At 40.0% G+C, this 144,179-nt stretch overlaps 1 pseudogene; it reads left to right on the forward strand.

Annotated features, from left to right (window-relative positions):
- Positions 1-57,668: 57,668 nt before the first annotated feature.
- On the forward strand, positions 57,669-57,880 carry LOC139158249 (U2 spliceosomal RNA; annotated as a pseudogene).
- The last annotated feature ends 86,299 nt before the right edge of the window (positions 57,881-144,179 follow it).

Here is a 144,179-nt window from a genome sequence, read left to right on the forward strand (position 1 = left end):
CCATTTATAGTATTCATGAAAACATATACAATACTACTGCACATTCTTTAGGCCAAATATGCAAGCCAGTTTTGAAATGAAGCCAACAGGAACACATGACTATGAAAATGAGAAATCTAACAACAGGGGGGGGGGGAAATCAGCCTTCCCAGAATTGCTATCAATCAGCAATTCTATCTATTAATGCCTGCATAGATAGAATCCTATCCTATGCTTTCCTATTCAATGTGATTGTATATTTTTAGAAATAGCAATAGTACATAGACTTAGATACCTCTTCACATTGCTTTTACAGCCCTCTCTAAGCTGTTTTTACAGCAGAGTCAGCAATACTGCCCCCAACAGTCTGGGTCCTCCTTTTACCAACCTCTGAAGGATGGAAGACTGAGTCAACCTTGAGTCGGTGAGACCCAACTGTCAAATTGATAGTAACCAGTGATCAGCAGAAGTAGCCTGCAGTACTGCATTCTAACTGTGTTACACCATGGCTCTTAATATTTTCTTCTAGAAATAGGAATACTGTTTGTTTGTTTGTTTGTTTGTTTGTTTGTTTGTTTGTTTGCTTGTTTGCTTGTTTGCTTCTTTGCTTCTTTGCTTCTTTGCTTCTTTGCTTCTTTGCTTCTTTGCTTCTTTGCTTCTTTGCTTCTTTGCTTCTTTGCTTCTTTGCTTCTTTGCTTCTTTGCTTCTTTGCTTCTTTGCTTCTTTGCTTCTTTGCTTCTTTGCTTCTTTGCTTCTTTGCTTCTTTGCTTCTTTGCTTCTTTGCTTCTTTGCTTCTTTGCTTCTTTGCTTCTTTGCTTCTTTGCTTCTTTGCTTCTTTGCTTCTTTGCTTCTTTGCTTCTTTGCTTCTTTGCTTCTTTGCTTCTTTGCTTCTTTGCTTCTTTGCTTCTTTGCTTCTTTGCTTCTTTGCTTCTTTGCTTCTTTGCTTCTTTGCTTCTTTGCTTCTTTGCTTCTTTGCTTCTTTGCTTCTTTGCTTCTTTGCTTCTTTGTATGTATGCCACCCCTCTCCAAGGACTCGGGGTGGCATATAAATTCAATTAATAAATTAGTAATTACTGAACATGAAATTAATTCAGGTGAAGCTTAGATGTTTAACTTACAGGATGTACATTTAGGGTTAATTTTTTAAAAGGTAAAGAAAGAGATGAGGACAGTTTTGTCTAGTGGTTAAAGTGCTGGATGAGGAGTAGGGAACTGGGAGTTTTAATCCTACCTTAGGCATGAAAACAAACTAAATAATGAATGGGTGGTCAGTCCCTTGCAAATCATCAGGAACCTGATTACTTGGATTGATCAACCAGCCCAATAAGACAGGAACTGTCAGGCCCAAGCCCAAAGTTGACACAGTGAAATATAATCAAGTTCAATTCTTTATTTGCTTACCCCTAATAGACAGAATCTTGATGAACTAAAGCTACATCCATCTATCCTAATAGATATAACTTGAGAGATTCTGGGGTGTTTCTATTCTGAACCTCTTCCTTTTTCCCCCACCCAGTTCAGGACATTGCAATTTGAGCTTCTCTGTCTACTCTTTGGTGAGCCTGATGGGATTCACTCCACTCCTTCTCCCGCACATTCCATCACAGGAAGTATGATAATGCTGCAGCATTAAAGACAAATGCTAGCAGTTTCTAACACTATAGAAACTAATAATACTGTAGTCTAATAATAGACTACAGTGCTCGAGCTAAAAGAAATATTTGCTGAACTTTTCAGTGAGTCAGTACTTTTTAGAATAATGGTACCTAAACATATGAATTTGCTTGAAATTAAGGTAGGTGTTTGGTCCATCTAGTCTAGAATTGTTGATTAAAACCGGTCATAGCTTTCAAAGCTTTCAGGCATAAATCTTTCCCAGTTCTATAAATTGAAATTCTTTATAACTATAACCGAAACCATTACTTATAACTGAGCCCATTATTTTAATATGTCTGCACACATATGTACAGTATGCTTTGGATTAGAATTATATAGACTGGAATTACATTGCTGCACTGCTATGGAAATTCTGAAACTCCCATTTGTGTTGTCAGTAAAGTTCTAAAAAGTGAGAACATTGCTGGTGACATAAATGGGAGTTTCAGAATTTCCAAAGTAGTACAGTTAGATCATCTTATTGTGGAGAGGAGAATCAAGGAGCTAAATGAGATTGAGGATGGAATTGAAGATCTTCCAGGAAAAAAACCCCCACCTTCATTTCTATGATGGAAGTTATTAAGTGTCCTCATGACCTCTCAGGCGAATCTGTTACTCTCTTCTCAGAAGAAATGTTCTGAAGAATAGGAAAAAAATGAATCCTGATGGATTGCAAGGAATTGAACTTTTTACTCATACAGAAAACCGGTGATGGTTCCGATCTTCCTTTGGACTGTTACAAATCAATCTGCAAACAGGTGGTAGGATGAAAAATCTATGATGACTTATATATTACAATAACTACAAATTCTAAGTCAATTATAAAAAGCCAGAAAGTCATGAATTCTATCAGTAATATCCCAAAACTAACACACTCCGCTAATTACTAAATGATTAGATAATTACTTTAATTTACTGTTGAAACTTGACTTTATTTGCTGATATGAATTATTAAGTGTCATTTGCAGTTTTTTAATGATGTTTATAATCTGTAACCTCTCCAAAACAACGAATTAAGAGCTGTGATAGTGCTCTTTTTGCTTCATACGGAATCAGACCAATGACATTCTAGCCAAGTCATATTCTCACTGACCAATAGCTTTTCCAATAACCTAAGCTTTTGCTTCCCCTCCCAACCTGAATCTGTCTGCAACATCTGCTATTTCATAAGCCCTTTTATTTATTCCTTGATCTTTTTCAACCTTCCCAAAGTTGCATGCATAATTGCACAGAATGGTCTCAAATAAGAATATAACATTCTTTGCTCAGGAAAATAAGATAATTGCACTCTATTATCAGAACGTTCAAATAAGCTACTATCTGAAAAATTCCTTTAACTAAAGATATAAAGAAGAAAACGAGGCCTTTACCTTATTCATTCATTCATTCTGAATAGTTCCCCATCACATATTTGTGACTCTGGGCAGCTCACATAATTAAGCAATCAACACAACCAATAAAGAAAATATAAAGGATAAAAACTCAGTTAAAGCCAGAATTTAAAATCAAAATCTGAAACCAGAAAACATAATAGGCACAGGTTCAACTTATGTGTCAATCAATCATTCAACCATTTAGCAGATTCCAAAAAATAGCTGGATTGATAGGAGGAGAATTTGTGCTCTTCTAACTCAGTTATTTTCTTGCAGGTTTCATTGCCCAAATTAGGTAACATCACAAGTTGCAGGATTCAATTGGGATAAGTCACTGGGACCAGAGGTTTTGTTTTCCAAGCTTTCAGACATGCTGGAATCCATATTCAGGGGACCTCTCTCTGAAGATGGGCTCCAGCATGAGTCCAAAACGTCAGAAGACAAAATCTCTGGTTCTCGTAACCAAACTAGACTGGATCCTGCAATATTATTTGGGATGTGTATATTCACCTTCATTCATGAACATTATTAGTGTTCCAAGTGCACCAGCTCCAAGGATGTTAGGTTCCTGGATCTGAAGGTCACAAAACTCCATTTAGTCTTGCTATTGTCAAACTTAATTATTTTTCCCCCATCCACAGTCTGAGGTAAAGAATCAATAGCATCCTTTAATTTACCAGAGGTGAAGATGTACTCTTATGTATCATAAGCATATTGATGATATCTCACCTATGGTGACCAATGTTTATTTTTATTTATTGGATTTGTATGCCGCCTCTCTCCGTGGACTATGGGCGGCTAACAACAGTGATAAAAACAATATGTAGCAATCCAATAATGAAACAACTAAAAACCCTTATTATAAAAACCAGACATACATACTGACATACCATGCATAAACCGTAGAGGCCCAGGGGGAAAGAATATCTCAGTTTCCCCATGCCTGATGGCAGAGGTGGATTTTAAGGAGCTTAGGAAAGGTGAGGAGGGTGGGGGAAGTTCCGATCTCTGGAGGGAGTTGGTTCCAGAGGGCCGGGGCTGCCACAGAGAAGGCTCTTCCCCTGGGTCCCCTGGGTTTGTTTAGTTGATGGGACCCGGAGAAGGCCAACTCTGTGGGACCTAATTGGTCGCTAGGATTCATGTGGCAGAAGGCAGTCCCGGAGATAATCTGGTCCAGTGCCATGAAGGGCTTTATAGGTCATAACCAACACTTTGAATTGTGACCAGAAACTGATCGGCAACCAATGCAGACTGTGGAGTGTTGGTGTGACATGGGCATTTTTGGGAAAGCCCATGATTGCTCTCGCAGCTGCATTCTGCACGATCTGGAGTTTCCGAACACTTTTCAAAGGTAGCCCCATGTAGAGAGCGTTACAGTATTTGAGCCTCGGGGTGATGAGGTCGTGAGTGACTGTGAGCAGTGACTCCCGGTCCAGATAGGGCCACAACTGGTGCACCAGGCGAACCTGGGCAAACGCCCCCCTCGCCACAGCTGAAAGATGTTTCTCTAATGTAAGCTGTGGATCGAGGAGGACGCCCAAGTTGCGGACCCTCTCTGAGGGGGTTAGTAATTCCCCCCCCAGGGTTATGGACGGACAGATGGAATTGTCCTTGGGAGGCAAAACCCAGAGCCACTCCGTCTTATCTGGGTTGAGTTTGACCTTGCTCACTGGCTTCATACAGATGTTAAACAGGAGTGGAGAAAATACTGAACCCTGAAAGAACTTGCAGAAGAGGAGCAGGGATCAGGACATTTCATTCCTGATCAATGTTGATTGGAACTGGCCCAGGAGGGAGGAAAATCAACACAATACAATGCTAACCCATCCCCAACCCCCTTACATAGTTCAGAAAGATACCGTGGTTAGTGGCACCAGGTGTTTTTGAGAGGTCAAGAACAAAGATGGACACACTACCCATTCCCAGATCTGAAATCTGACTGCAAGAATAATTCCTCTAGGATTTTTTTCACCCACTTCATTCAGGTTAAATTAGTTCCAGGATCAAAATACATTTCTTTGACCACTGAAAGGTCCATTCATGTCGCTGTGGTAAGAAACTGTGTTTAAAATAATGTTCATCTAGATGTTGTTTCTTGCATTGTTCCTCATTTAGTGTTGATCTGAAGTAGTGGAACCCAGTTTGATTTAATTAGGGACTTCCCCCTTTCTCAGATTCAAGGTACTTAAATTCCATCGCAGCCTCCTTTCCAAGATTGTCAATTGGAACCATCTTGTCAGGACAGGAGGTATGTGAGATTGCATCCAGAGGGATGTTGTGTATACAGCTTCTCACAATTTATTTTGGCTGCAAGCCTATTTGCATTTTTTGGTAAGTTCTTTCCTCTTTTGGTAATGGAAAAAGAATTAAGGCAATGAATGGAACAGACAAGTAAACCTCAAAAAGCAACAAATGCACAAATAAATATGGTTCCTGACATTTCTTAATGGTCTTAATTACTGGTAATCATCAACATTTGTATTTTTCCTGACATTTACAAAATCACGCTTATTTAGAGGTATAACAAGTCATGAAATAGTTCATAGCTAGTTTGCACAGACAGAGCATTGCACAAAAATGGAATGTTTGCCAACCTAATTTCCAGTGTATCAAAAGTTATTTTTATGACAATCATATTAAAGTCATTGAATCATTAGTCATATGATTAAAGAATCATATGTATTCTTCTAAAAATATTCCAAAGATATAAACTGTAGCTAGATTAGGATACGCTCTTACAGTATAAAAATCAAATGCAATCGAAGTTCATATTGAAAAAAATAATGTGACATCATTTATATGAGGCGAAGAGCTGTTGTTATTTCTCTGTCTCCAATCCCTGGCACAGGAGTGTGTGAAATTATTCACTTGAAATCCTTACACTCGAGGTGATACAATGAGACACTGGATGCTGCAGTTGTCAAGTAATGAATATTTACATAGAGTCCTCCTCCTAAAGATGTAGGGGAGTAAACTTATGTTAGAGATTTCCAAACTACAGTGGTACCTCATCTTACGAACGCCTCTTCTAACGAACTTTTCGAGATACGAATCCGGTGTTTAAGATTTTTTTGCCTCTTCTTCCAAACTATTTTCACCTTACAAACCGAAGCTGCCACTGCTGGGATGAAGGGGTTTCTTTTTTTTCCCCGTTTTTGAAGAAAGAAAAGGGAGGGGCGGCTTGGAGGGGGGAAAAGTTTGCATTTAAAAAAGTAGGAGAACAGCGTGCTTGCACAGGCACTGAAAGGGTGTCTTTTGAAGAAAGAAAAGGGAGGGGCGCCCCCTTGCCTTTCTTCCTTCCCACTCACCCTTTAGCTGCTCCTCCTTGCCCTCTGTTCACCTCCCTTCTAAAGTTTGGGATTTTCCTGAAGGATTTGCACACATTATTTGCTTTTACATTGATTCCTATGGGAAACATTGTTTCATCTTACGAACTTTTCACCTTACGAACCTCCTCCTGGAACCAATTAAGTTCGTATCATGAGGTACCACTGTATATTTGAGCAGGATTCTGATGTCAGGTGCGGTCTATAGGTTCTGCCCCAGGTGCTTTTCACTCAAACAAATAATTTGTGACAGGTTACTTATGTTACTGGTTTGACACTGACAGTAATATTAACTGCCTAGAACAGACATCTTTGAAATCATTCTATTAAGCCAGCGCGCATTGTACACATATGATGCATAAAGAAAAAAATAATTGTTTACTAATCTGATATGTCCGTTAAGTTGATGCTATTTTCATTACCCTGGGGAAAACAATACCAGTATCAGAAACTAGAAAGACACAATTACACTCATTGCTCAAATGTTACAATAATGCACTCTTACGTGTTGTGAAATGTTTTCCCGTCACATGTGTAAGACTGTTGCACATATAAAAAGATCAATGTGGAATGAGAATTGAGTCCATCATCAGAAGATGATGCTGCCTGAATATTTTCCAGCTATAACCTTACAGATAAAGGACTTCCCAACTTTGAGATTTAGCAAATGGCACCATGCTGTTGTCCTCATATAAAATGTCAAAGGCACCAATCCCTCTCCCCCAAAATATAGAGAATGAGAAAAATGTTGCTTTCAGTTTTATGAGTGATAACAATTATAGTAATCACAGCAAATGGTGTTAAATGGCCCATTCTTTTTTTGTATTGATTTGTCACAGAATGCCATTTTGTTCAACATCCACTGCTGCATGAAAACAGCTGGCATATTGGCCACTGTATCTACAATGCACAAATAGCATTTCTCTCTGTTACTCTAATTGCAAAAAGATTTGGCAGTGAACCCTTTACTGAGATGTAGGCCCAGTACATGCCTAAGAGTTCAAGGGTCTTCAGGGTACTATTTTGAAGGTGTGCCTGTCTAAACTTTGCTTAGTCAATTAATTACCTTAGTTGTTGCTATTATTTATTTATTTATTTATTTATTTATTTATTATTTATTTATTTATTTATTTATTTATTTATTATTTATTTATTTATTTATTTATTTATTTATTTATTTATTTATTTATTTATTTATTTATTTATTTATTTATTTATTTATTTATTTATTTATTTATTTATTTATTTATTTATTTATTTATTTATTTATTTATTTATTTATTTATCAGATTTGTATGCCGCCCCTCTCCGCAGACTCGGGGCAGCAATAATAATACAATGTAAACAAATCTAATATTTAAGTTAATTTTAAAAACCCCAATTTAGAAACCAATGATACATACTGGCATATCATGCATAAATTTTATAAGCCTAGGGGGAGGGAAAGTGTCAATTCCCCCATGCCTGACAACAGAGTTGGGTTTTAAGGAGCTTACGAAAGGCTAGGAGGGTGGGGGCAACTCTGATATCTGGGGGGAGTTGGTTCCAAAGGGTCGGGGCCGCCACAGAGAATATATTTTATAAGTAAATAAGTGAGACTTATGTATTGATGGTAATTGGATCATACACAGGGACTTATAACTGCCAACTCTGTCTGAAGACATAAAATGACCCAGTATATTGTATGAATAAAGGTGATGATGAATAAGCAAAGGTTGAGTTCTAGCCCACTCTCAATCATGGAAGCTTACTCATGACCTTTGGATCAATTTCTCTTTCTCAAGTACAACCTATCCCAGGGAGCTGTTGTTGGGTGGGGACAGGAATTAACAAGCAGGGATGCCATATACAGTAAATGAAAGGTTGAATCTAATTTAATAAATAAATCTACTCAAGATGGTGATTTTTAACTTTGGTATCCTTCAATTGTTTCAAACCAGACTTCTTAAAAATCTGCTTCCTCTCGACTTACTTTCCCAAAACTGTTAAATTGGTTCTTCTCTAACCTTCTTTGCTTCCAGACATTTCATTACCCACTAGGTAACATCATCAGTGCTATTGAGTATGGGGTTTTCTCCCTGTTTACATATAGTGGCGCCCTGGTAGTGTGGATGAGGTTATGGTTTTCTCTTCAGGTAGTTCTTTGCTAGTTCCTTGATTCCTTGCTAGTTCCTTGATTCCTTGCTAGTTCCTTGATTTCTTGCTGAACGTAAAATCTTTGTATAATTTAGTCTGGTCAGTTTGTTTCTCTTCTAACATTTTAAAAATATATTGTTTTTCCCTGTATTATTATACTACATTGATTATTTTGAAAAAATAATGGAAAATAAAGCAGAAGTTTCTTAAATCAAAATGTACCATGAAATTAAGATTAAACATAGCAAACTCGTGGAAGATTGCTAATTCCTTCATTTCACTGACCCTAAGTTTTCAATTCTATCTTTATTAAAATAAGTAAACATATACTTCCAAGGAAATTTTAACATTGAGATACAATCTGCTTTAATGTATTAGTAATATACATTAATATGCAATTATAATATATCAAAATGTTATGTGTACATTATATAGAGACATCATATTCATAACTTTTAAAAGATAAGCTAGTTTATCAAATTTTTAAAAGAAAAAAATGTAGATCTGGCTATGAAAATCCAAATTTTAACTCTAATATTGAATGCTATCAAAACAATAATTTACTGCATAGAACACATGAGGGGTTGCCACGGTGATGAAGGGGTCTCTTTATTCCCCAGGGCACCAGAGGGCCAGACGAGGAACAATGGTTGGAAGCTGACCAAGGAGAGATTCAACCTGGAAATAAGGAAGAACTTCCTGACGGTCAGAGCGATCAACCAATGGAACTGCCTGCCAGGGGAGGTGGTGAACTCCCCAACTCTGGACACCTTCAAGAGGAGATTGGACTTCCATTTGGCTGGGGTGCTGTAGGGTTTCCTGCTCAGGCAGGAGGTTGGACTCGATGACCTAACGGTCCCTTTCAACTCTATTAATAAATAAAAAATAAACATGTATCTGCCAGTAATTATCACTCTCATTGAAGAGTAAGGTATGAATAAAAGATCATTCCACGATAAGAAATATACCATCTTTTCAAAGAAAGTCATATCATCCCTTTATTCCACTATTTCTCAAACTTAGAAAACTTAAGATTTAGGGACTTCAATACCTAGAATTCTCTAGGCATTCTGGGAGCTGAAATCTACAGACCTTAAAGCTGGCAAGTTTGAAAAAAATACTGGCTTAAACCAGTGATGGGTTGCTACTGGTTCAACCCAATTAAGGTGAACTGGAAGCAGTGGTAACGGAAGGCTCCACCCACCCACCTGGGTGGAAGGCTCCGCCCACCCACCTGGATGGAAGGCTCCGCCCACCCACCTGGACATCCTCACAGACATTCTGCACATGTGCAGCAGCTGCGCACCTGTGCACAGCTCCCATTCCCGAACCAGTAGCAAAGGTACTGGTTTAAACTGTACTGATTTAGCTTAAGCATATGAATTGTCCCATTTCAGCTCAAGTTCACAACTTGCTACCTCACAATTTGTTTAAATCGTCACTCCCTAATAGGAATGCCAAGATATTAGGAGGGAACCAAACCGGGAAAAGCTAAATTATTGCATATATTCACCACTTTTACAACCATGTATTTAAAAGCAGATGATAAATTCCACACACACAAAACATTAGGAAACAAGACCAAGTTCTCAGAAGGCAATTGTTATCCTTGGAAGGCAAGCTTAAAGCAATTCTTTTTTGCTTTGTATGGCAGGGTTCCCAGGGACAGCCACACATTCTCCTAGAGCACATGAAAAAGATATTTATTATCCTTGTCTTACGAAGAGCTTTAAGCTTATAATAAGAGTTAATTGCATAAAATAGGGACAAGTCAATACAATGAGAGTGAATTTCTAAACAACTCTTTCTCTCCCATATTTCATACTCTACTTTGTGGATCAATTTCTTAACAGAGACTGTTCATGATCTGACCCAAGATGTTTAACTTAATTTTTCTTCTTAGACTGCCTTGGCTAGCTTTTCCAAACCTCTAATGATTTTTTTTTTTTTTGCATTTAAATGAAGAAAAAAAATCAAAGCAATAGACAAAGCTTCTCCCCAGAGATGTATGGTTCCTTTACCCCTAATATACAGATAATACACTTTTTTCCTTTCCCGGATCTCTGGAACCAGTTACCTCTGGAGGTCAGGGCTTCCCCCACACTATTGGCCTTCTGAAAAGCAGTTAAGACCTGGCTTTTCCAGCAAGCCGGAGGTCCTTGAGCTTATGGTCATAATTGGCGAGATCCGGCCATGGAATGATATGTATGGGTTTTAATTATTTTAATGCTTAAAATGTTTTTAATATTTTATTCTGTTGTTAAACCACCCGCAGTACTTTGGAATTTAATAAACAATCAAACAAAAGTACATAAGTGCACTGATGTGCCTTTCGTCCCCTGTCCAATTGTCTTTCCTCTCTTCCACCTATCTTATATATTCTCTTCCTTTCATATATCCTCTCCTCTAAGTTCACTCTCACCCTCTTTTATATTATCACATGTCTATCTTTCTTCCTATGTATTTGTGTATTGGACAAATGAATAAATAAAATAAATAAATAAAATAAAATACTCAAAACAGTTCTGGGACCGCAAAAAATATCTTCTGCTGAATTTATACTATGGTATTTTTGTCTTATTTTATTAGTGGAACTGTAAACATCTCTCATCCCCACTCCCTCTCAAAAATAAAAATAGACTTATTAAGGAGGAAAGACAAAATGAGTTTTAACTATTACCTCTATCATCCCCAGTTCAAGTGTAGTTACCTAACCATATCTGTTTCATGCAGTAAATTATTGTTTTAATAACATTTAATATTGGAGTTAGAGCTAGGATTTTCATAGCCAGATGTTTCTTTTTTTTCTTTTTTAAAAATGTGATAAACTAGCATAGGTTCTAAAAGTTATGAACATGATGCCTCTATTGAAAGGGTTTGATGAAAAATCTTTTTCATCCACTCATTCAAAATAACTGCCACTTAGAAAGCAGTTCACTGTGAATTCTCCAGAATCACCTCCATGGTACTAAACCGGCACTTTGGAAAATGAAGGTTTAATCAGGTATGAAGAGTGTGGCAATAGGACTCAACTACCCCTAAATCATACACTGAACACTAAGTCTCAGGTTCTTCAAAACTACTGAAAAATAAATATAAGGCATGTAATTTGCAGGCTTGCTAGTATGAAATAGCTGTATAAAGACAAATGTAAATGTTTGTTTGTTCAAAATCTTAAATCTCCTAAAGTTCTTCACCAATTGCTTTGAAATTTTGACATAGAATTGCATTCGAATACATGTGTTTTATGTACCTATATTATATAGATGTCACAACACCTGTGACAGGTAAAAACAGGGAGTTGATTGGCATTGAGGCTGGTGAAAAAGATAGGAGGAGCATTTTGATTGGCTGGTGAAAAAGATAGGAGCCGCATTTGGATTGACTGTTGATAATTTGAACCAATAGTATGGTCTGTTTATACAGAGTTACCTAACTGTGGTAAAAGATTGGGTTTTCTAATGGGTCCCTAGCTGAGTGGGAGGTGTAGAGGTGTCAAGTCTCCACGGCTGGGGGTTTGACTCCTACACCCAATGCAGCTTTTAATTCTCAATTTCCTATGGTTATTTTTATTTTCACTAAATTCATTTATTTATTTTGACACAGCGAACAGGGACTTGCTTGGCATTGAGGATGATGAAATAGATAGGAGGCGTGTTTGGATTGGCTGGTGAAAAAGATAGGAGCTGCATTTGGATTGGCTGGTGATAATTTGAACCAATGAGAATGGCCCGTCTATATGGAGTTAGCTAAGTGTGATAAAAGATTGAGTCTTCCAATGGGTCTCTAGCCAAGTGGGAGGCATAGAGGTATGAAGTCCCCAGGGCTGGGGTTCCCAGATAGGAAGCATGACCAAATGGACTAATTCTACTTCCTCAATGGAATTCTACTTTCTCAATGGAACTGCATCTACAAAGAGGGAAGTATGTAGTGCAGTGCCCCAAGGCTCTGTTTTATTCCCACTTCTCTTCAACATTTTCATCAATGACTTGGACGAGGGCATAGATGGAGAACTCATAAAATTTGTAGACAAAGTTAGCAGGAATAGCCAACACTCCAGAAGATAGGCTGAAGATACAGAAGGACTTTGACAGAGTTGAACATTGGGCGCTATCTAACAAAATAAAATTCAATGGTGAAAAAAATAAGGTTCTATATTTAGGCAACAAAAGCAAAAGTACAGTACATGTGGTACCTTACTCAATAGTAGTGTGCTGCAGCTGACAAAAAAAACCCCAACAGCACTGTTCTAGTCTGCATTAATAGAGGTATAGAATCAAGATCATCTAAAGTGTTAATACCATTTTATAATGCCTTGGGAAGGCCACACTTGGTATATTGCATCCAGTTTGGTCACCACGATGGAAAAAAGATGTTGAGACTCTAGAAAGAGTGCAGAGAAGAGCAACAAAAATGATTAGGGAACTGGAGGCTAAAACATATAAAGAACAGTTGCTGGAACTGGGTATATCTAGTAAGATGAAATGGAGGCATGATAGCAATGTTCCAGGGGCTGCCACAAAGAAGAGGGAGTCAAGGGATTCTATAAAGTGCCTGAAGGCAGAACAAGAAGCAATGCATGGAAACTCATCAAGGGGAGGAGCTTTGAATTAAGGAGAAATTTTATAACAGGTAGAACAATTAATCAGTGGAACAACTTGCCTCCAGAAGTTGTAAATGTTCCAACACTGGAAAAGTTTAAGAAGAGATTGGATAACCAATCTGAATGGTGTAGTGTATCATGAACTAAGCAAGGGTTGGACTAGAAGACCTCCAAGGTCCTTTCCAACTATTCTATTCTATTCTGTTCTATTCCTATACTTTGTTGCAAGGCTACATTAGCAGACTGTTGCAAGTCTCTGCTGCCCTCACTTTTTAAAAGCTGATCGATTAGGTCAGGTCCCTTATAAATTTCTTCCTTTGACCATTAAGCCAGGGAGGGGGGCTCTTCCTCTCTTGACTGATTTTGACTGATCACTCCTAGGCCACATTTTCTCTTGTCCTTCCTGAAGGTCATTTGTACATACCATTACAAGCTTTGCCTTAGCCTAGAAAAAGGTGTCTTGAGGTCATAGATGAAGGTCACTTTGATGTTATAGGATATTCCATTATGAGTCTGTGAATTCCCCATAGTGCCCATTTATTTGATGTCAAAGCATTGAGAGCACAGAAAGGAGGTGCATCAGGTCTATATAATACCCACTGAAGAAAATCTAGTATTATTAGAAGGCCCTTCTGCTCACTCATGAAACTTTCTTACTCCACCTTCAGAACTGAGCTCCCATCAACAGCAATGAGAATTTATTTATTTATTTATTCATTCATTCATTCATTTATTGTTAGAGTTGGAAGGGACCATGAGGGTCATCAAGTCCAACCCCCTGCCTAAGCAGAAACTCTATAGCATCCTAGCCAAATGGCAGTCCAATTTCCTCTTTAAAATGTCCAGAGTATTGGAGTTCACAACGTCCGCTGGTAGGTTGTTCCACTGGTTGATCGTTCTGACCGTCAGGAAGTTCTTCCTTATTTCCAGGTTGAATCTCTCCTTGGTCAGCTTCCAGCCTTTGTTCCTCGTCCAGCCCTCCGGTGCCCTGGAGAATAAAGTGATTCCCTCCTCTCTGTGGCAACCCCTCGTATACCTGTAGACTGCTATCATGTCCGCTCTGGCCCTCCTTTTCTCTAGGCTATCTATGCCCAGTTCCCGCAGTCTCTCTTCGTAAGTCTTGGTTTCTAGACCCCTGATCATTTTGGTTGTTCTTTTCTGCACCTTCTCCAGAGTTTCAATGTCTTTTTTGAAGTGTGGTGACCAGAACTGAACACAGTACTCCAGGTGTGGTCTGACTAGGGCGTAGTAGAGTGGTATTAAGACTTCCCTGGTCTTTGAGTGTATTTTGCTGTTGATGTAGCTTAGGATTGTATTGGATTTTTTGGCTGCTGCTGCACATTGTTGGCTCATGTTTAGTTGATTATCCACCAAGACTCCGAGATCTCTTTCGCCGTCACTACTGCTGAGAGCGGATTCTCCCAGGCTGTATGTGTGTCCAGGTTTTTTTTTACCTAGGTGAAGGACTTTGCTCTTGTCGATGTTGAACATCATTTTTTTGGTGTGGGCCCACTGTGTTAGTCTGTTCAGGTCTTTCTGTAATTTGAGCCTGTCTTCAATGGTGTTGGCTACCCCCGCCAGCTTGGTGTCATCTGCAAATTATGGCGATGGAAAAGCCAGATAAGGAAAGCAAGAAAGAAAAAGAAAGAAGGAAAGGGATTAAAAACTACTCTGCTATCATTTTTAGTAGGCCCTAGGGGAGAAATATTTCTCCTACATTACATTTTTCTCCACAGATTTGTGAAATAGCCCTGTTATTTTTCTATTGCAAGCCATTGTGAAACTCTTTCTAACTGCTGGAGAGAAATATCTGTAAATAGGCTTTTCAGTGGCTCTTGGTGTTTTTTTCCCCCCTTCCATAACTCAATTATCTCTTTTACTACAGTCTTGTTGTAGGGAACAATATGTTATATTACTCCCAAAACAGACATACTTCCATTAAAAAAATGTAGACACCACAACAAGCAATTTAAAAAAATTCAAAGTAGTTCTGAATTAGCTACTTCAGAAACACTGCAGAAGGGATGAAAAAAGGTGTTCATTTAATTTATGCAAATATTTCTAAAGCTATCACCTACTCGAGAAAGATCAAAAGTGTTAGTCACTCACCACTAAAAGAAAAAAATTACCCTACAAGTAAAGTGCTGACGCCAGCAACATCTCCAAAGAACACGTCAACAGTGTAAAGATGGAGGTCACAACAGGGTTCCATCTCTTGTAATATATGTGTTGATATCATACACTGCCAATCTCAAAAAAAGAAAAGAAATACACATTGAAATTCTTTTAAGTAAAGATAATCCTTCACTTATAACCCACAATTGAGCTCAACATTTCTATTGCTAAGCAAGGCATTTGTGAAGTGAATTTTGACCTATTTTAATGACCCTTCTTGCGGCACTTGTTAAGTGAATCACTGTGGGTGTTAAGTTAGTAACATAATGGTTAAGTGAATCTGGCTTCCCTATTGACTTTGCTTGACAGAAGGTCATACAAGGTGATCACACGATAAGATTCCTGCAACTGTCATAACTGTCAGTGGCCAAGCATCTGACTTTTGGTGACATGAGCATGAGGATGCTGCAATGGTTATAAGTATGAAAAATAGCCATGAATCATTTTTTCTGTGCCGTTGTAACTTCTAATGGTCACAAAACAAGGGCTACCTGTAGTTTATTTTATTGTTCTTCACCTAGAGAGAGAAATCTTTCCGAACTATAGCAGACTGTCTAAATTTCACTGCCCCTTGTTCCTCTGGAAAGCACTCCCTCCATCTTGTGAATTCAAACAATATTTAATGGAATAATAGAATTATTTATTGGCCAAGTGTGATTGGACACACAAGGAATTTGTTTTGGTGCATATGCTCTCAGTGTACATAAAAGAAAAGATACATTTGTCAAGAATCATGAAGTACAACACTTATGATAATAGGGGTCAAATAAGCAATGAGGAAACAAACAATATTAATAAAAATCTTAAGGATACAAGCAACAAGTTATAGTCATACAGTTCTAAATAGGAAGAAATGGGTGATAGGAATGATGAGAAAAAAATAGTAGTTATAGTAGTGCAGACTTAGTAAATAGTTTGACAGTGTTGAGGGAATTAGTCGCACAGTCACTCAGGCCCTCATCACCTCCCATCTTGATTATTGCAATGCGCTCTCCATGAAAATTGTTGAGAGACTTCAAATTATCTAGAATGCAGCCATGCGAGTTGTCATGGGTGTACCTCAGTACACCCATATAACACCTATACTCCACGAGATGCAATGGCTGCCTATTAGTGGCCAGGCACAATTCAAGATGTTGGTTATTATCTATAAGTCTATGGAGAGGGGCGGCATACAAATCTAATAAATAATAATAATAATAAAATAATAATAATAATTTATTTATTTATTATTTACAGGACCATCTCCTGCCACATACCTCTCAGAGACCAATTAGAGCACACGGAGTTGGCCTCCATCAGGTCCCGTCAGCCAAGCAATGTAGACTGGCGGGACCTTGGGGGGGGAGTCTTCTCTGTTGCCACCCCGGCTCTTTGGAATCAATTCCCACCCGATGTCCACACTGCTCCCACCCTGCTGGCTTACCCTAAGGCCACGAAGACCTGGCTGTGCCAGTAGGCATGGGGACCCTAAATTAACAACAACCTGACCATCTGTATGAACATGACTACATGAATGGTATGTATGTGTGTTGCGGGTTGCCTTGTTTGAGTTTTAATCATGGTTTTACTATTATATTTTTCCTTGACTTCTTTTTATTGTAATATTGTAATTTTTATATGGAAATTTTATACCATTGAAAGCTGCCCTTTAGCACAGTAATGCTGTTTGGGGGAAAACTGTTCTTGTGTCTAGTTGTCTTGGTGTGCAGTTCTGTGTAGCAACATTTTGAGGGTGGAAATTGAAACAGTTTATGTCCAGAATGTGAGGGGTCAGTAAATATTTTAATCACATGCACATCCAACAGACTATTCTGACTGCAATTGTTTTATCCTTACTTCACTTCATGGCTCCATGGCTGACCTTAAAAAGATCTCCATGTTCAATATTCATCATTATGAGGTATTGCCAAGTCCCATGGAGTAATGTTGGTCCCAGACTTTGAAACTACTGAAGTTTTCCAGGCTATTTTAGAGATAAGTTTAATATATAAGATACAAGAATATCTTAGGTAGAAAATTATCAGAGGTGTAATCTTGGAATATATCTCTGGTGTCTTGGCTTAGTTGTTGTTGTTGTTCCTTGGTATACCATAAATTTGGTGTTTCCAGATAACAAAGTTCTTTCAGCAGATATAAAGGACATGACAGACAGTCCATTAGATATCTAGATTTTCTGCCACGTTCATTCTGACCCTTGTGACTTCAGATATAGACTCAGAGCTTCTCTGCAGCAGACATTACACAGGGATTGATCTAAGATTTGCTAATATTTGAAATAGAAAAGCAAATGGCACTTTCTCTTGACCAAGTTATTGTCACCGTATCTAGAACTGCCCCAGGTTATTAAGGAATTTCAGGTGGGAAATTTAATGAATGCTTCTTTCTGACAGTACATAGGCAACATGAACAACAATAATCATTATATTCATTATATCACTTCATTATTTTTTACTATGTTTTCATGACATCTATACTCTTTGATCTGCCCAAGCACAGAATTGGTCGTCGAATTGAGGAGTCTGTTGATATTTGCTGCATATTTACCACCAATATTTTAAGGAACATATGTGGAAGGGTTCAGCTCCATGTATCCACAATGCCATGACCATCTGTTCACTAATGTCAGGTTTTAGAATTGCTGCAAATCTCTCTCCACTGCACTTACTGTATGGATTAGTCCTAAATTGTTTTCCATAATCTGTAAAAGAAGGCTAAGCAATCTGGTCAAAAACTGTCACATTAACTCATGTTATTTCAAGCGCTTTGTGATTAGACTTTCTCTGTGTGCAATTGCCAAAACAGGGAGAACAAAAGTAGGTACTGAGTTTAGATGGGAGCGGGTTCCCTCATTATTCCTGATGAGATTTTATGCTTTAGCAGTGTTGTTGCAATAATCTTGTAGTGTCTAATGCACAGAGACAGACTGTCATTCACACTAACTGTCACAGCCATAACTCAAACAGATGTCGCCCATGAGAGGCTGTTTCAAGACTGAAATTACCACATGTAGGACAACAGAATCTCACTGGCAAATCTAGCTGCAGATATATAAGTCAAACAGTGTCAACATGCTGACTCTGATAAAAACATCTTCATCAAGCCAAAAGTGACCTAGAGATACACTTCAGATATTAACTGTGTTATGAAGAAACTACTGAACCTTCAGTTCCAAAATCTGAATTTCCCCCCTCCCTTGGAGGCATAGACAAAGCACAGTTATGAGGGCAGACAGAAAAGCAATGGCTTTCCTTAATGATCATTTCTAAAAGCAAAATATTTCATTCAAGATAGGAAAATATATTCCAGTGGACTTAGTTTATACAGCAAATAATGAAATGGTCCATAATATCCCCAGGAAATGAATTCAACAGATTTCTTCTACTAAAACAAAGTGTTATCAATCTGGTAAATTTGATTAGTTTTCATTAAAACTTGTATTAATTTTAACACACACATAACACGCACAAAAAAACAAAGATAACAAAAATAAATAGTGGTTTCTGAGTTTTGACCAATGTCCCCTCTAATTTTTTTTCGGGGTGGGCGGGAAAGTATAGTGTCTGAGCAGAAATAAATAAATGAATGAATGAATGAATGAATGAATAAATAAATAAATAAATCCCTTCTTTTTTATTAAAAGAAATTAATAATAAAACAAAACTCTATTACTATTAAAACTAAAACAACCAGCAAATCCAAAAACATAACTATTAATAAAAACAGGTGAGGGCTGGGTTTTTTTTCCTGTTATTATTTAAGCGCTTTTACCATATGCTTTAAAAGTTATATCCCCAGCCCTTTCATTTTTTTAAACTAGAGCTACCAATTATATTGGTTAGGGCATCAGATTAGAACTGGGGAATTCTGAATTTTAATTCTACTTTGCACATGAAGCAAGCAGGTGAAATTGGGGTTGCTAGTCTTTCTCCAAGCTGGGTGGATCTAGCCTTCAAGTATGGGTTACGACTGCCCTATGACCAATAACGACTGAATCTGTAGTTTTTAAAAGTTGTTCCATTTCCTGTAATCCCCCTCTTTAGATTCAGTCCATGACCTAATAGTACGCGTGCCTTTCCTTCCTTAGTGAGGACACAGAGGTTATGGAAAAATATTTTTATTTGGCTTGAAATAATTTTCTCCATGTTTTTTTTAACAGCACTGGCTCCTGCCGCCAGATTTAAAGGAACCACGTGGGTGTGGCTCCTGGGCGGCTTATTTTTCCTGGTGGCCATTCAGAGGTGCCTGCATAGGTGCAGAGCCAGGGGTGACCCATAAGTCCAGCTATACCCCCCAACCCTCCCTCACCCCTCCGAAACTTATCAAAGGCAGCCACATGGCAGTATTTTCACTAGCTTCTCCTTTGTTCTCTCCACAGGCTTGCCAAGCCGACCACATGGGTTCAAACTTCCGGGAGAGAGACAAAAGGCGACAGCCAGCATAGCCCTCCCATGAGGGCATGAACGCCATCCAGCTAACTGCAAAAGAGAAAGAGAGAGAGAGAAGGAAAAACAAAGGGATCCTGGCAACAGCAAACCATTTCCAAATTCTTCTGCAAAAACTGCTGGCAAGCACCAGTAATCAAAACTGATTCACACACACACACACACACCAGTTCTGGGGAGCAAAATTTTTGATGACCACAAAATGGCAGCAAAGAGATATAGAAAACTCAACTAAAAAGGCATCTAGTGGTTGTTCGGATTTTTGCAACACAGGTTTATTTGCCTTAATTTAGCATATAATCAGATCTGTTTTTAATACCTGTAGTATATTCTTAATTAAATAAAGAGACCATTTTCTAAGGCAAAAGATATTAGAAATAGCAAGGCTGTTTCTTCTAAATCCTTAGCAATTGTCTTCCAGTAAAGATATGTATCAGTTTCCTTAAATATTCTGCTTCAGATATATAGAAAGTATTATTATATTTCCAGTGCCAAAATAAGCCTAGCTGATTTTTGTAGATGAGATATGGATGAACTACCATCTCTTTTGCTTTGGGCAATACATTTCTTGAGACAGTTTAGGCTGCTAGCTATTCTTAAAAATATATTTCTTGAAAAGGTTCTCATAAGAATATAAATATGTTCCTTACTGTAACAGTGGTACCTCTCTTTACTCTGTTTCCATTATTAATTCCTTTTCACTTTTGTTACAGGGGCCATGGTTTTGAAGTTTTGATTGATCACACTACAATATTACTAGCTATTAATTCAACTTTCAGCCCACAACTGGTGCTTACTTACTTCCAAAACAAAACCCAATGTGAGATGGTCACTGAAAAATGGAATTTTAAAAAAAGAAGCTTGATTTCCTTCAAGGTCAGTGTCCTATGTATTCCTCTGCTCATACTGTTTAGATTCACAACCACAGAAGCAGTTGGAAAAGACACCTGCAAGGTACCCATTTCACAGTGAATCCAGAAACATACGACACCTGACATCCATCATAAATAATACTAGCCACATTTTGCAATATGGATATCAATAGCAAAGCACTGAATCTTGAGCTTTTTGGAATCAACACTTCTGCTCTCTAGAGGGACCTAGATATAACCCTGAGCTACATATCCATCGCCTCTGTTTATCTACATCAGGCAATGATACACATCAGTAGTATATTAGTCATGAACCGGGGACCATGTGGCCCCTCCGGGTGCTAGGATGCTTCAATTGTTGGGGGGGGCAGAGTGAAAGATATATAATGGGTGACAAACACACACTGTCCTATATCTGTTGGCGGGGAGGGAGAGTGGACCATGGTCAAAATAAATTGAGAAATATTGATTTACATTATGACTAACTTATCAATTCCTTTTCACTTTTGAGTGAATGAATGAATGAATGATTATGACTGGATTTTAGTTAAATTGTTTTTTAATTGTTTGGGGGGTTTAGATTAGGTTTTATATTGGGTTTCTCATATTTTGTACTTTGTATTGATTTTATAGTGTAAGCTGCCCTGAGTCCACTGGAGTAGGGTGGCCTAGAAATCCAAATAAATAGCTAAATAACTAAAATATTATTTACAGCCATTCTAACAGTTTAAAAGATCCATATAGTCTATGGGTCACACTTGTTTGCTTTGGTACTTACTTTTGTTACAGCATACAAAGCCCTTTTCAAACATTTGATCTTTAAAATTACCCAAAATTTTTAACCATTCATCATGAAAATCTTAAAGTGGAAAGTGTTGTATCCTGAAATGGCTGCCTTGTATTTCCTGTAAATAGTTTGTTCCGCTTTCCAGCGCTGTCTGAGCCGAAGCAGGAAGTCGCTCCTGATTGGCTCAGACGCGGCTGGCTCTTGCTTTGGCGGGAGCCGCAAATGTATAAAAGAAGCGGCTTTTCCAAGCAGAGCCAGTCGGTACTCGCTGAATTGTCACTTTGCCTTGCTGAGCTGTCACTTGTTCTCTGAGCTGAATAAAAGTACCGATTTGCTTGAACCCTGTCTCTGGGTCTACTTCACTGGCGACGAACGGACGGAAGAAACATCGCGTGCAACATGAACAAAGTCCAGATCGGCCAGGCTCCGGAACTCTTCGATCCCGAAAAAACGTCCTGGGACGAATACATGGCCACCTTCGAGATCTTCCTCGAGGCGGCAGGGATACAGGACGCCGAAGCCGATCGCAGACGGGCTATCTTTCTGAATTACTGCGGCCCAGAAATCCGTGGCCTTGCCCAGACTCTCACCGACCCGCAGCCAGCAAGAACCGTAGCTTGGGACGTCCTACAGGAAAAGCTAGCAAGCCATTTCAAACCGACCAAACCAGCCATGGTTTTTCGGCATCAGTTTTCCATGATGGCTCAGAAGGAAACTGAATCTATCAACCAGTTTACAACGCGACTTCGGACGGTACTTGCTCAATGCAAGTTTAAAGACCCGGAAGCTCGCCTCACCGATGCCCTGGTTTTCGGCATGAGAAGCGCCACGGTGAGAAACAAACTCCTCACCGAAGAAGAGCCGACTCTACAAACCGTGATTAAACTAGTGCAAACCGCAGAAGCCGCCGACGCAGCAGCTAGAGAATTAAAAGAACACGGAAGGCGAGAACTCATTGCCAAGATTGACTCCGCGTCTCCCCGCGCCGTGGAATCAGACGACCCCAGCCAACCAGCTCACAACGGGGACAACTGCTTCCTGGTACAAGACCAGCCGAGACACCACAGAGCTACTCACCCAGCCCCCTGCGCGGGCTGCCGGGGAAACCACCAGCGCCATCGATGCCCTTTCCGAGACGCCACATGCCGCCGCTGCAACCGTCGAGGCCACATCGCCATCGCACGCAGAGCAACGGCACCAGAGGAGACATTCGCCACACCGCAATACCAACGACCACAAAACCAGACGCCCCAACCGCGGGAAAATTGACCGTTCCGCTATTCGGGTCAAAGAAACTACTCAACCGCTAACCGCGACTACTATAGAGGTAACACTCAATTTTCCGTGAATAACACAGCAACAAAAAAAGGGGCCAAAATTGTTATCTCACTGTTACTAAATAACCAACCATGCTCGATGGAGCTTGATACTGGGTCTAGGTATACCATTATGCCTTGGGAGAAGTTTAAACTGTATATGCCTAATATGTCTAAATCTGATCTAAAACAAACCTCTTTAGTGATCAGAGATTTTCAAGGGGGGGTAATCTCGGTCCTGGGAACAGCAAATGTACCTATTGTATTCAAGAATGTCAAATGTACCCTACCCATGCTTATTGTAACGGGGGCTAAGCACTCTCTCTTGGGGTTGGCTTGGATGGAACCTTTGGGGATTGAAATTTCGGGTGTGTGTAATGTGAACTGTGATAATATGCCTAACTTTGTGCAAGAGTTCCCTGAAGTGTTCAGCCCCACCTTAGGATCGTATAAGGGGCCCCCTATATCATTTTCTATTGACCCCAAGGTCCCACCAGTCAGGCTAAAACCTCGCAGGGTCCCCCTTCCGCTTCTCCCCAAACTAGACCTGCAGCTTGATAAACTTATAAGCCAAGGTATTTTGGTCCCTGTGGAACAAGGGCCATGGGAAACTCCCATAGTTACGCCTCTGAAGCCAGATGGTTCTTTAAGGGTTTGCGCTGACTATAAATCCACCCTGAATAAGGCCCTCCAACACCACCCCTACCCCATTCCGGTGGTACAACAACTCCTACACACCCTGGGGGAAGGGAAAAGGTTTGCAAAAATCGACCTCGCGCAAGCTTACCAGCAACTCCCAGTCGATGAACAAACAGCAAACGCACAAACAATTGTAACGCACAGGGGGGCTTTCAAATGCACGAGGTTACAGTTTGGGGTAAGCATAGCCCCAGGAATATTCCAGAGCATTATGGAACGCCTATTGTCAGGGGTAAATGGGGCCATTCCATATTTTGATGACATCTTAATTGCAGGGGAAAACCAGGAACAAGTAAACAAAAGAATAAGGGAAGTACTTAAGAGGTTACAGGACAAAGGCTTAAGAATCAAGCCTGACAAATGTGTCTGGGGAACCAACAGTATAGAATTCCTAGGATATAAAGTAGACAAAGAAGGTATCCACCCTACAACAGAGAAGCTGAGAGCCATTAGGGAAGCCCCAGAGCCACGAGATAAGAATGAACTGCAGGCATTTTTAGGCCTCCTTAATTTTTATTCCGTTTTTTTAAAGCAGAAGGCAACAGTAGCAGAGCCTCTACATCGTTTACTCCAGAAGGAAGCCCGCTGGACCTGGGGGGAAACTGAACGTGAAGCTTTTTTCCAAATAAAGCAATTATTAACTTCTAAAAGTGTAGTAGTCCAATATAGTGCTTCATTACCCATTAGGCTCACGTGCGACGCTTCACCGTACGGCATAGGAGGAGTCCTAGCTCACGTTCTGCCTAATAAGACAGAGGCCCCAATAGCATTTTTCTCAAGAACCATGACCAGCACAGAGAGGAATTATAGCCAGTTAGACAAGGAGGCTCTAGCTTTAGTGGCAGGGGTAAAGAAATTTCACAATTACATTTTTGGAAGAAGTTTTGAATTAGTCACTGACCACAAGCCTTTACTAGGTCTGCTAGCCCCCAACAAGCCCACTCCGCCTTTTATGTCTCCAAGACTGATCAGATGGGCTCTTTTCCTCTCAGGATACCAGTATGATCTCACCCACAAGGGGGGGAAGGAAATCAATCATGCAGACGGCCTCAGCAGGTGCCCCATAACAGACTTAGTGGAGGACCCTGCTCCTTCCACAGATGTACTAATGATAGAACTCGAGGATAACCCACTAACCACGGCCAAAGAGGTAGCTGCACACACGCAGCAAGATCAAATCCTTAAACAAGTGGTAAACTGTGTACTTAAGGGATGGCAAAATGATGCTGTGAAACCTGAATTGTGTGACTTCAAAACCAAAAGACTTGAGTTATCTTATGTAAAGGGTTGTCTGCTGTGGGGAGATAGAGTGATCATCCCCAAAAGCCTAAGGGAAAAGGTACTCAAAATGTTACATGTGGGTCATCCTGGGATTGTCAGGATGAAGAGCCTAGCAAGAGGGCATTTATGGTGGCCAGGTCTGGATGCTAACATTGAGAGCTGGGTTTCGAAGTGTGAACCATGCCAAGAGTCACGGCCTAATCCCCCCAAAACAACTCCGGCTGAGTGGGAGCAGCCTGCTGGTCCTTGGTCAAGAATCCACATTGACTTTGCTGGTCCAGTGGGGTCCCAGTATTTCTTAATAGTGGTTGATGCATTCTCCAAATGGGTGGAAATAATAGCAATGAACAACATAACCACAAGTGCCACCATCAAGGTATTGAGTAGACTGTTTGCCTCCCATGGTTGCCCAGATATCTTAGTGTCTGACAATGGGCCACAGCTAACAGCCAGGCAATTCGAATTGTTCCTAGATGGCCTAGGGGTCAGGCATGCCCTCATCTCGCCTTACTCGCCTTGGGCTAATGGATTGGCAGAACGTTACGTTCGTGTGGCAAAGGAGGCATTGCGCAGGTCAGGCCCTGGGGATGTACAACAAAACTTGGACCAATTCTTACTCACCCAACACATTACCCCTAACTCGCACACACATGTAAGCCCTGCAGAGTTATTAATGGGAAGGAAATTAAGGTCACCACTAGATAGGTTGAACCCAAGGTTCTGTATTAATAATAACCAAATGTGTGTAAAACCTGAAAGAGAAATGTATTTGGGACAAAATGTATATGTAAAAAGTTTTGATGGAAATGTAAACTGGATGAAAGGAATTGTTGTTAAGCAAAATGCACCAAAGACTTATATTGTAAAACTAGAGGATGGTCGTTTGTGGAAACGACACATAGACCACATTCGGAAGCGAACAGAAAATCAATTGCCACAAACCGCTGACATGGACTCTCCCCCTTCAACAGACTTTAACACATTGCCCGAGTTAAGAAACACGCAAAGAGACTTATCGGGCCAAGGGGAGCCATCCAGCGACGCCGAGCCATCCTCCTCCTCCGAAGCCTTCGTTGGGCCCGCCAGGCCAAGTCCGCCGCGCAGGGAGAACAGCGGCGAGCCATCCTCCACAGTCGGTGTCGAAGGAGAAATTGAACTGCGCAGGTCAGAACGAGCTTCACGGAGGCCCCACCGATTGGACGACTTTGTCACGTGGCTTTCGTGATGGATGTGTCCAACTATGAGGGGAGGGGTGTTGTATCCTGAAATGGCTACCTTGTATTTCCTGTAAATAGTTTGTTCCGCTTTCCAGCGCTGTCTGAGCCGAAGCAGGAAGTCGCTCCTGATTGGCTCAGACGCGGCTGGCTCTTGCTTTGGCGGGAGCCGCAAATGTATAAAAGAAGCGGCTTTTCCAAGCAGAGCCAGTCGGTACTCGCTGAATTGTCACTTTGCCTTGCTGAGCTGTCACTTGTTCTCTGAGCTGAATAAAAGTACCGATTTGCTTGAACCCTGTCTCTGGGTCTACTTCAGAAAGCACAGTGAGCTACCTGTAGTTAATGAACTATATGCAGGCTCCTCACCATTTCGCACTGCCAGCTAATGTCCTTCACAATTAGACTGATGAAGTTACAGCAAAGCACTGATTTTCCAATATACTTTCTTTTTACTTTTCTTGTAAATGAAGGCTAAACCTTCAGCAAATTGTGATGGATGACCTCTGAATGATAAAAATAGAGGCAGGACATACCTGCATTGGTTGCTTACTGAACCGGTATTGACTGTAAGAGGTCTGGATAGTCCCTGGAAATAATGAGTAATTACTAGGGGGGAAAAGATCAAAAATGTCCTACAGTATTGCGAAGAATTAATGAGCTCATCAACTGTTTTTAATTAATAATAACGTAATAAATCAACAACTTTAATCAGTTGTCAGTCCTTACTGGTTTTGTGTAGCAACTTCACACTGAGCTGCTATTGTATGGTTTTGAAGTTGCCTCATAAATTATTTTTTACTCTGAAGGAAAGCCCTTTTTTCTTTCAGTAAGGAAATGTCAAGTGAGCATGAATTTCAGCACTTCTGCTTCCAGTTTTAATTCATTTTGTGACTCTTCACGTGCAACTGTTATTGCTTGTTTGATAAGAAATACAATATAATCCCACTGGGTTTAATTCTTCCTTCTCTTATCATAATGCTGACAGAAAACTGTTCTCTAAATTGCACATACTGTTGGAGAAATATACAGTACTTCCATTTTTGTCCTATGTGCAGCATTTTTAATGTAAAATATAAAGCAGATCAGCAGATAAAATCCTTTTATTAAATAAAGTAAAACTTTGCCTGATTCTATAGGCAACATTTAGGATCACATGTTAGATCTCCAAACTTCTAAGCTTGTTTTGGAGACTGTTGTTTCTCCTCAGAAATTTAAAATGCTGGAAGGAAAATGATATATGAAACCCAAGGGGTTTTTTTTTAAAAAAAGAAACAGACATAAATCTGACACAAAGCATATGAACATCTGACTGAAAATATTTGAACAGCTCTGAGATAGCCTTATGGAGTCACCTGGATGTCTTGAGAAGAACAATCAACTCAAATGTCTAAATATGAGGCCAATTACTGTCATCACTGACAATTTATTTGGCTCTTTTATAGTTCCTTTTTAATTGCTCCCTTTATTCCCAGTTACTCATATGATAATTACAATAGATATGCAATTGTTATGACCTACAATTCACTGTGGTAGATTAGAACTGGGGGAAATTACTTTTTCAAGCCTCTCCTCTGGCTATTTTTCACTTAGAAACATAGAAGATTGACAGCAGAAAAAGACCTCATGGTCCATCTAATCTACCTTTATACTATTTCCTGTATTTTATCTTAGGATGGATATTTGTTTATCCCAGGCATGTTTAAATTCAGTTACTGTGGATTTACTAATCATATCTGCTGGAAGTTTGTTCCAAGCATCTACTATTCTTTCAGTAAAATATTTTCTCACGTTGCTTCTGATCTTTCCCCTAACTAACCTCATTGTGCCCCCTTGTCCTTGTGTTCACTTTCTTATTAAAAACACTTCCCTCCTGAACCTTATTTAACCCTTTAACATATTTAAATGTTTCAATCACGTCCCCCCCCTTTCCCTTCTGTCCTCCAGACCAGTGATTTTCAACCTTTCTTGAGCCGCGGCACATTTTTTACATTTACAAAACCCTGGGGCACATTGAGCGAGGGGGGTGGGCGGCTAAAAAAAGTTTGGACAAAAAAATTCTATCTCTCTCTTCCTCCCTTTCACTCTATTTCTCTCTCCCACCCTCTTTCTCTCCCTTCATCTTTCTTTCTCTCTCTCCATCCCTTTCTTTCTCTTCCTTCCTTCCTCTTTTTTGCTCTTTCTCTCTCCCTCCATACCTCCCTCTATGTCTTTCTCTCTCTCTCCTTTCCTCCCTCTCTTTCTCTCTCTCCCCCTTGCTTGCTTGCTTTCTCTCTTTCTTTCTCTCTTTCTCTCTTGCTTTCTTTTTCTTGTTCTCTTTCTCTCTCTCTTGCTTTCTCTCTCTCACTTGTTCTCTTTCTCTCTCTCTCGCTCTTTCTCTCTCTTGCTTTCTTTCTTTCTCTCTCTCTTGCTTTCTTTCACTCTCTCTCTTTCTCTCTCTTGCTCAGCTTCGTGGCACACCTGACCATGTCTCGCGGCACACTAGTGTGCCATGGCACACTGGTTGAAAAACACTGCTCCAGACTACCTTGTACTTCATTTTCCATTATTCTCACTTGCTCACAAAAACACCATAGAACCAAAACTATTGGAATACACAGCTTTGCAGTACCATTTTATTCACTATTAATCATCAATTGGAGCGATACCGGAAGCAGCAACTAAAAGAGAAAATATAATAAGTAATCCTAAAGTTTTGGAAGTAAACATAATCAGAGAAAAAATTAATGTAAATTGATGTAAATTAAGAAGTCTCTGAAAAATGAATGTGTTATATATGGGTATCAAATTCAATCATGTCACATGCAGCATTTAAAAAACATGATGTATCGCGATGTATCACAACATTTTTTTCCTTTGCAGAGCTGGGATAGGCGTAGCCTGCGCATGACACATCTGGCCTGCAGGCACCAGTTTGACAGGCATGTGTATACTGATCCATACTCCTCAAAATCATGTTTTGTGAATGTTCAATGCCCTCCTTCACAACCTTCTTAGCTGCCCAAAGTCCAGCTGGAGTTGGGCGGCATATAAATTGCACAAATAAAATAAATAAATAATATGTAATTTAAGTCACACATCTTTCCTATTTCAATTTTTGACACATTTTATACAATTTTCCTTCCTTCCTTCTTTTTTTTTCTTCCTTCTCTATTTACAAACATTCCCCAATCAAAGTCATTCTATATTTTGCATCTTATTTGGGTTTTTAGAACCAGGAATCTGAAGCTATTTCTTATAAGGGAAGCAGGAAACAGAGGTGGGATCTGATTTGTCCTGCTGCCAGTTCATCCAGGGGCACGCTGCATGGGTGTGAGTGTGTATTTATTTTATTTTATTTTATTTTATTTTATTTTATTTTATTTTATTTTATTTTATTTTATTTTATTTTATTTTATTTTATTTTATTTTATTTTATTTTATTTTATTTTATTTTATTTTATTTTATTTTATTTTATTTTATTTTATTTTATTTTATTTTATTTTATTTTATTTTATTTTATTTTATTTTATTTTATTTTATTTTATTTTATTTTATTTTATTTTATTTTATTTTATTTTATTTTATTTTATTTTATTTATTTATTTATTATTTTATTATTTATTTAATATTTATTTATTCATTCGTTCATTCGTTCATTTATTTATTTATTTGTTTGTTTGTTTATTTGATTTGTATGCCACCCCACTCTGCAGACTTGGAGCGGCTCACAACCAAGAACAATACAAATCCAATACTTAAAAACACTTTAAAACACTTAATATAAAAAACAATCATGCATCTCATACAAACCATACACAAAGCGGAAACGGCCCAGGGGAATCAATTTCCCCATGCCTGGCAACAGAGGTGGGTTTTAAGGAGTTTGCGAATGGCAAGGAGGGTGGGGGCAGTCCTAATCTCTGGGGGGAGTTGATTCCAGAGGGTCGGGGCTGCCACAGAGAAGGCTCTTCCCCTGGGTCCCGCCAGATGACATTGTTTCATCAATGGGACCCGGAGAAGGCAAACTCTGTGGGACCTAACCGGTTGCTGGGATTTGTGCGCATGCAGGTGTAGTACTTTTTAAAAGCTTCTGCGCATGTGCAGAAGCTAAAAGCCAGATGGCTCAGGGGCATCTGATGATGGCCAGTTTTAGTGACCCAACCATAAAGTTACTACTGGTTCTTTAGAACCAGTCTGAACCGAAAGGAACCCACATCTGGCAGGAAGTATATGTTACAGAATGTTAACAAAGTTGCAGACATTCTGATGTGAAAACTTTGCAGTCAAATTACGCCATAATTTGAAGTCAATATCTTAGCTCTCCTGAGTTCCTCTCCCAACACAGTACATATATTTAACTCTCACCTAATCAGTCTGTTTAATCAGACTGTTTATAGGTGAACTCTGTACACACAGAAATCAAGACAAACATGCCATTACTACAGTGAACATTTGTTAAGCTAAGTTGCAATTAATTAAAAGATGGAGTTTCAGATATCTTTAAAAAGCAAAAAGCAACCCCTATGCACGATTTAAAATGCAACAAGGATGCTAATTCCACAGTGATTCCCAAAGATTTCTGCTTTTCTTCAGCATAGCCGAATTTCAACATATCGGTGGCAAAGATGTCATCTGATTAGCCTCAAGTCAGCAATGGTCATGTTCACAAAATGTAATCTTATTTTAAAGTAGAAAAATGGCAACACCATCCAGGAATAAATACCTGAACAACAATCTGCAACAAAATTGCATCTGGGTGCCAGGCCTATTTATGCCAGCTGTCAAAGGCAATCATTCACTACTTACATACTTAACATTCTAGATGGAGACTGCATGTTTATTTCTTTACTGTATATGATTCAAAAGACTGGCTTTCATCACCAGAAGCCATTTCAAGCAAATCATCACACTTCTTACATAAACATTTATTAACCCCCCTGGACCCTCAAGGGGAAATTAGATTCTGGCATAATGGGGGAAAGGGACTCCAAAGAAAAGATTGCAATCAGTGGTTTCTATAATTCATAAAGCATGCTAAGTTTGAAGGGAAGGATCCCTTGTTCTGTGATCCACAGTTCAGATGCTCATCCCTTGATTGAAGCAGGCCACCAAAGATTCATAATGATCCCCTTTGCATATTTATTAGGCTGTGCAAGCTGATTGGATTTCTCTCAAGGAGACACTTCACAAAGGCAATGCCAGGCCTTCTCACAAAGGAGAATAGGCCAGGCACTTCACTTTTCCAGTTCTAAATGTAAGTCTAAGGACCAAAGGACACAGCTAGAGCAGCAGCTTTAGTAGCAAGGGGCCATGTTGCTTTGTAAAGCAGCTTAAAGGGAACAAGGCATTTAATGTTAAATATGAGACTCATTCAAAGATACACAATCAATCAGAATAGAACTGGTAGGGACCTTGAAGGTCTTCTAGTCCAATCCCCTGCTCAAGCAGGCATCCCATATCATTTCAGACAAATGACTTTTGTCTTTTCTTAAAAACTTCCAGTGATGAAGCACCTACAACTTCTGAAGGAAAGCTGTTCCACTGGTTAATTGTTCTCACTGCTGGGATGCTTGTCCTTAATTCCAGGTTGCTTCTCTTCTTGATTAGTTTCCATCCATTGTTTTTTTGTCTTGCCTTTTGGTGCTTTGGAAAATAATTTACCCTGTCTTCTTTGTGGCAGCCCCTCAAGTACTGGAACGCTGCTACCGTGTCATCCCTAGTCCTTCTTTTCTCTAGACTGACCATACCTAGTTTCTGCAACCGTTGTTTATCAGGTTTAGTCTCCAGGCCCTTAATCTAGTTCCCATCCTCTAAGAGTCTACAGAGAGGGGCGGCATACAAATCTAATAAATAATAATAAAATAATAATAATCGTCTTAGTTGCTCTTCTCTGCATTTTTTACAAAGTCTCAACATCTTTTTTGTAATGTGGTGACACTGCCCTACTATTCACCCAATAGGCTATGTTGATTCAAGATGTCACTTGTTGCCAATAAGATCCTGAAAATAGCAATTTCATGTATATCATATATCAGAGCAAAAATAGACTACTTGAGACCAAGGATTTTATGAACATATAGTGTTTCCCTGAAAATACAACCTACCTTGAAAGTAAACCCTGCTTGATTTTTACACGTGCACCCAAAATAAGCCCTAATTAAGACCCTGCCCACTCCAGGGAGGGGTAAAAATTAAGCTAGGGTGGGGAAGTGGAGCTGCCCTTCTTCTTACATGTGGACAATTACAGTCAGGCCTCACACCTTCAGACACCTGTCTTTCTGGCCCATTTCTTCTGCAGCCAGCAAGGCCTGCAAAGCAGATAGTAGAATTCTGCTCTGACAGTGAAAATGAAGCTGAGGGTGATGTGTGCAAGTGAGTGGATGAAGCACACCCCAAAAATAAGACCTGGTGCCTTTTTTGGTGGCTAAAAAATATATGACAGGGTCTTATTTTGGGGAAAACATGGATACCAAAATGGTTCTAAAGCAAGTTATTAAATATTAAGTATGAGAGCTTCTGTGGGATTATGATTATGTTAATGGAGTGAGAGTGGGAATGACAAGTCCTCCTTTTACCAAACAAGGGTACTGAAGAACAGTTCTTTTTTCTTCACTTCATTGGGTTATTGTGCAATTATAACAACTTGTCCCCAAAAGTTGTAAATGCTCCAACAATGGAAGTTTTAAAGAAGAGATTGGATAACCATTTGTCTGAAATGTTATAGAATTTCCTGCCTAAGCAGGGGTTGGTTTAGAAAGACCTCCAAGGTCCCTTCCAACTCTGTTATTCTATTCTATTCTAATTTGCTAAATTTAAGTGAGAAGAATTAAATACATGATAGGAGAATAATCACATTAATTAATTAATTTTAATTAAATGTAAATGAAAACAAAGTATTTTTTTACCTATTCCCCCATTATATTTTAATATGTTATTAGGGTGCGTCAATCAACTCTGAAGGGAGCTGCACCTATAACCACAGATAATAAAGTAAGAAGAGAAAGAAATAGGTTTCTCTCAAATTCTAACATAAAATACCTGCCCCGATTTGTCCTTTCAAACTAAAGCTCAGCTGACAAGATTTTCAGCGCAGCTCAAATTTGGGAATGCAATGATCCAGCACAAATAATCCTACAAAACTATGAGCATTACTAAAAGGGGACCAAAAACTATATATTAAATAACCAGAAAAATGAATTATAGTAAAACAGGCTTGCAAAAATGTGTGTGTAGGCAAAATTGTGTCTAACACTGTGTAAGTCACAAGATAAATGTGCTCAAACCTCCCACATACACATTTTTGTTATAAAGCATTTTTCAAATAAATATTGAAACAAGACAAACTGAATTTAATACTCAAAGGGAGAAATAACCCTGAAAAGACCAAAGTGCATTTTTTCCACCTAGGAAAAGACTTTGTAATGTATTTAACTCCTAAGTTTAATTATAGAAGTGCTGTTTCAGATATTGTATACCTTGAGGCTGCCCTTGGATATCATTGGAAGAATAAAAGAAGAATTTATTGAATATTGGTACAAATAAGGCGATCTTGCTCACAGGCTGAGAATTAAGAGATACAACTTCATGAGGACCCAACAGAAAAATGATGTTGCCCTTTTGCACAAAGAAAAGACCCAACCATATTCAACTGTATAATACTCATTTTTCATATTCTCAGCACGAGCCACCTTGTTGTAGTGGTTAAGACACCGCCTAGAAACCGAGAGACTGTGAGTTATAGTTCTTCCTTAGGCATTCAAATTAGCTATGTGACTTTTGGCCAGTCACTCTCCCTCAGCTGAATCCACCTCACAGGACAATTGTGGGGAAAATAGCAGGAGTAAGGAGCAATAATATGGAAGGAAGGAGGGAAGGAAGGAAGGAGGAAGGGAAGGAAATAAGGAAATGAAAGAAGGAAGGAGGGACGGAGGGAGGGAAGAAAGGAAGGAGGGAGGGAAGGAAGGAAGGATAAATTGAAGTAAGGACAATCTTGACTCATTTTTTTAACTAATATTTCTGAGCTGGTTGCTTGCTGTAAAGACTTCCCAGGTTTTGCCATGCAAAGCGACAGATCCCAACTTAATTTAAAAAATAGTAAATATAGCATTCACTCTATAATATAGTATTAGAGAGCCAACTGGGTGTAGTGGTTAAGGCATCAAGCCTGAAAGCAGGAAATTGTGTGTTCTAACCCCATTTTAGATACAACTGGTGACTTTGAGCCAATCGCTTCTTTTCAGCCTTAGGCATGGGCAAGCCACAGAAATTTTGCCAAAAAACTTCAAGGACCAGTCCAGGTGATTGCCAAGAGTCAACACTAATTCAATAGCACATAAAAGTAGCATTAGTAACATCTTCAGCAGAGGTGAGTTCCTCCCAACTCACACTGTTTCTACAGAACTGGTAGCAAACCACCGGTGATGTCACAGTGATGTCAGAAAAACATTTTTCTGTTGGTGCAGGTCCATGGGCACAGCTATCTTTAAAAAAGAGATATTTTTTTTTAAATTGCTGATTTTTTTCTGGGCATGCACAGAAGCAGAGTATCTGGCACTGCGTTGCCATCTTGTTTTTAGCTTTTGGGGGGGGGTTGTGGGGGGAGGATTTTGGGGAAAATTTTCAGCACTGCATATGCATGCATGCACAAAGTGCCCACACACCCAGGAGGTGCCACCACACAGTGTGGGAGGAAATGAAGTGGCGGCTAGAAGTTAGAACCACCCCCGATTTTCAGGATCTGCTTTCTCCTCAGTAGTCCTCATTCCCCTGACTTCCAATTTTTCCTCAAATTCCCCCTGTTGCTACTTGCTTCATTTTCCAGTTTCAGAGCTTGTTAGAGACAATATTAAAGAGAGGAGGGTCACCCTGAAGTTGGTCTTTAGCCCATGAATACAGATTGTACACAGATTAGGCTACTTGTATTCATTTTCAGTACTGCTCAATGTGAAAAGTGCATTCGGTTTCTCTGCCTACTTGAAGAGTTTTGGAACTTAGAGGATGGGAACTGTAATTCTACATTTTACAAGCATCTTGTGGCATATTAAGGCTGAGCATGTTTATAAAGGCCTCTCTCCTTGTAATAACCCCTGAAAGTCAGATAGAATAAAAGGACCCCTAATGATCCTGAGTGTGGATATGAATTCAGGCTTGTCTTTTTTTTTTTTCTGTTTCCCACATACTAGTAGCTCTTCATTGGAATATAAAAGAGTTGGGGAAGAATGGGAGACAAGTTAACAAATATTGTGCAAATTTATATGGCTCTGCCAATTCAGGCAGGACTGATTTTAGCAAACACATTAAAACGTTTTGCAAATGCCAAGTTGGGTAAATAGCTGCACAAATGTATTAGTAGCAATCTGGCCAGAACAGAGACTACAGCCAAAGAATTCTGCAACAATAGAAGTTCCCTTTAAAGTTATTTTAATACAATAAAATCAGTTACCGTTCGACAATTTTGTAATCTACATCAGATAAGATCACAATTGCCTATTTCATTTCAAGCTGCTGTTCACTTAGAGCAGTCCAATCATCTTGAACATCTTTGAAGCTTTAAAATTAGTATTTCAAGGTACTGCTGTCCATTTTTCTTGCAGCACAGCTGTTTAATATTGTAATATGTGCTTTAAATGGAATCTCACTATGGAATCCCATTTTCATACAACAATTCTGATTCTGAACTAGTAAATAGCATCTAATCAACAGTTTAGGGAATGGCGATACTTTAACAAACTCGGTATCTTAATAATAGCCTGCAACCTTGGGAATTTCAGCAGCCTGTGAGTGTTTTAGAATTCAGTATAAAATCACACTTGAGGCTTGTGTTAGAACAGAGACCATGCTTGCACTGAAACCAAATAAAACCTTCTTTCATAAAATGCATCACACCCAGACATATGTATGATAATAAAACTTCTTCAGTATGGTTAATTTTTAACTAATGTTTCCACTATTGATCTTTAACCAAGTACAGTTATTGCCAATACAGGTAGTCCTCAGTTGACAATTGTCCTGTTTAGCAATCATTCAAAGTTATAAAGGTGAAGTGTAACTGAAAAAGGGACTGTACAATGGGTCCTCAAATGGCCTTTCATGAGTTTCCTTCAGCCAGCTTCGGACAAGTAAAGTCAATAGAGAAGCCAGAACTAAAATGACAAGTTATGTTGTCTATAGAGATTCTCAATAATCTAAGTCAGAGGTGTCAAACTCCCGTCCTGTGGGATGTGTCATGTGCTGGCCATTCCAGTTTAGTGAAGCGGGGAAAGTCATAATATTTCACATGAAATCGCCTTGACAACATGAGTTTGACACCCCTGATCTAGGTCAAGGTTGTGCCAAGGGAGCTTTTTCCAAAAGACAACTAGACTTTATTGGCTCTTTGAAAATAGCTCTTTCACTTCTCATCCAAGAAACTTCTTTAGTTCTGAAGCATCTTGGATAAGAAGCAAAATGTTTTCAAAGAAAAAAACTAACGAAGTTTAGTTACCTGTTCAAAAACCATCTTTGGGACAAGTGATATTATAGGGACAACTTGCTTAATGACTGTGGGTGATTTCATTGATATCTGCAGCAGAATTGATGTCATAAGTCCATTGCACTCATATAATCGTATGCTGTTTTCATTACCATCAGCTTCATTTAATAACGGAGTTGCCAGTACCAGTTGCAATTATTAAATGACAATTATTTATGTAACATAACTGTGATGAAGTAGACTTTTCCTAGTCAAATAGATTGCATACACTTTCTGGATATGGTCTGCATGCAGGGCATTATCAAAAGAATACAGGTAACTTTGTCACATCATAACTAAGTCCTACATTCATAAATGTCCAAAAACAGGTAAAAAGCAGATTCCATATATAAAATGCTTGCCTACGGATTCCATCATTCAGAAAACCAAACCCATTTTTGTGAAAAGGTGCACAAAGAATTTCCTTAGGTGAACACCCACAGAAGAAGTATGTCATGCACAAGGAATCTTTCAATTAAGATAAATGCAAAATTAGACTAAGGCATGGGTAGCTAAGTGCTGGGGTGAGGTGGAGGATTGAAAGATGTGATAAATACATTTCCTTTCCTGTTAACCTTCTCAGCAAGAGGTATTTGTAGGGTAATTTAATGTTATAAATGGGAATCAGATGCTTAGATTTTGTTACTTCAGGAAAACAGGTCTCTTAGCCCCAAGGCCATTGTTTTCTTTCCTCACAATAAAATTTATGAAGGCCTCACTTGGCAAATTAAAATTAGAGCTGCTGTTTATTTCAGCGAACTAGAGATTTCACATTAAAATTATGGAAGCTGATCAGATGGATTTGCTTGAATTACTTTAAAATAAGGCTCTATTCCAACTTTCCTAAGCAGAATTATTATAAGTAGGCCTGACACAAAGGAAATGAGAAATCTGTCTGAAAATAATGCAGACAATTTGGAATCATAAAAGCACAATAAATAAAGGAAATAAAAATAGCCAATTTGTATAATTCTATCTAAAAATGTCCATTAAAGTCCATGAAACATAGGTACATCATACCACTGTCCTCTGCAGAAGAATGTGAACATCTTTATCAACATAAAGACCACTGAAAGCCCAACACCAAGAGCCCACCATCACAGTAAAGGGGGAAAAACTGCAAGCAATAGATCGATTTATATACCTTAGCAGCACCGTCTCCCATGCAGTGACAATTGACATTGAGGTCTGTAATAACTCCTCGTCGCCAATGTAATAACTCTCAAAGCAAGGTTGAATCAAGCAAGGTTTATTTCACTAACAGGACAAGGAAGTCAATTCAGTCAAGAAGCAATGGAGTATTGAGAACTCTATACATTGACAGTTCTCCTATTTATACAATCTAGCCCAGCAACAGGGCAGTTTTACAAAGATACATTTTAAGCACTAAAAGAAGGCAACCAATCAACATGCAATAAACAAATCTGAACTTTTGACTTTTACCCTGTCTGGGTAGGTCACCCAGGCAAATATCTAATAAGGTCAACTGCAGAATCACCAAGGCAAGCTCTGCATTTGGCACACTACTGAGCAATGTGTAGGACCGCCATGAAATAAGCCTTGCTACAAACTCAAGGTTTACTGAGCAGTAGTGCTAACTATCCTGATGTATGACAGTAAGACTTGGACTGTATACAGGAGGAACGCTAGGAAATTGAACCACTTCCACATGACTTGCTTCTGTAGAATTCTGAGGATCTGGTGGCAGGACAAGGTATCAGACATAGAAGTCTTCTCCAGAGCAGGTCTGCCATCAGTTCCCACCCTGGGCATGATGAAAGCTCAGACACCATGGGCAGGCCATATTGCAAGGATGCCAGACCATCGCATCCCCAAACAGCTCCTCTATAGTGGGCTGTTTCAAGGAAAACATTTGCATGGGGGACAAAGGAAGCAATACAAAGACATATTAAAAGCCTCCTTCAGGTCCCTGGATATCGACACCACCTCCTGGGAAACCTTGGCACAAAATTGATCAACATGGTGCACCCTGATCCACCAAAGCTACCAGACCTCTGAGAACAGAAGAGCCACCATAGCACAAGAGAAGCAAACACTCCACAAAGCCAGAGTTGCAAATGCTGCAACAATGGTGTCCACACATGTCTGCCCAACATGTGTCAGAACATTTTGTGCCCTTATAGGCCTTACCAGCCACCTGAAGACACATCGTGGACAGCCCACAATCTTTTAGATGTCAAGGTTCTCTTCGAACATGATGGACGAACATCATGCTAGCAAGATGCAGAGAAATGGACAGAGAATATTTCTTATATTGACAACATAAAGAATTGCATATGCCTGGAGGAATTAACCAATTTAATAATTTTGATACATGGTACTAGGAAATTCAGAAAATAATGATTGAGAAGGAAATTCATATTTTCTTTAAAATAAAGCCCAAACACGGAATATGTTTTACTATTTGTGCTTTTTTTGGTATTCCTCTCCATGTGTCTTTTAAATTAATGGAGCCAAGACTTCTGAGGATATGTCACATCAATTTTTTTTCAATGGATTGCAGTTTGCTCAGAAATAAAATATTCTGAATGCTATTTGCTTAGGATAGCAGTTGCTGAAATGATCACCATTGTTTCTTGATCAGATTTAATTTTATAATAATTAAGTGGAAATTTATCTGTATACTGCTTGATAAAAAATGGAATTCTTGAGGGTGGTTTTGTTCTAATTTTCTTTTTTTAAGAATGGTCATAAAACTACTATTTTTGGGAAACTGACATTTATTTTAAGTATCTCACTGGCAACCTTGTGTAACCATGGGCAAAAGAACAACAAGGACATACAATTAAAAACCATTTAATGCTAGGGATTCCTTTACATTAAGATGCTTTACATTTGGTTTTACCTTCTACCATAGCGACTTCATCTATAGACTCTGCAATGCATGTCCATTGCTTACATCCTCACCATCATGGCAGAATGGGTTAAATGCAGTGATTGGCTACCAAAATGTTTACAACCACACTGTGGGTGTGGCTTATGCATTTTGTTTCAACATCTTTCAGTGCAAATTGGATGCTCTGGGGTGGAGCTTCAAATTTTGCTACCCGGATTGTGTTCCTGGCCGTTCCCGTAGGAGCCCACCACTGGTTAAATGCCAGATGACTTGCAAGGAGAATCATTCACCAAATCAATCAAGATCTCTCTATTCACCATTACATGATAGAAAGTATTTAGCATAAACACTGAACCCCATTTGAAAATGCATTAATATAAATTATGAATGAAATGCAGACCAAGGTTAAAGAGTGTGACCACTTGGAATTTGAGGCAACATGAATTTGCAAGCCAAACATTTTTCTCCCTAGTATTTTTTAAGGTTTCTTTTATGCAACCAAAGCACTTATGTGGGGATTTTTTTCTTCCTTGAGGCTTATTATTTGTTTTTGGTTGTTTTTTAAAAATTGATTCGCAAATGGAGCTCAGGCATTTTCTCAGGTTGCATAGAATCTGCCGTACATCATTTATTATTTATCTCTGTATGGCTCTTTCCCCGTAGGAATTGAGAATGGACACGATGGTCAATCTGCCTAGGCTTTTTATTTATTTAATTTGAACACTGAGGTCAGGGAGGTCTTCATCTAGTGACTTCTGGCATTTAGAGATAATTTTCTTTCTTTCTTAAGTTGAAAAACTTTCTATTGAATTGCTACACTGAAAATTCCTACTGTTTATAAATTGTTTTGATCCTTCAGTACTAGGGTTTTTTTTTATGAGCCAGAGTCATTTTCTGGAAATTCTTAGCACCCTGGACAGTAGCATCAAGATATTCCAGATATTAGATATTCTAGATATTAGATACTGTATTCCTTAGCTGCTGGCTGAGTATTGCTGCTGGTTGTTCTGCTATCACCATATCCAGGAGCCTCGGTGGTGCAGTGGTTTGAGTGCAGTACTGCAAGCTATTTCTATTGATCAGTATGGCAAATTGAATCTCAGTAGGCTCAAAGTTGACTCAGCCTTCCATCCTTCCAAGGTCGGTAAAATGAGGACCCAGATTGTTGGGGCCAATATACTTACTCTCTGTAAACCACTTAGAGAGGGCTGTAAAGCATTGTGAAGCAGTATATAACTCTAAATGCTATTGCTATTGCTATATCTCTAAAGCAGCGTTTTTCAACCGGTGTGCCGCGGCACACTGGTGTGCCGCGAGACATCATCAGATGTGCCGTGAAGCTCAGCTTCTGAGAAGCTGAGGGAAGCTGAGCTTTATTCTTCTCACCCAGCTGGAGCTTCCCAGTGGAGGCGGCAACAAGTGTCCTTTCGGGCCCGGCGGGAGGGCAATGGCAACAGGAACGGGAGGCTGCCGGCTGCAGGGGGATGGCAGCAGCGAGCAAGAGCTCCAGGGCGGGGCACACCCTTTTCCAGGGGCGCGCAGGGAGCCGCGGCCACCCGCCCGCCTGCCCGATTTCCCTCTGCGCGGCTGGGGACGCGGATCCACCGCCTTCACCAGCCCGAACTCCCTCCACCCGGCTGGGAAGGTGGATTCGCCGCCCCCGCCAGCCCGATTTCCCTCCGCCCAGCTGGGGAGGTGGATTCGCCGCCCCCGCTAGCCTGATTTCCCTCCAGTGGCTGGGGACACAGATCTACCGCCCTCGCCAGCCTGATCTCCCTCCGTGTGGGGGGGGCGACGAACCGACGACTGGGGGCTGTCCGTCCGTGTTGGGTGGTGCAGGGCAGGCACAGGCAGCCCCAAGGGAGAACAAGGGAGGGAGAGAAAGGAAAGAGAGAGTAAGGGAGGGAGAGAAAATTGAATGAAGGAGGGAGAGAAAGAAAGAGTAAGAGGTAGAAAGGATAGAGAAAAAGGAAGAGAAAGGGAGGGGGAGAAAGGAAAGAGGGAGGAAGGGGGAGAGAAAGAAGATATGAAGGAGGGAGAAAAAGAAAGAGATAGAAAGGAAAGAGGGAGAGAAAGGAATGAGAGAGAAAGGGAGGGAGAGAAAGGGAATGAAAGAGGGAGAAGGGGTGAGAGATAGAAAAAATAGACAGAAAGGGAGAGAAAGGAAAGAGAGAAAGGGAGGGAGAGGAAGGAAAGAGAGATGAGAGAGGAAGGAGGAGACAGAAAGAGAGGAAGGAAGGAAGAGAGAAAGAAAGAGGGATGGAGAGAGAAAGGAAGGAAGAGAGAGAAAGAGGGAGGGAGAGAGAAATAGAGCGAAAGGGAGGAAGAGAGGATTTTTTGTCCAAACTTTTTTAGCCCCCCGCCATCCCCCCCCCCAATGTTCCCCAGGATTTTGAAAATATGAAAAATGTGCCACAGCTCCCAAAAGGTTGGGAAACACTGCTCTAAAGCAATGTCCTATATAGTGGTACCTCGACATACGAGTTTAATTCGTTCCAGACCCGAGCTTGTAAGTTGATCAACTCGCATCTCGAATGAATGCCTTTAGACTTTATTTTTCACGGCGAGATAACCGGAAGCAAGGAGATTCTTGTGCCACCTAGTGGAAGCTCAGCTCATATTCCGAATTTGAGCTCGGGTGTCGAACAGAAATTTCGCTCGCCTTGCGGCTCGTAACTTGGAATACTCACATGTGGAGCAGCTCGTATCTAGAGGTACTACTGTAATGACAAGGATCATGCAGGCAGACAGTATAATCTTTTCAAAAGCTGTTATATATAGTAATGATGAAATCTTTATCAGTTTTGGCTTTAAAATGACCAAATTAACAGTGCAAAATATAAATAAAAATGGAGAGTTCTCACAGTTGTGCTCGGAAAGGACATTACAGAGTCTTGGCTACTCTTAAGGAATGTTTGCAGACTACAATTAGTCCAGAACACAGCCACAAAAGCTGTTGTAAGTGTGCCTAGGAACATCCACATAACACCAACACTCTGTGAGCTGCACTGACTTTCAATCAGTCTCCAGACACAATTTAAGGTGTTGGTTATCATCTTAAGACATCTACATGGCTTAAGGCCAGACTACTTATGTCTTCTGCCTCACACTTTCCAGCAGCCAATTAGAGCCCACAGGGTTGGCCTTCTCCAGGTCCTGTTAGCTAAACTATGCCGACTGGTGGGACCACGTGGGAGGGCCTCCTCTGTGGTGGGGCCATCTCTCTGGAACCAACTACCCCCAGAGGTCCATACCTCCCCAACCTCCTTGCTTTCTGGAAAGCCTTAAAAATGTAGCTTAGCTGAGACGCCTAGGACTATTGAGCAATATCACCTAGCTTCGGCATAGAAGTGATGAATGTTTTTAGTATTGGGGTTTTATATTGTTGTATATTGTTTTATTGTTGAACGCTGTCCAGAGTCCCTCAGGAGTTGTGCGGCCTATAAATTTAATAAATTAAATTAAATTTGCTAGAGGAGCAAGAGGAAACTGCCAAGACAACATGGAATGTCTACTCTGCAATGCAATAGCATGTTCCGACTTCTTGTGAACTGCTGGATCACTTGGAAAAATTTGGGGCACTTGTAGTGCCTCTGTATGGGTAATCATGGCAAGGAAACAATTGTTATTCAGACATATTAAATACTTCCAAATAGGTCCAGTTATTCAGACGCTAACAATTGTGTTTCTTTGTACACATTCATGTGCATTTTGTTGATATAGAACATGCATATACAGATACAGGTAGTCGTTGGCTTATGAGTACTATGACATATGTCTGACACTCAGCTTGATCCATTTTGGCATTCATGTTATTCTTTAAGACAGGCAACTACTTGACTTGGGGGCTATCACTCTGCTATGTATTCCCTACTGTTAGGTTGCACATAAAAGGAGGGAAACTGTATTATGTATTATGTTTATCACGTGAAATGATGAATTGCTTCTTTGGGCCTAAAAGACAGGCTTTTCTTCTTTAGAAGATTGACCTCCTGGCTATCTTTCTATCTGCCTTCATTTGTCTGAAAAGGGAGGGGGGAAGGAGGGAAGGAGGAAGGAAGGAAGAGAGGAAGGGAGGGAGGGAAGGAGGAATCAGTTTTGTGACACACTAAAAAAAGAAAAGATCAATTCCCTTAAGATTAAAAGGAATCAGTGGGAGTTTGCTTTCCAGAGCTAAAAATCCATGTACAAATTACTTTCAGATAAAAAGTTTTATTTTGTCTGTCTGGGGCCACTATTAAGGAATCTTTAATCCAGAAAGGTGAAGGCGTCTTTAGAAATTCCAACAATGACCCCTTCATAGACCTCTGGCCAGTCATTCTTCATTCCAAACATTGTTGACAGAACATCAAGATTTCCATAACAGCTTTGAGGACCACAATTCTGACCTTTAAAATGTTAATCTGAGATATGTATATGCAAGTAAACAAAAACATTTCAGGCTCTCCAAAGCAATGACAGCTGCACAAAATCAATACAGCATGCAACTCCATAAAACAGCAGGATTCTTTTAACAATGAGGATGGAAAGTGATGGCTCTTCAAATAATCTGAGGTAGGTAAAGGCAAGGTCTCATATAAGATGGTCAGATACACAGTAGATTCAATTCCCAGACTCATCATTATTGCATCACTTCTGGACATTACTGATGCAAAATGTGTGTTGGGGGGAAAAATTAAATGTTCCCAAACAAAGTCTGTTTCTATTTTGGAAAGCAGTGGATTGTTTATTTCTTTAAGAATTGCTTATTTTTCCTTAGGAGTGATTCTAGTTTGCCATTCATCTTGTAGAGTTGTCATATAGGCATTTTCAAGTTATCTATCTAGTATCACCAAAATATTTCAAACCATAACAGTGTTTTCTGATTTCATTCTAAACATTTGTCCCTATTTTCAACCTACTCCTTCAAAGGAATTGATGTTTTAATTTTTTTTCAGCTGATATAAGGTTTTGCAAACCATCCCATCTCATATTTTGAAAACTTATTCATTGGTGACTAATCTGCCTTCATATTTGAAACGTAGTAATAAAATTAGGCTGCTTTGCCCTTCAAAGAACCTCTAATCTTTCAACTGGACTATTAATTTGGTTTTATAACTGTCTTGCATCATCAAAATAGGAGAAAAAAACCCACATGCCCATGTGTCTCAGGCCCCAAACATGCACTAATGATCTATAAAAGGGCAAGAGGAATATTTAAATGGAGAACGAATAACCACATTCATTCTAGCAATTCCTAAGAGGAAAATTTCATCTCTCACACTTACAATTAAAAAAGGGTCTTGAGCAAATGATTTCAAAGTTGAAATCTGAAATGAACAAAGAAAGAAAGAAAGAATCCCCCCCACACACCCGTTTCTAATATAATTCATATTAATGCTCAGTCATACTGGATTCATAATAATTGGAGCTCATGGTTTAATTATACAATAACACTCCCCCAAATCTGCTTATGTATGCTTCTGACTCCATTAGGAAGTTAAATCATTACCAAAAACAAGATAAAAAGTTAATGTTGCAAATCCCATTGTCTCGATGAAACAGCATTAAAGTCAAGCTTGCATTTGATTACTATTCCCCACTTAGCAAGGTGTTCATTAAAAATAGTCTTGTACGTATGATAAGTTTATTGTTTTCTTTCTTGGGGAAAAAGCATAAAACTTCACTTGGCTTAATTTCTTTTTCTAGTAAATAATGTTCAAGGAGGGGAACTCATATCAATAAAATTATGACAGAGATATGATAGGTACAGCTCTTGCATCTAGTGAAAGCAGCCAAATCTTTCCTCTCTTCAGTATCATGGCTTGCGGTGCAGTCTCCCAGAGTTTTATGTTTGTTTGCTAATGATTGGCTTATCTAACTTGAATATTTCAATTAAATTGAGAGCACAGCTACCATAATTTCCAAACAGGCACAACATGTGGAATGATGAAAACTGGATTTTTTTTTAGAACTGGAGGTATATTTACCTGGAGGTATATTTACCTGGAGGAACTGGAGGTATATATATATTTTTAGAACTGGAGGTATATTTATGAGGAGGGAAAATTGATATGGAGAAATTGGAAGCTTTTATGGTTGATCTTTACTAGAAAGAGCAAAAGCTATTTGCAATACAAATTGTAAATCCCAGCTTCTTCCCAAGTTCAGGGTTCATTTTGGGATTCCTTACCATAGACCAGTAATGGCAAACTATTTTTTGCTTGGGTGCCAAAAGAGCACATGTGCGCGTAATAATAATAATAATAATAATAATAATAATAATAATAATAATAATAAGAAGAAGAAGAAGAAGAAGAAGAAGAAGAAGAAGAAGAACTTGCAAAGAACTGGTGGGATCATAAGCCCGAAAAAGTGGTCGAAAATGAGCAAACAAAACTACTGTGGGATTTCCGACTGCAGACTGACCGAATTCTGAAGCATAACACACCAGACATCCTGATTGTGGAGAAAAAGAAAGTATGAATCATCGACATTGCAATCCCAGGAGACAGCAGAATTGAGGAGAAGCAGCTAGAGAAATTAGTGAAATACGAAGATCTAAAAATCGAGCTGCAACGACTCTGGCATAAGCCAGTGAAAGTGGTCCCAGTGGTACTTGGCACGCTGGACGCAGTGCCAAAGGATCTCAGCAGACATTTGAAAACCATTGGAATTGACAAAATCTCCAACTGTCAATTGCAAAAGGCCGCTTTACTGGGATCAGCAAACATAATTCGCTGCTACATCACGCAGTCCTAGGTGCTTGGGAAGCGCCCGACTGGTGATGAAATACAAAATCCAGCATAGTGATCTTGTTTGCTGTGTTATACTGACATAATAATAATAATAATAATAATAATAATAATAATAATAATAATAATAATAATAATAATAAATGTTATTATTATTATTATTATTATTATTATTATTATTATTGTTGTTGTTGTTATTATTATTATTATTATTATTATTATTATTATTATTATTATTATTTAGATTTGTATGCTGCCCCTCTCTGAGGACTTGGAGCGGCTCAAAACAGGCAATAATCATATACAAATCCAATATTAAAACAGTTTTAAAAACCCTTATTAAAAAACAATCATATAACCCAAACAATATTGCACATGTAGGTGCCCACCCCCATAATGCAATGCCCTTCTCCATGCATGTGTGTACAACCTCCACACGCTGTCCCACCCATGCATACGTGCAAGCCTCACTGAAGCCCCTGGACTCTGTGGATGGTGAAAAACGGGCCCAACAGGCCTACCAGAAGTTAGGAAAGAAACTTCCAGTAGGCAAGTTGGGCCCATTTTTCACCATCCACAGGCTCCAGAGGCTTTCCTGAAACCTTGGGAGGGCAAAACCGGTCTCCACTGCCCTTGGAAAGGCTAAAAATCAGCTGGCCAGTGTGCACATGAGTGTTGGAACTGACCTCACGTGCCCTCAGATGTGGCTCCACATGCCATAGGTTCACTATCATGGTCATAGACAATTCCTCTCTAACTCTCCTCCTGAATGCTTAACTTCCTACCTTTTTGCTCTGTGTCCCTTCCCTGTTTCTAGAATTTATCAAGAGAAAGAAAGGAATGTGCTATATGCAGGGATGGGCAGCAGGCAGGACGGGGTGGAAAGCAGTTCCACCGGCAAGAAATGAAGCTGTGTGCCCAGCTCCAGCTGACTATTCCCCTCTCCCATCCTCTTCCTCCTCCTCGGAAAGCGGCAGGGAGGCCAGCACCTGCAGGAGTTTCAAGGGGCCCATTTCCTCCCCCATCTTTTCTCAACAGCTGATCAGCACCCATTCGCCTAGCTACCCAGCCTGAGGCAGGGGGCGACCCAGGAAGGAGAGCATGGGAAAAGCAAAGCAAATTGTTACTCCAGAGAGAGACACTGGTGAGGTTGTAAGTCAAGGACTTAACAGTTCACTTGAACTATGATGATCATTCAGGGCACTCCCACCTGGTCACATGGCCAGCAAGCCACTCCTACTCAGTCACATAACCATCAAGCCACACCCACAAAATAAGCCACACCCACAGTATGGCAGTAAAAGGTTGGCTGCCCATTACTGCCTATATGTATGAATAAGTGTGCTTGGACTACTTTCATTGGAGTAACTGAGCCAGTCATCAGCTGTATCTCCTCTGTTGGAGGAGAACCAGAGGTGGGTTCCTCCTGGTTTGGGCCAATTCTATAGAACTGGTAATAAAATAAAGACTGGTTCTCCAAACTGGCAGTGACGGCAGCTTGCTCAGATGCTCACCTTGCCTTAAGGAGGGAAAGGGGGAATGTTAAAGAAAGGTAAAAGAGAAGCGGGAAGGGGGTGGGTCGGTTAGGAGAAATGCAGGTCTCACAGTGGGGCACAATTTTGGGGTGAGAGGACCATGGGAATATCGGCGAAAATTGCCGAAATCTCACTCACACATGTGTCCTTACACGACATTTCGCTTGCTGTGTATGTGCAGAAGCCAAATCTTGCACCAACGCACCATCAGGTGTGCAGGCACCCACAATGGCCTCAACAGGCACCACGGTAGGAGGTAAGATGAGCGGCCCTATACTGGTTAAATTGCAGCATATCCCCCAGTAATTGCAGAGGTGGGTATAGCCCGAGCGCTGTAATTCCCAACACCAATATACTGTATAAGGCTAAACCTCTTTTGTTCATGTAGACAGGAAGAAACTGGAAGACTAGAAATAATAAGGCCTATCATGCACCACCACCAACTAGCCCCCCTCTTCTATTCACAGAGTTTCCACTTGAAATATAAATGCATACATAGGCACAAGTCATTTTGGCATTAAAAAGGATGTGAGCAATGGAGCTAATTATTCCACTCCTGTGCCACAGGTGGCATGACTGCAAACAGCTAATAAGGTTGTAGATATTTCAAAAGTGTTTTAGAGATTTTGATAAGTGCAGTATTTCTAGGGTACTATTATTATATTTGGTTTTAATGCTCTTCTGGACATCTGTAAAAATGAGTATTGCTTACAAGTTTAACTTCAGATCAACAATCAAGTAAGCAATATCCCATTCAAGAAACTTCCAAAGAGCCATCAGTGCAGTGGTGGGTTGTAAATATTTTTGCTACCAGTTGGCGTGCATGCTCACGCGCATGTGCAGAAGCATGCCAGATGGGTGGGTGGAGCCTCCTGCTGTTGACGCTAACTACTCTAAGAACCAGTCCAAACCAGGAGCAACCCACAACTATATCACTAGTCAGCCCAACCAAAGAATCTCTAAGACTACCCCCACTCACATAGACAGGCAAGCCACCAGAATATAAACTGACAGCAAGCAGCAGTCCTTATTAGCACTGATGATGTTACCTAGTTAAGCTAATGAAACATTTGCAAGAAAATAAGCAAATTTCAGAGACCACCATTAAACAATTTAGAATAATTATACTTAGAAATACAGGGTACATTCCAAAAGTAATGCAATTATTTTGTTTAAAAGTAATTTATTGAACAGATTTGCACAAACACTTTAAATTCTTCAAAGTACTGTCCTTGGGCCTCTACACATTTTTTCCAGTGACTCTGCCATGACCAGTATGCACCCTGGAAGGTGGCGTCGGGGACCTCTTTCAAGGTCTTAATCACACTGATTGGATCTCTTTTATGGACGAAAAATGCACCTTGCCACAACGTGCTACAAGTCCGCAAGTTCCTGGCCAAACACCAGGTGCCAACGTTGCCTCACCCCACCCCACCCTGTAGTCTTGACGTTGCCCCAGCAGACTTCTTTTCGTTCCCAGCCCTGAAAGGACCCTGTTTTTTCATCCATAGAAGAGATCCAATCAGCCGTGACAAAGACCTTGCGAGAGATCCCCGAAGACACCTTCCAGGGTGTGTACCGGTCATGGCAGAGTCGCTTGAAAAAATGTATAGAGGCCCAAGGACAGTACTTTGAAGAATTTTAAGTGTCTGTGCAAATCTGTTCAATAAATTACTTTAAAAAAAAATAATTGCATTACTTTTGGAATGCACCCTGTATCTTGTCATCTGCCACCTGACAGTCACTTATGCTTCGATACTATGAAGGGTCAGTCTGCCATGAACTATGGGAATTGTGGATGGGAGGGGGAAAAGGTTTGACACATCTCTTTGCTAGTAAGGCTTAGCATTTTTCACTGTTATGTTGTATTAATATTAATTAATAATATATGATTAAAAATCCCCAAATCGGAGGGAAGAATAAGTGTTAAAATGAAGGTTCCTTCAGTGATAATATATAACCTTAGAAGGCTTCCAATGTTAATCCCTGTAAATAATTTAAACAGCCTGGGCATGGTTTTATGGGATGGTCAAAACCACTAGATTTACAAACATTACTTTCATGTGAAAAATAAGGTTTAATGTTTCCAATTTCTAATTATATCATTCCCTTTATATTTTGACAGCTATTCCTTCCTGGAACACAAGTAATTTCTCTCAAATCCCATTATGGTCAGAACTAGGATGCCATTATCTTGTGCCTTTAATATCTTGGCAGAGTCTTAGTTCCTCTTTTAGTTACAACTCAAGTTATTTTTTTCCCCACATTAAAAACTGCTAGACATTTTGCAGGAGACAATAATCTGATCTGAATCCCGATGAGAAGTTGGCATAATGAACATGAACACTACTGGTAAATCATTTTTCTGCAAGTCATGATGACAAAAGGCATCATTATTTCAGACAGGTTTTCAGTTTAGCTTATTTTTAACCAGTTTATTTTTTTAAAAAAACCACAACTATGCTTTGCACGAAAGCAATTCGGCCTACCTAAAAATGTGTCATAGAGATTGCATTTCAACTTCTGCATATCAGAAGGGCAACAGCTTTGACAGGCTGGCCAAACCAGGTTGAGAGTAGCCATTGGGTCATTGACCTTCGGTGAGATAGGGACTTGTCTATTCTGAGCACGTGAAGACAGATTCCAGGGGACTGAGCGGATAAAACCATCGTGCTTATCAGAATGACCCATCATCAACAGCCAAGAAAAATACCTTCAGCAATACTCGCAGGATCCTACAGAGCAAGCTTCACAAGATGTAGGACTCCCAGTTGAGTACAAAAGCAGGTGAAATGTAGAGGTTTGCCAATAGAAATGATGTTAAACAATTCTATGAAGCCCTCAGATCTATATATGGACCTTAGCCCTCAGGGATATCCCTTCTACTGGACACAGCTGGTACAACTCTCATCAACAATGAGGCGATTGACAGAATGTTCCAGATGGATATCAACCATAGCTTGGACTCCCCACCATCAAAGACTGAGACCCTACAGGCTATCAACAAGCTGCCCAGTGGTAAGGCTCCAGGATCTGATGCAATACCAGCAGTGATCTATAAGGATGGTGATGCAGTGCTTGTTGACATTCAGGTTTTCTGGAATCAAGAAACCATTCCCCAGGAACTGAACGATGTGTCCATCATACACCTCTACAAGAGGAAAGGGAATCAACAAGTCTGTGATAATCATAGAGGAATATCACTGCTTTCCATCACAGGCAAGATTCTTGCACAAGTGTTGCTAAACCACCCGACTGACTACCTGGATCAGGATCTATTACCCAAAGCACAGTGCGGTTTTTGCAAAAAGTGTGGCACTGTGGACATTATCTTTGCAGCCTGACAGCTCCAAGAGAAGTGTCGGAATTATGAATTGTACACCACCTTTGTGGATCTCGCTAAGGCTTTTGACACTGTCAGTCATGAAGGCCTGTGGTGTATCATGCCAAATTCATCCTGGTGGCACATCCATTTCACGCCACTATGATGGCCCTTGTGCTGGACAATGGAGAAACTTCAGAGTCCTTTTCTGTCATAAACGCCATCAAGCAAGGGTACGTGTTGGCACTGACTTTGTTCAGCATAATGTTTTTAGCCATGCTGTAAGATGCCTTCCAGAACAGTTCCTTGGGAGTTAGAGATACAGGTCTGACCAAGAGGACTTCTGAAATGGAGTAAGATCAACCAGCATGGCTGTCTGATGCTATTCTTGGAAATGAAAGGGCCATGTAGCTTTATGAGGCAGCCTGGAGGGAGAGTATGGGTCAAAGCTTCATCAAAACCAAATGCTTCTTCTATAGCTCGCACATGTCTAGCAGATTTTGCATTTGCAAGAACTGATGGCTTTCTTCCAATTTCTCCATAAATTAAGCCCATGTATTTCATCCAACAGTATCAAAAAAGGGCAAAAAAAGGTCAACCATGGATATTAAAATTTAGTTAGCATGGTCTAGATCTGTACCTGAATTAATCCAAGGTGAATTTAGAGATTTTCCACATCAGTGAATCAGTGTCCATACTGATACCCAGCTGGCTTCATGCCCCAAGGTGGCATGAGAACTCACAGTCTCCTATTTTCTAGTGACTTAAACCATTATACCAAACTGCTTGTCGTTGATACATATATATATATGGCAAATACAGTGGTATCTCTACTTTTGAACTTAATTCATTCCGTGACCAGGTTCTTAAGTCAAAAAGTTTGTAAGAAGCAATTTTTCCCATAGGAATCAATGTAAAAGCAAATAATGTGTACAATTGGGGAAACTACAGGAAGGGTGGAGGCCCTGTTTCCTCCCAGGAGATTCCTAGAGAGGCCTCACAGAGGCTTCTCCCTGCCTTTTCTGGTTACAGTTTTGGAGGCTTGGGTTTGTAAGTGGAAAATGGTTCTTGAGAAGAGACAAAAAAATCTTGAACACCCAGTTCTTATCTAGAAAAGTTTGCAAGTAGAAGCATTTGTAGGTAGAGATACCACTGTACTTCCTTTCATTGAGCTGTCTTCCTTTAGATGGGATAAAGAAGAGTTATCATCTTTTTTTGGAAAATATATGCTGTTATTCAGAAATAAATTCTCACTAGATGCTATTGGTTTTCACATCTGAATACATCCAGGCTCTTTAGAGGAGGAGCTATTCACATTATCCCACAGATGTTTGAAAAATGGAAATAATTTGTAGAATGCCATTACTAATAATTTAGCTTTAGTGCCTTTCCTTTGTGATCATGTCAACTGCTTTTTTTATCTTAGATTTAGAACTCCCCGGATAGAATGCTGTCATATTTAGGAAGGATAAGGAATTAAATTAAGAAAATATCATTTTGAGAGAAGAAAATCCAATGCAAATTTTCTCGTGGGAAAAGCTACCCTGTTAATCCACAAAAGAAGATTAGAACAAGCCATGTGGTTTATTCCTTTCTTGTGGGGGATGGGGAATATGGAGGTGTGTTGTGAGGACAGGTTCCTTTGATAGTACTCATTCTGCACTCCGAATTGTATGCTAGGTTGCTCAACTACAAGCATAAGAACTGAAACAGCTAGCCTGGGTGAAGCCTATATTAACAGATGCTGAAAGTATTACTTTTTTCACATGGTGTTGTAAATCGGCCACAAAAGGAAGCTGGACTTTAAAAAGAGCTAATTAAAACAAACATACTTTTACCAGCTGTCAAGACAAGTAATCAAATTTGTTTTTTCTCAAGAAAATATATCGTTATGCATTAATATTTGAACTACTTTCAAATCCCTACTGTCTTTAAGATCCCTCCACTCTAATTTGAAAATAAAATAAATATATCAAATTTTAAAGCTGTTAAGCCCATTAACCATTGCCATTGAACAGGCTTCTACAATACTGAAAATGAATTAATTAAAATAATTAATGAATTATTTGAAGACTAAGAGCTAAACAACCTAAAGGTATTTATCATCCTTAGGAATTCTTTCTTGCAGAGAACAGTCTAATCACATGTGGGATTAAAAGTTCCTTTAATTTGCTTTATTAAGATGGATAGTGTATGTGTGTGTTTGTGTATTAAAATATCTTATTACCGTAGCAAGAATCCCATGGCTGTCATGTTACTCATGAGTTGGTTCCTTGGAAAAATTATCTCAGGAGGTTTATGCATTTGTGAGACTAATGGTATGTCCTTTTGTATGTACATGAATCTAAATATAGCTAGATACGCACTCATACTATTTCCAGCATTAATCTTCAACATATTTGTTTTTCAATTCAGTTTCTGGGACAACCCTAGGATATTTATTACAAATACCCAGTTGATGTTGCTTTGTTACATATTTAAAATTTTTAAAGACTGCCTGCAAGCTTGCCCTTTATTTTCATGCTTATCTACAAGCTTCCCTTTCTTCCTCTCTCTGGTCTAATGGAAAGAATAAGGACAGGTCATCTTTATCCATCTCCCTGATTTTCTCAGAACATCATTGCTCCCATTGAGACATACTTTCCAGTGTGCAAACCAACCTTTATCAAGTTTTATTTATTTATTTATATTTATTTATTTATTCATTTGTCCAATACACAAATACATAGGAAGGAAAATAGACATGTGGTAATATATATGAGGGTGAAAGTTAGCTTAGAGCAGAGGATATATGAAAGGAAGGGAATATATAAGCTAGGTGAAAGAAAGGAAAGACAATTGGACAGGGGACGAAAGGCACACCAGTGCACTTATATACGCCCCTTGCTGGCCTCTTAGGAAGCTGGAGAGGTCAATCGTGGAGAGTCTAAGGGAGAAGTGTTGGGGGTTAGGGGTTGACACAATTGAGTCCGGTAATGAGTTCCACACTTCGATAACTCGATTGTTGAAATCATATTTTTTACAGTCAAGTTTGGAGCGATTCACATTAAGTTTGAATCTGTTGCGTGCTCTTGTGTTATTGCGGTTGAAGCTGAAGTAGTCATTGACCGGTAGGACGTTGCAGCATATGATCTTGTGGGCAATACTCAAATCGTGATTTAGGCGCCGTAGTTCTAGGCTTTCTAGGCCCAGGATTGTTTGTCTATTTTCGTAGGATATTCTGTTTCAAGTGGAGGAGTGAAGGGCTCTTCTGGTGAAATATCTTTGGAATATCTTCAGCGATAGTGTCTCACAGCAAACCACAATGAAACCTTTCTTCACCAAAAACATGGGATTAAGGTTCCTGAAGGATAATCCAGGCAAGACTGAAATCTTGTTAATTATATAGATATGTCCTTTTGAAATAAACACTGAAATAATCAATAGGTAACTTCTATCATTATAGTTAATGCCATTAATGCCATAGTCATCCCAGATAACAGAAATAAAGCTAGCTAGTTCATGTACTAAAGATTATAGGGTTTAACTTCATGAGCCATTTATTAACACAAGGAATTAGTTATGAAAAGATAACATGCACTTTGTTTCACATATTCCCTCTTGTGTTTAGCTATTGCTGTAATCAAATTGAAACCATTTGATTGAGTGTCATGTTGATGAATTAAATTGGCCTTAGAAGCCTGTGATTTTCTTAATTTTCTTTTATGTTTTAATGAGAGAAACAAAAGCAATAATAATCCACATGTACTAGAAATAGCTTTTATTTACATGAACCATTGTCTGCTTACAATTGTATTTGTATCATTTTCCAACTTTGTGGGATATTTATTTGGGTGTACAATGTGTGATATGCAGATCATACCAGACACTAAGTATACATGTAAGTCTGGGAGAATAAAAAGATTAAGTGTAAGACAAAAGAACACTTAATAGCAGTTTTTCATTATACATACATGACAGTACTCGCTATCAGTTTTTATTAAAAAAAATAAAATATAAAGAGGAAGCTTTGGGCCATATAAAAATCAATGTAAAATGTTTTTAGATTTTCATTAGCTTTTTAATTAGGTAGAAAGCACAGTCAGTAATGTATGCAATGGACCATGGAAAGGTTAAAACAGTCATATTCAGGCTGTTGAGAGCAGCATATGATGCATGGAACTGAAAGCAGGAAGCAGTATCAAGTTGTTGCACAAGGCAAAGTCAGAGTTAATTACCAAGGGTCAGAAACCAATAAGGTAATCTATAATGCAAAACTCAGCGAGTTCACCAAATTGAAGAACCAAGAGCTTAGGGGAAAAAAATAATCCTCCACCATCCTTGCTGCACATTGATCTATTGCAAACCGAGGTCTAAAACAGCAGCCAAAAATACACTACTTGAAAAACTCTGGGGTGTTTAAGGGTCTGCCCTTTTCACTTCAAGGATCAGCTGCAGCAAAGGCTGCAAGTCAAATATGACACACACACACACCCTCTACTTCCAAATCTGAGCATTGTTCAGGGGATTTAATGGCCTACAAGTCTCTAAATCCCTACCTCATCATTGCTGGCAGTCTTAAATTTTATGGGTTGTACTAAGCAAAGAAATTCTGCTGCATTTTAGCTATATGTTGTACAATGAATGAAAATTTTCTTCACAAATGTGTTTCAAAGGTGAAGGAAGCCTTAGAAAAGCCTGCTCCCCCCCCCCCCCCCATCTTAATGGTAACAATGGATTTCCCTGCTTCCATTGATGCAATATTTTTTTTTAAAAAAAGAAGTTATTATAAAAATGTTTAATCTAAAATATCTAAATAAGCATTATTTATTTGTTTGTTTGTTTGTTTATTGGATTTATATGCCGCCCCTCTCCGAGGAGTTGGGGTGGCTTACAACATATGAAAGAAACAATAAAACACAGCAGGCTAAATCCAATATCTCTGGGACCGCCTTCTGCCACATGAATCCCAGTGACCGGTTCGGTCCCACAGAGTTGGCCTTCTCCGGGTCCCATCGACTAAACAATGTCATCTGGCGGGACCCAGGGGAAGAGCCTTCTCTGTGGCGGCTCCGACCCTCTGGAACCAGCTCCCCCCTGATTGCCCCCACCCTCCTTGCCTTTCGCAAACTCCTTAAAACCCACCTCTGCCGTCAGGCATGGGGGAACTGAAACATCTCCCCCTGCCCATGTTGTTTTGGTGTTAGATTGATTGTGTGCTTGTTGTTTAATATTCTGGGGTTGTTTTTTATGAATTTTTTAGCTTAACATTGTAATTGGATTGGTGGGTATTGGATTTGTTATTATGTATTGTTTTTACTTGTTGTGAGCCGCCCCGAGTTTGCAGAGAGGGGCGGCATATAAATCCAATAAATCTAATCTAATCTAATCTAAAACTAACTAAACTACTCTAAAATTCTAATTATATTAAAAATCAATCATACCCATTCAAACAACAAACATGCATAACATTCGTTGGCCAGGGGGCTAAGGTCTAATTGCCCCAAGCCTGGCAGCCAAAGTGAGTCTTAAGACTCTTACGGAAGGCGAGGAGGGTGGGGGCAAGGCCCACTGGAAGTCAGGAAACAGGGAAGCAGGGGGCATCATGGGAGGGGAGTAGGGCAGTGTGAGAGAGTCACACATACATGTGTGGGGGTGAGGAGCAGGGGCATTTAGTTATGGGTGTGGGCACGCATGCTTGTGTGATAATGCATGGACACATGCTTTCGGCACCCAAGGAAAAAGGTTCGCCATCACTAGTCTGGGACAAATTATTGTGGCCAACTTGCCCCAACCAACCCATCACAGGAGAGCTCACTAGGGATGACTTGCTTCAGGACAATTCACTGCAGGACAAGAATTACATTAAAATAAAAGAAATGATGGAATAGAATAATTAAAGAAAGGATGCCAAAGGAGGGACAAAATAAAATGTGAATGACAAAAATTAAAATGATTTTTTAAAAAAAATATTGTAAATAATTAAATTGAATTGTTGAATTGTCCTATGGTGAATTGTCCATGATGAGTTATCCCATTCCAGTCCAAAACATCCAAAAATGTTCTGAATGCTGAAGAGTATCATTTTAGAAGGTCAACCATAGATACTGCATAACCCACCCTGCTCTGTTTGCCAAGGAATAATGGATCACGCACACTGATATCTTTATGAGCATAGTTTATGCTCATAAAGAGCACTGATATCTTTATGTGAGGTAACCATAGTATGTGGTTATCTTGAAAACCTTGGTTTTCATGGTGACATATATGTATTCCAAATTGATTACATGAAAGTGTATAGTTAAGTCAAGAGCTCATTGAATAGTCCAAATACTTTTTCCTCTAGGTAAAATAGTAATTATCTCTTTAAGGGATATGGATGCAGATTTGAAAACTAAATGTTCTTTGATTAAATAAGAAATTTGTAAATCTATATTTCTAGTAATCTAGTAATCCAGTCATGATCCATAAGAACCATGGTCTGGCACAATAGCACTTAGCAATAGCACTTAGATTTATATATTGCTTTACAGTTATTTACAACCAGAGTGTGGGCCGCTAAGGTGGAACAATGATGTATGCTCGCCCCCGTGGCTCTGAGTGCTAGTGTAGTCAAGCACAATTATGCTACTGCACAGTTTTACCTGCGGCTCCATGCACAATTTTGCTATCTTCACAGGTGCAGCAGCAAAATCATGCTGGTCCCACAAGAACCTATGAGCCGCGGCGGCGAGCACAATTTAGCATTGCGGTTCGTAGCCCAACACTGCTACTGCACCTGGGCAGGTAGCAAAATCGCACATGGACACGCAAGTGCTCCTGTGTTTCGGTGTGGTTTTTTGCTTCCATGTGTACGAAATCTCTAGTCTGGAATGTCTGGATGATCTGAATAGCTTCTCTGCGTCTTGGCTAAGGTCAAGTGTAGTATCTGTAGAATAGCTCATTTGGTAACTTGTGAAAGCATAGGAGCTTTCTTGCTAATACCAGAAGAGACTCAATTTTATTTTTTTATTTCTTTATTTACCTCTATGCCGCCCAATCCCATGGGACTCAGGGCGGCTAATTTTGATAAGATGTCATAAAATATATAATATATTACTTATTAATACAACATACAATAAATAAAAAGAATGCATTGCAGGCACGCTTGTGAAATACTAAGTACAAAAATTGAGAGAGTGCTTCTCTTTTTAAATGGATTTAAATATAGAGTTTAAAAGTATATACTTTGACAAGGATAAAGCATTAAAACATGCCACAAGTTTACATGTGGCATGAGTAAAAGAGTTCTTGTTTACACCTATATTCAGCAATGCAACACTTATACAAGAAAAGCATTTTGGAGATCTGATTATAAATCTTTACTGCTTGCTGCAATATAATAAAAGCTAACTTTTAATCTTGAAGGTTATGAAACTGCTTTCCCTGACCCTGCAGAATAAGACAAATCCACTGGGCATTTTAGCCTCCTTTCTTGCCACTTCTATCTTCGTAAAGGTCGTTTTTTTTCCTAAGAATGAACTTTTGAGCAGCTATTGATTCTTTTCAGCTGTGAAAAAAGATGTGTTTTTTTACAGTTTCCCCCACTAATTTGTTCTATAAAGAAAGATGAAAGTTGAAATCTCAACTGAACTGTTTCCAGACCAGAAAAAGCATTACAAGTCATTGTATTAATTAATTAACATAATTTTCAGGGCAAAGTATGCTTTAAAAAAATACTAGTCAATACAAGGATCTTATTAGAGCTATTAAATTGGTATAGCATACAGTGGAGGCCATAGAAACTGGCTCTGTTTACTATTCCTGCATAAGCCCATAAAAAAACTGTTTTGTATCTCCCTACACAATTTCCACAAGTAATGTGTGATTGGAAGAAACATTTTCTTTTTATCCCAATGGGATATTGCCAAGAAGCAGAAAATACAGCAAAGTCCTGTAACCAGCTTAAGCACAAAAAGATGGTATCCAAAGCTATTTAATTTTTTTTAAAAAAAAAAAAGTCTGGAATAAATTACTGGTAAATTATTTTCCTTGGAGGTTTTAAGAAAAGATTGGCAAAAATCACAGGTGCTACTTTTGTTCAGTGAGCTAACTAGAATACCTGCCAGGACCTTTGATCTGGTTCTAGGATTTGATGATCTAGCAGAAGAAGTTGACTTTTATAAAATTATTTCAGAAAACTATGACCACTGAGCTCTGAAATGTTGTGATAAATAATAGGCTAGAGTACACCTTAAACATTCACATTTCTGCAACTTAAAACGGAGATCAAAAAAGGATCCTCTCTAATCCCTGCTACAGATCCTGGTTGCATTTAATAAATTTCACCTGCTGATATTTTATAACATTCCTTTAGACTGGTGTCTGTGCAAAGAGTTTAGAAATAGAAATCCAGTGCCTTTGGAGTACGTATTCATTTGTGCTTTTTGTTCATTACATTGTCTCAGGTTTCTAATAGCTTTTTATTTATTTGTTGAAACTGTAGGCCAACTTCTCCTATCTGGAGTCTTTTAAAGATAGACTTTCCTTGTGTGTACCAAACATTTTAGAATAATGATGGCAACCCTTTTTCAGTTCAGGTGCCAAAAAGATGCGCATGATAGTACACATTTATCTATCTATCTATCTATCTATCTATCTATCTATCTATCTATCGATCGATTTGATTTGTATGCCGCCCCTCTCCGTAGACTCGGGGCGGCTCACAACATACAATAAACAATTCACAACAAATCTAATAAAAAATTTTTAAAAAACCATTATTAAACCAGACATACACACAGACATACCATACATAAATTGTATAGGTCCGGGGGAGGGGGGAATGCCTCAATTCCTTCTCCAGCGGTGAGTTTTAAGGAGTTTGCAGAAGGTGAGGAGGATGGGGGCAGTTTTAATCTCTGGGGGGAGCTGGTTCCAGAGAGTCAGGGCCGCCACAGAGAAGGCTCTTCCCCTGGGACCCACCAGATGACATTGTTTAGTCGACAGGACCCGGAGAAGGCCAACTCTGTGGGACCTAATCGGTCGCTGGGATTTGTGCGGCAGAAGGCGGTCCCGGAGATATTCTGGTCCGATGCCATGAAGGGCTTTATAGGTCATAACCAACACTTTGAATTGTGATCAGAAATTGATTGGCAGCCAATGCAGACTGCGGAGTGTTGGTGTAACATGGGCATAGCTAGGGAAGCCCATGATTGCCCTCGCAGCTGCATTCTGCACGATCATGCCCATAATGCCTCCCCCTGCACACACGCACACACACACACACTACTACCCCCATGCTTGCTGCTCTCCCCCCACGCATGCGCACAGGCCCCACTGAAGCCTCTGGACTTCCGATAGGCCCATTGGGCCATTTTTTGCCCTCTCCAGGGTTCCTGAAGCTTTCGTGATGCCTGGGGAAAGCAAAGATGGTCAAAAAGAAAGCCAAAAATCAGCTGACATAAGGCAATGCCTCACATGCCCTCAGATAGGTTCCATAGGTTTACCATCACTGTTCTAGAAGAAACCAGCTGACCTGCTTCTTTACTACAGAGGAGGGTCCTTCACAACCAGGTCATCCACTATGTTCTTCTTCCTTTGCTTGTTAGCTTACAAATGATCTCTTTGAATAGGTTTAGAACCAAAATCAGTATTCCACAAGATAATTCCTCAGAGACTAAAATCATGGCCATTTGCCTTTGATTTATGGGCCACTAGCAATTCACGTAGCCCAGGACTGAAAACGTTGCAGACAGTGAATCACTTACCCTGAAGGAGATTTATTGTAGTTCATATACTGTAGTTAAGAAAACCTGTACTGTGACATGCTTAAGCAAATAAAGAATGCTGGGGTGTTAGCAATGGAAGATAACTATTGCAAACCAGAAAGCATAGCTTTGCAAAGTTAGGTATTTTCATTCCCTTAAATTGACAGGTCTATTTCTTACTAAAATACCAGGCAATTGTTATTCTCATATTTAAGGGAAGGAAACCAGATATCAAGTGATACCATATTTGTCATTATAACATAATGCAAAGGATGATAATTATACATAATTTGGGCAACAAAGCCATGAAATAGATAATGACTGTTTACCTTGTGAATATCACATTATTATGCAGTTTCTAAAACCATTCTTTCAAATGTAGTTTTTATTTTTTATTTTCTTTTTACAGTTAGGCCTCTTGTACATACTCCTGATCAGTTGGAGGATGATGAAGATATTGAGGACTCGGATTCAGATAGTGTTTATGAATTAGTTGGGGGGCCGGGGTTACAGGTAATAGAACAGGTGGGAGGCCAGCCACAGGATGGGGCTATGAGTTCAGGATCTAGCGAGGGAGAATCAGACGCTCGCTGGGTTAACCCTAAATTCAGAAGGGCCCAAAAACGTAGAGAACAGAGGTCTGGAAGAAGATATTAAGGAGAGGAATGGGTTAAATACTGTAGTGATGTATTTGGCACGTCAGGGGGTCAGTAGAGAAGAAGGGTGGAGTTTCAACCTTGCCGAAGGGAAAATGGATGTGTTTTTTGCCACGCTAAAGTAAGCAAAAGTATTCTGTGTTGTTAATAGTCAGTTCTGCTGTTTTTCAAAGTCATGCTGTTAGGAAAATAAATTTTGTTAAGTGGAGCAGGAGAAGGAATGTGAGGAATGCAGGTAAGAGAGATAATGGACCGAGTGCCTGTATGGAATGTGTTTGAATTACAGGAGAGCAGAGAAATAAATGGAGTTTCTTTATTCATGAAATGATGCATTTAATAAGAGTTATTTGTAATTGCTAAATTTCTACCAGAAGCCAGAACAAGGCCTAGATATCACCATCCCACAGAAGTCAAGAAAAATATCTTCATAAGCAAACAGAAAAGTATCAACACAACATCAAACTGTTTCCTCCTGATTACATTCATCTGACCCACTAGGGTGGGGAGGCAAAGAATGTTGGGAGTGCAGTGTCCTAAGGACAGAGGTGGGCTGCTAAGGTAGAACAGTGATGTATGTTTGCCCCCGTTGCTCTGAGTGCTAGCGGAGTCTACCACAATTCTGCTACTGCACCGGGGCGGGTAATAAAATTGCCCAGGTGCAGTAGCAGAATCGCGCTGGACTCCGCTAGCACTCAGAGCCATGGGGGTGAACACACATCACTGTTCCACTTTAGCACTCTGCCTAAGAAGGTACATCTGGTGTGACCCAGAAGAAAGGCCTTCTCTGAAGTAGCCCCCTCCCTTTGGGCAGAGATTATATTGGCATCCTTTGACACTCTTTTGCAAGGCCCTAAATATCTGGTTCTACCAACTGTCCTAGCAAACCTAGAGTGGGATAGAAGCCATCATGTGGCTTGTTTGATTGCTTGTTGTCACCAGAGGAATGGGAGTTATTGTTTTCATTCTTTTTATATTGGGTTTTTAATTGTTTTTAAGCCACTGAGAAGGAGTAGGAAGCCATACAGATGGTAGAGGAAAGGGGGGGATAGGTCGAGGCACAGGCAGATAGACAATACTTTAAACGTCATCTTGTCCAGCCTTCTCCAATCCAAACTCCAATTCAAAATTCCTGATAGCAGCAGGGATACAGCATAAATGTTTACGAAGCTCTCAAGAGGCTGAATAAAGTCCTTTTTAAAAAGAAAGAGAAATATGAGCCAGTTGCTTTTTTTCAGTTTAATCTATATTCTTCTTAAACTCTCATGGCTTCTTTTTCTGTATACAGAAGTTTCCTTCCTTCATTGTTTTACTGAGAACTGTATACATAAACTGGATGCAATACAGATTCAATTGCATGAGCATGCATCCCGCAGTTGTAGCTGGGTCAAGTCCAATGTTGTTAGCTTTTTCAGATCTTCATCTGAACATATGAGACCAATGGCTGATCATTGTACCTGCTCCGCTTATTAATTCTAGTCCACAGTATCACTCTATGTCAACCTCCCATCCACACGTAGATCAATCCCACTGCCACATGCAATGATATATATAAATCAAGGAGCCAGAAAGGAGGTGAAACAGGAAGGTCAAAAGGAAACAAAATGAACTTCAAGTGCATCAATCAGTACTGCAGTTTCTCAAAACAGAAAAGGCCTTTCAGCAATTTGGCCCAGGAAAACACAACTAGGGATGTAGCTGAACAAAAACAAGATTATTGTGATCTTAAAGAAGGAACAATATCTGTTTATCACATACTTCCAGCCACATTGTCCATTAGAGTAATAAACAAAGAACATTAATAGGATAATATCATTTATTAAGCTCAACCACATTAAAAATAGTCAAGCAGGATTGTAGCTTGCCTTTTGTTTATCTGAAACATTTTTATCCTGCTCCTCAGCCAAAAAGGATCAAATATCAAGTTATGAGACAATTCCTGCCCACAGGCTTCAAATTTAGAAGATGGGATTCATAAGAAAGTTTTTTAAAGTTACAGGCAATGAAAGATCTGCATGAATTCAAAACAGTTCCCGTAATTCAATTTCATAGCTCACATTTATCTAAGGGTATGCAGCAGCTGATCTCTTAGAAAAAGGTTGAAAAACTAGTTAAAACAAGAGTCACAAAAAGTGGAGGAGCAGGGAGAGATAGGCTTTTTAAAAAGTAAAGATAGTGGCCACAGTCATGCAATCAAACCCTGGTGTTTTTTAATTGCAATACACACCACTACAGGGATTTGGGACAACCTCTAGCTAAGATTCTGTGTAATTCATAGAACCCCCAAATCCCATTCCTGGTGGGCCCTACTACCTGCCCTTCCCCGCCTTTCATAAAAGTCCCCACAGGGCCTGTTTTGGATTCAGGTAAATGCAGGGCTTGCACGAGGCTCAGGGAGAGTTTAAAAAGAGCCAATCGGAAGTTTGAGAAGGACAGGGGACCTCTAGGGCCATGTTTTTGCCCTCCTGGAGGCTTAAGTAAAATCTCCGAAGATTGAGGAGATTGAACCGAGGTGGCACAGTGGGTAGAGTGCAGTACTGCAGGCCACTAAAGCTGACTACTAGATCTGCAGGTCAGCAGTTCAAATCTCATCACCGGCTCAAGGTTGACTCAGCCTTCCATCCTTCCGAGGTGGGCAAAATGAGGACCCGGATTGTGGGGGCAATATGCTGGCTCTGTTAAAAAGTGCTATTGCTAACATGTTGTAAGCCACCCTGAGTCTAAAGAGAAGGGCAGCATTAAAAATCAAATAGATAGATAGATAGATAGATAGATAGATAGATAGATGGATGGATGGATGGATGGATGGATGGATGGATGGATGGATGGATGGATGGATGGATGGATGGATGGATAGAGATAGACAGAGAACATCTTCAAAGAAAAACCAAAAAGTCCATTTGTGTCCTGAAAAAGCAACTTTGGGACACAAATCTAAGAAGGTATTTTTGCTGCATTACCATGGATAATTAGGCAATTAACAAAGTATATCTCAGAATGATGAGCAATATTTTTTTAAAGAAACAAAAAATAATAAGGGAAACTTAATTTGTACTAATTGAACAGACCCCAAAACTGCTGATTTACAGAAGAACAGGAATACTAGTAATCAACAATTGGCACATATACGTTACTGAGGGCTGCAAAATAATGTGTATTAATCCCCTTTATTAATGTTATTAAATATTCAGCACAAATCCATTTCAACTGCTACCTAAAATAGTTCTTTTATTTTACTGTAATGCCCTATGTAGCCAGGAGAAATGATTGCAGCTCTCTAAATTTCTTAATAAGGAAGTTTCCAATATGCCATGATACTACAGCAGCCTTCCCCAAACTTTTACCTTCCAGATGTGTTGGATTTCAACTCTCTTTATTCAGTGTGGTAATGATTCCTACACATAAAATATAGACTCCCCAACTCTATACAGATATGACATACATACATACATACATACATACATACATACATACATACATACATACATACATACATACAGGATATGAAAGCCAGAATTCTTCTTCCCATAGGAGCTTTACTGGGGGTATGAAGCAAGTAAGTCAGTCATCTCAACCATGGTGTTCCCTTATTTTAGTATTTTATTATCTCCTGGGTAAAGTCAGGTAGATCAGCATTTCTTTAAGATGTATTGACATCAACTATTAGTATTCCCCTCCTAGCTATTTGTGTGTTTTTTTTTGGGGGGGGGGCTATAATTTTTTTTAATTGTTTTTCACACCTTGCAGAGATTCCAATTTACATACCTCAAATAAAAATATAATACAATACAATATCAAATGCCAAATTCTTAGTCAAGTTAATCAAATTTTTCTAATTATTTATCTATTCTTTATTCTGGTATATGTCATTCATCCTGTGCTACCTCCTTTCCAAATACTATCATCTGGATTTTAGATATTGTTCTTCACTTTCATTTGTACTTAAAGTGATATAGCTATCTAAATTTATCTTGGCTGTTTGCTATTTTTCATAACTGTGCCATCGTGCTACAGTCCCTTTCTAGCATTCTGAATAAACACATTTCTGCTTTCATTTGAAAAAAAACCCTCATTTTATCATACCTGCCCTTAACAATAGAAATATCTGAATTTGCTTCTCTTTAAAAGCCCAGGAAGGAAAGAAAAAGAAAGAAAAAAAGAAGCACTATTCATATCGTATCTTAATCTATACATAGGAGGAAGGGTTGTTGTTAAAGATTATAAAATGTATTTCATACTCAATTCATTTCTTTCACTTCTTTCATTATATCAGTATTAGCGTTCCCCTCCTAGGTATTCTTTCTATCAAACTCTGAATGAATCTTAGCCATTAGATGGAAGGAAGAAATGCAAGACTTAAATTATGAGCTTGTTCAGGGGCAGGTTCCTCTTACCTTCCTACTGTTGCGCTGGGGCACATTGCAACATTTCATATGTGCACACATTGCTTCCTTGCATGCGCAGAGGGACCATTTTCCTTTTGCTCATGCTCAGAGACCCAAAAAATCATCCAGAATTAGGAAAAAAGATGGTGGTACATATGGACTGACAAAGACAGCAATTGGCAGGCCACTACCAAAGCGCACCGGACCACACCAGTAACAGCCCACCCCTGAGCCTCTTGTATAAATAGCTTGAATCTTATAGATTGCAGGAGTCAGTTTTGGCTAGGGATTATGTTGTGGTCTGTCAGCCGCCAACTCCTCAAATCAGATGAGGAGCAGGAGTCAGAGTCAGGGTCTGCATCAAGTCAACCTGAGAGCTCTGAGGGAGAAGGGGGAATGGAGCTGTCAGAGAGAGAGAGTGTGGCAGGGCCTGGGCCATCTGTCAGCCCTCAGATGTAGAGTCAACAGCCCCCAGGTCTGGAGGTGGCTGATGAGGAAGAGGAGGAACAGTTGGGTCCAGTGCCTGATGCATGGATGCACAAAAAGCAGAGAAGAGGAGAGCAGTGAAAATCCATGGGCTGATCCTTGGGAAGGAAGAGCCACCACTGCTAACAAAGCCCCACCCTCGTTCTGGGGATAAAAGGCAGGGGGTGGAGATGAAGGGATCAACTATTCATCTCCCTGCCAGACAGACTTGTCAGTTTGTGATGAGAGAGAAACTTTTTGCTGGGGCTCCTAATAAAAGAATCATTGAGTTCATTTCATTAAGTGTTGTACCACATGATTCTTGACAAATGTATCTTTTTCTTTTATGTATGCTGAGAACATATGCACCAAGACAAATCATTGTGTGTGTCCAATCACATTTGGCCAATAAAAGTCTATTCTATTCTATTCTATTCAGAGGGTTTGTCATGTTTGAGGAGCTGATTCAGAACAGGTTAAGACACCAAGATAAAAAACCAGAGACACTGAGTTACAGGCATGAAAACCCCACATGGTAGTTACTATGGCTCATGGTCTCCCATTAGGCAAGTCATTCTCTCTACCTCCAACTTACCTCATGGGGTTATTGTTGAGAGAAAAATAAAGGAGGAATATTCACTACCTTGAGATACGTATTAAGTATATTCTCCTACATTAGATATTTACAAAAAATAATAAAGATGGTGCTGTGGTTAGCTCTGGCCCAGCTCCTGCCCCAAGGAATGTGCAGGTGGATGTGGGGGAAACATCCACATGCCGCAGGCCTGTTTTGCTCCCGATGGAATCTGCCGACGAAGCCTCCTCTGACCAAGGAACCATGAGTGACAGGGAAGAGGGGAGTTTAGCAGACAGCCCAGGAGGAGATCAATCATCTGTATCACCCTGAACAAGAATTAATGACACATCTACGCATGTGTAGAGTGATGCATAGGAGACAACAACTGAAGGATTATTACAAGAGAAAATGAAGCCACCTGTGGTTGGGTGGGGCTGCTGTAATTAGTGCTACAGATAAAAGTGCAGCTTGGTGTTTTAGTCTCATGGCAGTTTAGTTGATTCATTGTTTCGTCAAGATCATGGTTTTTGTGCTGTTCAAGATTGTGTGTGGACTCTCTGGACTTTAGAATTGGACTCAATTTCCCAGTTATTGGGTGAGCAATTGGATTGCATTTAACCTGTGCCTTTGTATATCAGAAAATCCCTTTGACATTTAAAAAGGGAGCTGTTTCTGTTTTTCTGTTTATAAAAACTTTTGGGTTTTTCTTTTATCGTGTGATGTGTGTCTTCCTGGACTAATTACCCTGTAATTACGGGCAGTTGAAACACGCTGGCAGAACAGATGGGATAAAAATAGGTAAATAAAATGGGTTTCTTCATGGTAACAACTTTTATAGTTTCTATAACAAAAGCTATATTACCAAGAATTATGACCTTAAATTCAGGTGCCTATTTGGGAGAAGCCTGCATAATATTACCTGGTTTCAATACAAATGCTTACACAGGGCTTCTTGGGAAAATACTGTAATGTAAGCAAAATGACCACCTCAGTGGATTGCATACACACTGGCATATTTTAAACTCCGATGGACTACTTTTATAGCTTCATCTGGAGAATATATCTGAAAAAAGATGCGCTAACCACATAATGCAGTCTTACATTTTGTTTTCCTTTAGCATGTCATTTTAATGGCAATCACTCCATCAACAGCATGGATGACTGCCTTGGAAAGCAGAACTGCATTTGATGGTGGCTACAATACCGAAAGGGTTTTATTTTGTTAAAAAGGGAGGGAGGGGGAGAATAAAAATATATGTGCCGAACTTTGTTTCATAAGGTGTTTGTTTCCTAGCTTGTAAAATTGGTAATGATAAGAAGGGATGGGCTCTTAACTTCAAGTTGTGTTCTTTGCACTTCAAACAAATTGCTTCTTTAAAATGTATAATGTATCATAATCTCTGTATTTAATTTTCCCACCCCTACTGAACATCTCTGCTGGCACTGTATTTATTTTAGAAGAAACTGTCCATTAACTTTCAGAACATCTCTAGGCAGCTAATCCCTTAAAGAAGATGAATTTATGGATGTATAACAAATCTACACCTTTGATCTACTGTTCAACATAGAAATATATCATAGCCTTTCAGAATGTTTCTAAGAATGTAGCCTTGCAAATATTTATAAAGTATTTACAACTTAGGAGATGTAATTCATGTATGTTTGAACAAATCTGGCTCTATATGCATGTGTATTAGCTTGAGCAACTACTAATACAGAAATCCAAAGCTGAAAGGGAAATGCTGTTTCGTTTCTGCTGCTACTTCAACATAAGATGCAATTGGATCCATCGAAACTAAAAATAAGGCTTTTGGATGCATAGAGTAGATATTAAGTTCATTGGAGTTGGGAAACTAAAACAAAATCAAGCAAATCAAAGTTAACACTATGAAAATTAAATCTGTAAGTTAAGATTGAAATTTTTCTATGCACATTTCATAATAATTCAGGATTAATCTTCTGATTTTCCCCATACATGTATGTGTACAATAACACAAAAAATTGGAGGTTGAAGGCTACCAATCATACATGAAATACACATTCCAAGAAGGGAGGCTCTTTATTATGTACAAGAAATATGGATGCCACAGCCACTTCCAGAAAAGTTTTATCATTTTAAACAAAACAAAAAATCAAGAAAACTATTGGTCCACTAATGCAGGGTTACCCAACCTTGGCAACTTGAAGATATTTGGACTTCAACTCCCAGAATTCCCCAGTCATCGAATGCACTAGTGGGAGAAAGTGGCAAGAAGCAACAAAGAGAAAGCAGAAATATTTAACTCATTATTTGCATCCATTCTTACACAAAGTGAAAAAACAGCCCAACCTATCAAAAATAGTACTGTAAAAAAACAGATCTAAAACACAAGTTAAAATTGACAAGAAAATAGTAAGTGAGCACCTATCCACCCTAGATGAGTTTAAATCATTGCACTATATCTTTAAAAGATCCTGGATTCCGGGAACTACCATAGAATTGGAAAAGATCTGATATAGTTCCTATCTTCAAAAGGGGAGGGGAGATAGATCCAGGAAACTGCAGACCTATCAGCCTGACCTCAATACCTGGGAAGATTCTGGGAAAGATTAACAAGCAACAGATCAGTGAACACTTAGAAGCAAACATAACCAAATGCCATGGGTTTGTTAAACACAGAGTAATTCCAGATAGTGGTGAAATCTACCGACCTTCCCAAATGGTTCGGAAGCCTGCACAAAGCTCACACATGCTTTAAATTTCTAGTCTGCATTAACAAAGGGAGAGAACCAAGACCATGTGAATTGTTAATACCATTTTATAAAGAGCCAGGGTGGCGCAGCAGGTAGAGTGCTGTACTGCAGGCCACTGAAGCTGACTGTAGATCTGAAGGTCAGCGGTTCAAATCTCATCACCGGCTCAAGGTTGTCTCAGCCTTCCATCCTTCCAAGGTGGGTAAAATAAGGATCCGGATTGTGGGGGCAATATGCTGGCTCTGTTAAAAAGTGCTATTGCTAACATGTTGTAAGCTGCCCTGAGTCTAAGGAGAAGGGCGGCATAAAAATTGAACAAATAAAATAAATAAATAATAATAATGCCTTAGTAATGTCACACTTGGAATACTGCATCCAGTTTTGGGTCACCACAATGTAAAAAAATATGTTGAGACTCTAGAAAGAGTGCAGAGAAGAACAACAACGATGATTAGGGGACTGGAGGCTAAAAAATATAAAGCTTGCTGGAATTGTGTATGTAGGGTGACAGTACTCCAATATAAAATGGTACACCATTATAAAATGGTATTAACAAATCACATGCTCTTGAGTCAAGCTATTCTCCAAAGCACCTGAGGGCAGGACAAGAAGCAATTGTTGGAAACTAATCAAGGAAAGAAGCAACCTAGAACTAGTAAGAAATTTCCTGACAGTTATAACAATTAACCAGTGGATCAACTTGCCTTCAGAAGTTCAGAATTCTCCAACACTGGAAGTTTTTAAGAAGAGATTGGACAACCATTTGTCTGAAATGGTATAGAGTTTCCTGCCTGAGCAGGGGTTGGACTAGAAGACCTCCAAGGTTCCTTCCAACTCTGTTATTCTAGAAAGGACCAAAATCTGAACATGATTGGATTATACCATGTCTCCATCAGCCTCTGATTAAAGTAGAATTTCCTTTCAGATCTAGAGGAAGTCCTTGAAAATGAATTTTATTTCATTATTTCAATGTATTCATTTATTTCAAGTTACTATAAGTTACTATAAGTTTATTTCAAGTTACTATAAGACCTTGGGAAACAGGGACAAAAGAAGCTGCCTAGGAGACAGTCAGATAAGAGACAGCATAGACTGCAGCAGCATAGTGGAGGGGGCAAAATGCTCAGAAAGGGCCTTCCCTAGGTTCTCAGGCTGTAAAGGTGACAACAGAAGAATAGTACCGTACTTTCAGACTTCCGAGATTTTGTTAATGTAGCTTTATGATAAAGTAGAATTAGTTTATCTGGTTGTGTTTCCTGTTTGGTCTACCTGGTAAGGCTGATGGATATTGGCTGGAATTGCTCTAATTCTAGCAGTGCCATCTCGTGGCCTGCCTTAGCAGTGAAAGTTATAATAACAAAAGTTATTATAAGGTAAGCTTTTGTGTACATCTCATAAAGTGGTCCACAAGAGGTTCAGCAAATTAAAGATGCTACAAGACTGTTTGTGGAATTTCACTACTAAAAATCCACACTTCCCTAGCATTTACATTTTTGTTTGTGAAAATCTGAAGTTCCCTGGAACCCTGCACAGATGTTTTAGTCTAACCTGGAGAGCTCTAGAAATTGTAAACCCCACAAGACTGGATGAGATCAAAAACCATAAAGTGTATAGACTTTTGTATCTTAAATGTTACTCTGGGATAAACACAGAATCTTGAGAATCTGTTAAAATAATTTCCCATCCTGGTTCATAATTAGTTCATTAAAAACAAATCCATTATAAAAAATGTTTTACTTATTTTTGTTTTTAAACTACCCAATCTCCAGAAACAAAGTGGAATATAAATAATAAATAAGAAAATATCATGGGAAAGTGTGAAGGTGGAACAAGAAAGAGAACATGGAGAATCCTCCATTTAGTTTTTGTGCATATTTTCTTTCAAGAAATAGGAATATTGAAAATATTACTTATTGTTTAATGCGCTTTAGTCACCATATACTACCCATTTGTGCCCTAAAATATACAAATCTTGTCAGTTCGTTAAAAAAAACGGAATGAGGAGTTTCTTGTTGGCAAATGAGGAATATCTTATGCAAATGTGATACCTTATCTGTCAGTGGGCGACAAACTCTGAGAAGCAAAACCTTGCTATTTAATTAGCACATTCTGACGTCTGAGCCCTACAATGTCTACCTAGTGAGAACTGGTAAGGCAGAACTGAGGAACTATATTCACTGCCTAATTAAGACTAGGTCATTAGAGATTTGCCGGATTTTCTGAAATTGTGAAATTATCTAAAGAATAATTTTAAGCCTGTAGAATTTACTTCACTCCCCTTTCGTGCTGTTCCAATAATGGAAGTGCATACTTCAAAACAGCAGCTTATCCCATCTTCCTTATGATCGTGGGTGCTGTCATTTTTAAAATGCCTGCTTATACATGTCTGCAAAATTCAACTATCACAGCTTTCCTGCAAACTTCTATGTAATAACATATGAATTTCACTTGCTGTTTTCTTGGGTTGGAATGTGGAGTTTTTGCAACCTAAATTAAGCACTGACTTTAATGTCACTGCCAATAAACTGCAGCATTTCCCAATGGTGCCTTTGACTATCGAGCATATTTATCTTTAAAAAATCTTTATCAAACAGATACTGCCATGGATATTTTAACTGTACAATTTGAGCAGAAATAACTTTCTGGTGACCATATCACAGATCAGAGCAATGACTAGGAGAAATTTAAGTGATTCATAATGTTCTGGCAAATAATTACTTGTTTCTTATCTAACATCTCTAAGTGCTGATATACTACCATTCCTTTTAATTTTGGCAAAAGCTTCAAAAGAGCTGGGGAAAATGCTACAAATACTTGAAGTGAAAGAACAAACACTGAAATATCAAAACAAGCTGGTTAAATACAAGTATATTTGACTTCTGAGCTTGGAACATCATTTTATAATACATGTTTTATGAGTAGTTGATGCACGGAACTCACTACCTGACTCTGTAGTATCATCAACCCCCAAAACTTTATCTTTAGACTATCCACTGTAGACCTTTCCCGATTCCTAAGAGGTCAGTAAGGGGTGTGCATAAGTGCACCAGCATGCCTTCCGTCCCCTGTCCTAATGTTTCTCTCTTACTAGTATCATGTATAAACATTGTATATAAACATTGTTACATTTTTGTATACTACCAATACATACTTGACCAATCAAATAAACAAACAAATAAATGAACAAAAAAATAAATATTGATATAAAACAGTGTATGCGTAGGTCTGTGTATGTATGTGTATTTGAGAGGAAAGGAATTTAATATGCTAGTTTATTATCTGTGCTGTATTGTGATCACTACACCACCACCAGAGCCTTTGAATAAGGTGCTTTATAAATAAACATATAAATAAAAGCACAGTATGCTCCTCAAATAGAAGTCAGTAAATAAACAATTTAAAAAGTTAACTTTGTCAGTATCTAAAATCATGTTTAGTCTTTTGAAATTTCTAATTTCTGATGGGGTAGTTCTGTTAGTCCATTGAAAATCCAAATAGAATTTTTTGAAATTTCTTAAAGATGAACAAAGTTATTACAATGTAAGCTTGTATATATATCTCATGAAGTGGTCTCCAGTCCACAAAAGGTTCACCAAATTAAAAACTCCACAAGGCTATTTGTGGATCTTCACTAATAAAAATCCACATTTCCCTGGCATTTATTCTCTGTTTGTGAAAATCAGAAGTTTCCTATAGCTCGGCACAGAGTTTTACCACATTTTTTAAAATTTGGGCATTAGAAATCTATACACCTTATACAACCAACAGATGACAGTTCTTTGACCAATATCTGATCGGGGTCATCTAAGTGTAAGTCGATGTAAGATGCTGGATATGACTTTTTTCCACAGTTGTGACCATAACTCATAAGTTCTTAGCTGGATGGCAGAAAATATATATACAGTACAGTAACAGTCCATTATGTCATCTACACTGGAGAGTGAGTCCACAGAAATAAATTTATAGCTCTTTGAGGATGGGAGAAAGGATTTCATTCAACTATGCATGCAGGCATAATCTTTATGCATCTGCACATATGTGCTTTCCAGTATTATCTTTGAATATTGCTGTTTATGTGAATTTGGTAACACATTTTTCATCACATGTGAAGAATATATTTGCCAAATAGCAAATTTGTCATGCAGTTGTATTTAAATAGGACAGTTCTGCAAGCATCAGGACACAAGCAATGACTAATGAGCTCCATCTAAATATTTTGCGAACAACAGAACAAAACTGCCCATTGTTCTTATTGACATGAGAACGAGCCAGATTCTTCTCCAGCATTCCAAAACATTTGCATTCATTGTGAAAAGCTACAGTACAACAAATTGGGGAACTCGGAAAGTGGGACCCGTGAAAAATCCACATGAGAGAAGAGAACACTGTTGTTCTCCTCTAACAGGGTTATCTGGATACAGTGAGCCAACAAATGTTAGACATCAACGATAGCAAAAAAATTGAATATTTGGCAAAATGTACAGTAAAAGGCTTTCTTTATTAAGGGGCATGCATAAGTGCATCAGAGTGCCTTCCGTCCCCTGTCCTAATGTTTCTCTTTTACTACTATCATGTATATAAATATTATATCTTTGTATACCACAATACGTACTTGACAAAACAAACAAACAAACAAATAAAACTGCAAGCTCACACCTGGGTGGTTTGCAAAAACTTCAGAATGAAACTACAACATAAAGTGGTCATAATAAACAACAGTAAAAAATGATGATTGCGCTTCTCTCTGATCAAGCCTCTAAATTCATCAAATAATGCTTAGAAAATAAGTTTTCTGGAAGCTTCCTGAAGACCAAGAAAGAAGAAGTCTGACCCAGAGGTGGTTTCTTCTAGTTTGGACCAGTTTGCCCGAACCAGTAGCGACCCACTGGTAATATTATGATGACATCATGGAACCGGTTCAGTTGGTGCTGGTCTATGGGCGCTGACACCTTTTTTTAAAAAAACATTTCAGATTTTTAAAATATTTTTTTAAAAAAATCCAGGTTTTTTCAAGTTTCCATCACTATGCATGTGGTCACCATAATATTTTTGGCTTTTGGGGGGTGGGTTGGGAGGGGGGTTCTTCTACACATGCTCAGAAGCCAGGTTTCTGGCACTGTGTATGCAGTCACCATCTTGTTTTCAGGTGGAGGGAGTTGGAATTTCTTTGGATTTTTTGCCACTGTGCAAGTGCAGAAGGTTTTGGCAGAAGGTGGCGTGTGAACCAGTAGCAAGATACATTACAAACCATTCCTGGCCTGACCTATCTAAGGGACAATAGAGTTTCCTGAAGTAGATATCTCCTTTCTTGCCTCTGTACCCCTCTAAGAAGAAACCCATTAATAACCTTGACAGAGTCATTAAGGTTATGAGGAGCTAACTTTAAAACAAAATTTATTTGTTCATTCATTCATTCATTTTGTATGCCGCCCAACTCCACATGGACTCTGGGCGGCTTACAATAAAAGCAAAAATTAAAAGACAGTTTAAGAATACATTAATAGCTCTTAATAAAACCATGCATATCTCTCAATCATTCATGGCCAGATCAAGGTAATAACCTCATTCGATCAACGGCCCCAGGCCTACTGGAAAAGCCAGATCTTAATGGCTTTACAATTAACTTTATCAGGCCAAACCTGGCAATTTGGATGCACTAGAGCAAGCAGAGTAGCAGAGAGGTTTTGAGGATCATGCATACAGTTTGCTGTCCAGGGCCTCTGGAATGTAAGGGCAGGAAATACACAGGCCTTCCTTGGCTCCTTGCCACTTGCAATGCCAAGAATGTATATGGCTTACAGGCAATATTGGGAGAAAATTCCTTCTATTCCTGATCATTCCTTTGGGCCATCCTACCCAAATGCCTTTTGGAAGCAAATGTAATGGCACTAGAGATGCCGTTGACTTCAGATCTGTGGTATTCTTTTGAACATTCTTTTGTTACAAGCAGTGTGCCACAAGGGTCTGTTCTGGGTCCTATTCTTTTTAATATCTTTGTGAGTGACATGGGGAAGGTTTGCCTATTTGCTGATGACTCTAAAATGTGCAATAGGGTTGATATTCCTGGAGGCATCTTTAATATGATAAATGATTTAGCTTTACTAGATAAATGGTCAAAGCAATGGAAACTGCAGTTTAATGTTTCCAAATGTAAAATAATGCACTTGGGGAAAAGGAATCCTCAATCTGAGTATTATATTGGCAGTTCTGTGTTAACAAAACTTCAGAAGAGAAGGATTTAGGGGTAGTGATTTCTTACAGTCTCAAAATGGGTGAACAGTGTGTTCAGGCAGTAGGAAAAGCAAGTAGGATGCTTGGCTGCATAGCTAGAAGTATAAAAAGCAGGAAGAGGGAGATTGTGATCCCGCTATATCGAGCGCTGGTGAGACCACCTTTGGAATACTGTTTCAGTTCTGGAGACCTCACCTACAGAAAGATATTGACAAAATTGAACGGGTCCAAAGATGGGCAACAAGAATGGTGGAAGGTCTTAAGCATATAACTTATCAGGAAAGACTTAATGAACTCAATCTGTATAGTCTGGAGGACAGCAGGAAAAGGGGGGATGTGATCGAAACATTTAAATATGTTAAAGGGTTAAATAAGGTTCAGGAGGGAAGTGTTTTTAATAGGAAAGTGAACACAAGAACAAGGGGACACTATCTGAAGTTAGTTGGGGGAAACATCAAAAGCAAATATTATTTTATATTATTTATAGTAGTAGATTCTTGGAGGAAACTTCCAGCAGACGTGGTTGGTAAATCCACAGTAACTGAATTTAAACATGCATGGGATAAACATATATTCATCCTAAGATAAAATACAGGAAATAGTTTAAGGGCACACTAGATGGACCATGAGGTCTTTTTCTGCCATCAAGCTTCTATGTTTCTATGTTTCTAACATGTGGACTTTCTTTAAACACAGGGAGGAACCAGGCTGAAGACAGAAATACTATGTTTACAGATTTAAATGCCTGGAAGGGCAAAAGAAAAAGAAAAGATTCCATTCAATCTTCATTATTCATACAGCTTCCAACTTACCAGCCTACCTTCCAGCCTTGTGCTCACCTGGTAGTCTCTATGCATATGCGCACCATTGTGCCTACCGTCCCTGTCCTACTGTTCTTTTATCATTACTTTTTATTTATGTTATGTTTATACAAACTACTATCCTATACATGTTTGGATGGATGGATGGATGGATGGATGGATGGATGGATGGATGATAGATAGATAGATAGATAGGTGTTTGCAGATGCTGCAATATATAAATCTTGAATGAAAATAAATAAACCAAATTAAAAGCTTTATAGTAGGGAAACAGTAGTAACCTTACTCTTATATTTGACAAGGCCAAATGACCGAAAGAGGGAGAAGAAAGAATGGAGGGATTAAATGGACAAGAACAAAAACGTTACTGTGTGTGGAGGGGAATGTATGTGTGCCTTTGCTGACTACCTGGACGAGTCTCTAAAGTTTTCCTGACAAGATTTCAGAAGTGGTTTTCCCTTGCCTTATTCCAATGAATGAGAAAGAGTGAGTGCCTCAAGGTGGAACCAAAACTCACAATCTTCTAGTTTCTAGCCTGATGCCTTAATCATTCCACTAAACCTCTCTCTTTTATATTAGGTCACCACAAGAGGAACTTCTCTCCATTTTGCTATGACTAAGCAACCCCATTCTGCTTAGCTATTTTTTTTTCCTTGTAAATAATTAGCCCCCCAAACTGAGCATGTCCTGAAAGGATTAAAAAATGTTCATCAAACATGGCTCACTTTTCATGTTTGAACTCTATTAATGTATCACATTCTCATAGGAAATCATAGTATGCAACCAACACATTGCCTCATATTGCCAGCAATGTGAGTATAAATACAAGTCATGGGTAGTTGTTGTTTTTTTTAAAAAAGATTTATTTTAGCAATAACTGGAAGAAAATATAGGATTTCGCTTTGTTATTGATCTGTTATGTCACTCCTCAGGTATCTGGAGGTATATTATGACAGGAAGAATAGTTGTGACATTTAAGCATCAAGCTCTTCTAGGAATTCATACTGCTTCTTCTCCCAAGCCAGTAATCAAGCAAGAAAATGAACCAAATGCTACTTCACTGAGTAAATAAAAACTCCCTGGTGCTTGTAGGATGCCAATGACACCAGAAGCTTTAAGCAAAATTGAATTGTACATTTTTCTTACCCAAATCTTTACAAAAGAAGGAAAAAGGCACATTTTTGTGACATTTGATTCAGTTCATTCTTTTAAATTTTAATATTAAAAACATATTATTAAATATTTAAAATATTTAAAACTATATAATATAAAAATATTCAAATTCACATTTTCCCATGTTGGCATAGCTGGGAATATGGTTTGTTTAGTATAGTATAGCTACCAATTTTGGGACAAATATTTGGATAAGAACACAATTGTGCTTTGGATTATACAGTATTAAGAAAATTGATAGCTACAACATTGAACATTTCAAACACAGCATAGGAAATTAATGCAAATGTTCATGCATTTTTGTTCTTAAATGGTAACAGGGCGCTGAAATTAAATGCAGTGCACACACAGTGATTTGATCATCCCATTACTTGGATAAAATAACTGTGGCCCCTGGCATGGAGCTTATCAGTCAAAGCCAGGGTTGACCCTTTGGAAAATACAATTAAAGCAAACAAGAAAAACAAGGAAAGAGTCCATTTCTTTTTCATGATTTAAGGACGGTTCCTAATAAAATAGAACATCCATTCATCTCTTATACATCTTGGCCTGGACGCTTTTACTGTTATATTATAATACTATCTAAAGGCTCAATTCCAGCAAAATAATTTAACACTTGCTTATATTTAGCTTTTTTTAGTAAGTGATTTGAATATGTAGCTCAAGTACACGTTTTAGGACCAGATTACTTATGGGACTGTCTCCTGCCTCATGTATCCCAGTGGCTGGTCAGATCCCACAGATTTGGCCTTCTCCAGGTCCCATCAGCCAAGCAATGTCACCTGGCAGAGCCTAGAGGAAAGACCTTCCCTGTGGTGGCTCCAATCCTTCGTAATCAACTCCCCCCAGAGATCTGCACGGCCCTCACCCTCCAGGCCTTTCAAAGGATTTTAAAAGCACACCTTTGCCGACAGGCCTGGGGCCAATTGAGCTCTGACATTCTGCTCTGGCTGATAGTATGACTGCGATTGGATGAATTTGGTTGAATGGTTTTAATTGTCTGAGGTTTTAGACATTTTATGTTTGGATTTTACAGATTTTGTATTTTGTATCTGATTTTATCTTGTAAGCTGCCCTAAGTCTGCTGGAGAAGGGCGGAGTAGAAATCCGAATGAATGAATGAATGAATGAATGAATGAATGAATGAATGAATGAAAATAAATAAATAAATAAACATTGTTATTTTTACGGGAAGACCTCCCTTTTAAGGAGCTGGGAAATCCCTCCCACGAAAAGATTCCGGGGGCGGAGCTTTGACATCACTGGCAGGTTGGTAAGGACGCCAATCAGGAAGTGATCACCTTGGCATCCTTAGCAACCTGCTGGTATACGTCATGTCATAGCTCCGCGCCCGGAATCTTTTGGTGGGATTCCCCAGTTGGGTTCGGGTTCGGTTCGGGTTTGGCCGAATTTTGAATAAAGTTTGTCCGAACCTGCCGAACCCTAACACCGTTGGGTTCGCCCATCACTACTGGTGAGACCACTTTTGGAATACTGTGTTCAGTTCTGGAGACCTCACCTACAAAAATATATTGATAAAATTGAACGTGCTACAAAAATGGTAGAAGGTCTTAAACATAAAACTTATCAGGAAAGACTTAATGAACTCAATCTGTATAGTCTGGAGGACAGAAGGGAAAGGGAGGACATGATCGAAACATTTAAATATGTTAAAGGGTTAAATAAGGTTCAGGAGTGTTTTTAATAGGAAAGTGAACACAAGAACAAGGGAGCACAATCTAAGGCTAGTTGGGGGAAAGATCAGAAGCAACATGAGAAAATATTATTTTACTGAAAGAGTAGTAGATGCTTGGAACAAACTTCCAGCAGACGTGGTTGGTAAATCCACAGTAACTGAATTTAAACATGCCTGGGATAAACATATATCCATCCTAAGATAAAATACAGGAAATCGTATAAGGGCAGACTAGATGGACCATGAGGTCTTTTTCTACCGTCAGTCTTCTATGTTTCTATTTGTCTTTGGTGCATTATGCTCTCAGTGCACATGAAAGAAAAGATACATTTGTCAAGAATCATGAGCTACAACATTTAATAATTGTCATAGGGTACAAATAAGCAATCAGGTAGTCTTTTGTGTAACTACAGGCAGTCTTCCCTTCACAACCATTCAAACTTACAATGGCTACAAAGTACAGTAGATGCTTTACACTCTGTAAAACACTCCCAGCCATTGTAAATGTTTGCAGCGATACCTGTAAACATACAAAGACACATGGCAAGTTGGATGGTTTAACTTTATATCTCGTTGCGGTATTCTGTGATCATATGGACATAATTCGCAATGCTTTTGTTTGCTGAATTCCTTAACAGGGCATGTGCTCATGTAATGGGGATGAGACCATTTGCCCGTTTCTGCCCCCTCCACTAAAAAGCCCAAATGACTGGGTTCACTTAATGAACTGTGGTATTAGCAGGAACTATCCGTTAGAAGGAAAGAATTTAAGGAAAGATTGTCTTTAAAGAGTCCTATTGCTCTTTAAGCTGAGGAAAATCCAAATTTATTTATTTATTTATTTGTTTGTTTGTTTGTTTGTTTGTTTGTTTAATTGTTTAATTGTTTAATTGTTTAACTGTTTAACTGTTTAACTGTTTAACTGTTTAACTGTTTAACTGTTTGTTTAACTGTTTAACTGTTTAACTGTTTAACTGTTTAACTGTTTAACTGTTTAATTGTTTAATTGTTTATTGGATTTGTATGCCGCCCCTCTCCGTAGACTCGGGGCGGCTAACAACAATGATAAAAAACAACATGTAACAATCCAATTAATAAAACAACAAAAAACCATTATTATAAAACCAGACATACACACAAACATACCATGCATAACTTGTAATGGCCTAGGGGGAAGGAATATCTTAACTCCCCCATGCCTGGCGGCATAAGTGAGTCTTGAGTAGTTTACGAAAGACAGGGAGTGTGGGGGCAGTTCTAATCTCCGGGGGGAGTTGGTTCCAGAGGGCTGGGGCCGCCACAGAGAAGGCTCTTCCCCTGGGGCCCACCAAATGACATTGTTTAGTCGACGGGACCCAGAGAAGGCCAACTTCGTGGGACCTTATCGGTCACTGGTAGTCCTCGAATTATGATCATAATTAGCAATAGCATTTAGACTTATATACCACTTCATAATGCTTTTACAGCCCTCTCTAAGCAGTTTACAAGAATCAGTATATTGCCCCCAACAATCTGGATCCTCATTTTATTCACCTCGGAAGGATGGAAGGATGGGTCAACCTTGAGCTGGTGTTGAGATTTAAACTGCTGAACTACAGCTAACAGTTAGCTAAAGTAGCCTGCAGTGCTGCACTCTAACCACTGCACAACCTTGGTTCAACATTTCTGTTGCAATATGAGATATTTGTTAAGTGAGTTTTGCCTGATTTTACAAATTTCTTGCCACATCTGTTAAGTGAATCACTGCAATTGTTAAGTTAGTAACACGTATAAAGATAAACTTAACAACCGTGTTACTAATGTAACAACTGAAGTGGTCATTGTGACCATAGACTTTGCTTGGCAGAAGGTCAGAAAGGCGATCACTTGACCCCAGGACACTGCATCAGTCATAAGTATGAGTCAATGGCCAAACATCTGAATTTTGATCACATGGCCGTGAGGATGGTGCAACAGTCATAAGGGTGAAAAATGGCCATAAGTCACTTTTTTCAATCTTTTCGTCACTTTGAACGGTCTCTAATTGAACTGGTTTAAGTTTAGGATTTCCTATAGGACAAACACTTAATATATTTTTGAATGTGTTTGATTTTATATGGCCACCCATCTCACTGTGCCAACACTGGGGAGCTAACAATTTTTAAAATCATAATACAAAAAATGTATTTCAAAACATAATACATATTATAAAAATTTATGAAAGATTTTTTTAAAAGTTCCTGAATATTATTGCCATGGAAAGTGAAACATTAAAATCCCCACAGTTTCAAAGGATGTGGTACATCTGGTCTAGAAAATATGGGGTTGGGTTGGTTTGAGGAGAAGCACGATGGCTATCATTGGCTTCTAACAAGACAAAAGAGAAATAGAGTTGAGGGCTGCTGCTTCTCAGAAGTGGCTTCAGATTATTTGAAACCAATAGGCACAGTAATCCAGGACATTTTAGCAATTTTTAGATTCCTAGCTCAACCAGGTCTTTTGAATAAAAAACCCCAAACCAAAATAAATTAACAGGCCTCAGAAATACACGACTGGTGTACTATAAGGTTCCTGCTTGGGCAGGAGGTTGAACTCGATGGCCTTCATGGTCCCTTTCAACTCTAACAATAAATGAATGAATGAATGAATGAATGAATGAATGAATGAATGAATGAATGAATGAATGAATATTTAACCTATGCTAACCCTGGCATTTAAAAATAATGTTAAATAATTTGTATTTCTTGGGTGGAAGCTGCCTTTGGTAACTGACTGAAAACACTGCCACTGTTTGGATTAGGGACATTTATAAGGGAGTCAAAAAAGTCAAGGTGACAACCATGTAGTATAAGCCACTTATACTATGTAGTATAAGCCACACTCCTTTTTTAAGTGCCTCCCAATGCAACAGACAGGGTTTTGGCATGGCAGCCATCTTGACTTTTTTTACTCTCTGAACATTCCTGTATCTGCCTTTATCCTTGAAAAAAAGAAAGAAGCAGCTGCTGTTCTGGGTGACTAGCGCTTTCGCTGCTTCTTGTCAGGACACTAAGCCCCAGAGGGTTTTCTTGGGCTCCTGGCCCCTGGAGTTGACTCTACCAAGTTCAGAATCATTGCTTGGCCTGATCATTAAGACCCATTAATCTCAACATTCAGCCAAGCAAGTTTTGCAGCTTGATTAATAAAGAAGAGGTGATTAGAGAGTACTGTTGGCATTCATTAAAAGATCAACTTATCATTTGGAATCATGTACATCCAATGGTCTATTCAATCTCCCCTCCCCTCCCTGTCCCTTCTGGTTGATATTTTTTTTCCCATGCTTTTGATCTTGTTCTTGGGAAAATTCCTTTTAATGTTGTTTATCAGTCATTTGTACCTCTTGAAGTCCAACTCCCCTGCGTGCTGGCTGGAAAAGAAATCTTATTTGGTTCAGTGGCACTGACTGTGCAAACCTTTAGTGCAGAAGTTAATTTGATTAAATTAGGTGTGGCGTCCCCTACCGTACATGTGTATAGGATGCTAGTGAGCTCTTTCATAAATTTTCACAGGATTAAAACCCCAATGATATGAAGCCAACATTGTTCTAAAACAAAACAGAAAACTTTGCTGGGTGTGCCGAACTGCTTTAAATTTTAGTCTTTAGATCCACAATGTGTGCTGTTTAGATGCAACTGAGCTTTCCACCAAATAACTGGGGCTTTTACACTTTAATCAAAACCATTCAACTATAAGATTTTCCAATCAAAGCATTGTATTTTCTATAATTGGCAAAAAATCCCACAGTCCACAATGAAAATGGTAGCTCAGTTTAGAACAGATCCAAGGTTATTGTTGAACTGAACTGAAATTTATAGAGATTTGGATTTAGTATTCCACAAGATTGTTATTTTCAAAACAAGATTCATTGGCACCTCTACTTTCCCAGTTCTAAGATTCTTAACTTTTTTCTACATTTTAAAGAAGCTCCTTGTGTTTTTAGCACAAAACTATCAGGAAAGTACAAAGTGGGATCTAGAAAAAGCAATGAATACAGGCTGCAAGGAATAACAAAGTATCTATTTGGGACAGTTAAGTAAGATGGAAAGACTAGGGATCACCTGTTTCTCTAAGTCCACTATCCAGAACACCTGTTTCCTTTTGGATACAATATGTAATTTTTCAGAGTGGCTTGAGTATAAAAATTACCTGAAAGAGTCTTTAGAAAAAATTGTGGTAAGATGGCTGTGGGATTCCCCTGCACTGAAAGTCAAAAGTTCTGAATCTACTGTACTTTTTGCATCTTTAGCAGACAGTTCTCCTCCTTGGACCATTCTTGAATAAAATTTAGAAAATGTCCTAAACTAAGTAGTTTCTGGATATATAAAAAAACAATCATGGCAAAAGGCCTGGGGAAGTGGTGAATTAATGACGTACCTCTATTATTCTTTCATCTATTCTTGTGTTATTTATTTTTATCGCTTTAATGTTTTTAATATTAGTTTAAAATATTCTAGATAATGGTTTTGCATATTTTTAGTTTTGTTGTACACGGTCCAGAGTTACCTGGCTGTGAAATGAGTGGCTGTATACATTAGTTAAATAAACACACTCACACACAGTCACTTATTGTGACTATTTCCTGTCTAGTAGCTATACCTCTACACTGAGCTACCATTAAACTGGTTAAAACCCTGTTCTTATTACCAGTCCTTTGGCACAGCAGTGGTTGGATGACTCACAGGGGTTTTGAAGTTGGTTTACCCAATTACCCATTTTCTCCATCTCAAAGTCATTATCTCGAATAGTGGGTTCCAAAATGCACAGAAGCATCCCAGATGGTTGGACGGAGCCTCCTGCTGCTGGCGCTACCAGTTCTTAGAGTCGGGCTAAACTGAGATCAACCCAGAACTGATCATCCCCTACAAAACAAAGAAACTGTTGTTTTACACTAGGCAGCCCCTAACTGGAATCACAAACAAGCAAGTACAAATTGTTCTATTACTCCCAAGATAGTCCCAAAGGCATTTTTCCAAAAGACACTGGATTTTCTGGGATTTCTTGGTTTCACTTCTCATCTAAGAAGTCTCTTCCCTTAGAAAGAAACACTTTTTTCAAAGAAAACCAGGAAAATCTCATTGCATTTTGGAAAAACACCTTTGACATAACCATCACCTGGATGATTGAGAATCTCCATACACATTTATCACCATCACCACCCAGGATATGTCCAAATTGTCCTTTTGGGAGATGCTATAAATTACTACTGGGAAATCACGTTTAATCCAACCCCTTCCAAAAGTGAAAGAGTGAAGGATACACCACTTATTGTTAGTTTAACCTAACATTATCATGGGAAGTGGTACCTGGATTTCTAGACATGGCCAACAAGAGCTCATTCAGCCATTGCCTAAACATTTTTCTATAATACTGGTTGGTGCAAATGTTGGCTGTAAATCATGAATAAACCAGCTCTTTCAGTGGAAAGTGCTTATTGATCCTGCTATAAGAAAAGGCACCTTGTCAGCACAACATCTTTTATCTCAAAGTATAGCCAGGCATTTGGCATTTTTGACAATGGAAAGTCTTGTGCCCATTAATCTTTTGCCTTCTAGGGTTGACAATGTACTTTTTTTATTAATATACACCAAAATTCCAATTTATTATAACTCAATAGGCAATTAATTTAGTAAACAATGAAATACTACATTTGTTTATTCAATAGACCTTTATTTAAATTAACGTTGGCTCAAAATCATTGTTAAAGATATTGTCTCAAATCCAGGGTAATTATAATCTTATTAAAAAGTCCAGGCAATAGTCCAGCTAGGATTTTCAAATTTAAGCTTCAGCTTTTCTTTCAAGATCTAGCATTATATTTTCAGGTGACAGTTGGCCATAAATCCAAATTACTTCTGCGATTTATTTTTCTCACTGCTAATCTGTCTGTGAAACGATAAAATAAAATAAATGCCATTTCCCAGGAAAATAAATATGAGATAATGTGACCAAGGCATTAAATGGTAAGTGTGGAGAAAAATGTTAGTTTGAATAGTATGAAAATGAAAAACATATTATGCATACATAGATTCTAATATTTTGCAAACATAAAAATAAAAGAACTATAAAAAAACGCTATTAGAAAGGAAGATTCATTTAGATGTTAAATTGCTTTTCTGTTTTTAAAAGACTGGAATGAAATAACATTGAGTGAATAACCTTGACCTAAAACAGTAGATTTTTTTTATTCTCTTACTTTCCCTGCTGGAAAAGCATGATAACTTTGTGAACTATTCATAGCCAGCAATATTTGAAATACTTTTAGAGATTAAGTAGAAATAGAAATGTATCTAGTAAATTGGCCAAACTATTTTAGCATTCATTGTCACCTTTTTCTCATTTGACAGATGACTTCAGATAATCATTGTTTCCTTGTTTGTTTAATTTGTATTCTGCATCTCAATTCATACAAAGTCCAAGGGCTCTGGCAACAATTAAAATGTCAAAATATGTAAAATAATAAAAGCAATGCTATTGAAAGAAGAGATAAAATTAAAAACACAAAATGCAGACATTCATTATGCTATCCCTTTTCAGGGTAAGCAACAGAAAAAAAAATATGAATTAGTAAAGCCAAAGAAATTAAAAGGAAATAACAAATGGAAACTTACCTAAATCTATCCCCATTTTTTATTTATGCAAGATGTGCTTCATCCTATTATAACCATACAGCATTTCATGTATTATTCTTTCTTCTTTAAATGTTTTATCTTTTTTTTTTTTGGCCAAGATTCACTCCTGACACAATCAAAAAGTAATCTGTCCTACATTCAAAACTTTTTATCATTTTCTATCCTTCATTAATTTTCTCAAACTTTCATCATAAAAAACAGCCATGCTTTAGATATTCCTTGCCCATGCTTACCTCTGAATAAATGTATGCTACATATTGGAAGCAAGATTTTTATTCCCCAAATGGATACAGTGTTCTCTAGACATTGGGTATATGAACAGGTATTCTTTCCCTCTCATCTGTTTATATCACCTAAGAGAAAAATGTGTCCCTATATTACATCTGTTTAGAATCTCAAAATAAATACTTGGATTCATACATTTTGGAACATTTTGCAGCACATTATCAGCACAATCAAAGCCTATTTTATTCCAAAGCTGTTGACACTAGCTTAAGTAAACTAGGATCTTTGCAAGTCAATATATTGTTGTCTATGTCCCACCAAATAACATCATCATTGGCATCCTTCAGTCTCAAAAGACTGTGGTATCGTGCTCTGGAAAGAGTTCCTAAGGTGGCGTATGCAGCTGGAGTGTCCTCTTCAGAGGCCTGGGTAGGTTAGTATGGAGGATAGACTGTTACCCAAGCAGCAGATCCCCCTTCTCCACGTTTCTGAAATAATCCAATGGAATGGCAAAGCCAATATTAATAATAATAATAGTAATAGTAATAATAGTAATAGTAATAACAGTAATAGTAATGATAATGATAATGATGATAATAATAATAATAATAATAAGAAGAAGAAGAAGAAGAAGAAGAAGAAGAAGAAGAAGAAGAAGAAGAAGAAGAAGAAGAAGAAGAAGACTGGTTCCAGGTACATTGCAGGAGTTATCAGAACATGTCTGTATAGTCACCAACTGCTTCTGGGATTCCGGCTCTGGATTTTGCCCCAAGGTTTACTCCTGAAGCCTTTTCCAAAGTTGGACAAGGCAGTGAAGATTTGGAATCAGAGTTTCCCTTCTCCCAGAAGATGGTTTTTCTGCTTTATATACCATTGGGGTGTAGAGCCCTCTTCCACCTTCAAATCTGTTGACCATCTTCTCCTGTAACTGTGGAAAGGGGCCCTGAACCAACATTTTTTAATGAGGTATTATTCCTCCAACACAATGGTATAACAAACAATGGTCTTCCAAGTATCCATGTACATTTGGATATCGTCTTCTCCCACAATTAGGATCAGAAATGGGTGAGGAGGAAAGCAGCCCACCTGCCCATTGGTCACAAAAGGCAGAAGCAATGGGATGGGAGGGAAGGAAAGCAGCCCAACTACCCACCGGTGGCAAAAGGCAGGATCAGGAAAGGGGGAGAAAAGCAACCCACCTGCCAGTTGGTGACAAAAGGCAGGATCAGGAAATATAACCAAATATCAAGAGCACATGTATATGCCATCCAATTCCCAGGGTACATGCAGTGTGCTAACATATGTATGGTATATAAAATCAATTAATTCAACATAGAATAAGGGATTTGGAAGAGAGTTTGGAAGTCTTCTAATCCAACTCCCTGCTCAAGTGGGAGACCCTACACCAGTGATGGTGAACCTATGGCATGGGTGCCACAGGTGGCACGCGGAGCCATATCTGCTGGCATGTAAGCCATTGCCCTAGCTCAGTTCCAATGTGCATGTGTGTGCTGACCAGCTTATTTTTGACTAACACAGAGGCTCTGGGATGGTGTTTTTGGCTTCTAGAGAGCCTCCAGGGGGATGGGGGAGGGCATTTTTACCTTCCCCTGGGTCCAGGGAAGCATTTGGAGCACAGGGAGGATGAAACACAAGCCTACTGGGACCACCACAAGTTGGGAAACAGGCCATTTCCAGGCTCCAGAGGTCCTCTGGGGGGGGGGAAGCTGTTTTCGCCCTCCCCAGGTGTTGAATCCTTGCCAGAATGAAGGACTGCAATCTTGGAGTAAATAACAGTTCTTTATTGAACAGAAGGTAACGGTTTACAGAACAAAACAAGACAAGACAATGTGCCTATCGTCCCCTGTCCAATTGTCTTTCCTTATCTCATATATCATATATTTTCTCTCCTTCCCTTCTACTTCTCTTCTTTCTTACTTGCTATCTTTATATATATTACTTAATATCTATTCTCTTTCATATGTATTGTATATTGGACAAAGAATAAATAAATAATTAAAAAAAACATGGCCGTGCCTGGCAGCTATATATATCCCGGGCTGCCAGGCTGAGCCAACCAATCACCTTGCAGTATTTTCCCACCCAAGGAATATGGGGTGGGTACAAGGCCTAACTGTCCTCTGGACCCAGCACCAGGCATTGAATTATGAGTGTGGGCACTCACGCATGCACAAAAGCGCGTGTTTGCGCTTTTTTGGAACCTGAAGAAAAAAAGGTTCACCATCACTGCCCTACACCATTTCAGACAAGTGACCATCCAGTCTCTTTTTGAAAGCCATCAGTAATGGAGCATCACAATTTCTGATGGCAAATTGTTCCATTGATTGATTGCTCACACCATATGGAAATTTTTCTTTAGTTATAGGTTGCTTCTCCCCTTGATTAGTTTCAACACATTGTTTCTCATCTTGCCTTTAGGGATTTTGGAAAATAGAAACATAGAAACATAGAAGACTGATGGCAGAAAAAGACCTCATGGTCCATCTAATCTGCCCTTATACTATTTCCTGTATTTCATCTAACAATGGATATATGTTTATCCCAGGCATGTTTAAATTCACTTACTGTGGATTTACCAACCATGTCTGCTTGAAGTTTGTTCCAAGGATCTACCACTCTTTCAGTGAAATAATATTTTCTCACGTTGCTTTTGATCTTTCCCCCAACTAACTTCAGATTGTGTCCCCTTGTTCTTGGGTTCACTCTCCCATTAAAAACACTTCCCTCCTGGACCTTATTTAACCCTTTAACATATTTAAATGTTTCGATCATGTCTCCCCTTTTCCTTCTGTCCTCCAGACTATACAGATTGAGTTCAATCTATAGATCCCCTTGTCTTTGTAGGAGCCCTTCAAATATGGAACACCACTATCATGTTTCTCCTAGTTCTTCTTTTCATCACACTAGACATATTCAATTCCTGTAATCATTTTTTTTTGTATGGTTTAGATTTCAGGCCTCTAATCATTCTTGCTGTTCTTCTCTGCACTCCTTTTCAGAGTCTCAACATCTTTCCCCATGAATTCCATTAATTGCTCCAAATTAGTTCCAAATTCCATTAATCTACATGCTTGTAGAAGAGAATGAAAACTGGAAGAGTAGAAGCCAAATATCCAACAGTATTCATTATTGTTGGATAGGGGCAAGACGTGCATCAGCTATTCTATCAATACTTGCTCAATGCATTTAGTAGGATTCTGGTGGAACACCATAAAACCCTTCAGAGTAACAATAACCAATCCTGATTATTCCAAAACCTACTTTCATTATGTCGGTGAGCAGCAGACAGACCACCTTTAGTCACTCAATCATCTAGGGAATACTGAACTTTTGGCTTCATTCAATGGCTGTTTAGTAGAGATTCATTAAAAGAACCAACTACTCCCTCTTCCCAGAGTGCCTGTAATTCAGTTAGTGCTTTTTGATGAGAAGTAACACTATATTTCTTCATTACATGTCTCCTGGAGGTTTCGAGTGCCAGAAAAGAATAGAGGTCTAGTCCTGAGAGAATTTTCTTTGTGTATTTCAGTAAGCCAGAGTGACTGCACTTTTGTCTGTACTTGGGCAGCAAGAAAAGGAAAGCCAGTTTATATGAAAGAAACAGTCTGGCAGCTTTATCATCCAATTAGCAAAACAACAAAAAACCCTCAAACTCAGTCTGCTACACCTAGTTAAAATTTATATAGTGATATCTATAATTCTGTATTGACAATAAGATCCCACCAATGCCAGTGCTAATCCCAAATTGGAATAATATAGGAAAGAATGAGTAAGAAATTACAACCAGCAATGTTATATTGTCCGGCTAACTGAAGCCTTTGTTAGCAATTTCTCTTGCTCCCATTCTTTCTTTTAAATCACTGTAAAATTTTAAACTAGAGAGATAAAAGCTAATAAAAACTTAATAATTAAGCTAGAAGAGAGGAAAAGGTAAAGAATGAAAAAGAAATCAAAGTGAGAAGTGGCAAAGAAAAAAGAAGTATCGAAGAAGTGATTTTCTATTTTCTTTTACAACATACAACTATAACTTTCATTTTTCCCTATTATCTAGTGTTGTGTCCAGAGGACAGTTAGGCCTTGTACCCGCCCCATATTCCTTGGGCGGGAAAATACTGCAAGGTGATTGGTTGGCTCAGCCTGGCAGCCTGGTATATATATAGCTGCCAGGCACGGCCATGTTTGTCTTGTTTAGTTCTGTACACCGTTACTTCCTGTTTAATAAAGAACTGTTACTTACTACAAGATTGCAGTCCTTCATTCCAGCAAGGATTCAACATCTAGAATTTGTTTAAATCATAAACAGAAATTGAAGTAGACCCAGAGACAGGGTTCAAACAAATCGGTACTTTTATTCAGCTCAGAGAACAAGTAACAGCTCAGCAAGGTAAGTGACAATTCAGCTAGTACCGACTGGCTCTGCTTGGAGAAACCACTTCTTTTATACATTTGCAGCTCCCGCCAAAGCAAGAGCCAGCCGCGTCTGAGCCAATCAGGAGCGACTTCCTGCTTAGCTCAGACAGCGCTGGAAGACGGAACAAACTATCTACAGGAAATACAAGGTAGCCATTTCAAGATACAACACCCCTCCCCTCATAGTTGGACACATCCATCACGACAGCCATGTGACAAAGTCGTCCAATCGGTGGGGTCTCCGTGAAGCTCGCTCTGACCTGCGCAATTCAATTTCTCCTTCGACACCGACGGTGGAGGATGGCTCGCCGTTGTTCTCCCGGTGCGGTGGACTTGGCCTGGCGGGCCCAACGAGGACCTCGGAGGAGGAGGATGGCTCGGCGTCGCTGGATGGCTCCCCCTGGCCCGATAAGTTCCTTTGCGTGTCTCTTAATTCGGGCAATGTGTTAAAGTCTGTTGAAGGGGGAGAGTCCATGTCAGCGGTTTGTGGCAAAGGATTTTCTGTTCGTTTCCGAATGTGGTCGATGTGCCATTTCCACAGTCGACCATCCTCTAGTTTTACCATATAAGTCTTTGGTGCATTTTGTTTAACAACAATTCCCTTATCCAGTTTACACCTCCATCAAAAATTTTTACATATACATTTTGTCCCAAGTACATTTCTCTTTCAGGTTTTACAAACATTTGATTATTAACACAGAATCTTGGATTCAACCTATCTAGTGGTGACCTTAATTTCCTTCCCATTAATAACTCTGCAGGGCTTACATGTGTGTGAGAGTTAGGGGTGATGTGTTGGGTGAGCAAGAATTGGTCCAAGTTTTGTTGTACATCCCCAGGGCCTGACCTGCGCAATGCCTCCTTTGCCACACGAACGTAACGTTCTGCCAAGCCATTAGCCCATGGCGAGTAAGGCGAGATGAGGGCATGCCTGACCCCTAGGCCGTCTAGGAACAATTCGAATTGTCTGGCTGTTAGCTGTGGCCCATTGTCAGACACTAAGATATCCGGGCAACCATGGGTGGCAAACAGTCTACTCAATACCTTGATGGTGGCACTTGTGGTTATGTTGTTCATTGTTATTATTTCCACCCATTTGGAGAACGCATCAACCACTATTAGGAAATACTGGGATCCCACTGGACCAGCAAAGTCAATGTGGATTCTTGACCAAGGCCCAGCAGGCTGCTCCCACTCTGCTGGAGTTGTTTTGGGGGGATTGGGCCGTGATTCTTGGCATGGGTCACACTTTGATACCCAGTTTTCAATATCAGCATCCAAACCTGGCCACCATAAATGCCCTCTTGCTAGGCTCTTCATCCTGACAATCCCAGGATGGCCCACATGTAACATTTTTAGTACCTTTACCCTTAGGCTTTTGGGGATGATCACTCTATCTCCCCACAGCAGGCAACCCTTTACATAAGATAACTCATGTCTTTTGGTTTTGAAGTCACACAATTCAGGTTTCACAGAGTCATTTTGCCATCCCTTAAGTACACAGTTGACCACTTGTTTAAGGATTTGATCTTGCTGCGTGTGTGCAGCTACCTCTTTGGCCGTGGTTAGTGGGTTATCCTCGAGCTCTATCATTAGTACATCTGTGGAAGGAGCAGGGTCCTCCACTAAGTCTGTTATGGGGCACCTGCTGAGGCCATCTGCATGATTGATTTCCTTCCCCCCCTTGTGGGTGAGATCATACTGGTACCCTGAGAGGAAAAGGGCCCACCTGATCAGTCTTGGAGACATAAATGGCGGAATGGGCTTGTTGGGGGCTAGCAGGCCTAGTAAGGGCTTGTGGTCTGTAACCAATTCAAAACTTCTTCCAAAAATGTAATTGTGAAATTTCTTCACCCCTGCCACTAAAGCTAGAGCCTCTTTATCTAACTGGCTATAATTCCTCTCTGTGCTGGTCATGGTTCTGGAGAAAAATGCGATTGGGGCCTCTGTATTATTAGGCAGAACGTGAGCTAGGACTCCTCCTATGCCGTACGGTGAAGCGTCGCACGTGAGCCTAATGGGTAGTGAAGCACTGTATTGGACTACCACACTTTTAGAAGTTAGTAATTGCTTTATTTGGAAAAAAGCTTCACGTTCAGTTTTCCCCCAGGTCCAACGGGTTTCTTTCTGGAGTAAACGATGTAGAGGCTCTGCTACTGTTGCCTTCTGCTTCAAAAAAACGGAATAAAAATTAAGGAGGCCTAAAAATGCCTGCAGCTCGCTCTTATCTTGTGGCTCTGGGGCTTCCCTAATTGCCCTCAGTTTCTCTGTTGTGGGGTGTATACCTTCTTTGTCCACTTTATATCCCAGGAATTCTATACTGTTGGTTCCCCAGACACATTTGTCAGGCTTGATCCTTAAGCCTTTATCCTGTAACCTCTTAAGTACTTCCCTTATTCTTTTGTTTACTTGTTCTTGGTTTTCCCCTGCTATTAAAATGTCATCAAAATATGGGATGGCCCCATTTACCCCTGACAATAGGCGTTCCATAATACTCTGGAATATCCCTGGGGCTATGCTTACCCCAAACTGTAACCTTGTGCATTTGAAAGCTCCCCTGTGTGTTACAATCGTTTGTGCGTTTGCTGTTTGTTCATCGACCGGAAGCTGCTGGTAAGCCTGCACGAGGTCGATTTTTGCAAACCTTTTCCCTTCCCCCAGGGAGTGTAGGAGTTGTTGTACCACCGGGATGGGGTATGGGTGATGCTGTAGAGCCTTATTAAGGGTGGACTTATAGTCAGCGCAAACTCTTAACGAGCCATCTGGCTTTAGAGGCGTAACTATGGGCGTTTCCCATGGCCCTTGTTCCACAGGGACCAGAATACCTTGGCTTATAAGTTTATCTAGCTGCAGGTCTAGCTTGGGGAGAAGCGGGAGGGGTACCCTGCGAGGTTTGAGCCGGACTGGTGGGACCTTGGGGTCAATAGAAAATGATATAGGGGGCCCCTTATACGATCCCAAGGTGGGGCTGAACACTTCAGGGAACTCTTGCACGAAGTTAGGCATATTATCACAGTTTACAGTACAAACACCAGAAATTTCAATCCCCAAAGGTTCCATCCAAGCCAAACCCAGGAGAGAGTGCTTAGCCCCTGTGACAATGAGCATGGGTAGGGTACATTTGACATTCTTGAATACAATAGGTACATTTGCTGTTCCCAGGACCGAGATTACCCCCCCTTGAAAATCTCTGATTACTACAGAGGTTTGCCTTAGATCAGATTTAGACAGGTTAGGCATGTACAGTTTAAACTTCTCCCATGGCATAATGGTATACTTAGACCCTGTATCAAGCTCCATCGAGCATGGTTGGTTGTTAAGTAACAGCGAGATAACAATTTTGCCCCCTTTTTTGGTTGCCGTGTTATTCACGGAAAATTGAGTGTTACCTTTTGAGTAGTCGCGGTTAGCGGCTAAGTAGTTCCTTTGACCCGAATAGCGGAGCGGTCGGTTTTCTCGCGGCTGCGGCGTTTGGTTTTGTGGCCGTTGGTGGCGCGGTGTGGCGAATGTTTCTTCTGGTGCCGATGCTCTGCATGCGATGGCGATGTGGCCTCGACGGTTGCAGCGGCGGCATGTGGCGTCCCGGAAGGGGCATCGATGGCGCTGGTGGTTCCCTCGGCAGCCGGCGCAGGGGGCTGGGGGGTGAGTAGCTCTGTGGTGTCTTGGCTGGTCTTGTACCAGGAAGCAGTTGTCCTCGTTGTGAGCTGGTTGGCTGAGGTCGTCTGATCCCTCAGCGCGGGGAGACACGGAGTCAATCTTGGCGATGAGTTCTCGCCTTCCGTGTTCTTTTAATTCCTTAGCCGCTGCGTCGGCGGCTTCTGCGGTTTGCGCTAGTTTAATTACGGTTTGTAGAGTCGGTTCGTCTTCGGTGAGGAGTTTATTCCTCACCGTGGCGCTTCTCATGCCGAAAACCAAGGCATCGGTGAGGCGAGCTTCCGGGTCTTTAAACTTGCATTGTGCAAGTACCGTCCGAAGTCGCGTTGTAAACTGGTTGATTGATTCTGTTTCCTTCTGAGCCATCATGGAGAACTGATGCCGAAAAACCATGGCTGGTTTGGTCGGCTTGAAGTGGCTCGCTAGCTTGGCTTGTAGGACGTCCCAAGCGACGGTTCTTGCTGGCTGCGGGTCGGTGAGAGTCTGGGCAAGGCCACGGATTTCTGGGCCGCAGTAATTCAAAAAAATAGCCCGTCTGCGATCGGCGTCGGCGTCCTGTATTCCTGCCGCTTCGAGGAAGATCTCGAAGGTAGCCAGGTATTCGTCCCAGGACATTTTTTCGGGGTCGAAGAATTCTGGAGCCCGGCCGATCTGGACGTTGCTCATGTTGCACGCGAGGTTTTCTTTCGTCCGTCGTCGCCAGTGAAGTAGACCCAGAGACAGGGTTCAAACAAATCGGTACTTTTATTCAGCTCAGAGAACAAGTAACAGCTCAGCAAGGTAAGTGACAATTCAGCTAGTACCGACTGGCTCTGCTTGGAGAAACCGCTTCTTTTATACATTTGCGGCTCCCGCCAAAGCAAGAGCCAGCCGCGTCTGAGCCAATCAGGAGCGACTTCCTGCTTAGCTCAGACAGCGCTGGAAGACGGAACAAACTATCTACAGGAAATACAAGGTAGCCATTTCAAGATACAACAGAAATGCTTACTCTTTACAACATACAACTATAACTTTCATCCTATTATCTAGCATTTGTTTAAATCATAAAATGCATATTTCATATATATTTTTTGAGTTTCATGTAAATAGCCCAAAAGGGGCTTCTAATCAGCATTAAAATTAATCAGTCTTTTCTCTTATCAAAGCCATCAATTTCACTCTTAGCCAGCTCCAACAACTTCATCATTCACAGTAAATCTTTCCATAATTGTGGATATAAAAGTTTTGCTGTTATTATCATATATAGAAACAATTCATTGAGATTGTTTTCCAGCTGTTTATTCCTCAGTCCCAAAAGGAATGTTTCTTATTTCAATTGTAGATTAGACTTTAAAATTAGATTTTAAGATCTTCTGAATTAATAGGAACCCAAAATATGTAGATTTTTTTACATGACCCCTGAGCATGATAAACAGTCTCTTTTGTTGTTCATATTTCCAACATACATTTAACATTTTAGACATTTTTTATGATGACAAATAACAATTAAACATTATTTTATAATTTTTTTCTTTAAGATTACAACACAATGTGAATGTGAGTCCTTTCATCCACATACTCTTCCACTGTTCCCTTTCTATATTTTACCCAAAGTGTTTGGCCGATTTTATCATACTTTTTTCACTTATTTATCTTCTGTTTCAAAATTTGATAAACATTTATGCATTTTAGGAATGCCATGTTCAGGTTTGTACATAATTCTATTTCAAATTCAGTGTTACTACATTTAAAACCAAAAGTCCTTTTATCTATTTTAAATCCTTCTAGCTAGCAAATGTACATAGAAAACTTGTCATAGATATTATTCTGGTGTCAAATCCTCTATTGATTTTATTTCGAAATCTCCCTGGAAGAGTCAATATATCATTTTAAGTTAACCATTTAAGTTTAGTAATAATTTCTCTTCTATAGTATGCTTCTTAGGGTGACAGCCATAAAGGTATTTTCAGACACAACCTAGATTTATATCTATTTCATATTCTCAGTACGGCATATGTAAAAAATGCTTTTTTAAAGTTTTGTTCGTATTCACTCTCATTGCCACAGCTTTATAGCAACAAATATATTTTTTTCAGAAGTATTTATTACTTTGATATAAAAACACATATCACACTTGTGACATATGTGGTGTACATAATTTAAAAAAATCAAAATGATTTAAAACAAAAGCATGAGGTATACAATTAAAATAATTAAAACAATGTCATAAATAACATAAATAATAATGCTACATTTGTTGAAAATGCTCACCAGTATTTAAACTCAACTTTAAAAAATCTTTACTTGTCATAGACAAACAACTTATAGAGCCATGGGCTATTGAGAAATCACAGGTGTTAAGTTTCACATATATTCTTATCCAATAGCAATAGCACTTACACTTATATACTACTTCACAGTGCTTTTACAGCCCTTTTTAAGCAGTTTATAGGACTAGCACATCGCCCCCAACAATCTGGGTCCTCATTTTACCCACCTCCGAAGGGTGGAAGGCTGAGTCAGCCTTGAGCCTGGTGAGATTCGATCTGCCAAATTGCAGGCATTTGACAGGCAGCAGAAGTAGCCTGCACACTAACCACTGTGCCACCGAGGCTTTCAATAGTTTAATAACCTTGCTGCTCTCTTAAAAACAAGAGAATGTACTTCCATAATATTTTTGCTTTGATCATCAAATTATTTGTTTGCTTTGTTTAGACTTTGAGAAAGGGTAAGATTAGCACATAATTCTTTTATTTCATTGGCAGTTCCAAAGATAAGAGATTCAGGGCAGAAATAAGTTCATCTTTACCTAGCATATTATCAAATGGAAATGCATAACATAGTTTTCACTACTAACATGTGTGGCATTAAATATTTTAATGTGACATGTGTCAATAGAGAAAACGGAGAAGTATTTACCAATACCAAAAAAAGAGTAGGAAATTGGATTCATTTATTCACCCATGCCACTTTACGGTATACCCATCATTTAGGGACAAGGCTAGACAAAATCCAGTTTCTTCTGAAACTTCCATCTGTCACATTATTAAATGGAAATACTTAACTAAAAAGACAAGCCATTTTGGCAGCAGAGAAATTTGGAATGCTACCATCAACTGAAGAGATTTTGGCAGTGATTTTATCTGACAGCATCTAACTCTTTTGGTTCCCAGCTGGCATTCCTGACTGAGGCAATGGATCATCTCCCCCTCAAGGAAGAAAGGCTTCCTTGAGGAGTTGAGGAAGTATCGACGTCCACCAGCATACTATCTTCTGCCTTTTGGCTTGCTTCAGTCATCAGCTTGTATTCCTTCCTTCCTTCCTTCCTTCCTTCCTTCCTTCCTTCCTTCCTTCCTTCCTTCCTTCCTTGCTCCTAGCCTCCTTCCTTCCTTTCCTCCCTCCCTCCCTCCTTCCTTCTTATTTTCTTTTCTTCCTTTCCTTCCTCCTCCCTCCCTCCCTTCCTCTTTCCTTCCTTACTTTTACCTTCCTCATACCTTTTCAGGACACTGAGCATGAAAATACACCCTAAAAATGAGGCTCATTCCCAAGAAAGCTGGTGATATCTATGGGTCCTAGTCCTAGTATTATTCTGGCAGCAGAACAAGAATGCCTCTCAGCAGTGCTTCCCATCTGAGCACTGGGAGGACTTAAAATTGCTCCCATGCCATGCTTCTGCTCTTCCACAGTGTCCAGTCAATCACTTCAATGTTTCACGCTTAGCTCTTTGATCTGACCCATTTGACATCATTATATCTTCATCCCATTTTCTTTCTACCCACCTCATACGTTCCAGCAAAGTGGATGCATTCTGGGTCCTTTCCATTAACTACTGTCATCTTGCAGGACTGAGGAAACAAGCCTTCTCTGTTTTGGCCCCCACCCTCTGGAAGAGCATCCCCTTCAGAGATAAGGATGGTGTCCTCTCTTCTGGGGTTTCAGAAAGCTTTGAAAAACTGGAGTGGGTTTGTTTAAGGACTCTTTTTTGTTGTTTTGTTGAATTCATTTTTTGCTTGGTTATTTTAATCTGGGCTGTCAGCCCGATTTAAAGTTTGTAGCTGTTTTTAGTGCTGTATACCACTCAGAGTCCCCTGGAGATGGGTACCTAATAAATTTATGAAACTGTATAAGTATAGTTATATAAATAAATAAAATCTGCTGTATAGTACTAGCAGGTAATAAAATGACTGCCTGATTCTGCTTGCACAACAAGCATTGTACATTCTGCTTATTTTGGTGTGTGTGTGTTATCTATTGCATTATTTTGAAATCAAGAATTAAATGTGATGAGTAAAAAATGTACATTCATTAAAATGAGATGGAAAAATCCAGGTAGATTCTTCTTCTCACTGTTCCTTGGAACCAAACCACAGTTGGAGAAATTCCCATCCAGATGCAACCTTACAATGTTTTAAGGGCTTTTTCCACTTTCTATATATGAAATTTTGAATTAAAGCTGTTTTTGATATAAAAACCAATAAATCTGGTCTCTCTCATCGAAATATTACTCAAAACTAAGCCTGTAAGGCAGTCATGAACATCCACCTATTGACAAATAATACCTGTGATAAACTTGTACACTCTGAATCTTTCTTTTAAAAAAATAGCCGAAATCTCTCATTGTCCATTATTTTTCTGTCATCCAAAGTAATAACTGGAATAAGCCTTATGTTCCCCTCAGCAGTTTATTGATAAATGCATCCCAATTATTTACCATACAAGTACAAGCCGCAATAGCAATTTTGAGAGTTAGAACTAGGTGGTTTTAGCATCGCTGTTATATTCCTGCTCTCCAGATTAATTGCACTGAATGCCATCGCAGCTCCTGGGGGGAACAATGTCTGCTCTTTGAACCAATCTTCTTGTATAGATCCAACCCTTAAACAAACAATTTTGAAATAACACTTCTTTTTCAGTCAATTTCAAATGTCTGATTCAACCCTTTGCTCACATCTTCACTAATAACAGAGAGCAGAACTGGTAATAAGGTTGATGTCCTTCATGTTTTTGAATCGGTTTCCTCTGATGTGTGTTGGTGATGCCAGACTATAATTAAAGTATGCCAACATAAAAAATAAAGATAGGCACTCATTAGTAAATCTGTTTTCAAAAGATATTGAAGTAAAGTGAAATAATTCCTCACTTTACTGACTTCTTTCTTTAATTTTGGTGAAATATGTGTGCAATATATAAGTTGCAATGCCTTTAGAGTATAGCAAATGCTATTAACCTTAATGCAGCCAAGCAAAATGCCTTCTGAATGTTGAGTCCTATTTGCAAAACACAGCATAGTACTCTACCAGAATTGGATAAGGATGTCATCCTACTTTAAGACCTGTTCACTCATGAATTTTATTTTCCTAAAACTATAAAATAAAGCTTAGTTCATCCTTTTTTAAAAAAAAATGTAATTGGTCCCCATACACCGTGTCTATTGCATAGACAGAATTATGGAAATTCCAGTTACTAGATCAATGTTTTGAAAATCAAAAATATCTTACCAGCATGGCACAGCCTTGAGGAACTGTAAAAAAAAATTATGCAGAATTTAGGACTACTGAATGTATCTTCATAACCTGTCAGACTCAGAACCTGAATGAAAAACAAAATGTCTTCAAGGAAAAACAAAGAAAGTCCAGTTGCTTTTTGAAAAAAAGCACCTCTCAGACAACTATGACTTAGATGACTGAGAATCTCCATCAACAATCTGCTCCAGAACAAATCCTAAAATTTATTAATACATTTATTTAATAATTATCATGTAATTTATTAAAAGGTTGTTCTTAATAGATTGTATACCATTTCACCCATCTTTCAATTGCATTTCTAACTACACTTATAATTTAGACCCTTCAATTGTTGAAAAGTCACTGCTACTGACAAATTACCCAGTGCTGTCTACCTTAATTAGAAGCAGCATCTAAGTCAGAGGTCGGTTCCTCCCTTCTATGGAACTGGTAGTAATTTGGCTGCCAATTCCAGTGACCCAGACCTGCCATGCCCCTGAACCGGCTCTCTCGGTGGCACTATAGTTGTTGTCATCTTGGTTTTTTGCTTCTGTGCATGAAGCAGAACCTTTTTTTTCAGCACTGCACATGCAGATACATGTCGAAAAGTGAATCAGCACAGGAACCCACCCCTGACCAAAGTTCTTAGGGATAAAGCTGTTTCCCATTAGCTGTTACCTGGTTCTTTTAGATCTGAGATATCTGATCTAAAGGATTAACACCCTTGAAAATGTTCAAAGATACTTCACCAGAAGAGCCCTTCACTCTAAATAGAATACCCTACGAGACTAGACTTTCAATCCTGGGCCTAGAAAGCCTAGAACTAAGATGCCTTAAACAAGATCTAAGTATTGCCCACAAGATCATATGCTGCAACGCCCTGCCTGTCGGCGACTACTTCTGCTTCAGCCACAACAACACAAGAGCACACAACAGATTTAAACTTAATATTAACCGCTCCAAACTTTACTGTAAAAAATATGACTTCAGTAACCAAGTTGTCAAAGTGTGGAACTCATTACAGGACTCCATAGTGTCATCCCCAAACCCCCAACACTTTACCCTTAGATTATCTAGGGTTGACCTATCCAGATTCCTAAGAGGTCAGTAAGGGGTGAGTACAAGTGCACTAGAGTGCCTTCCATCCCCTGTCCTATTGCTCTCCTATATCTCCTGTTCCTTTCTTCTATTCCTATATCTCTTCGATTCTTTCATTGATATGTTCTATTACTATATCTTCTTTTCTATTATCTCTTAAATACATTTTAGTATGAGTATCTTCTCTATAACCTTCATCATGTATTTTACTATGTGTATATAGATATATACCCACTAAAACCCTCATTGTGTATTGGACAAAATAAATAAAATAAAATAAAATAAATCTCATATGATGTTTTTTTACTAGGTTCCTCCTACTCCTCATTAAAAGAGGCTATCAATGACAACAAAATACAAAATGGGCCATATTTGCTTATTACTTCCTCTCCTCCCTCTCCAGCCCAATGTTTGAAAAGGTAGAATTCCTAGCCTTGTTGTTCTCTAGTACAGAGTGAAGCTACAAGTACAATTTGCTTCTGGCAGATAGTCCAACCTGCACCAGAGCCATCTTTCAACTGCTATAACTTCATACATGCTCAAAGTGCAAGGGAGCTTTGCCACTGAGAAATGGAGGTTTTATTTTTTTATTTTTTTATTTCATCAATCATGTATTAGAAAACAGATACAAGTACAAATGATTATGAATACATAGAGCCTCGATGGTGCAGTGGTTAGAGTTCAGTACAGCAAGTTACTTCTGCTGATCAGTGGTTGCCAGCAGTTTGGCAGATCGAATCTAACCAGGCTCAAGGTTGACTCAGCCTTCCATCCTTCCAAGGTTGGTAAAATGAGGAGCCAGATTGTTGGGGGCAATATGCTTACTCTCTGTAAACTGCTTAGAGAGGACTGTAAAGCACTGTGAAGTGGTATATAAGTTTAAAAGTTAATGCTATTGCTACATGAAATAGATATGAAGAAAAGGGAACATTAGGACAGGGATGATAGCCACAACGATGTGCTTATGAACGCCCCTTAAAGACCTCTTAGGAATGAAGTGAGGTCAACAGTAGACAGTCTAATGTTAAAGTTTTGAGGATTTTGGGACGAAACAACAGCGCCGTTGTATAATGACGACGATGATGGTGGTGATTGATGATGATATTGCATAGTAGACAGTGATGACTGCCTTTTAAATACTTCAAATGTTAAATAAAGAATCCTTCTGTTTTGGAATTTCAAAGCTCTTGATTAATGAAATAAAAATAAAATTAACTTATAAATTAAATGATGTTTTTATATATACATAAGTACCAGGTTGCTCACATATATCTATTGCAGACTCATTTGTTTTGCCCTGAGACAAGTTAATTCCTTTGTAGATTCCACAGGTATTCTTAATGGGATAAAACTAAATGAAAGACTTATGACAGACATATTGTATCATATATCTATGGGAAGCTCAATACAAACTTTTGATATTATTTAACATTTCAACATTGTACATCTCTATTTTTTTCTTTTAAATTTTTGCACATTTTTAAAAAATTGTGACACATCATAACATCGGTTGATAAGGGTGAGCTGTATATCATCTTTAGATTAATTTCATTTGGCCTGAAGCCAAATTTTAGAATCTTTCCATAAATATTCAGCTGAATGTCTGGTCAGATCTCTTTGTTTCTTTCCTGAAATCTGATTTTTCAGAGAGTGAGAGAAGATGTCAGAAAGAAAGAAGGAGATAATGCATATCTTTACCACTATGTGCTGCAACCTAACTGCTGTTTGTTTTAGAATTAACAAAGTCATAGAGTGGAAGTCTTTGAGGGCTGAATGGAAATGATAACCATATGTCGTTCCTGGATCAGCAATATCATGCAAGCTCTGCTTTAAAATACATTTTATCAGTATTACATTCTGATCAGGGGCAGGTTCTTCTTACCTTCTTAACAATGCACTGCGTACAAAATCGTGAAATTCCGCATGCATGTGTGCTCGCTATGCTCGTGCACATCCCCTGGTGCAATTTTGCTTCCACGCATGCTCAGAGGGATGATTTTACTTCTGTGCATGCTCAGAGAGCCCAAAAAATTGCCAAAAATAGGAAAAAAAGATGGTGGCACACACGGATCAGCAAAGACAGACCAGCAAAGAGAACACCGGAGCTGCTGTGTCCAAACTGCGCAATCAGCAGGCCACTACCGGAGCTGTGCACCGAACTACACTGATAGGAATGTCAAGGATTAGCTCAATCCTAGGTGATATTCTATTATGTTGCCATATAAGGTAAAAGAAGGTTGTACGTTTGTTAAACAGTAATCAATGCTGAGTCATAGGGAGTAAACTGCAACTTGATTGGGGCAGAGCATTATAAAATGTAAAGCACTTTTACAAGTGTTGTGGTGCTTTTATATGTTTGTTAGTTGGCTGGCTGAGGTAGTTTGAGTGTGAGTTAAGTATTGAGTTAGAGCTGTGGTGCTGATACGGAGAAACCTGGATTGGTTTAGTATCTATGTGTAAGTAAGCTTTACTGCATATAGCTAAAGTAAAGTTTGTTCCTGTAAATTGAAGACTAAGGCAGAAGATATTTTGCTTGCACGGAAGAGTAAAACTATTTACTACTGTTTTTCTACTAAAGTGTCTTCGTTATTTATCTGAACTGGTTCCTGAATTGCTACACTATAAATTCTGGTACCTAGACAAGTCCTACCCACCAACTGCTTATCTCGTTATATCTGGACAAGGAGCCCACCTCTGATTCTGATGATAAATTAGTTACACCTTATTAAATCAATAGGCAAGAACACTGATGTGAATAGGCAGAGGAAGAGCACAACTCTGATGAGTGATGGGTGGAATCTCATCCTCTCAGCTATACATTTCAACCCCACCCCATCCCGCTTAGGTGTATCTGGTTATCTTCTGAACATAGGCTAGGTAATACTTCTGCTGTGTCACCCAACAGATTAAAAGCTGGATTACTTGTGAGAGCGAATGAAGTTGGAATTTCTTAACCTTGCCAACTCTAAGATATGTGGATTTCAACTCCCAGAATTTCCCAGCTGGTATGAAGTCCAAAGATCTTAAAGTTCCCATGGCTGAGGAATATTGGTCTAGAAAAATAAGCTTTCGTGCCACATACTGGTCTAGGACCTGGCATTTTTACCCTTAGCTTGGTGGCTTCTCTGATATTTCAGAACTTTTTCAGGAGTCTGCGTGGCTCAGAACATAACAAAATAATAAAGTTTGAAGGGACTTTGGAGGTCTTCTAGTCCAAGCCCCTGCTCAAACAAATATATATGCCTACTCTAATTTTAAGTAGGGAATCTTGTATTTTCAAGTGCCTCTACTTGAAACCATTCTTTTCTTTCTCTCTCTCCCTCTGGATTCAAAGGGTAGCAAATTCTCTTTCTCATTATTGTCAACAATTTCCTGATCATTTGTTTTATCTGAGTTTTGTGTCCCTGAAACTATTCATCTGGATACTTTAATAATTCTTCATTCAAGAATCATTAGGTACGATGGGCAAAGGGAATACTTGGCCCACTGGTTTTAGCTACCTGCTCACAAGTGGCTAGAATGTAATAGCTATCCAACTTATTCTTTGAAGAAGTTCTTCTGGCCAGCTGCACTCTGCATTCTACTATGGTTCAAACAACTTTAAAACGATGGTCATTGGGCTTAGTCTTCAAAGTCAAAGCATACGCTAAGTGAGCCTGATCATTAAAGCAAAGAGAACCAAAAGATAGAAAATGAGAACAGCTACTGCTGTTTATTTGACTTTACATATTTGACACAACCATTCATCAGCCCAAATTATTTACAAGTTTCAGGCAACCTTTGTCAAGGGCACGGAGAGCAGAATCAAAGGCCCATTCCAGCCCACGGAAGCCTGGCTGCAAGCCTACTTCATTACTTTATCAAAGCTCTGGCAGTCAATCAATAGGATATTATCTGTGCTGTATTGACATAAATCATAATTGGTTTCTTTTGAATGCCATGCCAAATCCCTGTCAGACTGAATTACTATATTCTATATGCTACTTTCCTTTCTTTATCAGTTCACATGAAATCTTCTTCTGAATGCAATCAAATGGCAAAAGAATCACAAAGATGATCTCGAGAGAATTCAGGAATGGCTACCTATATCTTTAATCTAGCCTGCCTCCCTCCAGCAATGAGTGATGCCTCCGTGCATCAAAACAAACAGAAAGCCGACACATGAGATAGGAAAATAATAGTATCACTCATTTGCACTTCAGCAATTTATATGGAAAATGGACTTAATGTCTCTTCCATGACCTATACAAATTGAATGCACCTTGGAATATAGAGTGTCAGTAGCAGCTCAATACTGAGTTTCGGAACAGTATCTATCTCTATATTTCTATTAAAATATCCAGTTAAGAGAATGAAAAGGTAAAAAAAAGATGGTGCATAAATATATGTGTATGTCTTGCACTAATAAAAGTAACGTAAGTAGAAATAATAGCCACAAAAATATGGTCTGATATTGCCTGTTTCCAAAACCAATTTATAAGATCCGGGCAATAAAAATTATTACTGAATAATTTTTCCAATCAACTTCATAGTAACAAGTCTAATCATTTCTCTTCTGCAGTGGTTTGTACAATTATTCAACATTAAACATGTGCATAAAATTCTTAGACACTGAAATCAGCTCTATGCATATCCCAGCCCTAGACCAGTAGACCATCTGATTTAGCTTTAAAAATAATCAATTGTGCTAATCATGTTGTACTTATAGTTGCTCATCCAGGGGATTATCTACAATTGATAATGGAATCTATGCAACAGTTCAGAATGGTATTAGTGTATCAAATTAACAAGAATAAGATATAGATGATAACATGGAATTTATTTGAAAAGGAACAAAATTTCATGTTAAACCAATTAAATACTTAGGGATATACTTAGCTAAAATGAATGAGGATTAACTCCACATTTGGAGGAGGATATTGACTGAAATTAAATGGAAAACATAACTTGGTGGGGAAGAATATTGACAATAAAAATGAACATAACTTCCAAATGATGGCAATTCATCATTGGGAAAAATATGGATAGACTGAGGACTAAAGTTTTAAAACAATCTAAGAGAAATGTGGGAATTGTCAAAATCAATTTAGATGTTATAATATCAGGCTAGTTGTTTAACTTGGATTATTGTGTGGATTATTATGTCTATGGACACATTTCATTTATAAAAAGGCCAGAATCTACATAAATATCTTTAGACTGATATGAAAATAAGTCTTACAAGTATTAGGAGTACACTGCCATTCATATATAGTTATTCATATAGAATATAGTTTATCGGCTATAAAAATTTAACTGAATTGAATGGCCCCTGGAAGGACTCAGTGGCAAAAAGGAAGCAGTATTCCCTCTCTCTCTCTCTCACACACACACACATATATGTCACATATTTTTTTGTTTTTTTGTTTTTTGCTGAATTTGAAAATTAAGGGAGACTAGGAATAGATCTATTTCGGCCTTATTTTGGCCTCATCAGCTAGCCATACCCTCACTGGGACTTGAACCTGCAACCTTTGCCTTGTAAGGCAGAGAATATTAACCTCTAGGCTACAGTATCCAATCCCCTCAGCTCTGTACCAGGGAAGGGTTACATATTTTTGTGTCGAATCAACCTGGTATATTGAAGGAACATCACAGCTCCTTTTTTGCCTCTAGGCCCAAACCCAGGCCATTTCCAAGGTAGTTAATTTTATTGATAGCCGACAATTCTATCTGTATGTGTCACATGTTATGTTTTTTTTTTTTGCTGAATTTGAAAATTAATATAAATATAAATATAAATTAATTTGAATATATATATATATATATATATATATGTCACATGTTTAAGCTGAATTTGAAAATTAAGGGAGACTAGGAATAGATCTATTTCGGCCTTATTTTGGCCTCATCAGCTAGCCATACCCACTGGGACTTGAACCTGCAACCTTTGCCTTGTAAGGCAGAGAATTATCCTCTAGGCTACAGTATCCAATCCCTTCAGCTCTGTACCAGGGAAGGGTTACATTTTGTGTCGAATCACCCTGGTATATTGAAGGAACATCACAGCTCCTTTTTTGCCTCTCGGCCCAACCCAGGGCCATTTCCAAGGCAGTTAATTTTATTGATAGCCGACAATTCTATCTGTATGTGTCACATGTTTAAGCTGAATTTGAAAATTAAGGGAGACTAGGATAGATCTATTTCGGCCTTATTTTGGCCTCATCAGCTAGCCATACCCACTGGGACTTGAACCTGCAACCTTTGCCTTGTAAGGCAGAGAATTATCCTCTAGGCTACAGTATCCAATCCCTTCAGCTCTCAGCCCAACCCAGGGCCATTTCCAAGGCAGTTAATTTTATTGATAGCCGACAATTCTATCTGTATATGTCACATGTTTAAGCTGAATTTGAAAATTAAGGGAGACTAGGATAGATCTATTTCGGCCTTATTTTGGCTTCATCAGCTAGCCATACCCACTGGGACTTGAACCTGCAACCTTTGCCTTGTAAGGCAGAGAATTATCCTCTAGGCTACATATATATGACGGTCTTGGTATATTCGGGTTTCTTCCCGTGTAGGATTTGGAAATTTCTGGCGACGTTTCAACGAGGTCTCACTCGTCATCTTCAGGCTGGTGTTTCTGTCCTTGTTCTCAGGCGAACACTGCGAGACCTGATATATAATTAAGAAAGAGCCAAAAGTTGATCAATGGGAAGAAATAGTACTTGAATCAGAATTTTCATCTCTGAGTAGAATACTTGAGTATGTCAAGTATATTCAATTCCATTAATGTTTTTTGGTAAGTGAACGATATACAATCTGACCTGGGTCTTTTTTTCAACTGACAGCAAATCTTGAAAGTATAGTTTGTCCCTATATTTTCAAGATTTATTATAATGTACAGTCTTATTATTCTGTTGAAACCCTATCTGCTGGCACGCGAGCTGTTGTCCTAGCTCTCCTCCAACGTGCATCCGTGTGCCGGCCAGCTGATTTTTGGCTCACACAGAGGCTCTGGGAAAGCGTTTTTGGCTTCCAGAGAGCCTTCGGAGAGATGGGGGATGCCATGTTTACTCTCCCCTGGCTCCAGAGAAGGCTTTAGAGCCCGGGGAGGGCAAAACACGAGCATACTGGGCCCACCAGAAGTTGAGAAATAGGCCATTTCTGGCCTCCAGAGAGCCTCCTGGGGGGCATCCTCCCCAGGCATTGAATTATGAGTGTGGACACTCGCGCATGCAAGAAAACACACGCCCACACTCCTTTGGCACCTGAGGAAAAAAGGTTCGCCATCACTGCCCTAGAAGTTGCAAGTTGGTGCCTGGAATCAGTTTGGATTGGTCAGGATAAAACTACTAGGATTAAATATAAGTGCTATTTGTCAGGAATTTATTGTCCAGGGATAAGATATCAATCTGTTTGGCTGTACTTATAAAAATGGGTACATTGCCAGATAATATTCCAGGCTCAAACATCATTATTAGATGATCATCCAGTTATCTATAGCTAAAAGTACTTTTAATTAAGTAGGCCTGGTACCACAGATGCTCCATTCCCCATTCATTCTTTTGTCAAATACAGCAATATACTACATGGCTCAGCCACTCGCTATCTGAACACCTTTGCTTATGTAACATTGGGGGGAGGGGGCTGTGTTATAATTGTGAAGTGTTAGTTATACCCATTTTTATATTTTGAAAGCTGTTGTAAACAACTACTTTTGGGAGGAGGAAACTGAGTAAGTCGGGTAAACAAATGAAACCATCATACAATAGTAGGGAACTAGGAGAGAAGAAATAGAACAGATGTACAATCACTGGCAGTTACTTGCTTTAAAGGCTAGAGCAAGTGCAGTGATGTGTAGTGATGTGCAGTGTAGCATGGCAGAGCTCTGGTTAATAAGATTGTAGTTGGCATTGATGACACTCACAGAACATTGATCAAAAAAGCACTAATTGGTACATCTGTTCAAGGAATCCTATCATTCTTTTGTATTTTTCTGATATTAACTGTGCCAGCACCCTGCACCTTTGTAAATGTTAGCAATATTATCATATTGTTTACATCCATAAATATTCTGTTTTCAAGCTTAGAATAGCAAAGCAGCCTTCCAGACTGAATGAGAGGGGCAACACACAAGTCTGGCAGTTCTAATACCCCCAAAGCTCACCAATTTAGAAACCCAATTCACAATAAATACTTGGCTTAAAACTGTCATCCATCTTCCCCCACCTCAAAAAAATATGTAAAGTGAAATTGCAAATCTTTGCGGAGGTTTCTCCCTAGGCAAAATGCGAGAGGAATTTTCAGGAATGATAAGCATTAAAAAAATGAAATTCCTCAGACAGATTTCACATATCTCCAAGGGAGCCTGTATTTGTTATTATGTTGCCACCAAAATCCTCCTAAAGCAAAATTTAAAGCAGATTTGCAGGCTTCTGTTCTAGCAAAACATCTAAGGAATTTCAAGAGGAGCTTAAAATGTTATCTTAAGACTAGCAACGTTTCTCTGGTGATGGTTATTAAGATTTCACATTTTCGTGACAGAAAATAAAAAGGCTATGTACTTTTTTTTTTTGCTTACATGTTGTGCCCTAATCAAAAGCACACCAAACATTTATTCACACTTGTCTGTTTCCCTGTTTGCTTGTTTGTGTACTTTTATTTTGCCTGAGTGGTAAAAATCATAGAGCAGTTTGCAAACATAAACTAGAAAAAACTGTAATAACCATAAAACTAGACAGTAATATAGCCAATATATTTTTAAAAGAAGAAAGGAAAGAAAACCAGCAGTGAAAACTGAGAGAGCTCTTAAACAATGAACACTTGCAGGAAGAGTCCAAGCATCAAACCTTTTGCAGATAAGAAACCATTACAGAAAATGCTCTCTCTTTTTTTTTTTTTTGGTTCTAGGTATTTTTTATGCCATGTGAATGTTGTTATCTACAAAAGAACCTCTGTAGATTAGTGGAATGAGTGCCCCTTCAGTTGATGTACTGATCCTAAGTCTTTAGGGCTTTCAAGATCAACTCAACTAACTATCACTTTGATACTGACACCAGCTTTATCCCTGGAGGTGAAGGGCTCAAAATGACTTACTAAGTCATGCCGAGTCTTACGGAACAGTTTTGCTGTTCTATACTATCCTAAATGGAGTTTTCAGCTATCCTTAAACATAGCCATTTCAAACATTTTTAAATAGCTGGATCTTACTAATGCATTGATCTTTGTTTAGACCAGTGATGGCAAACCTATGGCAAGCATGCCACAAGTGGCATGTGGAGCCATATTGGTAGACACGTGAGCTCAGGTGATTTTGGGACCTTCTGGTAGTTGGAAAACAGGCTGTTTCCAGCCTCCAGAAGGGGTGGAGGAGGGCCATTTTTTTTCCTTTCCCCAAGCTCCAGAGCCTTTCTAGAAGCCTGGGGAAGGCTGTTTTTGCCTCCCTCTGGAGGCCCTCTGGAAGCCAGAAATGGCCCACTTGGAAGATGAGAAATGGGCCATTTCTGGCCTCCAGAGGGCATCCAGGGGAGAGGCCATATTTGCCCTCCTCAGGCTCCTAGAAAGGCTCTGAAGCCTGGGGAGAGTGAAAAACGAGTGTGCCATCACCTGCTGAAAGCAGGGGATTATTTGTGCATGCAAGGGGACACATAGAATTATGGGTGTGGGGATACATGCAGCCCTCCATGCTCCCCCCCCCCCCTTTTGGCACTGAAGTAGACAGAAGCCACAACCAACAGTTTTATGTTCTGTTTTATTTTAAAGGTTCGTCCTGCACTGGAACAATGGAATTATGTTTCCCAACTCAATTATTAATGGCATCTTAAAATATTTAATCCTTTAAGTACATTGTGATACTTCCAGAAAAGTTCAGTTCAGTCATTGGTACAATAATACTACTAGTAAATATCTTGGTGACTATGTGATGAACAACAATAACTGACATCATCGGCAGTGATAAAATCACCATCAATCAATTGCAAAAAGCAGGTTTACTTGAAACTGCTTACATCCTGCAATGATACTTTTGAGGCAACAAAATCTACCTATGTAGGTCCTTGAGAAGGACTTGATAAGTGAATAAAAGTGTCAAGTGCAGGCTAAATTTCTGGCTGACTAGGTGACAAAGCACAGCAGTAATAATAGGTACCAATGCCACTTGAACATCAAGCTGGAACAAAAAACACTCTCAAAGGACAGTTAGTTTTTTCTTGGTGAGAGGTAATCCCACTTAAAGAAGAGAAATAAACAATCTATTAATCATGTGAAAGAAGTACAGAATAATCTGAGACTATTTATTGCCTTCCATCCAGAGTAATCTCAAAGGTTTTTCTTTTTTCCCTCAAAAGACAACTGGTCTGGATTTTTTTTTCCCTTGAGGAAGAAGAATAAAATGTTTTGCTCCTCCTCCAAAAAGCTTAAACAGTTCTGATAGTGGGGAAATGGAAGGGCAGCAGGGGTGGGCTCCAGCCAGAATGCCCAGAATGGTCATTCAGCTGTGGAAAGCGGACCGTGTAGGCCCATTCTGGTTCCAGCTGCTCGTGCACATATGTGCAGATGCAAAGAAGACGGCAATTTTTGCTGCCGGAAAGACACCCGTGCACTGTTCCGGCTGCTGCCCATCTCTGGCCGCATCATGCCTATGGCGCCCCTGCAGGCAAGGTAAGGACAGGGCAGGCCGCTCACAGCGCGGCACAGCAGGCGGGAGTGGGTGGTTGTGGGGAACGGCTTCCACGAGAGGCACGGAGGTGGGCAGGGCAAAAGGCAGGCCCAATGGCGGCAGGCAGGGCAAAAGGCGGCAGGGAGCCACCATGACAGACGCATGGGGGGGAGAACGGTGGCAAGCGGGGCAAACGGCAATGGCAAGTGGCCACTTACTCTTTTTTAAGGCTATTTCTGGGGGGGGTTCGCTTCTGGGCATGCACAGAAGTGAAAAAACCTGGAAATCTCATCCTCAAGCGAGATTAGGCTTGTGCGCATGCACAGAAGCTGAATCCCATGCGTGGGGCATGTAGATGCAGGGCTCGGGGCGTGCAGAGGTGGCGCGCACTCCCAGCCGGTTCCAGTAGAGCTGGGAATGGTAGCCTGTCCCTGAAGGGCAGGTGCTGAAGTTGAAATAGATGGTTGGGGTGGGGGGAATGGAAGGATTGTGTTGTTATTGTTTTTGAAGTCATCTAATCGTTAGCACACTCTGGGAGCTGACCTGAATGATTTATAATCTCCATAGACATCCAGCCTAATGTTGAATCCAAACAATAATTCAGAACATTCACAACCTCACCAAGATTTGATGGAAAAGAGAGATTTACCTATCCTCTGCATGGAGAGAATGCTCCCTTCCCTCTTCTACAGACCCCCCAGAAAATACAACACAGCATTCCTCAGCATCCAAAAATATCTTCTTATTGTAAGTCACAAAACTTTATTCCCAATTTCAGCATAACGGGATGCTTCAGGAGATACACTACAGTCATATGGCATATGATTATCAAGAAATTGGAAAATGTATATGAACAGGTCAGCAACAGTTATGAACACTCAGCTGAAATATGAGTCATCCAAGTTTACACTAAGAAGGAAACCGACATCTGTGAAAATATTTTAATAATATGTCAGATTTGTACGCTTGCAATCAACTTACCTAATAGAAGTTATGCATTACTCTTCAATGCAGAATAGAAATCAGACTGATAGAAAGTCACTTAGGTAAGAGACTGAAAAATAGAAGTGTATAAACACCATAATATCAGTGCTAAGTTTTTTTGTAAAAGACATCTTATTGCTGTGTTGTTTAAAAATGGGTAGAGTCCTTTTGCTGTTATTGGACTAGAAAGAACCTGTTTTTCTCATTGTAAAGTGTACTAAAGACCCAATCTTGGCCATTGTCTGAATCAATAAATTACCTGGCCAAACTTAACTTCTTCCTTACTTCAGTATGAACTCCTTAAGAACTGTGTATATTTCTTCTCCTCCCTGTGTGTGTGTGTGTGTGTGTGTGTGTGTGTATGTGAATAATAGCCCAGGTGACAGAAAAAGGAGAAAGGAAAATCAGATTTGTAAATAGGGTTAAAAATCATTCTCAAGCTATACATTTGCCTTTGTAGGAATGCTGTTACTTATTTCTAAAGTTCTAGTTTAGGAACCAAATAGCTAAAGGAGTGCTTTCATCATTATCAGAATGGAGTTATATTCTCATAAAAGATATGATTTTTCCAGTGAGTTCGTGCCAGTTATGGGATGGCCACTTTAAAGAGACAATTTTTTTTTAATGCTTTGTCTATATAAACCTGGAAACTTTGGCTTATTTAGAAGCTAAGCAGGAACAGCCCTGATTAGTAATTGGGTTTCTAGCTAGATGAAGGAATTATTTTTTAAAAAATCCCAAAAGACAATGCTATAATATTGCGAAAAAAGTACATAGGCATAGTCACTGGGAATCAAATTTAACAAAAAGATTGTTCCTTTTTATAAATCTCATGCCTGATTGATACCGCTATTTAGCTATATTTACATCAATGATCAGCCACTTCCTGTAGGTACTAACAGCTATATGTATGCTAATGATCAAGCAATAGTGGCACAGGGAAAAACATTGTAGGAAATGGAACAACACCTAACCGAAGCCATAGTTCCCTCTAAGCTGAGCAGTGAGCAATCGCTCACTTAAAAATCATCATCAACTCAGAGTTTTTCAAACCTGCCCAGAAGCCGAGAGGGAAAGAGTGAGAGGGAAAGAGTGCCGCCCAGTCCCGAAGGGACTGCCACTCAGACACTATACTTTTCCGCCCACCCCCCAAAAAAATTAGAGGGAACACTGACCGAAGCCCTAGTACAGCTAGATCAGAGGTGTCAAACTCAGGCCATCACGGCAGTGTCATGTGATTTATCAGAACTTTTTCCCCTTTGCTAAACTGAGTGGAGGCGGGGCCAGAACATGACACATCCATTCCGTTTCACCCCCTTGAGCTAGATCAATATTATTGTGATAACCAGTTATGGCCAAATCAAGCAAAAAAAAAAATCAAATATATTTAGCATTTAGAATTATATACCACTTCACACTGCTTTACAGCCCTTCCTTCCGGCAAGAAACATAACAACAAACACAAGGATTATTTTGGACTCTTTAGAATACTACGATAAAAACATAGATAAACCAGTAGCATTCCTATTCGTAGATCTACAGAAAGCTTTTGATAGTTTATACTGGCAATTCTTTACAACACAAATAGCGTCAATGCAATTTGGTAATAAATTTACAGAACTCATTAAAACTATATACTCAATACAAACAGCCAAAATACTGATAAACAATGATATGACAGAAACAATAAATATAAAAAAAAGGAGTGAGGCAGGGCTGTCCCTTAGCCCCCCCCCTGATCTTTATCTTTGCACTAGAAGTTCTACTAAATAAAATAAGACACAACAAGGAAATCCAAGGATTAAAAATTAAAAATGAACACTATAAACTTCAAGCTTTTGCTGATGACATGGTGTTCATTGTACAAGACCCCTTAAAATCTGCACCTATCCTAATTAATGAAATAAATAAATTTGGAGAGATTGCTGGATTAAAAATTAATAGAGAAAAAACAAAAATGATAACAAAAAATATGACAAAACAGCAGATATCGAAATTAGAAGAATCCACTAAAATAAAAACCGCCAAAAAAGTTAAATACTTAGAATTATGGATTACCGCAAATTGCAGCACTATCAAGAAAGACAATTATGATAAACTAATCAATGAAATGGACAAAGATTTTTGCAGATGGTCGAAACTCCCACTCTCTATAATGGGGAAAATTGCTGTAATTAAAAGCAATATACTTCCTAGATTTCTATACCTTTTCCAAACTGCACCCATTAAACTAAACAGGACCTTTTTCAAAAACTTACACAAAAAAATTCGTAAATTCATATGGACAAAAAAAAAGGCCAGGATAAAACTTAAGGACCTACAAGACCATAGGTCAAGGGGTGGATTTGGGTTACCAAACATGGAACTATACTACCATGCCTCAATTGTAAACCTACTGAAAGAATGGATAATACTTAAAAATTCTAGAATATTAACACTTGAAGGCTATGACCTTCAATCCGGGTGGCACAAGTTTCTGATGACAGACATAGATAAAATACCAACATATTTCAGATCACACTACATCCGAAAAACCTTAATTAACACCTGGCACTTCATTAAAAAAACCCACTACCTCTGCATCCCAAAATGGATTTCACCAACAGAAGCCATTATATACCCGAATGCATTAACCCCTGATAAAATTATAACATACGACCAACTACTAAACGAAAATAATGAACTAATCCCTAAGCAAAAACTCATGGAAAAAGGTATTAAAGTAGATTGGTTAGACTACCTACAAATAAAATCAAAATATAATGAAGATAAGAACAAATCAGACTTCCAAAAAAATAACCCCCTCGATAAAATAATTTTTGGTCCACAAAAAAAGCAAATATCAAATATATACAATATCCTCCTTCAACACGATACTGTTGAAGAAATAGTTAAAGGAACTATGATAGCGTCGTCACAAAACTTTGGGTACACAATTTATTTAAACGAATGGGAAAAAATTTGGACTGCTAACTATAAACTAACGATGGCAACCTCATATAAGGAAAACCATTATAAAATGTTCTACAGATGGCACTTGCCACCTGCTAGACTTGCAAAAATGTATCCAAATCTATCACCATTATGTTGGAAATGCAGGGAAAACCCAGGTACATATTACCACATCTGGTGGACATGTGAAACCACCCAAAAATATTGGGAAAAAATTAAAACTATACTAGAACAAATTACTTCTCAGACTATCCATGCGAAACCCGAACTATTTCTACTAGGAATCACAAGACAAAATTTTAGTAAAGAAAACAGATATATTATAATCCATATTATTACAGCCGCACGGATTTTATATGCACAATTTTGGAAGGAAGAAAAAACCCCAACTACCCTATCACTCTTGATTAAAATAATGGAATGCGCAGAAATGTCCAAACTAACAATGGAACTGCAAAACAAGGATGAGACAGATTTCTACAAAGCTTGGGATAAATGGTACCTCTGGTTAAAAAAAAGGAATTATCTAAAAATTATTCATCAAGAAAAATATCCAACAAAAAACAACTTGAAAAAATAGCAATTTACATCACAAATCATAGCATCAAATTGAAACAACAAACTGTAAACATCGATCAACACGAACTCCAACTTTACAAAGAAAATAAACCCCTAAATCAATTATACGTATTGGCACTAAAAACTACATACAAAACATATCGATAAAGCCTTAGGGTAAAACACACCAACTACGAGCTCAAACTACAGGCCGCAAATCATGAAAGACCCAGCTCTAACGCTGGTTTTCGCTTCTCTATCCCCCCCTCCTTCTTTTCCCTATCCCCCTTCCTTCTATATCTACTTCCCTCCCTTCACAACCCCCTTCTCCCACTCCCCAATTATTACATAAGTAGAGTGTAAATGTTAAAATGTACAATATGTATATCTCTTTTGTCTTTCTGTATTTGGTTTTTATTGTATATATTTAATAAATTTATTTTCAAAAATCATCATCAACTCAGAGTTTTTCAAACCTGCCCAGAAGCCGAGAGGGAAAGAGTGAGAGGGAAAGAGTGCCGCCCAGTCCCGAAGGGACTGCCGCTCAGACACTATACTTTTCCGCCCACCCCCCAAAAAAATTAGAGGGAACACTGACCGAAGCCCTAGTACAGCTAGATCAGAGGTGTCAAACTCAGGCCATCACGTGATTTATCAGAACTTTTTCCCCTTTGCTAAACTGAGTGGAGGCGGGGCCAGAACATGACACATCCATTCCGTTTCACCCCCTTGAGCTAGATCAATATTATTGTGATAACCAGTTATGGCCAAATCAAGCAAAAAAAAAAATCAAATATATTTAGCATTTAGACTTATATACCACTTCACACTGCTTTACAGCCCTCTCTAAGCGGTTTACAGAGAGTAAGCATATGGCGCCCAACAATCTGGGTCCTCATTTTACCGACCTTGGAAGGATGGAAGGCTGAGTCAACTTTGAGCCTACTGAGATTCGATCTGTCAAACTGCTTGCAGCCGGTGATCAGCAGAAGTAGCTTGCAGTACTGCACTGTAACCACTGCGCCACCGAGGCTCTTCCATTTTTATGCGTTCCATCTTTATAATAAGCATGAAGCTGCATATTATATGAAAAGAGACATTATTGGACAATTGCTAAAGGTAAAGGTTCCCCTTGCACCTACATGCTAGCCATTCCTGACTCTAGAGGGCAATGCTCATCTTCATTTCTAAGCCGAAGAGTCAGCACCGTCTGATGACAACTCCATGGTCATGTGGCTGGCATGACTAAATGCCAAAGACGCACAGAATGCTCTTACCTTCACATCAAGGTGGTCCCTATTTTTCTACTTGGATTTTTATATGCCTTCGAACTGCTAGGTTGGCAGAAGCTGGGGCAAGTAACGGGAGCTCAGTCCCTTAGGTGGCACTAGGGATTCGAACCACCTAATTGCAGACCTTTCTGATCAACAAGCTCAGTGTCTTAGCCACTGAGCTTCTGCGTCCCCTTGGGACAATTGCTACAACCCTAAAGAGTCACTCTAGATAGGGCCCTAACATGTAAGTAACAGTAAACTAATCCTAAACTGCTGGTCAGTGAAGGACATAACATCCACAAGAAATTAATGAGCTCTACTTAGAGTACCACACCAAAGGTCCTTAAGACCCCCAACATTTCTCCCTTAGACTCTCCACGATTGACCTCTCCAGGTTCCTAAGAGGCCAGTAAGGGGCGTATATAAGTGCACTGATGTGCCTATCGTCCCCTGTCCAATTGTCTTTCCTTATCTCATATATCATATATATTCTCTCCTTATCTCTTATATCATATATATTCTCTCCCTCCCATCTACTTCTCTTCTTTTTTACTTTCTATCTTTATATATATTACTTAATGTCTATTCTCTTCCATATGTATTGTATATTGGACAAAGAATAAATTAAAAAATAATAATTAAAAAAAGACAACAGCTGAGCTCTTTGTTATTCAGCAGGTGAACGTGCACTTGCTGGGAAATAGATGTTGCTCTGAATGAAGCTAGCAGAATTATTATCAGTTGCCTAAAACTTACTCCACTACATAAGATCTACTATCTATCTAGCATTGCCCATCTGCTGTTAAAAGACAAGCAGCAACATATAGAGAGAGTCTCAAACCAGCAGTAAGTAGACAACAACTTCTCTGGGGCTTACAACCAACCCATCAGAAGTTAAAATCCAGGAAATGCTTCATTAGATTGATGGAAGACTTAAAAAAATTTGAAAGCACAGTGAACCTATGGAAAGCTACTAAGAACCAACACTGAATGGAACCAATGGAGGAACTGGCACCTGGATGTGGCAAAAGGTGGGAAGTTGCACAGACTGCGCACAGGTAAAACAAGAACCAGAGACACTTTGAACAAATGGATTTATCCAGTGGCTTGTGACCTTTGTGATCATGGTGACATGTGTATAACTCTTCTTTGTGAATTTATTTGTTTGTTTGTTTGTTTAATTTTTTATGCCACCCACTCCCTAGGGACATATATTGTACAAAGTACAATTGTGTACTTCGTGGCAGCATGACAGTACACAGTTAATGTTACTAATTTCTGCATAAGCTTCTGTTTAACTTGTACGTATTTTAATTTTGCATTTTATATTTTAAATATGATACAGTATGCTGTCTTTTAATTGTGATGCTTCTGTCACGAATAAAGGAAGAAAGATCATCATCATTGCCACCACCATGAAATTCTGTAATTCCAAATTCATGCTGGCTGAAGAATTCTGGGAGTTGAAATCCACAAGTCTTAAAGTTGAGTTTAAGACTCAAGCTGAGTCCTTCAGGATTGGGCAGCATAGAACTCAAATAAATAAACAATAAATAAATAAATAAAGTTGCCAAGTTTGGGGACCTCTGAACTAGAAGATCACATATTTAATATTAGTTTTCAAACTCCGGATCCCCAACTTTTGTTGGGATATACCTCTAATCATTTCCTGTCATTAGCTGTGAATTGTGGAAGTACTCCAAAGCATTGACCGTGTAACCATATTCAAAATTTCAAATCTTCTAGAGTCTTACTGTCAAAGAAATGCACTCTACTTACAGAAAAGTTTTAGCTAAGCATGCTGAAAGGTCAGGTTAATATAAAACCTCAACTCAATAATCCCTTAACTCTCAAAATCTTAGGTGGGGGAAAAAAAGCAGTTGTAATTATAAGCACACAGAAAGAATTAATTTGGCTCTAAAATTATGATTAGCAAGTACATAACAAAATAGTAATCCGTCTTAATGAAATCATTTGCATGTTAAAATATTTCAGTCCATTTGCACCTCAGTTTCTACAGATATTAGAGGAAGATTTTATTACTTTCCTGACTTTGAAAAATGGTCTTTTATTAAAATTTAAAGAAAGTGCAATTAATATTAATATATTGCATTTTAGATTTGACACTACAAAAACTATAAAAGACCATTAATTTGTTATACCGAACTAAGGATTCTACAGTATTAAGTCAGGAGGACAAGGTTTTATTGATTTGTGAAAATAAAGGCCTCCGGTATTATTCTCATCCTTCAGCCATTTACTTTATTTTTTCAAATATCTCCTTACTTTGAACAGCATCCCAGACCATAGAGAAGTTTGCCGGAAAACAGCTCCGAAAATATATGAGCTGCATGAACAGTATAGTTTCCATTATTTCTAGATTCTGCTGTAACATATAGAGCAATGTTCAATACTTAGGCCCTACTCTAGAGTTGCTTTAATGTCAGCTTTTCCCAAATCTGGTACTTTTGGAAAAGTTTTGGGACTGCAACTGTCCAAACTCTTAATTAGCATGGCTTTATAAGTAGGACATTTATTTGTTTTTATTTATTTCTTTTGTCCAATACAAATTGAAAGTTAAAGAGAATAAAAACATGTAGTATTAAATATCAGGGAAAGGATAGAAGAAAAGATATGAGAATAGAATACGTCAATGAAGAATAGAGAAAAAGATATATGAATGGAAGAAAAGATATATAGATATAGGAGGGGCAATTGGACAGGGGATGGAAGGCACACTAGGGCACTTTTGCTCGCTCCTTACTGACCTCTTAGGAACCTGGTGAGATCAATCGTGGATAGTCTAAGGGAAAAATGTTGGGGTTGGGGGTTGACACCACAGAGTCCGGTAATGAGTTCCACGCTTCGACAACTCGATTGCTAAAGTCATATTTTTTACAATCAAGTTTGGAGCAGTTGATATTAAGTTTGAACCTGTTGCGTGCTCTTGTGTTATTGTGGTTGAAGCTGAAGTAGTCGTTGACAGGCAGGATGTTGCAGCATATGATCTTGTGGGCAATACTTACATCATGTTTAAGGTGTCATAGTTCTAGGCTTTCTAGACCCAGGATTGTAAGTCTAGTTTCGTAGGGTATTGTGTTTCGAATGGTGGAGTGAAGGTCTCTTCTGGTGAAGTATCGTTGAACATTTTCGAGGGTGTTGATGTCCGAGATGTGATATGGGTTCCAGACAGATGAGCTGTATTCGAGGATGGGTCTGCCGAAAGTTTTGTAAGCTCTGGTGAGTAGTGTGAGATTGCCGGAGCAGAAGCTACATAGCATCAGGCTAACAATTCTAGAAGCCTTTTTGGTGATATTGTTGCAGTGGGCTTTGGCACTTAAGTCATTTGATATTAGTATTCCAAGGTCTTTTGAATTATGCTCTCAATTCACAGAGAGCGTACTTCATTGAAGAAGTCTGCAGGTTTATTTGGTTTTCAGGTACAGCGAGTTTGAAAAATGTGAAAACAAGGAAGCGGCTCAAAATTGTACACCTTAAAACCCTTGTTGCGTTATGCTGACATAGTTGTAATTCTTTTCCTAAGCAATATTCTAAACGGTGAGAAAAAAGACAGGAGAAATGTTCACCCACACAATGAGAAATCCTTATGTGTAATCATGTTTATTATGAAGCTTATTCTGCTTTCAACAGTGTTGTGGTGCTTACTCCTAAATTGAACTTGACATTTGAATACATTGCAGCACATGAACTCCGTAAGGTTTAATGTATCAGTTGCGAAGGATTGATGATCATCATTCCTACTGCAGAGCTGGGCAGCTATGAAACCTTCTTTTAAGTCTCCCTTTTCCACTGTTGAAATATTATAACATCAGGAGCACATGAGGCAAGGCAGGGTAAGGCCTTCAGACTGCAGTGGGCTTTCTAGTACTGCTCAGACCCAGCTTACTGCTAAGCCTGCTCTCTTTTGAAATTTAATGCCCTCCTTGTAATTCTCTAAAGCCAGGAATTCAGAGCCAAGCACTAACGAGAATGCCAAACAAATCTGGAAGCTTTTTTAAAAGATACTCCTATCACAGGCCAATTAATGCAAAGGGGAGTCATATCCATCAGCATCCAGGGAATGTTGTCCTCATCCCTTTCATTTCTTAACATTTCTAAGCAATAGTAACTAAAGTCCTGTTCAAGTTGCTGCAGGAAGAGAAAAGTAAAAAGAGTTCTTGTAAATGCTTTCCCCTAAATTAGTGCTCTCCAAATGTGCTGAATTATAATTTTCATCATCACTTTCCACTATGGCTTTCAATGGAAATCACAGAAGCCAAGGAAAGGAAGGTTTGGGGTGGGTTTCGGGTGCGGACCAGATCACCCGAACTGTTAACGACCCGCTGGTGATGTAATTTTGGTGTCACAGAGCCAATTCTGTCTGTGCCAATCCATGTGTGCCACCATCTCTTTTTTGTAATTTTTGGTGATTTTTTTGTTGTTTTTATGGCTTCTCCTCATCCTCTTCTGTGGAAAAGCCCTCCCGCCTGCCCGCGGGTGAATAGCAACCTTTATTTCTTCATCTGAAGCACAGCTGAATAGCACCTAAGCTGTGTTTAGGCCTGAAACTACCTTCTAAGCATGCACAGAAGTGAAATTGCCACCAGGGATGCACATGATGCACACCGGTAGCGAAGGTAAGTGGAACCCACCTCTGGGAAGGTTCATGGTTCTGCTAGTTAGACATCACCCAAACTGAGAAAAGCATGGCACAAGACTTAAGAAGGGACAAATCCAGGCTTAAGTGGTTTAGATGTGTTCCTTTCCTTTATTGCTACCTATGGCTCTTGGGATCATGTTATTCAAGGTGGCAATACATTCCTAAATTATCTGCCTTTTCTGGACTAACTACTCTCTCTTTCCCATATCCCTTGCATTCCTCATATTTGTCAATATCAACAAGTAGGGTAGGATAAAATCAAGCTAAATAGGCCCATAGAAATGTCCTTTGTCTGCTAGTTTATTATTCCTTATTATTAGATTTCAAACAAAATATCAACAAAGCTGACAACCCAGGTAGAGACTTAAGTGTCATGTGCCTGGGTAAGCTCCCGTTCTTGCCCCAGTTCTGCTTCATCTAGCCATTCAAAAGCATGCCAATGCAAGTAATTAAATGGTACTACTTTGGTGAGAAGGTAACAGCATTATTGTGTTTTGGCATATAGTTATGCTGATCATGAAAATATTTTTGGACAATGCTGACTCCCTTTGCTAAAAAACACAAAGCACCCCAGAGCCAGACATGACTGGACAGGAGAAACCTTTACTTTTACACTGCGTAATATATAATTTATATAGGTATAATTAGTTAAACATGTTTTACATCTATGGAGATTGTTAGTCATCCAGGTCATAGTTGTCCTAAATGTGCTTTTTTCAGGAAACTTTCTTGTTATTCTTTGAAGGTGTTTCATTTCTTATCTAGGATGATTCTTCAGCTCAGGCTGGATGGTAAAGAATGGAAGGATTGATACTCCTTGCAGGCAGCTGGTCATTTTCACTCTTATAGAGAGTCATTGAGGCGACCTGGAGGTTTATCTGCATCATCAGGTCACCTGAGTAGTGGAGATGGCTGTGGTGACTTCTTGGAACTGTTGAATGGACTGTGTTGTACTTTGGACACAGATGATGTTGTATCCCTCCCCCTGTTGAGAGAGGGCTGCTCAATTTTGACATAAATGGCCTCTTTGACCCTTCATTAACTGTTTTCTTTTTTGTCCTGTCTTAACAGATAAAGAAGAGAACAATGAGGCTCTTCAGGAGGAAAAGTTCAGGAGGCTCTTCAGCCAACACAAGATATGGAAAAGGTGCAAAAAAAGGGCAACAAGAATGATAAAGGAAATGAAGCACCTCCCTTATGATACCAGATTGCTTCACCTTGGTCTCTTCAGCTTTGAAAGACGGTGTTTAAGGGGTGACTTGATAGAAGTGTATAAAATCATGCATGGGATAGAAAAGGTGGATAGAGAAAAATTATTTTCTCTATCACACAATACTAGGACAAGGGGGCACTTCCTAAAGCTCATAGTAAGAAAGTGAGGACAAATCAAGGGAAATATTTCTTCACCCAGAGGGTTGTTGATTTATGGAATTCACTTCCAGAAGAGGTCATGACAGCGGTCAGCCTTGATAGCTTCAAGGCTGGATTATACAGATTCATGGATGCCAAGTGTATCAGTGGTTATTGAAACGGATGTCCATGTGCCACCTCTATGTTGGTTGAGGCAGGCAGGATTCCCTTGAGTACCATTTGTTGGGGAGTCAGGGGAAAGGGAGGGTCTTGCCTTCTCTTTCTGCTCAAGATCCCCATGGACAATTGGTGGGCCACTGTGTGACACAGAATGCTGGACTCAATGGGCTTTGGCCTGATTCAGCATGGCTCTTCTTATGTTCTTATGCTCTTATGTACTCACTTCAAACCAATGGTGGGTTGCTCCCGATTCAGCCAGATTTTAAGAATTGGCAGCACCCACAGCGGTAGGCATGCACAGAAACATTGTGCATCCTTGAGCATGAGTACAAACCAGTAATAAAGAGTTTCAGACCCCATTACTGCTTCAACCCAAAGAATATACTAAGTCAGAAGCTTGTAGCTCCCAAAGATAAAACACCCAGACACAACTGAGTGACATGGTTTATGTAGTACAGTGCAGTGAACCATGTACAGATCTGTACATTGGGGAAATAAAGCACTTTATAAATACATGGCACAACATAGAAGGACAAATCCATGAAGACACGATTCAGCAGTCCATTTAAAAGATAAAGACCACTCTTTTGAAGATAGAGAAGTCCACACTTTGGAGAGAGAGGACTGCTGGTTTGGAAAAGGGATTGAAGAGACCATCTATGTCAAAATTGAACAGCCCTCTGTCAAAAGATGGGGAGGGATACACCATCATCTATCTCCAGTCTACAACATAGTTCTTTCAATAATTCCAAGAAGACTCCACACCCATTTGTATTACGCAGGTGACCCTAATGACAGATAAACCTCCAGGTGACCTCTTAAAAAATGCAAATAACCAGCTGTCTGCAAGGAGTATAAATCCTTCTATTCCCCACCATCCAACCAGAGCTGAAGAAGCATCTTGCATGAGAAGTGAAATGTTTTCAAACAAACACAAAAAAGTCTAGTTGCCTCTTGAAAAAGCACCTTTGGTTTAAGCATGTTTTGTCATAAAATGTCACATTGATATTAATATGAGTGGCAGGGCTGAGAAATATGATATCCTATAAAGTATATTAAGAGAAAAGAAGATACAAGGATGGGGAAAACCAGAATGAGCAATTGACCTCTACTGAATCAGAAAGATTTATGTGGTTTCCAAGTTAGGAGAGTATATTTTACAAGCTTGCAATTCTATAACAATTACTAAGAAATAAAATCCATTCAGCTTTCTACTATACCAATTATAAGCTGATTCCATCCATTTCTGTTATTTTACATTTTAAAACGCACAAAAATAAACATTGCATTTATTTTCGGAGGAAGACTCTGTAATGTGGATCTGCTATTAATATTGTGTAAATATTGTAGCCAAATGTTTTTGTATTGAATTTGCAAAATATACATTTGCATACTTTTTAAAAAAAATTAAGAACTGAACTCTAAATTTGCATAAGAATAATTGTATTTGGATTCAAGATTACTCCAAAACTTGCAAATGTGACAAGGCAAAATCTACATATGAGCTCATTTTATATTCTAGCACTCGGGGAGAAGGAGGGAAGTGTCTAGCTTGAAATAAAATATATGTACACTTTGTTTCTTCCTTTTCCATATGCTCAGCACAGTACATATACTCTTAAAAAGTACAGAAGCATTAATATGTCTAACTATGACAGCACTATATTATTTGCCAAAACCTCACTGCAGCTCACTAGACAAAGGGCCAGCAGAATAGCATGATATACAATATGACCATGAAATATTCATCTTGTAATAGTGGAAGAGTTCAGACATATTAGAAAAGCCACATCTGTGATGATAAGTGGCAAAGCAAGTAGAGATTTTGATCTTAACAGTTGCTTAGATCAGACCCAGTTCACTTTAAAGCACAAAGCAATCACAATTCCTTAAGCCTTCACCTATATTTGCATCCACCCCTCCATAAAACCTTATCTCTACCCTTAAAGTTTCCCTGGTTTCTCCTTAATTGCCACATGTTCTTTGTGTCCTGATCACTGAAATGTCTTCCTTAGGGAAAAAAACCCCACTTTTTTTGCATAGTGATGCAATCTTCAAATCAAAGCCAGCTTATTTTTATAAAAATGTCATTTGCCATGGCTAAGACATTAGGTAAATCAAGATAAAATGATTTGATTTAAATTATATACTGCATTATATATTGCATTTTTATTCATGACTACTATATTTTGGAGTTAGCAGCAAATGAATTTCAGGTTCTGCGGTTTATCTTCCCATACTCAAGTCCCAAAGCACATTCCAAGATGGCTTTTTTTAAATCAGTCAAAGTAAAGATACATTTTGCCTGTTATAACAGGAGGCACACACCTAAAATATTCACATATTCAGTTGAACGCTGTCCCACACCCAGACCTTAAAATCCTGTAATTTCCTGCCACTGAAGGAGTACATATGTTGAAATATTATAGTTGACAGTCTGATGATTAAAACCACTCGGCTGAAAACACATGTAGATTCCTGCTTTACAAACAAATATTCTGGTAATCCCCTTCATTCCTTCAAAATATTAGGTGGGAAAAGGCGGTGCTTACATAAAATATATATATTTAGCTGCAAGGCTGATGTTACTCTAAAGAGCGGTTTCTTTGCATGTGAAAAATAATTCTTGCTTCTTTTCCACACTGAATGTGTTTCATGTAAAGTCCTGAGGGTGTCAATTGTGGGATTTTTAAGTTTATTTTTAAGTTTGTTAAGTTCCAGTAAGAGGCATTTAACAATCATTTTTAATTTGCTGAACAGAAAGTGTAACATGTTTTGCTTTGCTTTCAGAAGTAATAAAACAATAAAATAAGAAAAAAAAGTCAATATATTATCCCATTTTGCGTAACGTCCACTAGAAATCAGAAACTCAAGGGAAAAAAACAAAGATAAAACACAGATAAAATGCAGTACTATATCAAATAGAAGAAAGCAAATTCAAAATTAGGCTTATGAGAGGTCCTTCCTTCCCTTCCTTTGTTCCTTCCCTTCCTTCCTTCCTTCCCCTCCTTCCTTCCCCTCCTTCCTTCCTTCCATCCTTCCTTCCCTTCCTTCCTTCCCTTCCTTCCTTCCCTTCCTTCCTTCCTTCCCTTCCTACCTTCCTTCCCTTCCTTCCTTCCCCTCCTTCCTTCCCCTCCTTCCTTCCTTCCTTCCTTCCCTTCCTTCATTCCTTCCTTCCCTTCCTACCTTCCCTTCCTTCCCCTCCTTCCTTCCCCTCCTTCCATCCTTCCTTCCTTCCTTCCCTTCCATTCTTTCCTTCCCTTCCTTCCTTCCCTTCCTTCCCTTCCTTCCTTCCTTCCTTCCCTTCCCTTCCTTCCTTCCTTTCTTTCTTTCTTTCTTTCTTTCTTCCTTCCTTCCTTCCTTCCCTTCCTTCCTTCCCTTCCTTCTCTTCCTTCCTTCCCTTCCCTCCCTCCCTTCTCTTCCTTCCTTCCCTTCCTTCCTTTCTTCCTTCTCTTCCTTCCTTCCTTCCCTTCCCTCCCTCCCTCCCTCCCTTCCCTTCCTTCCCTTCCTTCCTTCCTTCCTTCCCTTCCCTTCCTTCCTTCCTTCCCTTCCTTCCTTCCTTCCCTTCCCTTCCTTCCTTCCTTCCTTCCCTTCCCTTCCTTCCTTCCTTCCTTCCATTCCCTTCCTTCCCTTCCTTCCTTCCTTCCATTCTTCCCTTCCTTCCCTTCCTACCTTCCTTCCCTTCCTTCCTTCCCCTCCTTCCTTCCTTCCATCCTTCCTTCCCTTCCTTCCTTCCCTTCCTTCCTTCCTTCCCCTCCTTCCTTCCTTCCTTCCCTTCCTTCATTCCTTCCTTCCCTTCCTACCTTCCTTCCCTTCCTTCCTTTCCTTCCTTCCTTCCTTCCCTTCCCTTCCTTCCTTCCTTCCTTCCATCCTTCCTTCCCTTCCTTCCTTCCCTTCCTTCCTTCCTTCCCTTCCTTCCTTCCATCCTTCCTTCCATCCTTCCTTCCTTCCCTTCCTTCCTTCCCTTCCTTCCTTCCCTTCCTTCCCTTCCCTTCCCTTCCTTCCTCCCCTCCCTTCCTTCCTTCCTTCCTTCCATCCTTCCTTCCCTTCCTTCCATCCTTCCTTCCCTTCCTTCCTTCCTTCCTTCCTTCCTTCCCTTCCTTCCTTCCTGATTTAGACTTTACCCAGTTACAAAAAGCAATTTGAGGTGGAGCCCCTGGCAATATTATTTATAATTAATTATCTGGTGGGATGAAAATGAGCTGGATTGATACATACAGGCCTCCATGGGAAAGACAAGGAGGCAAATGAGGACATATGAATGATGATGTAACCAGCAAATGACATGACCTACATACAGTACTTCCATCGTATTTTTTGCCGGGGGGGGGGCATGTTTACTCCACAGGAAAAAAAATAATAATGGTGGCTTCTTCACCTTGTGCAATCCAAATAATTTAGCTCAGTCTTTCCTCAAAATAAGGAATGGTCCAAAGAGCAGTTGTTGCTTCGATCCCCAACCTTGCCTCCCAACTGTCTATTGGTGCTTCTGCCAACTTCCTGCAGTTCTCTTGGCAAGATTTTTAGAAGTGTTTTGCACTTGCTTTCTTCTCAGGGTTGAAATAGACTGGCTGGTCCAAGTTCACTGAGTTGGCTTCATGCCTAAGGTGGGACTAGAACTTGCATTCTCCCAGTTTCTAGCCTGATGCTTTAACCACCATGCCAAGCTGCCTCTCTTGACTCCACATTAAATTTTATTCAAATTATGTTAACGTCTGCCTAAGGTTTTATTGCTAACAACAAAAGAAAGTATGCTTGATTGTAAGAAATGATGATGTTTCATCTGAAAATATATGTGTTTGCATGTAATGTACAGCCTCTCATCAGCTAACCACCCCGAGTCTTCAGAGAGGGACAGCATACAAATTTAATAAATTATTATTATTATTATTATTATTATTATTATTATTGTTGTTGTTGTTGTTGTTGTTAGATAGCAGTTGTTTTCATTTTTAAAAATATGGGATTCCCTTTTCATTAGTTTTAGGACTGAACAAAAATAATTAATCTTTACCAAATATTACCCATCAAGTTATGAAATTATTTGTTTTATAGTTAGAGGGGAAAAAATCCTATTATTTCAGGAGTGGAAAAAATCATTAAAAAGAAAATGTAATATAATTTTATTTGTTTGTTTGTTTTGTCTAGCACGTATTGTCATATACAAAGATATGATAATATTTATATACATGTTATTAGTAAAAGAGAAACATTAATACAGGCGATGGTATCAGTAATCATACAAAAGGCACTTTGTGATTATATAGGACCACATGATCAGGGTTTAAAAAATGGATGACTATTAAAAGGCTACAAAAAAAAAACCTTAACAAACTAGGACAAAAATGATAAGACCAATGATCATGGATACTCACTTCAGATTAAATGAATACCAGCACACCATGAATAACATCTGAGACCACAGAGCATACAAAAATGTTGACAACCACTTTCAAGACAAGCTGGAAAATGACTCCAAAAACAAAACTCCAAACTGAAATATTCATGTCAAATCCCTGAAGCAAATCAATAGATCATGTACACAGGTACATGATCCATTATCCACTGCAGAACACAATTTATAAATTTATTTAAAACATTTATACAGCTACCCATCTTATAACAAACTCTGGGCAGCTCCAATCCTGCAGAAAGGCCTCTTCTATAACATAGATAATACCAGTGTCAGGCTGAACCCATCATTTTAAGTTGGAGACTTTGGCCTGCCACAAGTAGAATAGTACTGTGAGAATTGGGGAGGGGTGGTTGCATGAGAGGGAAAAATATTAGCCATAATAAACTGCATCTCGGGAGAAGGGTGACCTAGAAATTGAATGAATTAATGAATTAATGAATTAATGAATTAATGAATTTCCAGAGATTCAAGGTAATCCTTTGTTTAACACCAGCTGGAATTACATGGGAGGATCGTAAACATTGAGAGAACCGGAATTGTCCATGTGATGAACTTGTGGGTGTGGGGATGAGGGGTGAACCTTAACCTGGGTCGAGAACTGTAGAAAAAGTTGGCATCGGGTTGACTACAGTTCATAACCAACATGGTTCTGTTAATAAATTGAAACTTGGAAGAAGGCCAAGGCTTGGACTCTGATTTATTTCATGGATGCTAATTGGAATGCTGACAACCAGTGCTTCTTAAATAGTGGGGCGTGGCCCCATGGGGGCACAGAGCAATGCCAGGGGGTATGTGTGATCCTGGGGTCCCTCTCAAATCAATTCCCCCAGACAGGGAGTGTTTTCCCAGTTGCACACTGCTCCGAGCCCAGAATATAAAGTAGCCAGTGAGGTGGGATGGCTGTGTAGGTTCTTGTTTTTCTGAGCGGGTACCGCAGTAGCCATGAATGATGTGACCTGATTGAATAAGGATCAGTTTTCAATAACATGTCTTACAAAATTCAATATGGAAAAAGCGTCTTTAAAAAGTCAGCCACAGTTTCCATCCTATTTCTTAAGCAAGATCTCTTCAAATTTTAAAACATTTAAGAACAGAAGCAGTTGGCAAGAAATCTGTTTCAGACAGTATCTTCCCTGAGTTTTTCCATGAATAATTCACAGCAAACTATGTTGTAGGAAATCTCTGTGTGTGTTCATGCATGTCGTTGAAGGCACATTTAAACTTCTAAGGTTTTTTGACATGGACAATGAATTATTTTGTTTGCATTCCTTTAATACTATAATATTTGGTAACTGATTGGGCAAATTCAAATCTGTTGTTTAAAAATTAGCTTCCTTCATAGTCATTTCTATGTTGAATCACTAAGTCATGTTATTCGATCTCATAAGTGGTTTTTAAAAAATCTGACCAGGGTTTTTCCTCATTTGAAGGGCATATGTACATCTCATCAACTTATTATTGTAATATTTTTCTTGCCTGATATAAACATTATATTTTATACATCTCAGCAATTAGGATAAGTCAGATCATACCTTAAAACCCTGATGAGCTAATAAGTAATAGCATTTAGACTTATACCATTTCATAGTGCTGTTACTGCCATCTCTAAGCAGTTTACAGAATCAGCATATTGTCCCCAACAATCTGGGTCCTCATTTTATCCACCTCGGAAGGACAGAAGACTGAGTCAACCATGAGCCGGTGGTGAGATTTGAACTGCTGAGCTACAGTTAGCAGTTAGCTGAAGTAGCCTGCAATGCTGCACTCTAATCACTGCGCCACCCCGGCTCTTAACATCTTAATTAGATGTTAATGTAGTCATTTGTAAGACTATCAAAATACAAGAGATGAACTCTGGAAGCTTATCCTGTTTTAATTTGAGAAGTCTCATAAAACATTCATCTTGACTTCCAATCCATTAAAAACCTGCTAAAATAACACAAGGAAAAATCCATACCTCCATTGCATGGAAGAAAATGACTTGTTTCTTCTTTTCAGCTGTATGGGATGTTTTTTTTAAGAAAAATGTTCTGGTTTCAGTTTTAAGGATGAAAATCATGCTCTGATCTTGTATTCCTTTATAAAAATTCAGCAGTAGACCTCAAAGCCCAGAGACAAGAGATGGCATCCAAATCAGGATTATCTTGAAAAGGAAGAGACTTTCTGGAGCCTTTCTGAAAGGAATCAAGGGAATACATTCTCATGGTGCCATTGAGAGATGAAAGGGTCAAAATAATGCAGTATTTCAGTAATTAAAACCATCACATAGGTGACGCTTCTTCATTAAAATCAATATCACAAATCAGTTGAACGCAGTTTTCCAAAATAGATCAGAAGCAATAAAGGTGGTAGAGCAGGAGGAAGAGGAAGAAAAAGAATCATAAGAATATATTTGTTTGTTTGTTTATGAAATTTATATGGCCACCGGACTCACACATGATGACTCTAGGTGGCTTATAAAATTAAAAATTCACAATGCAGAAACACATGAACACCATACCCCACATCCATGCAGTGGCAACGAACAGAATTAAACCAGCCACTTGATCAGCTCCCAGTCAACATGGCTTTCTCAGACCCACTGACAGAACCACATCTTCAGAGCCTTCCAGAAAAGTATAAAGGTGGGATCTGTCAAATTGCAGGCAACCAGAAGGCAGAAGAAATAGCCTGCAGTACTGCACTCTAACCATTGCGCCACCATGGCTCAGTGCTCCAATACTGCAAGTTTTTAAGAAGAGATTGTATAACCATTTATCTGAAATGGTGTAGGGCAGGGATATTATACTCACGGCATCACGGTGGCATCATTTTTCCTGTTTGTTAAATTGGGCGTGGCCAGAGTGTGATGCATCCAGCGCACGGTCCAGGAGTTTGACAGCCCTGGAATAGGGTTTCCTGCTAAGCAAGAAGATGTCCAAGATCCCTTCCAACTAGCAGTGGGCTACTAGCCGGAACGCTAAATTGCGCTTGCCGACGTAGCTCGTAAGTGCTTGCGGGGCTGGTGCGATTTTGCTTCTGCATCTGTGGAAGTAACAAAATCACGCACGGAGCCACAGGTATGCCCGTATTTCGGCATGCGTGGAAGCAAAAAAAAACCTCACTGAAACATGGGTGCACCTGTGGCTCCATGCACGATTTTGCTACCTCCACAGATGCAAAAGCAAAATCGCACTGGCCCCACAAGTACTTACGAGCCGTGGCGGTGAGCACAATTTAGCTTTTCGGCTAGTAGCCCACTGCTGCTTCCAACTATATTGTTCTATTCTATTCGAGTTTCCATCTTCTTCAAACACTAGTCCTGTCTTGTGATTGATCAACAATATTAGAGAATATTTCCCTAATGATGTTGCTGATTAATTGGGAATGAGCTTCTGCTGACTGCTTTAAGCTGCTGCTGCTGCAGATGTACTTTCAGTTACTGTGTACTGTCCTCTCAGTCATATTGATTTGGGTTGGTGGAGAGATGGTCTCTACTCTTCCTGCTACCAATTTACGGGCCAAGAAATTCTAATAGCTGCTGAACTGTCCCACATTCAAGTTGTAGAGTCCGCTCTTCCAACTGCACTAGTCACCAACCTCATTCCTAAGCCAAACTAGTTCCATTGTATTGGCCTGCTTTTCTGAAGAATCAGGGACCGGAAGCATCCTTGTTAATGTGACTTTGATTAAGACTTTAGACCAGTGTTTTTCAACCTTGGCATGAATTTTGGGAATTGAACAAGAATTCTGGGAGTTGAAGACCGTGCAACAAATTTGCCAAAATTGAAAAATACTGCCTTAGATCCTTAAAAATTATCTGGATCTTATTTTGTCCATTTTTGAATACAAACTAGGAGATAAGTATGTATCATCTTTCTCCTACAGAGATAGAACTACTGAAATCCCAACATTTTAACTGATGCCATTACTAAGAATTAAACTCAAGTTATTTTAACTACCGTAGTAAGCCATTACCTATAATGCTTTTTCTCTTAGCTTACCTGTGTTCCTCACTGAAGTACTTTAAAAGTAAAGTATTTTGAAGGGCTTCCCTCAGTGGAAGTTTTAAAAGATTGAATTTGCTCCTTCAGCATGATGATCCTTTGTTGAATGGCACTGTTGCTTGGAATGAGTATAAATATCCTGCATATTTATGACTATCTTTGAAGGATGTTTCAGCCATTTTAGAGCAAGAGCTATCCATATGCAAATGATAGATCTTTGGCTCCCCACAAAACATTCCATACAATGACAAAAGAAAAGGCAAAATTAACTATTCAATTTATATAAATGCAACTTAAACAAATAATAAGTATAGAAGAACAATGAATACAGCCCACACTTTTCTTGCATTGTTTTTATCTGGTACTGTTTAATAAATGAACACATAATGGTATGTTTATAATAAAGATAATTACCGAAATTTTCTCTAAATCTTAGTGAAATGATAAAGGTTTCCACTTGGGGGCAGATATTGCTTTTTAAAAAAACCTATACCATATCAAGGAATATAAAGTATATAGCTGGAGTTTTTATTAATAAAAGTGTTGCTCTTATTTGAGAATCAATAAAGATCCTGATAGTCCCACAAAGGAATGATTGTATGAGCCCTAACCAATGAATGGAAGACTATGCATTAAGTACAGATTACCTTAAATTGAAAAGCTACTTTGATATAGGAATGAAGACACTAAACTAGAAACTGGGAGAGTGAGTTCAAGTCCTGCCTTAGGCTCAAAACCAACTCGGTGACTTTAGGCCAGTCACTATTTCTCAGCTCTAGGAGACAAACAATGGCAAATTACTTTTGAATCTCACCTAGAAAACTGTCCAGGCAATCACCAGGAATCAACACTGACTAGAAGGCACCAAAACAACAAATCATTTTATCTTTATCTGCTAGCATTTGAATCTTTTTTTCAAAAAACTTTTCATAAACTGGAAAGTTTTCAGCAATGAGACACCTGTACACTTCTTAACTTTTGGTACAAAATTCCGGATGCACGAGTATAATAGTATAATAATAGTATTATTAATTATAATAATACTAAATAATAATCCTGCCATATTGTCACTTACAAATATATGGGAAGGATTCGTCTAGATCTTTCAGAAAGTTCAGCTCTCTGGAGAGAGAAAAAAATTGAAAAAGAAACACAAACTTACTTGGGGATTATAATCATGTTAGGAAAATATTTTTTACTCATGCAAGAAAACTGATTGTCATATCTTCATAATCCAACCAGGGAAGATTTCAACTTTCTTCGGTCACTTATCAATAATTGATTTTTTTTTCTTGCACCATTCTTATTTTCCTTCCGCATTCATTAAGATTTCTATTGGCTGGAAATGTTCTCACTCATCTTGCCCAGTGGGGGCAAAGTGGGGGTGGTTGTGCATCTTCCCCCCCCCCCTTTAGTTCAGGGCTTAGATCACATTGCCCTTGCTTGACCGCCACCTCAGCCTCTCAGGCCAGCAGCAGTGTTCCCTCTAATTTTTTTTGGGGGGGGGGCGGAAAAGTATAGCGTCTGAGCGGCAGTCCCTTTGGGACTGGGTGGCACAGAAATAATAAATAAATAAATAAATAAATAAACAAACAAACAAACAAACAAACAAAAAACCCACCCTGTTTTGCCTCAGAGAATTTCAAAATAAAATACTCTTCTGTGTGTCTATAACAGTGAGCTCATAATAGGGCAACTCTATCAATATCAAAATGCCACTTAAATAGTTGAGCTAGTTTCAAACTAGATTTTGATTTTCTTTCTCTCTTCCTTACTCCCATTCTTTTTCTTTCTCTTTTCCTTCCTCTCTTTTTTCTATCTGTTTCTCTCTCTTCCTCTCTCTCTCCTTCCCTCTCACTCTTTCCCTCTCGGCTTCTGGGCAGGTTTGGAAAACTCTGAGTTGATGATGATTTTTAAGTGAGCGATTGCTCACTGCTCAGCTTAGAGGGAACTATGGCCAGCAGAGTAGAGCTCGCTCTCTGTCACAGCTGCAAGCATAATGGTGGAAGAAGAGGGGCTCCAGGTGTCTCGGAGAGTCCGGATCAAAATAGTTGAAGGCTGTGCTCGTGAGTGAATTTTGAGGACATGGACAATGGGTTCCTCCATGTGTTTGTTGGATCCGTGACCCTCCTGGTTGAGTTTAGTCAGCAGGGAGGTGACACAAGACTGACTTCAGGCTTTGGTTAATGCCTCCTTGAAGCAGGTGTCCTTCCCACAACCATTAAAGAAGCAGTTGTGAGGCCACTCCTCAAGAAGCCTTCCCTGGATCCAGCAGAATTAAAGAATTTTTGTCCAGTCTCCAACCTTCCCTTTGTGGGAAACTTTGTAGAGAAAGCAGTGGTGCTCCAGCTCCTGAGGTCATTGGATGAAATGGATTATCTATACCCTTTTCAATCAGGCTTCAGACTTGGATACAGAACAGAAACTGCTTTGGTCATGCTGATGGATGATCTCTGGTGAGCCCAAGATGGGGCTCATTCCTCCAGCTTGGTGCTACTTTATCTCTCAGCTGCTTTTAATACCATTGACCATGGTATCCTTCTGCAGCGAGTAAGGGAGTTGAGAGTGGGAGGTACTGTGTTGAGGTGGTTCTCCTCCTATCTCTCTGGCTGGTTATAGTCAGTGTTGGTAGGAGGACAGAGGTCGACCCCTAGACCCCTCTTTTGTGGGATGCTTTAGGGTTCAGTCCTCTCTCTTCTCCTACTTAACATCTACATGAAATCACTGGTGAGATCATCCGATGACATCAGCAATTTGCTGATAACACCCAGTTATATATCTCCACACCACGTCAGTTCAGTGAAGCAGTGAATATGATGTACCAGTGCCTGGAGGCTGTGAGGGTCTAACAAGACTGAGTGGCTTTGTGTATTGCCTCCAAAGGACTATATCGACTTTCCATCCTTGATTGATCCACCCTGAGTCTGCGGAGAGGGGCGGCATACAAATCTAAATAATAAATAAATAAATAAATAAATAAATTCTGGATGTGGGAGAAATTGCCCCCCTCAGAACGGGTTTGCAATTTGGGTATCCTCCTAGACACCTAAGATTAGACCAACATTTGGCAACTATAGCTAGGGGGACCGTTACACAGGTTCGCCTAGTGCACCAATTGAAACCCTAATTGGATCAGTCTCACAGTAACTCATGCCCTTGTCACCTCATGGTTAGATTATTGCAATGCGCTCTATATGGAGCTACCCCTTAAGATTGTCCAGAGACTCCAGTTGGTCCAGAATGCAGCTATGTGAGTTGCTGTGTGTGCACCTAAATACATATATTACACCAATCTTCCACGAACTGCACTGGCTCCCGATTGGTCTCCAAATGCAATTCAAAGTGTTGCTCATTACCTTTAAAGCTCTACATAGCTCCCAGTGACCCGTATGGACCCACAGAATTGGCCTTTTCTGGGTCCCATCAACTAAACAGTGTTGGCTGTTGGATCTGTGGGGGAGGGCCTTCTCTGTGGCTGCCCTGGCTCTCTGGAACCAGTTACCTCCTGAGATCCAGACTACCTCCACCCTATTGGCCTTATGGAAAGTGGTAAAGTCCTGGCTTTTCCAATAGACCTGGGGCTGTTGGTCTTATGGTGGTAACCAGCAAGTTCCAGCCATGAATAGTATGCAGGAATTTAACTGTTGCATTGTAAATTGCTTTTAAACAGTTTTTAGAGATTTGTGTACTATTATTGATATTTTATATTTTTGCTCTGAGCTGCCTAGAGTCCCTAAGGAGTTGGGCAGCATAGAAATTGAATAAATAAATAAATAAATAAATAAATAAATACATACATGCATACATGCATACATACATACATACATACATACATACATACATACATACATACATATACATTCATACATACTAGCTGAAATAGGAAAAACCACTGAAGCTCTAAGACTATGTTGTGTTATATCATTGGTTCAAAATTAAGTGCACACACATACACAAAAGCATCTGCAAAGTAAGTAGCAAATTCATCACAGCAAGCAGAACATGATTCATTTAAGGCAAGACAGCCTTGATTAATTAGGATACTCACCATCCTGAAGAGCTCCTCTGGGATAGACGGTGCAGATGTTATGACAGAAGATAAAAGAGATTGATATCTCAGCTGCCAGTGCCTCTACAATTAGTCAGCCTTGGCACGAGTCATATACCACTAGCCCTCAAATTGCCTGACTCCGTGGTTGTCCACTTCGGTTTGTAGGTGAAAGGAGAATGACAACTAGAAAACTGTAAAAAGATGAACCCAAGCCAAATCTCTTACCAAAGTAGTCTTTAACTCAGTATTGATTGATTTATAAACTTACATAGTCATGCAATTCGCATAAATGCAATTCTGGGCGGCATACATCAATATAAGACATGAATCAAGTACAATTAAACTATAGCAGGACCAATTAATAATAATAATAATAATAATAATAATAATAATAATAATAATAATAATAATGTTGTTATCATTATCATTATCATTATCATTATCATTATCATTATCATTATGTCAATACAACTCAGCAAACAAGATCACTATGCTGGATTTTGTATTTCATCACCAGTCGGGCGCTTCCCAAGCACCTAGGACTGTGTGATGTAGCGGCGAATTATTTTCGCCGATTCCAGTAAAGCAGCCTTTTGCAATTGACAGATGGAGATTTTGTCAATTCCGATGGTTTTCAAATGTCCGCTGAGATTATTATTATTATTATTATTATTATTATTATTATTATTATTATTACTACTACACAAATCAAGTACCATTAAACTATAACAGGACCAATTAATAGAACAGGAAACCTCAATATCCACTATATTGCACTAAATAGGATCTATTATCATCCTGGCCCAACATTTGGAAGAAAAATCTAACTTTTTGATGCCTTGGTACAGTGAAGAGCTGCCAAAATTTTTACTACCACACTGTGCCCCCATTCGGGCAGCAGCCCACCCCTGCCTTGGTAAAAGCTGTGAGGATCTGGGCCAGCTCTATGCTGGAAAAGGTGGGGGTTTATTCCAAAAAGTTTATGTGTTACATCAGAAATGAAAAAACCTCTAGTTCCTGCCAAATTACACTGTTTCTAGGAAAGAACCTGAAGCAGGCCTATCCTATTATAGTATGTGGGCTAACTTTATTCTTTTTCTAAATGTAAAAATGATGTCCTACTTCATAACTCTGTGAAGCGGTAAGCACTACTGAAACAGAAAGCACTCTGCTACTATGTAAATAGTGAAAATGTAGGTCACATTATTCTAAAAATAGCATGAGCTCTTCCACTTCTACTGTTGTAACTCCAAAACAGCACCCCCAAGCTATTACCTTCCAGGCTTGTTGGAGTAAAACTTCCATATTGCAGAAGAGACGGAGTAACGACTCGGACACAAGAGCTGGATTTAAACTTGGGTCATTTTTATTATAATAAATTTGCATAATTTATTAATTAAATTAGCATGAATTAGCATAAATTTGCATAAATCAACATACTTAACTATGACCCGGAACCAATGGACCTGCAGGGTCAAACAAACACTTCCGGGGCGGAAATGACGTAAAAGGTCAACATTCCTGGGCAACTATGGGCGTAATCGATGCTGGTCCAGGTGAGGGACCTCTCCCTCACCTGAGACCCTGCCATACACTCGCATGAGGGGGGTCCCGCCGGCTCACCCCTACCCTGGGACTTCAATAGCGGGACCCAAAGACAGGTTCCCCCCAAGTGCGAAGGTAGCACCCACCATGGTCTTGGAGAGAACCTGTCAATCATCCCCAAAGATGCCCAAGGGAGAACGCGCAGTTGCTGAAACCACCCAGATTTCCGCCCCTAACCTGCCTACCCAATGACCAGAGGTAAGCCAATTAACCTAATTAAATGCAAAACACCCCCTAACCGCACATCCATCTCCCCAGTGTGGAATGGGCGAAAAAACAGCCTGGCCTAATGGGCGAGGCTGCAAAAAATTCCCATTCGGCCCCCGCAGGCGACCCCTAGGCACACTGCAAAATAGGGAAGGGCGGGTGGGTGTCTGCTCAGGCAACCAGGTCCGGGCGAAAAGGCTGTTTCCCAGCCTGCTGCCCTTTAAATAGGGCCAGCAGGCCCCGCCCGGACCCGACGTCATGCCCGGCCACGTGGGCAGGGCATTCCCGGCCGAAATCTCGTCTCGCGAGATTTCGGCCAAAAACAAGATGGCGGCCGCCATCTGAAGGGTCCGAGTCTGCCCGGCCCTTCAGCAACATCGCCGTGGGGCCGGTGAGTCAGCCGGCGTTATTGCAGAAGAGACGGAGTAACGACTCGGACACAAGAGCTGGATTTAAACTTGGGTCATTTTTATTATAATAAATTTGCATAATTTATTAATTAAATTAGCATGAATTAGCATAAATTTGCATAAATCAACCTACTTAACTATGACCCGGAACCAATGGACCTGCAGGGTCAAACAAACACTTCCGGGGCGGAAATGACGTAAAAGGTCAACATTCCTGGGCAACTATGGGCGTAATCGATGCTGGTCCAGGTGAGGGATCTCTCCCTCACCTGAGACCCTGCCATACACTCGCATGAGGGGGGTCCCGCCGGCTCACCCCTACCCTGGGACTTCAATAGCGGGACCCAAAGACAGGTTCCCCCCAAGTGCGCAGGTAGCACCCACCATGGTCTTGGAGAGAACCTGTCAATCATCCCCAAAGATGCCCAAGGGAGAACGCGCAGTTGCTGAAACCACCCAGATTTCCGCCCCTAACCTGCCACGGAGCGGGGGTCAGATCTCTATCTTGGCCCCCCGACTCCCCCCTCTATCTGCGCCAGCTCACGCAGAGACCTCTGCAGGTCCTGTAAGAAAATGGCGTTCCCCTGTTCTGACAGGTGAACGCCATCGGCCCGGTAAAGCCACGGCCGATCTACAGTGATGAGGGGATGGGCAACTACAATCCCCCCTAATTCTTTGACAGTTTTCCCCACGGCCTTATTCACCCTACGTCTAACCCGGTGGATGGCCCTAAGGGAAATGGCGTCCCTCCAAACGATCCGTGGGAGGATCTCTGACCACACCACTTGCGTGGTGGGCCATAACGTGCGAAGCCGCCGCAGGTCTTCGCGCGCCTGGACGATCAACGGTAGACCGCCAAGCAGGCATAGGTCATTGCCACCGAGGTGCAAGACCAGCCATCTGGGTGCGGCTATGGGCTGCCGACCACCCAGTCCCATCTGGGCGCGACCCTGGGTAGCCGCCCGCCCAGCAGCGCCGGGTACCGCCCTGAGATGCTGCGTACCCAGCAGCGTCGGTAGGAGGCCCTCCCACCGCATACCCCTCCGGCCCATCCAAACAACATTGACCCACCGTCCCAACGACAGCTGGGTCCCGATGGCACTTCTGGCTGCTGAGCGGCCGGCCCAGAAGACCATACTGTGGCCACACAGCAGCGCCGTCGGTTTCTGCCTGAACTGGGAACCTGGAAGAGGACACACACAGAGAGGTTACCTAGCCTAAACCCTGCCCCGGATCCTCAGCGGGCCTAACATAACCCAAATATGCCGCTGACCGCCAGCGGCTGATCTCCTGAATCCGTTGGGCCGGGAGACCGGAAAGTGCCGCGCTAGTGGCGGCGCCGATACGGAACGAATGCGTTCCATAGCCGGCGGGATCCATGCCTACCTGAGACATAGCCTTAGACACTATCGCCCAGAATTGATACCGGGTCAGGGGGGAACCATCCTGGTGTATAAAAAGGTACCCACGCCCTGACCCGCGCAAAACACAAAATTGCTGCAAAGCAGCCACCGGGCAAACAGACTTATCGGTGGCTGCGCTAAGTTCAAGTCTAACCCCTCTGTGTAACTGATCTGTCTTGGAGTGTCTCACCAAAAGAGAGACACCCCCCTGTCTAAAGGTCAGATCAGCGAGCTGGAAGGCGCGGAGCGACAAGTCAGACTGTGAGGAGGCCATTGCCTCGCTGACCCTGAGGGCCCCAAAAAACATAACGCAAGTCGCTGCCCTGAACAGCCGAGCCTCGTAAGGAGAGGCACACAGACTGCCAAATATCTGATTAATCAGAGACAGCTGCTGAACCGTCAGGGCCCGACGAGTGTCAGAGGGGAACCCCTGTCGCTCCCTCACCCAACCTTCCAGCATCCTCCGGATGCGAAAATCACCCGTAAAATCACCAAACCCCCCCGCCTTGGACAGAAAGGCGAGGCCGGCTAACCTAGCCCTGATAGTCCTCACTGAAAGGCCACGCCCCTTCAGCAGGACACAGAATTCAGCTAGGTGCTCAACCGGGGCAGGCCAGCAATGGGGGTAACCCTTACCCAGCCTGAAATCCCCAAACTCCTTACCTGCACGCTGATAAGCTCGCAGGGTGCTAGGAGCTACCGATAAGGCGATCGCCCTGGAGGCCTCGTCTCTCCAGCTCTCGAGAGCCCGCCCAGGCTCCACAGGTGGGCTGGAAACACCTCTGGCGACTCTCGGGCCCACGGGGCCAGGGTCCGAAACCTGGACAACTGACCACGGGACAAGGCGTCAGCCACCCCATTATCTAAACCAGGGATGTGCCTAGCCAAAAACAAGGCGTTCAAAGACAAGGACATGTGCACAAAATGGCGGACAAGCCGCATCACCCTATCACTCTTAGAGGACAGGGCGTTCACAACATGGACAACCGCTAGATTGTCACACCAAAAATGCACAGTCTTGTCCCTGAACTGCTCCCCCCACAGCTCTAGGGCCACTATTAAGGGGAAAAGCTCCAAAAAAGTTAAGTCCTTAACCAATGAACAGGCACTCCATTCCGGAGGCCATGCCGACCAGCACCACTGGTCACCTAACACTACCCCAAAACCGCAAGTCCCTGCGGCGTCGGAACACAGCTGCAGCTCCGCTTCCAAAAGAAGCTCCTGCCGCCAAAACGACAACCCGTTAAAACGTTCCAAAAACTCCCGCCACACGCAGAGGTCAGCCCTGACCCCTGCACATAGGCGGGTACGATGGTGGGGCAAACTTAGCCCCTTCATCGCATCATACAACCGGCGAGAAAAAGCCCTGCCAGGCACCACTACCCGACAGGCAAAATTAAGAATCCCAGCTAACTCCTGGAGCTGCCGAAGAGTAACCTTCCTGCAGCCCAGGACCGCCTCAAGCTTGGACCTGATTTTAATCAACTTATCCAGGGGCAATCTGGAAGATTGCTCCACTGAATCCAATTCAATACCAAGGAAGGTAATCCTGGTGGCAGGGCCTTCGGTCTTCTCGGAGGCTAAAGGCACCCCCAATTGAGCACAAAGGGCTTCGAAGTCCCGCATCAAAGCAAAGCATTGCTCCGATTGCGCAGGCCCGGCCATCAAGAAATCATCAAGGTAATGAACGACGGACCCCAGGCCACTCCGCCTCCTGAGCACCCACTCGAGGAAGGTACTAAAGCTCTCAAAAAGGGAGCAGGAAATAGAGCAGCCCATCGGCAATGCCCTATCCACATAAAACCCACCTTCGAAATGGAAGCCCAGCAGCTCGAAGTCGCCTGGGTGAATGGGGAGGAGCCGAAATGCCGACTTAATGTCGCATTTACCCATAAGGGCCCCCACCCCACACTCCCTAACCATAGCCACGGCCGCATCAAAGGATGCGTACCGGACAGAACAAAGCTCGTCAGGAATGAAATCATTCACTGACTCCCCTTTCGGAAAAGACAAATGGTGAATCAACCTAAATTCACCACTCGCCTTTTTGGGGACCACACCTAAGGGGGACACACGAAGATTCAGAAAGGGCGGCTCCGGGAAGGGCCCAAGGACCCTGCCCTCAGCCACCTCCTTTCGAATCTTAGCCCGTACAATGTCTTCATGTCCGACAACCGACCTGAGGTTGTCGGACATGAAGGCCCTCCTAATACCCACATAAGGGATCCTAAATCCCTCAGAGAAGCCCCTCAAGAGCAACTCGGCTCTCGGGCGAGGGTGGTAGTCGATCAACCAACCCTCAAGCACAGAAACATTAATTGGGCTGGGCCCCTTTTCCCCCAGCTGGTGGGGGAGGTTTTCCTGGACCCCCGCCCTTCTTCTCCGCCCCTTTCTTGGGGCGGGGACAGACTGAAGCCGCATGGGACCCCCCACAATTCCCGCAGGCATGCTTGTACTTACAAAAGGGACGAAAACACGCCCCTTTTGCAGCAAACTCATGACAAGCGGGCGAGGCCCCCTTGCCAGCCACACCCGGAGTCGCCTTGGCCGGCGAAGCCGCGCCAGGCTCCTCCTCCATAAAGTGCCCACTATCCGTGCGCTCACACCCTTCCTTCCCGGACATATGCGTGGCCCGGAACCACATGTCCGGGACCACCATATCCCACGGCAAGTTGGGCTCCACTGACATCCTCATGCGGAAACCCTTATCATAATGGCGCCAGATGGTGCCCTTATATTCAAAGTGGGCCCTGGCAATCAAGTCTATATACTTAAACATGGCAGAGGCCATAGCCGGCTGCCGTTGGATCACCACCGACCCATAGGTAAGAAAGGCATACAGCCAGGAGCTGAAGCATTTCGTTACCTTGGTCTTCTTCGTTTTCTCCCCCGGGACAATCTCTTTCTCTTGCTTGGGAACCTCACGGTTCAAAAGCGAAAAAAGATCAACGTATTCGCCCCGCCAAATAGCCTCCTTGACCGACGGGTGAAGGTGGCATCCTAGAGGGGTGGACGGCAGCCCGCACGGTATGGCCCCCGCTTTAATACAAGCAAAGGGGTCCCATACCGAGTTGGCCGCCACGCCAAAAACACCCGCCCCATGGGGGTAGGGGAAAACCGGGAGCGGGGGCATGACAGGAGGGGCCGGAGGAACCCACCCCCTGCCCCTGGCACCGCTGGTGTCCCCGCAGGACCCGTCCCAGACAACGGAGCAGCGCTGGCCGCCGGCGGCCCCAGAGGAGGAACCGGCGGAGCCCACACCTGCCCGCAGGTGCCCGCGGGGGACCCCAAAAAGCTGGACCCACTCCCGACCCCCGCCGGGGGAAAACCCGGGGCGGGGGGAGGAAGAAAAGACAGGGATGTGGTGTGTGGTGCAGCCTCACCTGCCCCGTACGGGGTTGAAGTCATCCACGGGGGGCCCAATGGTGTGGGGCCCGGGAAAGCCGCCATCGGCCCTGCGGGGGCCTGCTGTCCACACGGAGCCGGCTGCCCAGCCTGGGCCGCCGCCGGATCTCTCCCCAACGCCGCGGGCACTTGATCGCTGGACGCTCCGGGGACCGCACCGCTCCTCCACTGCTCGAGCTCATCGAGCCTCTCCAACACCCTGGCCCAAGACATAGCAGGAGAAAAATCAGGTTGAGGGGCAGGAGGCAACGAGACCACCCCCCCCTGTTCAGGGACCACCCCAGCAGTCCCCTCCCTGC

Source organism: Erythrolamprus reginae, chromosome 1 (genome assembly GCF_031021105.1).
Source record: "Erythrolamprus reginae isolate rEryReg1 chromosome 1, rEryReg1.hap1, whole genome shotgun sequence".
Lineage (NCBI taxonomy): Eukaryota > Metazoa > Chordata > Lepidosauria > Squamata > Dipsadidae > Erythrolamprus > Erythrolamprus reginae.